General features: G+C 43.8%; 4 protein-coding genes across 10 annotated transcripts; 3 read left to right on the forward strand and 1 right to left on the reverse strand.

The window, feature by feature from the left end:
• The first annotated feature begins 18087 nt into the window (after positions 1-18087).
• IER3IP1 (immediate early response 3 interacting protein 1) lies at positions 18088-21641 on the forward strand. The gene is made up of 3 exons (XM_058826618.1): positions 18088-18286; positions 19799-19900; positions 20750-21641. The coding sequence occupies exons 1-3, from the start codon at positions 18196-18198 to the stop codon at positions 20803-20805; spliced, it is 249 nt and encodes an 82-aa protein (XP_058682601.1). The 5' UTR covers positions 18088-18195; the 3' UTR covers positions 20806-21641.
• A 2583-nt stretch (positions 21642-24224) lies between these two features.
• Positions 24225-37397, forward strand: HDHD2 (haloacid dehalogenase like hydrolase domain containing 2). 2 transcript variants are annotated; one of them, XM_058826616.1, is made up of 8 exons: positions 24225-24284; positions 24617-24688; positions 26546-26652; positions 28755-28963; positions 31187-31271; positions 34420-34636; positions 35378-35441; positions 36286-37397. In XM_058826616.1, the coding sequence occupies exons 3-8, from the start codon at positions 26552-26554 to the stop codon at positions 36387-36389; spliced, it is 780 nt and encodes a 259-aa protein (XP_058682599.1). In that variant the 5' UTR covers positions 24225-24284; positions 24617-24688; positions 26546-26551; the 3' UTR covers positions 36390-37397. The 2 variants fall into 2 exon arrangements, with proteins under 2 accessions (XP_058682599.1, XP_058682600.1); XM_058826617.1 differs by lacking the exon at positions 24225-24284 and adding an exon at positions 24382-24421.
• Positions 37398-38633: 1236 nt separating this feature from the next.
• On the reverse strand, positions 38634-68912 carry KATNAL2 (katanin catalytic subunit A1 like 2). Its single transcript, XM_058864828.1, has 15 exons — positions 68742-68912; positions 61722-61888; positions 59653-59689; positions 59118-59241; positions 58066-58161; positions 57409-57507; positions 56561-56638; positions 53369-53467; positions 52721-52784; positions 51360-51478; positions 49169-49260; positions 47526-47636; positions 41897-42059; positions 40082-40184; positions 38634-39750 (listed from the first exon to the last, which is right to left on the reverse strand). Exons 2-15 carry the CDS (start codon positions 61792-61794, stop codon positions 39611-39613), a joined length of 1398 nt encoding a protein of 465 aa, XP_058720811.1. The 5' UTR covers positions 61795-61888; positions 68742-68912; the 3' UTR covers positions 38634-39610.
• A 6442-nt stretch (positions 68913-75354) lies between these two features.
• On the forward strand, positions 75355-103230 carry PIAS2 (protein inhibitor of activated STAT 2). Of its 6 annotated transcripts, XR_009280727.1 has the most exons (16): positions 75355-75460; positions 84265-84739; positions 87013-87097; positions 87705-87755; positions 87850-87940; positions 91270-91404; positions 93308-93413; positions 93981-94054; positions 94895-95055; positions 95653-95786; positions 96183-96354; positions 98562-98701; positions 99196-99254; positions 100027-100188; positions 100524-100561; positions 101231-101300. XR_009280727.1 is itself a non-coding variant. In XM_058864824.1 (14 exons), exons 1-14 carry the CDS (start codon positions 75437-75439, stop codon positions 101414-101416), a joined length of 1875 nt encoding a protein of 624 aa, XP_058720807.1. In that variant the 5' UTR covers positions 75355-75436; the 3' UTR covers positions 101417-103230. The 6 variants fall into 6 exon arrangements, 3 of the variants coding, with proteins under 3 accessions (XP_058720807.1, XP_058720808.1, XP_058720809.1); XR_009280726.1 differs by lacking the exon at positions 100027-100188 and having other exon boundaries at positions 101231-101328; XR_009280725.1 differs by lacking the exon at positions 99196-99254.
• Positions 103231-142582: the final 39352 nt, after the last annotated feature.

Genomic DNA, 142582 nt, shown 5'->3' on the forward strand with positions numbered 1-142582 from the left:
AGGGGTAGGATGAGAGGATCTTGAAGGTTCTCTTCAACCTGAACCATTCCACGGCTCTAACTGCCTGAGCAATTGCTTTTCCTGACACTGAAGAGTGTCACCAAGGCCAATGTACCTTCAGTGGAAGGAGGGAAATATCTTGGCATTCAGGATGCAAAAAAAATCTTCGCACTACTGCTCCAGGTAGGGAGGAGATTTTCTGCCCTTAATGGAACTCCTCTAGCTCCAGGAAAAAGCAGCAGCACATCAGCACAATTTTGTGAGTCTCACAGAACCCCACTGACTGTGGTTCTGTAGTTTGGTGTCCTACAGAAGGTAATTATCCTGCTGCCCATGCACAGGCCCTTCCTAAACCAAACACTACATTTTTCAGGGCTGTGTTTTGGAAGTGTTCATTTAGTAGAAACACCACTTCCATCATCAGTGGGAGATCCCCGTTTTGGGTGCTGAAGTCTTAACATTTAAATTACATTCTCTTGTTTTTTTCCTGTTAAAACAAGAAGATTAGGGATTGGAGACAGATGCCGAAATCTGGTAGCCTTGCTACTGTGTTATGCCACAAAATCTGGCTTGTGGATTCACTAAAAAAATCCCCAAGGAGAAGTAGGGGGATTAGAAACATAAGAGCTACTCGTACACAGAGATCTCAGTAATGCATAAAATAGAGGTATTCAGGAGAGTCTGGGACATCTGAGAGGAGCTTGATAGTAGAGATGTGGAGGTTTGCCTGAGCTGTAGAAGAAGCAGATACTCAAAAACAGTAGGAGTAAGTACAGAGTAACCAGAAAACCACTGTGGCCCTGAGCTCTGCCCTCTAAGATTACTCTAAGCACCGAGCTGGTCTCTTTTGCCCTCTTGTGCACACTTTCTTACTGGCCGCCAGCGTTTTCCAATCGAGCCCGCAGCAATCTGAGCGCAGATTCGAAACAAATTCAGCGTCACCAACACCCCGAATAAAGCAGCAAGCCTTCCCAGAGCAGGAACAGCAGCTCCAGCCCCGGCGCCGTGTCCGCAGCGCTCCGTGCGCGATAAAAGCCTGCCTGAGGATGGCAGCATCGGAGGAGACGAAGAGTTTGTTCCCATCTCCGGGCTTCCCTCGGCTCCCAGAGCCTGCCAGGACTGTGCTGGCATCCCAGCAGCGAGCGTTCCGTGCCTGTTTGGCCGGAGTGTGAAGGATGGATGCGCTCCTCACGCTGCCGCTGTCCCCGCAGACAGCGGGGATTCCTCTGAGCATCCCCGCATCTTTGGAAGAGATTAGTTGATGCTGAGCTGCTGAGCTGAGCCAGCCGGGCGGAGAACCGCGGCTCAGCTGTGCTCAGAAGCAGTTTCACATCCTCGATGTGCCAAGGAGGAAAAGTCTCCTCAGGAGGAAAGGTGTTGGCACATCCCTGCCCATGCAGCTGGGGCTGGTGACTCCGCTTTGCAGCCCCTCAGTTCCTGCCCTGTGCCCCCTCAGCTGCCCTCGCTGAGCCCTCTGCTCCTTCCCACAGCACATCTGGCTGTGTTTAGTGGCACTGCAGTCAGCTGAAGTCTGCACTTCCTCTTTATTGCGAGTATTTCCACATTGCCCCACAGATAATACCAAAATCTCAGGGGATGCTGCTAGAGCAGGTGACCTACAAGTGTCCCTTTCTCAAGGGCTGTAAATAAATGTTATAATTCTGTGACTGTCTCAAACTTTGGCTTAATGTTGATAACACTTTCTCTCTTTTTCTCCCTCTCTTCTTTTTTTTTTTTTTTTTTTTTTTTCTTTTGTTCCCAGAAGCACAGGAGCTTTTGCAGCTGTTACCTTATAAGTTATAACCCAGTCAGAAACCTGACTTGTATATAGACTGTGAAATGGAAGTGTTTGGGGATCTAAATAAAAAAAAAAATCAGGTTCCTCTGAACCTAAGGACAAGTGACCTCATAGTATCATGGACAACCATGTCAAATAGAATGTAGCAGCCATTTATTAGTAAACACAAAACAACAAAAAAAAAATGCCTGTCCTTGATATATTTTTTTTTTTTTTTTGGTGGTACCAAAGTTTAAGTCTTTGTGTTTTTAGAAGGACTATTGAGCTTGATAGAAAAAAAAAAGAAAATGCTTTTGAATCGTGCAGATAAGCTGTGAAAGGAACTGCTGGTCCTTTCAATGCCACAGGCACTGACAACATCTGCCAGTTCACCTTTTGCTTTGGAATAGTGATTGTTTTATGGGAGGAAATGAACATCTCACCAGATGGGCCAGAACCACGTTTGGACGGACGGGTGGACGGATGGATGGATGGATAGAGCAGCGTTAGCCATACACAGTGCTTTTTAAAAGCAGTCTGGAGATTCTCACACCCTTCTCCCTCATCCCTTTCCCCCTCTGGTATTTTGCCTGCTGTATGAATTACGATTGTACTCCTCTGGAAATATTTTACAATTTAATATTGAGTGTAATTAAGAATATAATCACTGTTATCAAAAAAGGTATTTAACTCTGTTGTAGTTTCTTTATCATTCATGTGGATAAAAAGTCTATAATAAAAAAAAAGAGAAAAGTATGAGATAATAGTTGAGCTTCCCTGTAATTTAATGCCATGCTTAGTCCACTGAAGAAAACAAATATCCCCAAGAATACATTTTTAGAAGTATTTTAATTCACAAATAATATGCTGAAGACTTTCATGGTGTAAACTTCTGCCTCTGGTTATCTTCAAAACACTCAGAAGAAGTAGATTTAGTACGGTTTCAGGACATGCCTTGTGGATCCACAGAAATAAAGGCAGTCAGTTGATTTGGAAGGCTGCATTCTCCCAGGTCTTTCCGTGGTGTCCTGCAGCACCCTGATTTTCAGGGCTTTTCTGAGTGAATCCATCTCCTTGGTAAAGATCTCAGTCCCAAACACAAAGGATCTCCCACAGCAGTACAGCACCACCAGCAACCAAAAGTGGTTTTAGCCATACCTAGCAGAGTTTCTTTCTCAATATTCCCCTCATTCCCAGCTCCTCAATATTCCCCTCCTTCCCAGCAAACTCCTGTGAGATTAAATCACCTGGCTTTACACTTCCTTGGAGCAGCTGGCAGAGCTGGGAGGCAGGGGAGGAAGGGCACAGCCTGTTTTCATGCCCTACCCTGCACAATTTTCTCTGGTGTTAGGTGAGCTGACAAGACTCACTGAACCAGCAGAATTATGGCCTTTGTGGTGTGGGAAAAAAAAGCCAGCAAAACCACCAGAAAAGCTGGGCCAGGTCAGACCAAAATTTCACCTGTACCAGTAGTGTGTTCCCAGTAATAGAAGAAATCAGATACTTTGTGAAAGCACACCAGCAATTAGAGATATGTTCCCAGAATATTGTTTTAGCTACTAATGATTTACTGCTTATGGGTTTTCTGACCTAGACTTGATGTCTTGCTTTTAATAACCCTCAATGGATTTTTTAATTCCATGGACACAACCAGTGCCTTTTTAAGACCTAGGCACGCTTTTAGCAGATTACGGCATCTTGTGGCAATAAACTCCACAGTTTAAACACAGCTTGTGGGGGGAAAACCAGAAAAACAGCTTTCTGATGATTGGAGCTGCCAAATTTAGCCTCATTTTATGCCCTGGGCTTCTTGCACTGGATGAGACAAATTGCCTGTTGACTACTGGCTATGCCTGTCCACTTTCTCCATGTCTGACATGATTGCATAGGCATCTACCAAGCCTTTTTTGGCTGTCATTTTTCCAGGTTAAGTTGCAGTCATCCCTCCAACATGAGCAGCCCCATAGCTCTGTAGTCTTCATGTACCTTTATGAGATGCAGAACTAGGTGCACAGAATACTCAGGATACAGGATACTCTATAGATTATTGCACAGAGTGACACTGTGCTGCTTTCTGTGATGAATGAACCCGGCTGCAGGGTGGTGGTAAAATCTCTTACCACTATAGATCAAAAATTTTGCCCAGACATAAAGTAATCCCGTTGCTCAATAAGAAATTACCGCCCTAATGGCTTCTGAGTGCCAGAGCTCCTGGATGTGGTCAGGCGTGCAGAGCAACCCCCTCTGTCCCTCACCATTTGAGAACCAGCCTCTTCAGGCCCAGGAGCAGACACAAAGCACCTAAAGCAGATTTATTTGTTCTCTGCTCCCAGCTCAGCAGTGTTCAGACCGTCGTGTTCCCCAGGGACTTCCCAGGGCACAGCCGTGTGTGCTGGTGGAGTTGTGGAACCGTGCATTAAATGCACAGCTCACACCAATGACAGATGGAATAGGCAACAAATACGCTTCAAATTGAACACTCAAACTCAAAATGTCCAATTTCCACTTGGTTATTTATGCCCACTCAGGAAATGGAAGCACCATTTACCTGGTTTGTAGCTGATTCACAGACCACAATGGCAAAGGCTGTGATGGAACATATATCACAGAACTAAGCATGAATGAGGTGTTTTGAATTAAAAAATAATTCCTCATGCTGATAAAGGTCAGGAACGTGATTCTAGAAACAAATAAGGAGAGGCCTCCACCTAAACAAATCACTTGGATAAATATCCAGGGAAGCTTCTTATCACCAGTCGCTTTTTGTTTGCTTTCCTCTTGTACCAAAGCTTGTACACATTAAAGTGAAAAGGATCCCATTAAACACTGTTGTGTTTCACCAATTCAACCTTTCCACCAGCTGGCATCACAAATAAAAGTTTAAGAAAAGGATACTGTAAGATTTTCCCAGTAGCTGGTGTGGGTGTATCTCCAGCACACCTACCCTGTGTCCACACAAATCGACTTGAACTCAGCTAGCTCATCGCAGTGGCCTTGGCAGGGTTGTGTTTGAGCCCACTGGGGAGCACTTCCCAGCATGGCTGGGGAGTCACCCCGGACCTGCAGCCTCCCCTGAAGACAGTTTGGAAGGTGACAGTGCCAGGGTGTGGCTGCAGCTCCCCAGTGCCAGGTGGGAATGGTCCCAGGCACAGCTGATTTGCTCACACTGCTGCTGCCCTTAGCTCAAAGTGAATGACACGTTGGTGTGGAAAATAAACACTCAGCTTTTCTGACACATGATGTGCAGCTTGTCAACACCTTGAAGAAACCTGCGTAAGTGACCAAGTGTCGCCTCTACAGCTGCTGTCACAAGAGAGGCAAAAGGTAATAGCAGTCTCACCAGCCTCAGTTTTAACCTTCTGGACATCAAAATCCTCTGAGAATGGCAAAACCCACAGCACAGGCTACACACTGAACTGTGATTTGAATTTCCAAATGCACTGGCAGTACCACTTTTTACCCCACAGTGCTGTGTTCCCATGAACTGCCCACAACACCTCACGGGTGGGCTCTGTCCTCGAGATGTGGTGCTGCTTCTCCAGGACCTAGGGCTTGCATTGTTTACTTCTGAGATACTTTAGCACAGCTATTTATGTTGGTGAAGAAGTGCACCAAGGAAAACATGAAGATAATGTGCTTTCCCTTATTCCAGGAAATGGGGAACAGACCTTCTCTCAGGAACAAAATTTTATGTGCCTTCAAGCCACCGCCCCCAAAGACCCTTTCTGCCTTTTGCTGACCTTGCTCTAAAATGGAAGGTGCAATCCGCACAATTCTTGAACGTTTTTGGTTGAAAGGGATCTTGAGGCTCATCCAGTTCCATCCCCTGCCACGGGTAGGGACATTTTTCACTAGTTCAGGTTGTTCCAAGCCACATCCAACTTGGCCTTGTGAGTCATGAGCAAGTTATTTGAAGCAGGCAGCCTATCTGAGCATTTACTGCTTTTGAGATTGATCACACTGATGAATAAATACCTAGATGATTATAAAAAGGGTATCTCTTCTAGAAGAAGTTTCTTCAAAGTGTTAAGGTAAAGATCAATAAGTTTTGTCTGAGCTGGTTATGGCAAGCAGGATAAGGCCCTTGTAATTAATAGCAAAAAAAAAAAAAATCACTACACCTTTTTTTTTTTTTTTTAATTACTGATCAAGTAAATTCCTGCACCTTTTAGAGTTCAGATTTCCTCAGGGTTATTTTCCTTATTCCATATTTTTTATTTATTGTAAAACCTTGACCCAGCTGTGCCAAAGGTTTGGTATAAATCTTGCAATGTACAAAAAAATAACTTCTCCTCAGAAAACCTGTATTTTTCAGGCTGTATCACCGAGGAATTAACAAAAACAAAGTGAAATTACTGTCTTTGATAAAAACTCTCACCCTGCTGGCTTTTAAAGCAGAATTACTCTGCTAAGAAAAGCTGCTGGGAGAGCTTCTGTAGGACATACCACTATTCTCCCATCATCTCCTGCAGCTTTTCTTTCCTCCAGGAGGTTTGTCCATGGATTTTATGCCCAGATGAGCATGGCAGGGGATTGGAACAAGATGACCTTTAAGGTCCCTTCCAACCCATATGATTCTATAATTCTACCTGTGTTTTGACACTGTTTCAGCCAACTGCCTTGGATTATTCAATCCAATGTTGAGAGGACTTTTTTTTCATTATAGTAATATTATCCTTGATGCACACCCTCGTGTATGAAATTTTCGATCTCCGAAGCTCTAGCCAAGTATTCACTAGTAAGAAAAACCTACAGTGGTGCTGAGAAGCCCTGTCCTTTCATACAGCTCACATCCTTGCGACCTGTGGTGTGTGCCTCTGTGGCCTTATGCACATTTGGCTGCCTGCCCTGGTCTCCTTGGGATTGTTGTTATCTGTGCTGGCAGTTTTCAGTGGTGGAACTGCACCCAAGCCATGTGAGATAAGGTGTTTTTTGCAGGAAAGAGCTGCGTCCTCCACCACAGCTCCCCACGTTGTGATCTCAAGCTTCTCCACAAAACTGAATTTGAGGTGAGGTGACACCAGGATAAGAAAGAAAAAAAGGAATATTTACTCACTTATTAAACTTTTTTAAAATAAGACTATTCACCTTCAGTAATACCGAGAGCATCCATTGTTTTTTTTCCTTGTTGTCTCCTGAAGTTCAATAGGAGTGAATTTCCATTCACAAGAGATGAACACGTCCCAGTTGTTTCCACCACATCTTCACTCTGGGCATGCACAAGACATGTCAATCCCCCATGCAGATGGTCAATGGCTTTCAAGAGTGAGGTCTACTGTGTATTTTGCAGCTTTTTCTTCAGAAACATTGTCTGGATACCAGAGAAATCAACTGAGATTCCCATTAACTTCAGTGACCTTTGGATCAGACTCAAGAATTACAAATGGGTTCCACAAAGCAATCTGAGCTTTGATTTGAGCTTTCTCTTTGTTTGATAAAGAAGGAAAGTACTGGCACCTGCCTGAACACAAAGTCCTCCCTGCTCAGGAACTCTTCTGTGGCATGTTCAGGCTTAAAGCCAGACACGAGTCCAGCAATTCCCTGCAGGAGGGAGAGAAGGTTCACACAGACCAAGTGTCCTCCTTTACAGGTGACACTTGCATATGTCTGCAGGCCTGCTTTTTGCTGCTCATCTCTCTGTAAAATCTATTTGTACAACCTATTTCATGCAGTTAATTCACTGTTTCCTGGAGCCACGGAGGAAAATTCACCGTTGTGGTCATTCTCTGGACTGAGGATGCCTGAAACCCTTCCAAACAATCTCCAGGGGACTGCGAGAGCTGCTTGGATCCTGTTTGTTACTGTGACGTAAGAGGAGCTGGAGTTGTTGTGCACCTATTTGTCTAGGCCCAGCAGAAAAACCTGTCAATCTCTATTGTTTTGAAATACCTGCCAGTCTGGATCTTACTAATGTTTTGTTTGTGCCTGCATTAACGGAGAAAGGGTCTCCACCCTGGAGCACCACTCCTTCTCTGACCACAGAGCACAGGCAACCACAGCCTTTCAGGAGATAACTCAGTGCAGCTGCCAGCTCAGCCCCAGCCTGGCAGAGGGAATGGGGACTTCTGCAGAGCAGAACGAGGTCCAGAGCTGTGCAGATGTGACCTCCCTAACCAAGGGCATGGGAAGGGGTGGACGCTTTGGAGATAAAGTCATGTTGTCCTCCTGCCCATGGTGCGGTGAAGCCAGGCTGCAAGAAAACACCAAAATGAAGCACTTTTGAAGCCCTGAACTGGCCATCTCCATCTGACAGCTCCAAAAACAGCTCCTTAAACTCCTGCCTGGTTCCTTTCTGTGCAGAGAGCCAGGTCAGACCATGAAACACCCAGACAGGAAGGACAGGGCTCAGACCTGGCACAGTCTCGTGGGCTTCCCTTGCCTGGAGAGCACCCAAACCTGCCCTCTCCATCCAGCCCTCTGCAGAAGACCCAAAGGCAGCCCTCCTGGGACACAGCATGTTTCTGCAGCAAGTCCTGGGCACCAGCTACAGAGGTAGTTTTGCTGGAGGAGCTCGTGCACATCAGAGGAGGTGCGGTGCCCTGTGGAGCCCTCTCAGGCTCCTGGGTGGAGTGCCTCCTGCTCCACCAGAAGGACTGTGAAAATAATTGCTTATCCAAAGGATGGTGAGTAAAGCCTTTGTTTGATCCACCTCCACAATTTATTGATTGTCTGCACACGGAAGAGATTACCCTGCCCTATAAAAACCACCGAGAGAAGGGAGCGATCAACAGAGGCAAATGAAGTGAGCAATTAGTCTGAAACCCTTCGGACCAGCTTTACTTTCAGGCAAGGTTTGAGCAGTGTCATGCTGACACAAGGATCTTCAGCAGTCACAAGGTAATCCACAGATTTGTAATCTAATTCTGCTTTATATTCGAATTTTCATGGTGTATTTTCTTCTTTTTAAGAAGAAGGGTGGCACTAAGATTTTCCTTAGGACATCTTACAGATGAGACAAAAAGGTTTGGTGTCTTGAGGGGTTGGAGGACTCTCTAGTAAGCAAGTTGATTTTCAATTCTCAGTAACACTCAGCCCAGCTCCCCCTGGGGAGAGGGAGAATTTCTCCAGGGGAAATTCCACTTGACATCCTGGAGCAGATTCTGGGCTGACATTTCATTTCATTCACATGCACTGATGGACAAGAGGCAAAGCCTGAATGGTTTACTTAGCTACTGCTTCTGGAGGCAATAAAAAAGGATCTGTGTCCTGGGGCAAATTGGCCAGGATTAGATGAAAGTATCTGCTAGATATGTCAGAGCATGTTGTTGGTGTTGTTGGGTTGCTTATCCATTCCAAAACTCCATCCCTGGAAGTGTCCAAGTCCAGGTTGGAGTAGAGGCTTGGGGTAACTTGGTCTAGTAGAAGGTGTCTTTAAGGGTTTTAAGGCTCTAAGGTCCTTTCCAATACAAACCATTCTGGGATTCTCTGATTCTGTAAAGATTAGATGCCACAGATAAACATGAAGTCAAACTCAAGGCAGTGGAAACTCATTGCCTTAACAGAAGCATTCAGGTTTTTTGTGTTGGATTATCTTCTACCTTTTGGATCTGTCCCTTAACACATCTTGCTTTAATCTCCAGATAAAGATAATTCACATTAGAGATAGTGAAATACTCAGGTGTCATAAAGGAATCTGACTTAAATATGCTGGTTTTGAACATTAATCTGGGATCTGATTGTCTCTTTTTTTTGCTTAATTTTTCAGGATGGCCCATGCTGGCGGTGAAGATTTGTACAACACTGTGAATTTCCAGGAAGAAGGTGTTTTACTCCCCAGTTTGTTTCCATCAGTGTTTTAAATCAGTTTTGCAGTGTTTTTTTGTGTGGTGACACTGCTGAGCATGTTACCAAGTCTGCCAGGTTATAGATACAGGGTGTTGCGTGGGCTCAAAAGGAGTGGATGAATCAGACACGGCAGACATGCTTCTCTTGGGGTTTAGGGTGGAAAGAACAGTGGAACTAAAAGGAGGGGTTGCAGCAGAAAAGAGTGGGAGCTTTTGAAGCAGGGATGTGAGCCAGTCTTCATTCTTTTAAGTTTGGAATTATATACAAGAGCAAAAAAGGACGGAAACAGATTTAAAAGGGTGGAGGTGGATGGAAAGTGCAGACTAGACAGGCAGTAAGATTCAGGATCGTGCTTTACTATAAATAGGTGGATAATATGTGAAATGACTTTGTGGTCTAACAGTGCAGGGCAGACTTTCCCACCCCGAGATCCACAGGGCTGCATTTCAGTCTCAGTCCTGAAAAGCAGTTCTGCTTTGTTCTTTAGCAGATGAAAGACACACAAGTTCTTTAACTGAACTATGAGATTTTCAACGAAAAAACAGTTCCAGGAATACCCTTTTAACACAGAGCTATTCACCCCCTCCCACTCATGGTTTGAGCCAAAGGACTGTCAGTATTTTCAGCCTGTAGCAACCTGTAATTTCACAAAAGGCTGTGCTTCCTGAAGCTGTTTGTTGGCTCACCTGTGATTTCTCTTCAAGGTTCACCACCCTCCACCTATGCCATTGTCATGGTGTCCCTCAGTGGAAGCCTTCTGTTGCTGGTTGCCATCAGCATGGCAATAAGTGTTCTCCGGAGGTGAGTGTCATGGGAGAAGAGAGAAACCAGGGTTGCCATGGGAATGAGTGCAGGGATGAATTCCTGCTCGAGCCAAGAGTGATCAGGCAGCCCAGGGGAACAGCCTGCCAAGGCCTAGTGGGGCTCCTTGGGGTCTTCCTTTGGCCTAGAGTTGGATGGGATAACAGTGGCTGGAGAATCACTAGGGTGGATGCTTGTGTAATAGCAATTTAGGGCAATGACATTTGGGTTTCTTTTATATCTGGTCCAAATTCTTCTCCCCACCCCCAGATTTTTTTATCTATCTATCTATCTATCTATCTATCTATCTATCTATCTATCTATCTATCTATCTATCTATCTCTGTATCTATCTATCTATCTATCTCTGTATCTATCTATCTATCTCTGTATCTATCTATCTATCTCTGTATCTATCTATCTATCTCTGTATCTCTGTATCTATCTATCTATCTCTGTATCTATCTATCTATCTATCTCTGTATCTATCTATCTCTGTATCTATACCTATATTTATATCCATATATATCTGTGTATCTAGATATATACGTATATAGATATAGATATACACATGTTTAGTTATGATGATATAGATACGTATTTAAATTTTATAGAGGAAAATTAAGACACCCAAGCCCCTGATTCCTCAATAATGCCAATGTTTCAATTGTTCTCAATGACCTGAAGTCACAAAAAAGAGGGACTTTCCTTGTCTGTTTCTATAAAGAGAGGGTAAATCACATGTTTTGTGGAGTCTCTTCAAGCAAAAAATTTGTTTGGTTTTAGTTTGAATGCATCTAGCCAAATGAAGCACAGTGATGAGGTTGTAGGATGTGGTTTCTTAAAGGGCAGAAGATTAAGGGAAAAAGGAATGTCACCTCCATAATTAATTAAATTAGCTCTATCCCAGCTATCAGTTCTGTACTGTTCTGTTATTAATTGACTTGGCTTCGAGATACCAATAGCTCCTCATGCTGATCAGACACCCAGTTATTTGTTTTTCTCCACTTCTGTTGTGCCAGGCGTTGTACATCAAATTATTCCTCCAAAGACCTCAGAACACCTGTGGTGGTGGAAAGAGTTACAGTGGCAAACTGCAGCTCTGGCAAGATTTCAACTGTGGATTTGACTGGCCCGATGTGCATAAATTACATTTCTTACAAGCAAAATGTGTGCCCAGCCAGAGTTTGCCATCTCTGAAGAGACAATTTCCATTTCTGATGCTTCTCCTTTGACAACACCCCCCGCCCAGTTCAGTGCCAGAGCAATGATAGCCCACAACTTCTTCCATTTGCAGCTTTCTTCTGGAGAGAAAAGGGGATAAAGGCTCAGGAGATGTGTGCTACTGAGTGGATGGACTGACATGTTGCACTTCATTTTCTCCACCAAAGTGCTGGAATGTGAACTCATACCATAAAAGTATTAGAAAATGCAGGAAAATCGAGGGTTTTTTTAATGGAAGTGGAGAAAAAGCATAGATACATGTACCTTTACTCTGTGACGCATTGTGATAAAAATTTGCTGCAGAGATTTACGTCTTTTTCGTATTGCCTCTTTTCTGTGGGGTGAGTCATGGGGAAAAAAAACACAGGAGGGGGAATTCTGGTTATTTTTGCAAAGATTTCCTAATCCCTCTGACTCACTGAGAGCCCCAGACCTTATGCTGAGACCTGACCTTCTGCACATGGTTTCCTATTATCTGCATGACTCCAACTTGCTAATGCTCACATTATCCTACAGGCTGCAGCCTCCAGAGTCACCAGGCCTGTGATTTGGTTTTTACCCACCCACTTTTACAGCCTGGGGAAGGAGACCATCTATTAATCTTTAAACTGAGTGCCGTGATTTTCCGGGCACTGATGACCTCTGGTGTGACACCAGACTGCCTGGCTGTCCTTCTCCTTCAGGTGGTGGTTCCAGGGATCAGGCTGGGCTGGGATCTGGCTCCAGGAGGGATTAGTGTGATCCCTGGATCTGGCCAGCCTGTTCCAGCTCCATGCCCTTTGCTAACTGCTGCTGGGAGCCCCTAGGCTGTGTTTCCTCCTTCTCCAGACTTGGACAGGGACACTGTGCCCTGGGGAAGCTGCTGATGGAAGGTCTGATCCCACTGGGACACCAAAACACTTGTGTCACCTCCTCTATATGGCACCTATCAAAAGAGACTTGGGGCAGGCACAGGAAGGTGAGGCTGCCCTGCACAGATCCACATTTCATAGCCCTGAGGGAAAATCTGTGCCACAAAGGTGGCTGGGCTTTGGCCACTACTGCAGCTCCTGCCGTGTTTGTCCCCAAAAGGGCTCTTTGAGTGACTTTTCTGTTAGCAGAGGTAGCAGCCAGACCTGATTCCAAAGTTGTGGGCACACATCAGCCATCCCTGGCCCTTTGATGTAAGCTGTATTCCAGCTCAGAATATTTCTACTGGCACCATTCTCCCTGGTCCAGCAGAAACGCGTGTGTGCAAGTCCAAGGTGGCAAACACCAGCTCTGTGCCTGTGTTCCTTGGGTCTCCCTCCCTCTTTCCACTCCTGTGTGTAGTGAGCTGCTCCTGCCTGTCCTCTGCTGTAGCACCAGCCTCAAACACCCTTCTCTTTGCACTCCTTAATACCCCTGCCTTTTCTTCATGCTGCTCACTGCACAGAGACTAAATCCCCCACCTTTCAAAATTCATGGAGCTGTTTCCCCATCCTCTAAATCCCTCCCTAAGACTCTCTGCTGCCTCCATGCCTGAAAATCCTGCCTGTCTGTCAGCACTGAGGCAGGGCTAAGCACTGACTGGTAATTCCCTGAAAAAATCCATTTGTTTCCTTGCTGCCCCACTCCCCACGTTGGCCTGCTTTTGATATCCACGGTCTTCTGGCTGAGACATGGATTGGAAAATCCCTGTGCCTGCCTCTGAAAAACATCTGCATGGCACTGAGCATGACAGGATTTGGTTCTGGACTGGTGTATTCCAGTGCAAATGCAACACAAACAGCGCCAATAATAATAGAACAATGTCAAGACACAGAGATGATCTTTAACCTCCCCTCCAGCTCAAACCATTCCCTGATTCTATGACAATTCTGTGCTCTTGGTGGTAGCAAGATGAGCAACAGCATGTGTGTCTGTGTCTGTTTCTGTGTCTGTGAGAGAGAGAGAGAACCAGGCAACAAAATTACATTTAAAGGCTGTTATGGTTACAGAGTCAAGTAATTTAGGAAAACAGCGTTGCTAAATTTAGGTGTAAATCCAAAATTGTGTATGGTTTTTCGCATTGTTCCTCAGTCCCCAGGCAGTCTTTTTGTGTATGAAGCCCTATTCTTGTATTCTCAAATCTCAGGAAGGCTGTCAGGCTGTGTTTTTGGAGGGGTGGCTGTTCCTTTCTCAAATAAGCAAGGACAGAGGTGACCCATGAGTCACGGACAAGGCAAGGCTCTTTTCTCTACGCAGCTGCTGACAGGTAAGGACCAGACACACATTCTCCCAAATGTACAAAATCTTACTGCATTCCCAGCTTTGATGGTTTAAAAAAAAACCCCCATTGAGTGACATTAAACCAGTCACTCAGTTTGTGCTTACCAGGGAAGTGTTACATCAGTCGGATGCACCATTAACTTTACAGCTCTTCGACAGCGCTATAGGTGTGATGAGTAAGGGATGACAAAGGCTTTAGTCTAACTGTGAAATTTAGCTATTAGATTTATTTATAGCACCTGGCTGAGACACAGAACCTAATCTTTTTCACATACACAGAGATTTTCAGTTAACAAAATTACTTATGGTAGGAGTCAGTAAAAAAGCTGCCACCAACAAAATGCATTTCTTCCCTTCCAGCTTGGGATTGTTGGCCCCAATTTCCAGACTTTTCTGTGTCCTCAAAATTTTCTTACTGATGATTGTATATCTGGTTATGTACAATGTCTAAAGAAGGAAATGGTTAAAGCTAGTTCAGAAAATAAAGTCAGAATATGGTGGTGGCAAGCGAGGTGAAGGGTATAGAGTCATAACAGCCTCCTTTGTCCTGGTATTTTCTCATCAGGATTAAACTCAATTGACCTTGAAGCCTGCCATGCAAGAAGCTTGGTTCTCATTAAGTGTAGGGAACAGTGAGACCCAGAGAGATGTGCTCTGAAAACACTGGATGAGAAACGGAGAGTAAAAAACACCAGTGCCTTCACAATACTTCACCAGCCTGAAGTTTAATCTTTTGACAATCTGTAAGGTGGTTTAAAACTCCCCTTTATGGTGATAGACTGCACCCTGCAGATGACACCAGGGGAATTTACTTTACTGAAACACAACACTTTAATGAAGCTAAAAAAAAAAAGCCCCTTTCCTTCTAGTGCAAGCAACTTTATCTGGTTTTCCCTTCAACCACGTAATGTGATTCAGAGATAAGACTTGTGTGGTTGCTAAGTTGCCATGATGGATTTCACTAAGGGGAAAATCATGTCAAGTTTATGTCAGCTTGATGGCAGCTGTTCCTTGGAAATACATCTTAATTATGGGTAAAAATACTAAGCCATAACTTGTATACTTATTGCAAAAACCTAAGGGTTTTTTTTTCCAGGGCCATAACTCTAAGCATTAGCTCTTCACTGAGGTTTGCATTTATTTATTTATAGGTTGGATACTGTAAGGAGGTAGCCCAGGAAATGCTACTTGATAATGGTGGTTATTAGATGTCTATGTTAGTGACCCCCATATTCATCTGTATTTAATTATAGCATCACTGCCAGAATGCCCTAAGTTATGTGTGAGGACAAAAGACAGCTCTGTCTGTGAGACCATCGTATGTCACCACTCAGAACTTCTTAAAAATTAGTAGTGACCTTCGGGATGAAATTCTTCAGGCCAACACTGACTTTCTCTGCCTGTACAGAGTTTGGCAAACTCAAGGCAAACCTCTTTTTTTTGTTATTTACAGGCGGAAAAGGATTATTTTAATTATAACACACCCCACCCCTAAATTTTGGGTTAACAGGGATAACAAATTTTGGGGGTGGGGAGCTCTGGGCAACTAGAAATGGCACCATTTAAAAATGTTAAAATAGTGGGGTTTAGGAGTTTTGCAGTCACAGAAAATTTAAAAACCTAGATGAGAAATAAAGGAGCTGTGTTGAAACTCCTGGGCCTGCAAGTGTGTGTTCTCCTGTGACACTACACTCGAGTGTTCCCACTAACTGCTGACTTACAAAGTTAATCATACACATAAGAGTTTTCAGAACCAGAGCCAGCATTTGGGAAGAACAATGAGTTTTCGTGTAAGTAAACACTTCAGTACAGGCTTCAAAAATATTGAGCTCACTGGAACTGAAATAGATGTTTTAGTCACTACCTTGAATTGAGACTATATTCCTTTTTGAGGCTGAAATGACAAATGCTTTTAGCCAGATGACAGAACTCTAATGAATATGCTTGATTCTCTATCTCCCTTGTTTAATAACAGTAATTTTGGGAGTAAACTATAAAGAAAATATGCTGTGGTTCCGATGGTGGGGTGCTTTATCTTTATTCTAGTATTAAAATGTAATGTTATTTAACAGTAATGATTATTAAGATACACAATAGTGTGACACTGACTGTACCACAGTGGGTGTTTTGGAGAGGAAAGATGAACACAAGGAGAAGCTGAGGTGTGGGTTTCTTCACAGCTGATTCATATGGTGTCTGAGTGTCTATTGATTATATACTCCTGACAATAATTGAAGTATCAGATCATCACTTGCTGGTGAGGGGATCTTCACATAGAGCACCGAGACACAATATTTGTAAATGGTGAATAATTTGTCCAGGTTGTGTCAGAAGTCTGTGGCAGGGCAGGGAGTTGAGATGGGGTCTCTCCAGTCCACCACACTGAGCACAAAGTTATCTCCTCTGTTGGAGAGGATGGGTCTAATAACCATAACCACACAGTGATTATGCAAATCATTGTGCCCTGGTTGAGTAATAAAAGCTACCAACCATCCGGAGTTAAGGGGCTTGTGTACTGTGTGAAATAAAATCAGGGGGTTATGCAAATCACCCCTTCCAGCCCATCGGACGAAAGAGAAAAAGGGAAAAAAAAATCTACTTGTGCATCAAGAGCTACACTGGGATAACTGTGTAACTACAGTACAGGGATAACTACATAACTACAGTAGCTGCAACAGGGATACAGTATCCCTGAGCTCCAGTTGTGATTATTTTTGTTGTTTGACTGCAGAACCACCCAGAAGCCCTGATCAATCCAGTGTTAAAGGTAATTGTTTTCTTTTGGATTCTGATTTGGGTTCTGCAGCTCTACGTGTTGGACAAACAGCATCTGGGATCTGGGCTGACTTTTGGCTAGAAACTTCAGTCAGGATAGAAGGAAAACCAGTGTATTGAGAAAACACATAGAAAAACCCCCGGTGTACATAAGACTTAATATCAGTATAAGCTCATGTATTTTTGCATATGCAGTGTTTATGGTGTTTTATTAATTCTACTAGCACTGGATTGCTGATGATGGATGGCCAAGGGGGCTGCCCCACGCCGGACGATGTCTCACTGCCAGCTCCCACCACCGGGAGACGCCACGATACCGATGGAGGATGACGAGGATGAGCCTTACTCCCGCTCTGAATCCAAAGGGCACTTGCTACACGGCGAGCGGAGCTTCCCATGTCACAGCCTACGCTGTGAGGTCCATGGGGCTCCGAGAGATCCACGGACTTGAGAAATCCACGGGGCTCCGAAGGACCCACGGACCTGAGAAAACCACGGGGTTCCAAGGGATCCATGGACCCGAGGGACCCATGGATCCAGTGGACCCACTGGGCTCCTAGGAACCCATGGGGATCCGAGGGATCCATGGACCCGAGGGATCCACAGGGCTCCACGGGCTCCATGGACACAAGGGAACCATGGACCCAGTGAACCCAAGATGCTCTGACGGATCAATGGACCCAAGGGATCCAAAGGTCTCTGAACGACCAATGGACCCGAAGGATCCACAGGGTTCCAAGGGATCCATGGATTGAAGGAATTGACGGATCCGACAGACCCAAGGGGTTCTGATGGAACCACAGGGCTCCGAGGGATCCATGAACCCGAGGCATCCACAGACCCAAGGAGCTCCGAGGGTCCCACAGGGTTCTGAGGGACCCACGGACTCGAGGGCTCCACGGGGCTCCAAAGTACCCACGAGCGTGAGGCATCCACGGATCCAATGGACCCAAGGGGCTCCATGGGACCCGCGGGGTTCCGAGGGACCCACGGAGTCGAGGGATCCACGGGCATCCAAGTGATCCATTGACCAGAGGGATCCATAAATCCAAAGGACCCAGGAGGCTCCAAGGATTCCCAGGGGCACCGAGGGATCCACGGGGCTCTGCGAGATCCACGGGCTCGAGGGATCCACAGGGTTCCGCCGGACCCGAGGGGCTCCGAGGGATTCGGGGTCCCGAGGGATCCGCGGGCAAACCCAGAGTGGAGCACGGCTGCCGGCAGCAGGAGGCCACGCCCACCGGGGGCCGGCCCCAGCCAGACCCCGCCCCTCGGGGGCGGGAACGGCGCTGCAGGGAGGCCACGCCCCCACAAAGCCACGCCCCATGTGGCCCGGCGCCCCAAGCCACGCCCCGAATTTGCCCCGCCCCTTAAAGCCCCGCCCCCTCCATGCACACCCAACGCGCGGTCGCAGCTGATAGGCCTGCCCCCACTAAAAGCCCCGCCCCCAGCCCCTAGGATGGCTCCGCCCCAGCAGGCCCCGCCCCTTCACGGCGCGTGAGGGGAGGCTCCGCCCCCCAGCCCCGCCACGTCTCTCTCGGGCGCCGCTCCCGATCCTGCTCCCGGTGCCGCTCCCGGTCCCGCCCCGCTCCGCCCCGCTGGGCCATGGCGTTCACACTCTACTCGCTGCTGCAGGCCTCCCTCCTTATCGTCAATGCCGTGGCCGTGCTGCACGAGGAGCGCTTCCTTCGCCACGGTGAGCTGGGAGGGCCGCCCGGCCTGAGGGGTGGACGCGGTGGCCGCGGCCCCGCCGCCGCTGCCTGCCGGTGGGAGCAGCAGAGCGAGGGGGAGGGGTTTGGGATTCAGGGTGGGTTTGGGCTTTGGGGATGAATTCCCAGCCGCTTCCGTTCTACCTTTGTCTCTCTCTCTTCCCCCCCCCCCCCCCCTTAATTGCCCTTTTTTCCTGTCCATTTTTAACTGTTTCACGCCCCTTCGTGCCGCGGCTCGGAATGTTCGGTGTCGTGCAAAGGTTTCCTTTATCTTGTCGTGCCTGGTTCTTGATGAGATGGCGGCTCTCGGCCCTTGGGATTCCCAGGGCTGGGCATGCTTGCCCTTCAAAAGAAGCCAAAGCCCTGCAAAACAGAGTAAATCCACCGACAAAGATCTACAAAGCTGTGGGAAAAAAAAAATGGCCAATGATCCACGGTTTCCCAGTTCATTGGTGTGGAGAATCCTGACTTCTCCACGTCAGGCTGAGCCAGGATTTTTGGCAGGCGTGCAGAAAGGCATCCCTTTTTCCTGCTCCCCGGTTGGATTTGCTTCAAGGGATCTGCTCAGTTTGGGTTTGGGCTTTTCTTTTGCTCTCCTGACGAGCAGCTGGAATTAAAAAAGGGAGAGGTGGGGAACTAGTGGGATGGGTGAAGCCACTTGTCAGCCTCGTGAGGCTTGGGAATATAGCTCCAGGCTTATCCCAGTGGGAAGCAGCCGCTGGCAAGGCTGGTGAGGGAGACCACTCGCCCACCACCCTCAGTTTGGTGCCAGGGAGATGAGAAAGGGAGAACAAAAATCATTCAAAAGTGGTCTGTGGAGGAAAAATAAACAGAGTGGGCAGTGGATCTTGGCTTATTGAGGGCTGCTCCTTGCTCTGCTCCTCCCCAAAATTATAAGGGCTGTGACCAGCAGGTCTTAGAAGTCCCTGTGCATGTCCCTGGTCCCATCATGCTGTGTCTAGGCATTGTAAAACTTCAGGACCTAGAAAAATTCCAATTTTTTTTCCTTGAAAGTTCTAATTTTTTTTTTCAGCAGTTGCAAAAATCATCACCCCGATTTTGTAATTTGCATTGGCCGTTTTTCTCTCATGTGGCCTCTTCCTCAGTGCTGAAGCGTCATCACTTCACTCCCAGCAATTACTTGCTGTTTTATTTTTTGAGACTATGAACATGTTGCAGTTGTTTTAGGGTTTATTTTGACAGCTGTTTTTTTTTAAGCCGAGATGAACTCATGTATTACTCTGGGCACACAGGGAACAGTGGCATATTGCAGAGGTGAGGGTTTTCTTTACAGAAACATGGATTTTTCATTCTTTAATGTGAGGTTTAGCAGCTTTCACCCTATTGCACTAAAATGTGCTCGTGAAATAAGGCTAATTGGGTTGTCTGTGTTGGTGTAAACTACATTCAGGATAAATTGCTCTTAAAAGTGCAGCATTTGTTGTGTGGTTTTGGGTTTTTTTTTCCTAATGTGTGTGTCTTTTTTTTATGTGACCCAGTTGGCTGGGGAAGCGATCAAGGGATTGGAGGATTTGGAGAGGAACCAGGAATTAAAGCACAGCTGACAAACCTCATTCGATCAATACGAACCGTTATGAGATGTAAGGGCACAATATTTTCTGTTATTATTATTATTACTATTACAATCTGTAATGTCTTGTTTCTGCACTAATCTGTACTTCTTCTAGGCCTGGACTCTCTGTAAGGGTGCAGGCCTTGCTTGAAGTGCCCTAATTCTAATAAAAGTACAAAAACATTTCCTGCCTCTGGCTTGCATTTCTCCTGCTGGGCTTTTGCCCTCTCTTGGAGTTCAGCAGCTGGGAGGAAGCTTGGTGATCAACCAAAGTGTGCAATTAGTGTCAATCACCTTGTCTAAATCCAGTTTTATGGGAAGTACCGGTGCGGGAAATGTAATTCCAAGTTTCTGAAAGGCAGGCCAGGCTTATGTGCCTCAGAAGATGGAGAAAAATATACTTAATTTGTAAGTTACTGATAGTTCTTCATTATGAAGGACACCAAAAATTAATTTTGTAGATGATGGTAGAGAGGGAGTAACAAATCTTAACCTGTGTTGCCTACCACTCAGTAAAACTCGAAACATTTATTCTAAAGCACATTCTAAAGCCAAGGATAGAAACTGAATTTTAGATGGTTCACTTTCATTTGGAGAAAGAATTATTTGTGTTAAAGTTAAAACAAAGAATTAAAGGCTCTGGGTTAAAGTCAAAACAGGCTGTGGAAAAATATTTCTCCTGTTGCTTTCTACTAATGTCTAGTATCCTAGGATTTGAGCCTGGCTCCTTCCACTGCTCCCAGCTTTACATAGGAAAATTAAGTTTATTTCTAAAATTTTGACTGGTCCTGCTCCTGCTCCCAAGGTTTTATGAAGCTCTGTCATTTTGTGATGTGAAAAGTCTCACTATTAATTTCTCTTTTTTTCCCCTCCGCAGTGCCATTAATAGCCCTGAACTCCATCACAATCATTTTCCTCCTGTTGTTTGGTTGAAGACACACAGTAGAGATCCTTTGGACATCCAAAGAAGCCAGTTGCTGACCACCACTGCTCCGAGTTCCCTGGAATCCAGCATGGTTTAGCTGTCAATCTGACATTCAACTTAATAAAAGACACTGTTTCTATTTATCCCATTTCCTAATGTTCCCTTGCAGTTTCATTAAGCAGGATCACGGGATCAATGCAACAATGCTGCAAACACATTGGACTGTGACCAGTTCTGTTGCTGCCTGTTCATAGTGTTGATTAATTATTAGAGTAAATGTCATAGGATGTTGCAGTGACTGGCAATGGGCTGCAGCTTTTAAATGCCTCGTTACTCAGGGATGAATTTCCTTCAGTACGCTCTCCAATTTGTTTTTAAATTGAGGAAAACAGCAATCTGTTTGTTTCCATTTCAATTACTACCGTGGAACTGTTTAAGAGAATATGAATTAGGCTCTAGAAATGTGTTATAGAGAGTACTTGTTATAAAGGATTGAAGTCCAGCTGAGATACAGAGGGAGATAAAACCAGCTGGGTAAAGTCCTGATTCAGGTTAACAATGAAAGCTGAATTTTCCTGCTTTGATTGGGGATTTTTGTCTTCCAAGTCAGTATTTCATACTGATGGTGAAGTCAGTTGAAAATGGGTGCAATTGCAGTGCAAAACTGAAAAAAAAAAATAAAAATTAAAAATTAAGAAAAAAAAAGCTGTATGTAAAGCTGGGTAACTCTGTTAACTTTGGGGATATTAGTGATTAACATTTGTTACTTTTCTGTCAAGGATTGTTATTATACTTTTTAAAATATGTATTAAACTTATGCGTGGTGATTACTGTGGTTGAAGTGGGGAACCATTTGTATTCTGAGCTTCCGGGAAACAATACAGGGAGGTGCTTTTCAAATGCATTTATTTGTGAAAAATCTGCAAACTTGCAGCCTTTTCTGTTACTGCTCCTTCCCCTGCCTTCCATCATCATCATCATTTGTTAAATTAACAGCTTTAAAAGTGCAACTCTGTGTGTGTGTGACTTAGCAGTTCTGTCGCAGAGAATGCTGCTAATTGCTTTCCTACCAGGTCTCATCTCAATTAAGACTGCTGAGTTAGGTCTGAATTGGAAAAGGTGATTCTCTTGTATCCTTTTAGAGAAGTTAGAATTCTTTGTCTGTTCCTCTGCTAAAGTGTTTTCCCTTAATTTTGAAGAGGGGAGGTCGAGGGAAACCTGTCAGTTTCATTATAAGTACATCCAGGAGAAGAGTTTTATGGTTTTTTCCTTTTTTCTTAGTGACTTTTGTAAATAAATCCTAAATTTGCAAGTTAAGCACTCTCTTTCCTAACTCTGTATCTGTGTACAGTGGGGATATCTCAAAACTCTGCTTCATCCTGTTCCAAATACCAGAGTTATTGCTCTTATATGAAATATGTAATTTTTCCCTCATCTCTGTGGCACTTGGCAGTATCATGTCTCTGCTGTGGAGCTGTATTTTGGTTTATGTAGCAAAGCCAATGAGACGTGGTAACGCTGTCCTGAGGCAGAACAGGATCTTCAGGATCTTTAAATTTTAAAACGTGTGGATCTGTTACAAGCAATTCCTTTACGGTGATGTCAGTCAGAGGTGACAAGTGTTACATAAGTTGGCTTTTCACAAAATACTGAAATGGATGTTATATATATATAATGTTAAAGTAATTTTGCTTTAGTTTTTTATTTCTATTAACTGAACTTAGGCAAAGTAGTGGAATAGCTGATAGTTATCCTTGAACTGCTGCTCGGTTGGGATAAGATCCGATGCACACATGATGAAGACCCCTGCTACTGATATGCCAACAAACACTCGGCCGTTAAACTTCACTTTATTTTCGTCTCCTATTGCCCTTTATTAAACTTTCATTTTATTAAACTTTATTAAAATTTTACCAGGAAAGCGGAGCTCATTTTCACAAGGAGGGTCCAGCCTGGCTCAGTTTTCACAGATCTGTCTTGCGTGGAAATGGGGCAACCTGTGTGTGGAACATTTTGTATTCCTGTGAAATTTTTTTGGAGAGAAAAGCAGCAGTTGATGTTTGTGTGGCTGTGGCACTGGAAGCGAGTGCCGCACCGTAGCTCCATTTCTGCCTCTGTTGACTGTCCAAACTTAATTTGTTCTTACTGAAATAAAAGCCAGTACTAAAGATTGCAAGCAGCAGCTTCAAAATAAAACGGGTGAAAAGTGATTTTCTCCTTGCTGTGCTTCCAGAGGGGCTGCACGCATGGGCAGAGCCAGCTGGCCACGTGCAGAGAGAAAGAGCAGCAGGAATCCCACGCTGGAGGCAAAACTGGGACGAGTTCCACCTGACAGGTGAAAAATAGCGATTCAAAGTGGGGCAGCAGCCCAGGACCAGGTGTGCAGGTACCGAGCAGAGAGAGGGCGAGGGGAGTGCAGGGACAGCCGAGGAATAACCACACTGCTGCTGTCCCCTCCTGTGGCTTCCAGCCCTTCTGGAACAGCTCTGCAGCTAAAACTGCCAAAAAACAAGGAACATGCAAAATAAAGTTATTACATATATATACACACCTTATATACTAGTATATATATACATATATACACCTTATTAGTAGCTGGTAAATATATGTATGTTACATTTATAGATTAAAATTCATATTACAAAAACATATAAACATGTATAAATGTAGAACTATAGGTGTAAAAATATATTTATATTCATATGTGAATAATGTTAGTGGATTAGTCACTATGGACATATTATGAATGTAATTTAAAACATTCAATTGTAGATATATAATGGGAATAATTTATTCCCAGTGTCCTATAAATATATATATATACACACATATATAGATCTATATACTAGTTATCATGGATATATTATGGGTATTATGTATCCATATATAGACATATATGGATATAACATTTTGTATATAACGTTTATATAAGTATAAATTTATTTATAATAATACTATCAACATATGGATATATTATTATATATAATAACCATACAGGACATGGTATATCCATAATATACAGATTATTTATGTATTATTGATAATGGTTGATGGCTATCCATAATGTATGACTACGGACATAAACGTCCATATAGAATATAAGGAATATAATTTACATGATTATGATCATATCCACATATGATATGATTTTAAATTGTATATTTAGGATAAGGAGGCTGTAACAAGCATAACGATAGGGATATAATGCACAGAACGGGTGTAATTTTTACAATTTATAACCATACCCACGCCACGAAGCCCTCAGGGCCCTGCGGGCTGCCCCCCGCGCTGCCTGTCGCGACTGCCGGACGCCGACCGGCGAGAGGCCCGCTGAGAGCTGAGGTCGGTGTTTATTAATGACAATAATCATTACATTTTGTTTTCCATTTGCCGCGCTGGCGGCGGGCAGGCCCGGCGCGGGGCTGGGCGGGCGCCGCTCTGCCAGGACCCCGCGGGCAGAGCGCAGCGGCGGCGGCGGCGGGAACGGGTCAGTGCCGGGGGAGCCGCGCTCCCTGCTACCCCCTCTGCTCCGCGTGGGCGCGCCCGCCGCTCTCGGCCGCGAACGGGCGGGCGGAACCATCCGCGTCAGGAAAAGGGGAGCTCGCGGCGGTCGCGACTCCCCCGGTAGGGAATGGGCCAGCCCGTGTGCCCGTTGTGAGCTTGCGGGAAGGGGCGGTACCATCCGCGCGAGACGGGGGTTTTGTGGGACGGGAGGGGGCACATCTCTGTGCCATCAGAATCCTTCCGTCGTGCATATGTATTCCAGAGGCATATATAACCATATCTATTTTTTATAGAATTTATCCCTCTTTCCCTTAGGCTGTGTCTTGTTGTGTTCCTCGTGTCCTTGTCCCAGAGACCGGGGCTGGGGGGTCCCTTTGTCCTGACAAGGTGAGTTTTCTTTGGGATGTGATTATGAAAACGGTGGTTCTGGAGGCCTTTTAGGACTTCTTCGGCATTTCATGAGCTTTTTCCTTAAAATTAGGCTGTGCTGGAAACTGGCTCTTCAGATAACTTCCATATTTCCCAGATAAATATACCGTGAACAGGAGAAGCAATGGAAATGTAGGGCAAAAATAAAATAACAGTAACAGTAGTAGTAATAATAATAATAGTAGTAGTAGTAAGTTCTGTTGAAATTGATGAAGCTCGTTTAGGAGTTCTCAGCTGTGTGTTCTCAACATGTAATTTTGCATTTCATATCAACAGACGTACAGTAAAAGAAGCACTTTTATTTTGAGAGCCAGCATGAATAATGGTAGTGGAGTATCAGAATTTCGTGGTGTGTGTTTGTGTGTGTGTGGTGTACCTGAGACAGCAGGTTCACATGACCATTTATAAAACTCTCTGCAAACATAAAACTGACAGAAATTTATTAGGGCGGGTTCCAGTCATGGTGTTGACTACTCCTCTTGACTTGCGCTTTTTTAAAGTATGAACATGCTACATGCTGTCTGTAACCAAACCAGCTGAACACAAAATTGTGGTCACTTGTAGGGTTGGCAGATCCCAGAGTGGTTTGGGTTGAAAGGGACCTTAAAGCCCCTCCAGTGCCACCCCTGCCATGGGCAGTGACACCTTCCAGTGTCCCAGGCTGCTCCAAGCCCTGTCCAGCCTGGCCTTGGACACTGCAGGGATCCAGGGCCAGCCCCAGCTGCTCTGGGCACCCTGTGCCAGGGCCTGCCCACCCTCCCAGCCAGCAATTCCTTCCCAATATCCCAGCTGGGCCTGCCCTCTGGCACTGGGAAGCCATTGCCTGGCTGCTGTCCCTTCATCACTTGGAAATGGTCTCTCTCTGCCTTTCCTGTCAGCTCCCTCATGCACCGGAAAGCCAAAATCAGTTCACCCCAAAGCTTCTCTTCTATAATCCCAACTCTCTCAAACTTTTCGGATGGTTGTTGTCTAATGATAGGAGAAAATCTTGCAGTATTGGTGCTGTATTGGACATTTTCTGAGAAACAGCTCCTCAGACTTGTTAATGGAGCAAAATCCAGTGCTTGCAGCACACAGGAGGGGAAGTGTTTGTTTTTGGAGACAGCTGTTTGTTTTTCTTTAGCCAGGTGACTCAGACAGTCAGGTCTCTGTTCCTTCCCTGGTGCCTTTACCCTTCAAATGCTGGGTTTTATTTTGGGCTGAGTCTGTGGAACCAGAAAAACAGGGCCTGGCTGTCCCTTTTGCAGGACCCTTCAAGGTGCTGGATATGTGTGAGTCCTGAGAGCTTCCAGGCTAAAAATCTGCAAAGTCCTGACTGTTAGCACCGAGCAGCCTCAGAGTGGATGTGGTGTGGGTTTCATCACCCTAGGTCTCACTTGCAAAAATAAAATCAACAATATCCACTTTGGCAGAGCATTTTGAGCTTTACAGCCAGAGCACTGTGTCTTTATTTTCACTGTTGGTGTAGCTGGGACTTGCTGAAATATTCTTGCTGAATTGACCAATATTGCCTTGAGCCAGCGGTCCCAGACCTTCTCCCCAGCACCCTTAAGTCATTCAGAGAACTTAATTTTATTTTGTTTTGATGCACTTAAAGAACAAACAGCACCTGATTCCCACAGGGTCTTTTGGATAAAAACACCACCCCATCAATTACGTGTTTTTTTTAAAAAAATTCTTCCTTTTATCCCCCCAACCCAGAAGGGCTTGTTTCATACTGTGAGCGATGTTGGCAGCAGTGAGGTGCTTGGGGAGCCCCTGGGTGCTGTCCCTGCTGTGTGCTCAGTGCTCTGGGGCTCCCTTTGCCTGTCCCAGGGCGCGATGTCGGCGCGGCGCGCGCTGAAGGCCGTGCTGGTGGATCTCAATGGAACCCTCCACGTCGAGGACTCGGCTGTGCCAGGAGCCCAGGAGGCCCTCAGAAGGCAAGTTTCCCCTCTTTTTTTTTTTAGGTTTTCTCTGGGAGGTTGTGCTTTTGCTGATTGCTCAGAGGGCTGGGTGAGTGGGGCAAGCATGCGGAGAAATCCTTCACCCTGTGTTAATGCCAGGAGAGCTCAGCAAAGGGTGGAGATGGTGGTGTCACCCTGCTGCTTTCCTCAGTGGCTCTTTCTGTGTTTTCTAAGCCTTTTCTAGATGTAAACCCCCCAATATTCAAGGTCTCTCCACTGATTCACATGTGAGACAGCCATAGCCAAAGTGGAGTTCAGGTGAATTACCCCAAAATCAGTTCAGCTGAACTGTTCCTGATCGTCTGTCAGATCTTTTCGATCTGTGCTGAGATAAAGTGGGATAGCACAGCTATCTCTGAGGTATCAGAGGTTGCAAGGCAACCTCTGCAGAGTTCTCATTTCATTCATACAAGGCTTTTCTCAGTTATTACTGTTTTTGTAGTCTCTTTCTGCTAGGTAGACAACCTCTTTTTTATTTTCTTTTGTAGGAATTTCAACACATTAATAACCAGGACAGTTAACTCTTTCTCTTGTGGTGAAAGGGTGCCTAAAGACACTGAGGCACTGCAAAATTAATTATTCCCACCAAGTCAGTGATGAAATAGGACACGTGATCCCAGGAATGTGTGGTGTTTTCCTGGAGAAGACATCTTGCAATGGACAAGGAAAAAATCCCAAAATGAGAGTTGATATTGTGGTGAATGAAGGAGGACACTTTAAGATTCTGGGTCACTAAAGATTAATCAGGATTTAGGAGCAGAACTGAACTCTGTCCTGGAGCTAAATGGGCTGCTAAGGGTTTTACACAGCTGGACTGTTGCTCAGAGGAGAAGTTCACAGAGGAATTAGGAAGCTGCATTTCCCGCAGGTAATGCTGTGGAAATGATTATGTCCTTAAGACATAAAACTGCACGGAAGTAAAAACTGGTGAAACATTGGGTACTCATTCATTGCCCTTTCAGTCACTGCACTGTGTTTCCTGCTGCAGGGAGAACTTGTGCCAGGTGAGAGTCCGTGTTCTTGAAAATCCATATCACATATATGTGCTGTCACAGCTATGGAGAACAGCTGTCAGAGAATAGCCAGATCTTTTGGCTCGGAGGTTTGGAAAAAATGATCATCCCACTCTCTTTTCTGCCAGTCCATGTCCCTGCCCTTCCCAAAGAGAAGCTGGAAGGAATGACATGCAGCTTGCTTAGGGAATAAATGGAGAGATACATATTTTAGGGTTAATATGCTCATTGAGGTCCAGAGGGAAAAATTATTGTAATTTTTGTTTTATTATCAACCAGGGGACATTTTAACCACCTCATACCTGTGAAGGGCTGGTATAAAACAAGAGATAAACAGGAGAAGGAAGTGGCAGGTGCAAGTCTCCAACTTCGTTCTGATGTTCTCCACACAGTCCTGATGCCTGTGTTTGTTCCTATAGCAACAGAGAAAGTGATAGTGGGGGAATAATTAAAGGGAATGCTGCTGAAACTGTCACTTAAAATTATTTGATTGTTTGGTAGCATTTACTGTCAGCACAGGGCAATAATGTGGTTTTATGTGATACTGGTTTTCCTCAGGAAAGGGGGAAATGGCTGCAGAAGCTGACATAAAACCACCACCAAGGTAACACAGGCTCCTGGAGCATCCTGAATGAGCCACAGCTGCTGGGAAATTCACCCAGCAGTGGAGTTCAATACATTAATTCAGCAACAAGATTCTTTTGTTTGCTTATTTTGATCAAGAAGCAGGACTGGGTTGTTTATTGTGCAGAAGGAATAAAAAGGCTTTTCAAATTAGTTATCATAGATGTGCTGGCTGCTGCTGTGAAGAGGGAATTGGAATCACTGTTTTCCTCAGGATTTTTTTTGTGGTAGATGAGGGAGAGGAGGGGAGGATGACTTGTCTTGGTCTGGCAGGCATAATTCTTGCTGTCTCTTCCACGTCACAGAGGTTTTTTGTGTGGCACCAGTCCTCTGTGTGGTCTTTTGGTCTGCAGCCTTTAGGGCTGTTTTTAGCCCCAGAGAGAAGCACTGGTGTGAGAACAGGAGGAGCCTGTGTCCAGTTTCCCCTTCTGTCCTCTGCAGGCTGCGCAGTGCCCCGGTGACCGTCCGCTTTGTGACAAACACCACCAAGGAGAGCAAGAGGGACCTGCTGGAGAGGCTGACGGGGCTGGGCTTCGACATCGCGGAACACGAGATCTTCACCTCCCTGACAGCAGCCAGGAACCTCCTGGAGCAGCAGCAGGTGCGGCCCCTGCTCCTGGTGGATGATAAGGCCCTGCCTGATTTCACAGGTGAGGTGCTCAGGAAACAACTAATGAGTGAGAAACGGTTAATGTTGTTCGTTAACAGCTAAGGAAACATTGTGCTCTTGGTCATCTGTAGGCCACCAGCCATGGTGGAGCCTGAAATGTGGAATTTTTCAGGATTGTAAATGTCCTGTCTTCATTTTAAATCAAACATTGAACAGCCTAAAATTATATTTTTTTTGAGGAGCAGTGGAAATGGTAGCCAAGGCCTTCAAATAGTCAGGAATTCGTGTAAAACTCAATACTTTCCATTCATTTCCTGTGCAAAATATGAAGTCACAGTTATCACTAGGTAATGATTAATTGGCTTTACTGGACCTACCAGTGCTGATTTTTTTATCGCAAAGATATGTCAATCTGTGCAATACCTGACTTCCAACAGAGGTTTTACTCATAAAGAGCTGAAAAAACAGTGTGTAGGCACACACAGCAGGCTGTTTCTCTGTTAGGTTATTATTGAATGCAAAATCTCCAGGCAATTATTGCTTATCTTATACTGAACATTTAGGTTTCACCCCTTGGTACTTGGATACATTCACTGGTGACACAAGGTTCATTGCCCTGACTCCTCTAAATTCTCCTTCCTAAAGACTTGGTTAAAACCTGCTTTGCTTCCAGATGCTCCCATTTCTCTCCCTCAGCAGGAAGGGGAGCAGAAAGAGATGTGTTCTCACTTGGGCATCAAGAGTAGCAAAGATACCCATGTTTTTAACATACTTAGACTTGAAAACTGTATACATTACATGCAAATTTCTTTATTTAAAGTCAAGACAGCAAAAGTATGGATGGCTTGGCCTGCTCTTGCCTCTGAAATCTTTGGGTGTGTCATTTAAGTAGGTTCTGATGTTGCCTGGATCTAGGAATTTCCTGTTAAATTTTGGTGCCATATCTGGTCAGAAATCTTCAGAGATGTCAATGCTCAGGAGTAAAGCCTCTGTGAGAGCAGTGAAACCTGGTAATCTGTTCTACCTAACATCATATCCAGAGAAACGTGCCCCCAGCAATATTCTGTATTTGTGCTCCCAGGAAGGCGTTCCTGTGTGAGAAACAGCAGCAGCAGCTCTTTCACTGGCAGCATTTAAATCAGCTCGGTCTCCATGGTTTTGGGATCTTTCCATTAGTTTTTCAGGAGCCTATGCTAATTTTGTACAAGATGGCACAAACAGAGGTATCTTGGGGGCACGCTGGTGCATCATCTGTATCGCTTGGGTCTGGAGTGGCTTGTTTGGTTTGTTTTTGCTACAAGGGCTTTGGCTCTCATTTCTTCATTGCTGCTCTTAGAACATTTCTGTACAGTGGAGAGTGCTTCAGATTCCTCTTAATGGCTCCTATTGAGCTGTTCTTGGCTAATCTTCTATTAGAGTTGGTCACAGGCAGATGAAGGAGCCCTTTCCTGTTTTAAGGACACAGATGCTTCCACAAATCCACCATGGCACCTCTGGATGGATGTTCTGCTGGCTGGGCTACCTGAGGGACGTGCAGCAGGAGACCTCAGCCAGCAGAGCCAGCCAGGAGCTCTGGCTGTCCTGGGAAGGGTGCAGAGGGTTTGAAGGTGGAACAAAATCCTCAGTGAGTGCAGGATGCAGCTGATGACATGCTGTTAGTAGAACCCTGCTGCTGGTGCTGCTCTGCTTCCACTGCTGGTTCTGTCCAGGGGTGGGACTGCAGTTCTCAAGGGCCCTAATCCACTTTGAAAAAAGACCTTCCAGAAAAGCCCAGATTAATCTAGAGTAACAACTGCTGGGCCATGCTGCAGTGCCATATTTATTGTCAGAATCAGATGCGTGGAACAACAGTCAGTGTGACTCCTGTGACTAGAGGGAAAAAAACTGGATGGGATTCACTTGAATTCCTGCCTTACTGTCTTAAAAAACATCTAAATATATGTAGAGAGGGATTCTCAGATGGCAAGCAGTCATTCAGTTAAAACAGGGATTTTTGTGTCCTGCTGCATTTCAGTGGCAGCAGTGACAGAATCATCCCACAGCTGCTGTTAAGACTGTCCAGCTCCTGGAGGATGGAATAGACCAGCACCTTTTCCACAGATGCTTTCTTCATCTATAAAAGACATAAAAGCAGAGTCTGTGATATGACTGTGTCGGAAAATGCTTGTTTTTGCCTTAAAGTGATTAAACACACTTTGCTGACTGTGGGCTGCTAAGTGTGAATTAAATCCTGTCTGCTCAGAGTCTTGTTCTGATTTCCCAGGGATTGGCACGGATAACCCCAATGCAGTGGTGGTGGGACTGGCTCCTGAGCACTTCCACTATGAGATGATGAACAGAGCCTTTCGGTAAGGCAGCCCCTGGCAGGGGGTGGAGTGGGGGCTGTCTTGTGCTGGGTTCTCTTTCTGGGAGGAAAAGGGTGGTAGGAATATCACACATTATTGTGCCACAATATATGTACCACGTATTAGTGGCAGCATGTGAGGGAGCCACTAATCTTGGTAGATTTGGGTTCTTCACCAGGATCTTCAGGCAGTCCAGACCTTATTTTTACAGCTTTGAGTCTAAATAAACTGCAGAAGTGGTGTCTTCTGAGGGGAAAAGTTAGTAATTCATCAGGGGGAAGTACACAAAAACAGGGATGTGGGGAAGCATTCACGGAATTATTTGGGTTGGAAAATACCTCCAAGCAGTTCAAGTGCAACCTGTGACCAATCCCCACCTTGTCACCAGCACAGAGCTCTGAGTGCCACCTCCAGGGACGGGAGCTCCAACACCTCCCTGGGCAGCTCCTTCCAATACCTGACCACCCTTTCCATGGGAAAATTCCTCAAGTCCAACCTGTACCTGCCCTGGCCCAGCCTGAGGCCATGTCCTCTTCTCCAAGTGGAGAGGCAGATTCTGTGTTCAAAGCCCAGCCTTCAGAACCTGTGTGCTACAGGGAATGAAATCCAGTATTTAGGGCAGATTATTCCTTACCTGGCTAATGCAGGATATCCAGCAATATCTTCTGAAGTATCTTCTGTTCAGGAGTGGCCAGCACAACTTGTTGGGCCAGGTGGACTATGGAGCTGATCTTGAGTGTTTTATTTTTGCCTCTAGGCTGAGGAGTAAGTCAGATAGACTCCATCTGTGGCCACCCTTGAGCCAGGCTGCAACAGTGTGTGCAGAGCCATGTGTCCTTCTCCTTCTGGCTTGACTCCACACTCTTGATTTTAACTTGAAAAACCTTCAGCTTTCAGACACTGGATGTGAGCCTGTAGCTGAGTGATGTGTGTGATGAGCATTTTCCCATCTTTGCTCACAGGATGGTGGCTACCACACAGATTTGCACCTTGAAATCCAGTGAAAACCCAGATATCAAACACCTTACTTAACCTTTATGGTTATGTCTTCATAACCATAAAATTTGAAGAGGGAGTATCGAGTACTGCCCACCAGTGTCTTAGGGAGGTTTCATGGAGTAGGAGGCCGATGCTGTCCTCATCTGCTGCCAATTCCATGTTACATCAACAGATGTTGACCCAAACTGACCCTGCCTGCCTTGTTAGTGAACCTTGCTGAAGGCATTGATTTGGGTTTTTACCTTGGGTCATGTGTGGACTCAATTTCACAACTGCATGTATCCCAGTGCTTACATCATTAAACTGATTCATATTTCTGTCCTGAATATATTAATTGTTGAAAAATATCCACTTTTTTGCTTTGGGCTGAATATCAGGACACTTAAAAAAACCCAGAATGGGCTCTGTCTGACCTGTAGCACCTCACTGATTTCTTCTGGGTGTTTCCCCCAGTCTTCTGTAGGGGATAACCTTTTGCTGGTCTCAGTTCTGTTAGGCCTGATGGAAGCACTGACCACTGGCACTTTCTCTTCATGTTGAGCCTTGCCCTGTTCCTTCTCCTTTACTCAGATAATTAAGTCACTTGGGATTTGCATTGAAATTGGAATTGCATTGGGATTGCAGAACTCTGAGGTGAATCTGATTAAATGCAGGTATCTAAGCACAGGTTCCTGTGCTGTGCTGTGTCTGTGCTGGTGATCTGGGCTCTGGAGGGATAAGGGAGGCACTTCAGGGCATTTTTTTACCTAATAGTGCTTAAAATAGGACAGTTGAACTGTGCCCTAGGAGAGCCTTTTCCTCTGCACTGACTGTGAGGAGCCCAGGCTGACTAATTACGTGGTTGGCAACTATTCCATTGACACCCAACATTAACTTAGGTAAATCTAACCCAACATGAGTCCCAAAACGAGATTCACAGAGTCTGGCCGTTCTCCAGGCACCACTTGAAATGACTGAGACTAAATTTCTCTTCCTGTGTAAGTGGGATTTTGATGCCATGTTTAAGAGAATTCTCTCAGGTGAGATCTCTTGCAAACTGCTGAACGTAGTGGTTGTAGTGATGCTGTCAAATTAAATTTTCCTGTGTCCTAGAGGCATCTTCCCATCATGAACATGTCTGGCTGCTCACAGAAGCACAACCCAGCTCTCTTCTTGTTCAGCTTGCTTTAGAATGCATCGATTCAATAGGAGTGTTTTGTGATAATTAAGTGAAATGAAATATCATTTATGTCCTGCTCAGAGCTTCCAGGCTGCTCTGCAGACATCCTCCAAGGAGAATCCAGTTCACCTCAGCCAGCCTCTTAAAACAGGGGCAAAGGAAGACTTTGTTTTCTTAAAGGCTTTTGTTTCATTTTGTTTTGTTAATCAGAGGTTAAGGGGAAAATGAATCCTCTTTTCTGCCCTGAGAATAACAGCCAGTGTTTCACGCTGTTGTGATAAAGATTGGAACGACCTGCATTGCCTGGAGAAAATGTAAAATCAAAGGGGAAAGGTTTGGCAGTCCAGATGCTGTCTGGAGAGCTCTTGTTGCACTGAGACTTGGGAGGAGGGGAGGAGTGCAGTAATAGTGCTGGGCTTGGTGGAGCAGGAGCATTCCTCTAGTGCAGCACCCACACAACTACCCTTTGCTGCAGGACAGGGGGATGCAGTGTCTGCTGCAAGGAAAATCTGCAGGGCACATAACAGAAATGTGAGAACCAAAGATGAGGTGCAGGTTCTGTGGAAGCAAGCCTGCTCAAACTCCCAGCGTTAACGGGGAAACTCCGAGGGACGTGAATGGGTCAAATGGCTTTGAGGTTTTTGAATGTAACTTGTTACTGTAATTCCTTCAAAGTTACAATATAAAGTTAAGGTCAAATGATTCATCCTGTACCTGTAAGAAATTGTTCCCTGTGAGGGTGGTGAGCCCTGGCACAGGTTTCCCAGAGCAGCTGTGGCTGGCCCTGGATCACTGGAAGTGTCCAAGGCCAGGCTGGACAGGGCTTGGAGCAGCCTGGGATGGCAGGCATGGGGTGGAACTGGATGGGCTTTAAGGTCCCTTCCAAGTCAGATCATCCTGGGAATGGGTGAAAGCCACTTGAGGCCTTCTGTTGTAAATATAATTCCTTTAATAATATTTTTGTACTCTCTTCTTCATTCATTCATTCTTTAGGTTGATTTTGGATGGCGCGCCTCTCATAGCGATCCATAAAGCCAGGTATTTCAAGAAGAAGGATGGCCTGTGTCTGGGACCTGGACCTTTTGTGACAGGGCTGGAGTACGCCACGGACACCAAAGCCACCGTGGTGGGGAAGCCAGAGAAGACTTTCTTCCTGGAGGCTCTGCGGGGCACTGGCTGTGCCCCCGAGGAGGCCGTCATGATTGGAGATGTACGTGGGCACAAACCCTCCTCACCTGCCCAGCAGTGCAGTGCTGCCCTCCGTGGTGTGCAGGAAAGGGGGGTTCCAAAGGATGGAACTGTCATTTCTAGAGAGAAAATGGAGCTGGGGAAGGGGCTGGATCCCCAGGAGCGGCTGAGGGAGCTGGGAAAGGGGCTCAGCCTGGAGAAAAGGAGGCTCAGGGGGCCCTTGTGGCTCTGCACAAGTCCCTGGCAGGAGGGGACAGCCGGGGGGGTCGGGCTGTGCTGCCAGGGAACAGGGACAGGAGGAGAGGGAACGGCCTCAGGCTGGGCTGGGGGGGTGGGGTTCAGAGGTTTAGATGGGATATTAGAGAAAAATTCTTCATGAAATAGGATTTTTAGCACTGGCACAGGCTGCCCAGGGCATTGGTGGAGTCCCCATCACTGGAGGGCTTTAGAGCTGTGTGGATGTGGCAGTTGGAGACATGGGCAGTGCTCAGGAACAGTTGGACTCGGTCTTAGAGGGATTGTCCAACCTAACCAGTTCCATGAAAGTTCACAGGATTTAGTGTGTAATCCATGGGGGTTTCTCTCAGACTTCAGTCACTATTTGATCAGGCAGAGAGCACACAGCAAACCACTCCTGTGACGGTGTGACTGATAGGGTAGCTAAAAGATGTGACTCTGTGTCACTGCTTTTAAGTGATGTGCAAAGCAGGAAAGGTTATGGAAGTGTCTGTGCCCACTAACCCACTGCTTTCCTGTGTCCCAGGACTGCAGGGATGATGTTGGTGGTGCCCAGCAGGCAGGCATGCGTGGGATTTTGGTAAGGACAGGTAAGTACTCGATGGATCGGTCGTATCAGGACACAGTGGTGCCTTCAGGGATCTCGCCCTGTGCCCAGAAATGAAGGTGTTCTGGGGCCTGGGCCAGCCCTGCTGCTGTGTGACAGGGGTCACACATCATGCTGGGGTGGTGCAGAGGCAGCCTGTCAGCCAGGGCTGGAGCACAGCACAGACCCCAGCTGATGGCAGGGTGACCAAAGTCATAGATGGGGACAGCTGCTCTTGTAGGTGTGAATTCTGTGAATTTCAGAGGAGTAATCACAGAACAGAGGGAACTGTTACTGTCACACTGTGGTGATAGAGCAGGGAGTACTGGGTTCAAAATGAAAGACGTGAAATTTAGGTTAGAGATTTTAGGAAGAAATTCTTCTCTGTGAGGGTGGGCAGGCCCTGGCACAGGGTGCCCAGAGCAGCTGGGGCTGGCCCTGGATCCCTGCAGTGTCCAAGGCCAGGTTGGATGGGGCTTGGAGCAACCTGGGACAGTGGAAGGTGTCCTTGCCCATGGCTGGGGGTGGGACTGGATGAGCTTTAAGGTCTCTTGCAACCCAAACCATTTTGGGATTCTATGATTATTATTAAGAGCCTACAATGTGGATATTTGCCAGTACAGCAGAGTGAACCAGTGCAATTAACACTAGTTTTGATCCAGAGCTGCCCCTGAAGGAGTCTCCAGTAGGACTCAGCATTTGTTTAGGGAAGCTCTGTGGGATGTTTTTTGACCAGATGGGCATTTTCCTGGTTGCTACTGCTATGACAAGGCTGTAGTTTTCTGAGTGGGAAAAACAGGGTACTCAGATGAGTTTGGTAAAGGGATCTTTGTGTTAATCTGTTACAGGTAAATACCGTCCAGCAGATGAAAACAAAATCAACCCAGCTCCCTACTTAACCTGTGAGAGTTTCCCAGAGGCAGTGGAACATATCCTGAAGCAGATGCTGTGAGAAAGGAAACAGCTAGCTTGAAGAAACTTCTGTTTCACACCATTTCCTTCATTCTTGCTTCAGAAATTGAGGTCCCAAGATCAGTGCATGCATGGCATCCATCTGAGACCACCCTGGGCTGTGAGGGGCAGGGGATCCTTGTGGGCCCAGCACAGTCACACACACAGGGAGTGGTGGCAATATTTTCTTACTTTCACTTTTCAAGGAATACCTGATGAAAAGCCATGTCTGGGAAGTGTCACCTTCTGCAGAATAACTGAAAACACTCAAGTAAACAAAGCTCCAACACCAACAGAGCCTCAGTGGGCCTGTAGTGATTTCACTGACGTCTCTGCTCTGCTCTGACTTAAAGGTAGAGATTATGCACGTTTAGAAGTGATTCTTAAATTAAATTATCATCATTGCTTAATAATAACTACTGTGCTGTCTTTCATTGGAACAGATCCTGTTATTTGCTTTTCAAATTTTACATAAAATTAAAAACTGTCAGTATTTTACAGATGTTTTAATTAGATGCTGTTATTAAAAAGAATGATACAGAAACAAAACTCTGGTATTAAATGCCTTAGAGACGGTGACTTTTTAAAATTAGGCTTCAGCAGGGTCCTATTAATGCTACAGTTGCAAAATTTCACTGTTGTTGGGGATTTTTTTGTTTCTTTTTAATGTTATGGAAAAAATCCTTCACAAGCCATGGGGACAGATTCCAGTTTTTACAGTTGGCTAGCGGAGTTGTAAAATGAAATTTAATTCTGTAGCGTGCAATGCTTTTCCTATGCACTACATCCCCCAATATGAACCAACTTCGTAATGACGGTAAATGGCTTTTCTGGTCCATTTGCAAACTGTAATAATCAAAGTCCTTTACAGTTGTTTTACAGTGCTCCTGTGTGTTAAATTATTAGATTGTAATTATGCATTACTGGAGTATTAACCTTATTGAAAATACAGTTTTGTGTTAATGAGCCATGCTCGTTCTTGTTAAACAAAACCATGGTGATGAATGAATTCTTCACGTGTCAGCGTCTCTCTGCAGCCTCCCTTGGTGGGTGGTTACTACGTTCAGATTTAGTCTCTCTCAGGAACAGAATGGGTGGATGGAGGAGATTTTGCAGTAGAAACACAAGAATAACTCACAGAATCATTTAGGCTGCAAAAGCTGTCTAAAGTCATCAAATCCAACAATTCCCCCAGCACTGCCCAGGCCACCACTGACCCATGTCCCCAGGTGCCACACTCATACAGCTTTTAAATCCCTGCAGGGATGGGGACTGCACCACTGCCCTGGGCAGCTGTGCCAGGGCTGGGCAGTCTTTTCCAGGAAGAAATAATACCAAATATCCAACCTGAACTTCCCCTGGTGCAACTTGAGGGTGCTTTGTCTCATCATGTCACTTTCTGCCTGGGAGAAGAGACCTCTGAGGAACAGGAGCCATCTTTAGATAGTGTCTGTGGGCCCTTGAACTGCCAGCTTCAGTTTCTGCATACATCTGGGTTTTGTGCCAGCAATTCTCAACCTGTTGGTTTCTGCTTGGAAGGATATAAGGGAGGTCTGTGTCCTGGGGTCAGAGTCAGGTGCAGGGGTGGGAGATGTATCAGAAAAATCCTGTGAAAACATTTCCCTTGGAGACTTCTAAAAATGTATACAGATGCAGGAATTAAAAGGGACTGTCGGTGCCTCAGAGGTCCTGGAATGTGCTGGAAACACCATGCAGGCACACCAGCCCAAAGGAAACCAGAGGGAGAACTGCAAGAAGGGAGAGTGAGAGAGGGCAGTGATAAGACCTGGAGCCTGAAAATAATGCCATGCTGGAATTTCTGATGAGTGCAGGACACGTGGCAGTGCTGGCCACGTGTGTGAGCAGGACAGTCCAGCATGGGGGACATTGGGCATTGCCCTGCACACCCCAGTGCAGCAGCCACGGGCCAGGGCAGGTGACACTCCTGAGCAAGGATCTCTCTGAGCAGGACAGGCTGAGGGAGCTGGGGCTGTTCAAGGTTGGGAGAGAGCCCTCAGCCCTGGGTGTTCCTGGATGTCCCTGGGTGTCCCTGTGTGTCTCTGGGTGTTCCTGGATGTCCGTGGGTGTCCCTGGGTGTCCCTGGATGTCCCTGGGTGTCCCTGGGTGTCTCTGGGTGTCCCTGGATGTCCCTGGGTGTCCCTGGGTGTCCCTGGATGTCTCTGGGTGTCCCTGGGTGTCCCTGGGTGTCCCTGGGTGTCTCTGGGTGTTCCTGGATGTCCCTGGGTGTCCCTGGGTGTCCCTGGGTGCAGGGAGGTCAGAGCAGAGCCCAGCAACGGCACCAGAGCGATGGGCAGGGACTGAACCCAGGAACTGCCCCTGCACAGGAAGAACAACCTCTGCCCTGAGCAGAGACCAGAGAGGGGAGGAATCTCCCTCACCGGGGTATTCCAGACCCTTCTGGGCACAATCCTGTGCCCTGTGCTCTGGGATGGCCCGGCTGGAACAGGGAGGTGGCAGCAGATGTGAGCCCCTCTGGTCCCTTCCAACCTGACCCATCCAGGGATTCTGCAATTCTGATTTATGGCTGGCTGCAAACCAGTGGGCAGCCACCAATGTAATTTCTAGTTAATTATCCTAAATTTGCTGATATTCTGCAGCTTTTCTCTAATTGCTTCTCTTTTTCACCTTGGAAGTATCCCAAACCAACAGGAATGTAACACACTTCAAGGCTTTGAATTAATCTGAATATAGTGACAAACTAGCTAAACTTACATGCCCTGATAAGGTCCTGAATTTCACTGAAAACTCCAATTTTGTGTTTTGTTAGGAAGGGTGCAGGTCTCTTCTGGGAAAGCTACACTGACTGTGATGATCTACTTAGTGTCAGAAATGGGGAATTACAGTAATTGTCTATCTGCTTTTAAACTTTCCTCCAGTTCTACCCAAAATCTGTCATGAATAAAGACTGAGACTCAATCAATCTTTTAAGTCTTTATGCATAAAATTAAGGCTGAAGGCTTTGTTGCATAGGAGCTGCCATCACATTAATTCCAATAACTTTTTTGCATAAAGAATAACCACCACCCCTTCACCCACCCTTGCATTTTGAAAGTAAAGACTTCCTTCTGACACTTGTCACTGCATTTTGTTCCTTGAAACAACAGCACCTCCTTCCCCATCAACATCTGATCCTTTGGAGGTCACTTTGGATGGCAAATGGCTGAGGTTTTTGATTTTGGGGTTGGTTTGTTTTTTTTTCTGTCAGACTGACTCAAATTCCCTCTGCCAAGCCGTGTACTTCTGGCTTAGATTCTTTGCTGATGGCTTGGTGTGGGTGATCACATCCAGGAAATCGGCTGTTGTGATTGTGTCCAGTTGGATCATGGCCAAGTTACTGTTACCTGAAGACAAGAGAATTGAATAAATCCTGTTACCATCACTGAAAGACACTCCTTTATGTCCATGCCTAGTCCAACACTTAATGCAGGAAAATAACAGACCAAATTTTAGTGAGATAAATCAAAAATTGTATTTATGCTGAGAGCGCAGATAATGACAGCTTTAAAAGAAGCCCGAATTTTTAGAAATGTAGAGGGTTTGGAACTGTAGAGTTTAAAACTTTTTCAGGCAGATATCAGAGCTCCACCTGCTGGAGTTAGAATGTTTGTTCCAAGAGTTACAGCAGGAAATCAGCATTTCCCAGGCAGGATTTCCTGCTCAGAGCTGAGGTACCTGGCTGATGATTTTCGAGAGCATCGAAAATTTTCCTCACTGGTCTCATGGCTGCCTCCTTGCACACGAGTTTGATGTCTGAGCCAGAGTATCCACTGGTTTCCTGTGATGGGATCAGAATGATACATTACAGCTCACAAATCAGACAGAAATGGAATTTACAGGCATATATATTATGTATTTGTATAAATATTCGTGAAGTCTACTGATATCTGAAATACACGTTTATATACAGATAGACACACAAATCTATTATTTTTTGGCACTGTCCCCTCAAAATTATGTAGCTTTTTATTCTTTGAATGCCTACAATTCCTCATAGGAAAGATCAAGGAAAATAATGGGGATTTTCTTACTAAATGCCAGTTTTCTATAGGTCAGACAAAACCCACCTTTCTGAGTTCATCCTCAGCTGTCCTGTTAATAAAATAAATGTATTTACTTATGAACCCAGAACTGAGAGGTATTGTCTCTGTAAACTGAGATGTAAGAATCTCAGCTGGGTAAACTAAAATATTTAAGGGCTGGGACCTTGAGCAACCTGGGCTAATTAAAGGTGCTGCTGCTTACAGCTAGAGGTTGGAACAAGGTGGTTTTTGAAGTCCCTTGCAACCAAAACCATTCTAGGATTCTGTTTTCAAAGAATCCAGGACGTGACAAAGTGCTAAATGAAGGAAGCTGTGGTATCTTCGCTGCCAAATGCTCTTTTCTGCCTAAGCAGTGGAGCTGCGACAAACCTTCCCCACACAATTAACTGTCCTTTACCCTGATGAATTGCAAGTGCTCCCAGCTTGGTGAGAGCAGTGATAAAATCTGCTGTTGCTGGAAGTCTCCCTGTATTTAAGGCTGAAAAGCCGGCCCAGCAGAGAGGACCAGGACACACCATTTTGCAGGCAGAGCTGCTCAAGCCGGCGATTTCCAGGTGTGTGCGTGTGTGTGCCGTGCCCAGCGTCAGGTCTGTAATAAATTATTTGTAAATAAAAATTCGTAAAGGTATAAATAAGATGTATATGTGTTGAAATAATAAAAATCCAAAGATGTACATAAACCCTTTTTCCAAGCCTGGCCGGGAGTTTTTCTCCGAAGGCAAAGGATTGCAGCCAACACCCAGATAACGAACATTAGCTCGGAAAATAGACAGGATGGGAGCCATCAAGAAAACAAAAGGACTAGCTCGGAGGAGGAACCCAACTCCGGACCTGACCAACGTCCCTGCAGCTCTCGGTTGTGAAACAATCAAAGTCGACAAAGACGAGCCCCAGAAAAGTATCCGCTGCTAGTCCTGAATCACCCACCTGTCAGACCAGTGTTGGAGATACAATCACTGGAAACAAAAGGGAAGACTCTGCCGAGATTTCCATCGGCACCAACCCCGGATCACACCACTTCTGCCTTGATAACCCAAAATTAAAATACATACAGAGTCTCTTTGCATATGAGGAGACTCTGTCCGGACACTGGTTAAGTCTATTTTTCCAAGCCAGGAAATCCATTCACCGAGCAATCAAGAACACTTGGTGAATGGAGCCTGCTTGGAATTTTAGCCTGAGGACTTAAAATCCCTATAAAACCCCAAGCCTGAGAACGCTCAGACGTGGATTTGGGAACCCTGCACCTCTGGTGTAGACCCTGTCCACCCAGCGCTGCGCTGACCATTTTTATTGTGGTTTTTTCCTCTCATTGTTACTCTTTGCTGTTTATTAACAAATTTCTCTTTTTGATTTTATCCCAAATTTGCCTTTGCATTTATAACAGGTCCACCCCGCTGTCCCCCCGGCCCAGGTGGGCTGAGCTGCGTGCCCGGCACTCGCCCACCTGGCTCAGCAGGCTGTAATCCAGCTCCGTCCTCAGCTCCACCCCGCCGCTCTTGCTGAGAGGAGGCAGCCAGTGCTGGATCATCACCCTCCGTGCCTCCTCACTCGGCAGGTCCACCAGGATCCTCTTCTCCAGCCGCCGCAGCATGGCACGGTCCAGCTCCCTGCAAGCACAGCGGGACAGGGAGCGTCTCAGCGCATCCCGCCGTGGTGGAGACGCGGCTCGGACAGCACGATCCTCGCCTGTAGCTGTGTCCTAGACTGGGACAAGCTGGGCCAAAAAAAACCCAAACAAAAAAAGGAAAAAAAAAACCCCACAAACAAGCAAAAAAACCCCATCAAAAAACCCCAAAACCAAACCAAACAACGGGTTAATTATCCAGTGTGTTTCCTGTTCGGTGATAACGCTACTTGTGACACCGATGCTAACAGTAACAATCAGAAGTTGCAGCTTCCATTCCTCGCCCTGGTACTCATCTCTGCAGCATGTCTTGTCAGAAACAGCCTTTCCCTTTCCCCCTGTTAAGGAGTCACTACAAATTGCCTGTCTGGGGCACTCTCAGGACTAATTAATTGCTACTTAGTAAGGGATGCTCAGTAGGTATAAAATCCAGACTGAAGGTCTTGGATGTGAGGCTGTGTATTACGGCAGAACAGGATGCCAAACTGAGACTCCTCCTGCAATACAAATTATAAATACGTTTTTATATTTTTATAATTTATAGTTTGGTTTGGTTTGTTTGGGGTTTGTTTATTTATATTTTTATTATTATAAATTAACAGCCAGAAGGGACATTATTCTTATGAAAAATATCACCTTCAGGGTGAACAGGCTGGATAAAGTCAGTGAGCTAAAAACCCTGATTCTGTCAATGTCAACACTGGCTATGATGTTTTGGGTAAAAAAAAGGTAAAGAAAAGGTCCTGTACCAATCTTTCTCTACTGGCCCCATTCAGTCACAGATTCCTTATTCCACTTTAAAATATTATTTAGTCCTTATACCTGGCAAGAAAATCTCACCCAGGGGAAACCCACTTCAAAGTTTCTTGTGCAGGCAGAAGAACAGAAGCCCTAAGCATAATTTCCACCTGTGCATGAGGAATCAGCTGCTGGTGGTTTGTTTCTGGGACCTGGGACTGCAGATACACTTAAATAAACCTGCCCCTATCCCCATTTCCTTGGGTGAAATGTTTTCCCCAGCAAAGTCAACATTAAAGCAACAAATAGAGTTTCTTGTATGAAACTCCCCTTTAGTTCCCAGGGAGTTCAAAGCCAGCTCAAGATGGATTTGTAGCCCAATGCCAGAGCTGATTTCTGTCACCTTTGGTGATTTGTCCTTATTTTTTTTTTTTATACCAAATGCTTTCTATGGCATAGCACATGATAAAGAAACCCAAAAATGGGCTCCCAAATCCCCACACAGGTGCCTGCCAGTCCTTAGCATGCCTGGCTGTCAGCTCTGCAGGAACAGAAGTGTCCCTCTCCCCAGAAATGTCTCGGTGTGGGACACCTTGTTCCAAATACACTGCTCCAAAAAATGAACACAAGAATCAGAAACCCAGGAGCCCAGAGGACAACAGGAATTCACTCAGCTCCCCCCTACCCCTGCTTCTGATCAAGGCCTTAGAAGTAAACACAAAAATTTGTTAATCAGCAGCTGTTGCTATATTGATATTACTGATATTTTTAGGCTTTTTCAGGTGCTGTCCATCCAATGTTCAGTGCAATTCCTTTAACAGAGGGTCCCACCCAGCACAAAGAACTGTTAGTCTCCTTTCACCTTCCAAATGTATTTTCCAGCTCAACTTCTTAAACTTGCCTTGCTTGGCTGGAAATAATTAGTCTGGCTGATAACACTTTGCTGTTATTTACCCATATTAATATCCACATTAACATCATCTGTGTAAAGAGGGCAAAATTCTCAGGGTTTTAGAGGTGCCCACGCAGGTACTCTAGAAAGCCTTTGCAGGTGAAGGACAACCACAGCCAGCCTCTGCAAATAGCCTGTAAATCCTCCAAAGGATGACATTTTCCATCACTCCTTCTGCTTCACGCCCCCCAGGGACACAGTTTGATGGGCCCCCTTAGCCTTGTTCTGTAAATAAGTCTCCAAAAGAAGTCTCTGCTTTGCCACAGCTGCTCTGTGGCTGCCCCACACCTGAATTGTTCAAAAATGCGTGCTTGAACAACCTGGGCTGGTGAAAGGTGTCCCTGCCCGTGGCAGGAGAGTGGAACTCGATGTGCTCTAAAGTCCCTGCCAATCCAAACCATTCTGTGATTCTGTCCTTCTGATTCTGTTTATCCAGAGGGTTACAGTGACCTGTTGGCTCAAGAGGGAAATAAAGAAACAATGTTTTTGTTATCTCCAGTGTTTAGGTTGTTGCTGAATTGTTTTGATCAAATGCAAGGTTAAGTGACATTAACCAGAGCAGAATACAAAGCTCTGAGCCAAATATTCTCTGAAAGAACAGCCAAAGGAAGTACTGAGAGACGCTCAAGAAAAGATTAAAAGAGCTCTACAGATCCATAAGATAGAAGACTTTTTGCAATTAACATTAGGAGGCATCACAGATTCACAGAATGGTTTGGGTTGGGAGGTAAGAATCTATTTGTGTGCACCACAACTTCACCCACCTTGAGGGTAAGGATGAGAAGAAAACAGCACTGCAATGAAAACTGAATTAAATCTGTTGATAAATTAGGAAACTATGTGATTAAAGATCTCTTTATTCCTTCACTAATGACACCTTTACTTTATTTAATAACATTTAGTAATTTCAGCAAGTAATTTGTCACTAGAAACACCTTGCAGATGAGCAGCAGAAAGCAGGGCTGGGCAGCAAGCACAGGTTGAAGAGGAAGATCTATAGCTGCAATGCAGCTTAGAGCAGTGTAAAGAGCTTTGTTTAGGCTTCTTTTCATTCTTCTAAAAGCAGCTTGGTACTAATTTTTTTTTTCCCCTGATCAATAAATATACATGTTAAACAAATCTCTTGAAATCCAGCTTAACAACAAATGCTTGCAAGAGCACAGGGCCATGCTGTGAAGCCACAACTTAGGTAGCAGTAGGTATTTTGAAATTTTCTTATGAAATACTCCTGTGGAGATGAAGTCTGGGTTTGACAGTGGGACTAAATGTCACCTAACACTCATAAAAATAATCTGTAAATATATATTTGGGATTCTAAAAGAGGTTCAAAACCTATTGACCTCTCTGGAGGCAGATAATCCCAAATTCCTCCAGGCTGGAGAACCCCAGTGATGTGAAAACTCAGGCTCTCACCAGGCTTTCTATTCCACTCAAACACCTTTCTAAGCATTTGCCCAGCCCCTTCTTTAGAGCATTTTCTCTGTGCTAGGCACATTTCCACCAGACAAGAGAAAAAGTCGAAAAGGAAGTTCTTAAGTCTCAGGTATAAAACTTTCAAAAATGAACACTTCAGCTGCTAATCTTGTCCCAAAACAGACTGACAGCTTTCATTCAGGGCAGGTCCCTCAAACCAGAAACCTTTTAATTTTGTCTCAACCTTAAAAAAAGACTCTAATTTTTGATGCTTGAAGGAAGCAATTTTGCAGAAATTAGAACTTCAGTATTATAAAATAATCAAAAATAAAATACAAAAAATACTCAAATTTGAATTCAACTTCCTAGAAAGATTATTGATTTTGTAAGGCAGAAACAGAGTAACAAAACACATGCATAAATCTCTCTTCATGGATAATTATCTCACATGATAATTTAAGAGAACACAGAAAGGTGCGATACACTGCTCAGAGCTTCTAAAAGGGCAACAATGCTGCAATAATGTAAACATTTATAGTGCATTACTAACAAAGAGATAAATGTATTAATACTGTATTAATTCTTTCAAACTTAACTGTCCACACAGACAGCAGTTATTTTTTCAGCATTTTCTTACACAACTGGAATGAAATTAAATCTAACTCAGCTCAGTTCCTTTTATACAGATACTGCAACAAAATGGGGTGGATTTTGCACTGATTTAAATTCATGAGTTTGTCCAAGACATAAATCCCTGAAACCAACACAGAGACTTTGCTATTATGGCTACAAAAAAAAAGCCCATGGTGGCTCTGTACTCACACTTTTGGGACAGGGTAGGCATCAGCCCAGCTTGGTACAGCTAACTTCTACACAAATTTTATGTGTTCACACCTAAATTGTTATTCTCTGGTTATTCTCTCATTTAAAGAGCCTGAAAACCCTGGACAAGACAAGCTAGGCTTACCTGCCACATGGGACTGATTGAAAATACTACCTTTCATTCTCAGTCAAAAACTCCACTTCTGTTATTTAATTCTATCTGCTTGATCCCTGGACCTTTGTAGCCAGGCCTGACAAAAAGGGGGTCAGCTGACAAGAGGAATAAAATATTAGCATAGACTTTGAGAACATTTGGCAATACGCACAACCAAAATGTGCATTTTTATGTTCAAAATAAAATATGCTGTAGGACTTTAGACGTTTCTATAAGAAAGCAGCTGTAGTTACACACCAGTGACATTCAGACTCAAGACACTCCCAAAAGTCTGCTGATCACAACCCAGAGCTCTCCAGTCACAAATAGAGGCTTTTCCAACATTTGTCCCCATGGCAGCTTTGTAAGATTTGTAAGATTCAGCCAAAAATCACTAATCTTGAAAAACAATCCATAAATGAAACCTGTGGGTTTGTGGGTGCAGAGCCCTCTCTGGTTCCCAGCTGGTTTTAGGTGTCCTGCTCTGTGTCTGTCACACTACAGAGATGGGCAAGAGTAATCTCACTGAACAAAGCACCTTCAAGTCAAATCTCAAGTTTTGCCATTTGAAATGCTGCTGAACTGCTGCTCACACGAGGTCATTCTGGGAATGCTCCAACAAATGATTCCCAGACCATGGCTTGAAGTCCCCTGGAAACAGGTCTGCTGTTCTCCTGTTCTCCTGTTCTGTGCTCTTCTCCATGTGAGAGGGGAATAGATTCACTCAGGTCCGTGTGTCTTTAGGGACAGGGGTATCCAGAAAGATCCCAGTGCCGTGAGGATCAGCAGCTCCTCTCCTGAGCATCCACAGTTGCTGCACTACAATGTTACCTCCCTTCCTCATCTCTCCAACTTGTCTTGTTCCCAACACACATCCTGCCCAGTCTGAGAACCAACATGATGAAATCCCACAGTTACAATCCTAAACTCTTTTCTTCTATACTAAATTGTGTCGAAAATAGTAAAGAATTTTGTCCCTCAAGTTTTTGAAGTCACATTTGATACCAATAAAATCCAACATTCCTATTTATGGAGTATCCTTCTAAGCACCAGATGTTTTAAGCCCCTTACAGTTCTAGGCTGAAAACCCTTCTTAGCTTAAACATAGTAAATAACTTGCCTATAAAGTCAAATACTCCATTTTAAATATTAGCAGCTGGTACGACCAGCATATGTTGACTTTATTATGGATTATGCTCATGTGACACAAATAGCAAGAATTGAAGAGCTTAAAAGTAAAAGCCCCAAATTAATCTTTAAATGCTTTAACCAAATATCAAGGCTTTTTCTGCAGAAGTCTAAATAAAATCTTTATCTGTGCTTAGAAGCTCATGAAAATGTATTCAAAATGTACTCTCTGGATCTCTTACCATGGCAGATTGGAAGCTGCTAAAACAAATACAAGATCATCAGATCGGGCCAAGCCATCCATCTGCACCAGTAATTCCGTTTTCATCCGCCGACTTCCTTCATGTTCACCACTACCAAGATTCAGAGAAATATTGTTTTCTCAGTGCATTAATCATCTTTATTTATACAGTGTCATTCACAGCAACTGAGCCCTTGTCAGAGTTTTGCCCCAGTTCAAAGCATGATTAAGCTCCATTAGCTAACATCTAAGCATTAAAATCAAGCTTTCTAATGATTACTTAAATGGACTCTTTTCAGTGCATTAAAGTGAGGAGAATTCACTATTACTGAATCCAAAGAAAATATTAATTTTTTCTTCATGTTACTCCTCATGCAAGACCAACATTTACTGCAAAATAGCTACGGCTCCAATTGATTGATTGACTGATTGATTATCTATAGCAGGGAATCCTTACAGTGTGATAGTTGCCATTAAATAACTGGGACACCTACCTCTTCAGGGTAGCATTTTTCTGTGAGTGAATGTGAAGTGGCCACAAGAAGATAAACCTACTACTGAATTCAACATTTTGCAAAATGTTCTATCAAAAGAAAACAGAAAAATACACCATACTGATATGAATTTAGAAATGGGGCAGAGACCACACAGAAAGGATCCTTCTTCAAAAAAGGAGAACTTAAGCAAAGTGCTAAGAATTCTGGCCCTGATACAGGTAATCTGTTTTGCAGACAACCAGCTGGAACTCTTGGTTCCAGATGTGAAGGTCTTGGAAAATCCTGGATCAAGCCCAGGAAAAACATCAGGACCTTAGATGGTAAGGGCTGAAGTTCGTATTTAATTACTTATTTCTGCAAAGGCATTTAAACATCAATGCCAAGTCAGTATTTAATAAGCACATGTAGAAATAAGTACAACATCTAGGATAAAAGTCCTTATTAGAATATATAACCCAGTGATGTTAATGAGAGCTTTTAAATGTACATATGAAGGACAAATTTGGCTCATAATTTGCATCTATTAAGTGAGGACGACTACAAGTAGCATCTTTACAATAGGGCATATAATATTTACAAATAGTAAGCATACAATATAGACATACAATATCTTATAAATAAAGTGACCATGTAATTCACTGTGCATAAAATCCCCTGTAATGGGTTCCTAATAGTTGCAACAATATTTTTGTATTTCTCTGGCTTTTTTCCCTGCCCCTAACCTTTTTAATGTGTTTTTAACTATAAACTGTCTACATCTTGGATTCAAGTAACAACATACTCCCACTCCTGCAACGGGAAGTGCTGACAATGCCACCAAAATCTGTCACTGATGAAAATGCCATTCCACTGTGTACACTCCCTATTACTCTGCTATGCCTGTCTTCAAAGTGTCACAAAATAAGCTGCTTCTTACTTACCTCTAATAATTCACCTGTTGTTTCCCTCACTGCTGCCCTTCATTCCCATTTCAAATCCCTTTAAAGGACAGCACAACTGGTTATAAAGCCCTGCACCTCCCTCCCTCCCTCTTGCTGTCCCTGTAGCCGCTTGCTAATCCTCACAAAACCTGTCTTGCTTCTCTGCTGTCACTGACACAACCACTGCACCTCTCTCTTTTAATCCCTAGAGTGGTCCCACCAGTTACCCAGGAGCAGTGCCTCTTTGACTCATAACTGACTCCAGCTCATCCAAAAAAATTGTGGAAGGAGCGTGGTACCGGGCGAGCTCAAACAACACCTGTCAGAGAGAAGAGTAAATGTGAAAGAGGTGCTAAGACAAGAAGGCACTGAAGTGAATTGGCATGGAAGATAAATTAACAGCACCCACATCCCAAGGGATATCTGCTGGGAAAATGCTCTGGGTAGGCTGAGGGTCCCTGAATCCTCACAAAATCTGAGAGGTTTGTAAAGGAGATATAAAGAACTCAGCCTTGTAATCCTGCCTTTATGTGTAAATCTTTCTGTCTAAATCCTATCAGAGTACCCTGAGAATAATGGGATAGAAGAAAATGATCCATCAGAGGATTCTGGGAACTCCTAAATTGTTATTGAGATTAAACATGTGCCTTTTGTTCTTGCTCCATTTGTACTTTTTTTTTTTTTTAAGTAAGGATTTGAGGGAAAAAAATTGCAGGTCAGCTGATGCATAATGAAAGAAAATGCACTGATTCTTTTGATAATAACCAAGCACTCTTCTTTTTTCGTGATCAAAACAAACATAAATTGCATGAACAACCATGATTAAAAAAATGGGCTATTAAGCTGAAACAAAAAATGTGGATCTAGTCTTTGGAGAATGAAAGTTCATCTAATTTTCCGTAAACATGGAGAGGCCTGTGTTAGGAGTAAGAAAACACAGTCAGTTTTTCTTGAGTAAAGTGTTTTTTGAGTTTTTAGATAAGTATCACTAACCATATATATTAGTCCAGCACTTTCAAATCTGGACACTTAAAAAAATAAAATTTTAAAAGATACGTATTATTTTCATCACTTTGAGCATGAAACACAGGGTTTAAGTTATTTGCCCAGAGTAACAAGTGGACCATGACCAGCATACAATTTCACTAGAAATATAATATATAAAATATAGAAAATCACAAAAATATGGTGTGGAACCAAGCAAAACAGGATGAGAGGATATGCCTCCAAATGACCACAAACCCCATATATACTTACCCTTCACCAGCCTCATGTGATTTTAGGACATAAATTCACATAATACTTTTCTTAGAGCTCTCCCAGTTCACAATCATACTTCATTTTTTGATGCTGCCATAAATTTAATTAAGGGTAAAATGCCACAAATTCAATATCAATGCTCCAGCATTGTGCTCCAGCAGTGTGCTGCAGCATGTTCACAAAAGCCTGCTGGATGGATGGTGGCAAAAACCAAACTGTCCCCATATATTCCTGCCAGAAAATAAAATTCCAGGAAGCTACTGAGATAGATGTCAAGAGGATCAGTAATAGAGAAAGGGAATATCAGAAGAAAAATATGCCATTTTAAAGGACAAAGGAGGCAGGACAAGTGTGCTGCAGCCATTGCCTACATTTCAAGAGAAAGTAACAATGCCATTTGCAGAGAACAGCTTGCTGTGGTTTCTTGTTTTTGTTTCCATGAAACATGTTTCATTTACCTGAAGTGCAGCCCAAGAGATGAGGGTAAGGCAGGTTAAGAGCTTGTGGCTTTCCACTGAGCTGCTGGATGTTATAGAGAGATTCAGATAGGCAAGGATGCTACACCTGAACCCCTAAATTTTTTTTTAGTACCAGAGCTGAGCCATGCACACTCCTCACTAGTTTATACACAAAAATGCATTTACCCATTTGGCAGAAAACCACCTTCCTTGAAACAACATTACATCTGCATTTGGATGGAATGGTCTTTGTGACAAGGGAGTTATTTTCCCACTTTGTGCCATGAAGAACAACTAGGAATTTGGAATCTGAATTACATTTTGCATGGTGTCTAGGAGCCAATCCCTGCAAAACGGATGCGAGGTGTTGCAAAGAGGTCACTAAGCACACACCAGTTTGGAACTCTGATTGTCTGACTCCTAATCAGGCAGTCAAAGATCTTTGCTGCCCTCAGAACACCTGCTCCATCTTACATTTCAGAACTGAAGTCCCACAGCAAGAATACATTATCAGATTTCTGCAGAAGTGATATTATTCCTTCTTTCAGAACTAGGTATGATCAATGACATATTTTTTCTAAATCAGGAAAGATTATGAGTATCAGAGGAACACTTGTTTTCAGTTCTGTGCTGAACCCCAGCTCTTCAAGGAGGAATGTGATGTTTGTTAAAGTATAATAAATGAGAGAGTAATTCTTACCCGGACAAGTTTTTCTGAATCACCCCTCCATTTGCTGACAATGGTGGATGCTGATATGTTGAAAAAGGTTGTATTGCATTCTGTGGCAACAGCCTTAGCAAGCAAAGTCTTTCCAGTGCCTACAACCAACAGTGTTTGAGAAATTCACTCTCCAAAGGAATAAAATGCAAATGTTTGAATGAGTTCCCCTCATTCTACTACCAGTCAGATAAAACCAGTAAAAAACTCATAGAATGGTTTGGGTTGAAAGGGACTTTTAAATGCCCATGAGACCTACACCCTGCAATGACCAGAGAAATCTTCCAGTGTCCCAGGCTGCTCCAAGCCCTGTCCAGCCTGGCCTTGGACACTGCAGGGATCCAGGGCCAGCCCCAGCTGCTCTGGGCACCCTGTGCCAGGGCCTGCCCACCCTCCCAGCCAGCAATTCCTTCCCAATATCCCAGCTGGGCCTGCCCTCTGGCACTGGGAAGCCATTGCCTGGCTGCTGTCCCTGCAGGCCTTGTCCCCAGTCCCTGGGCAGCTCTCCTGGAGCCCCTTTAGGCCCTGCCAGGGGCTCTCAGCTCTCCCTGGAGCCTTCTCTTGTGCAGGGGAGCAGCCCCAGCTCTCCCAGGCTGGCTCCAGAGCAGAGGGGCTCCAGCCCTCAGAATATTTTGTGCCTGTTTCAGGATTGTTTGGAGAAACTCAGGTAATACAGAACTCCAAACGCATTCTCCAAATCCTGAAGTAGTGCATTTTGAAAGGGTGCCTTCTGTGGCAGGAACATCTAAACATTCACAGGACCAAATGGACTTCATTGCAGAGACAGGCTTTGCAACCTGACTCAGGTGTTTCTTGTGCCCTCTGCTCCCTTCCAGCCACATCCTTGTGTCAGAGTGGGGCAGGAGGAGCAGGGAAGCTGCACCAACAAGGAAAACACCCAGCTGGAAGAAGGCAAAGCTTCCATCCCATTCCCAAACACAGCCCCTAAAAGCAGAAGAAAGGAAGGACCTTTTTCACTACAGAGGTAAGTCCATGGCAGATTTATTGACATATCTTAGCACCATGCCAAACTTGATTAAAATGGTCCAAGCTGAGTAAAAACAGAGATTTGAGTTTTCATTCCCCTGAATTGTTAGTGTCTCTGTAATTATGAGTACTGTCTCTGGAAGATTCGGGTATAAAAATAGCCAGGGCTCATAAGAAAGGCCAGGTTTGAGTGTCAGAGATGGACACAACCATCCAACATTCTCTCCTTTTAATTTATGTTCTTTCACTTCTGTTCTTTTTTTAACAATCTGATCTAACTAACAACAATGATTTGTCCACAGGATAAAACAAGAAGCAGTGACAAACACAAAGATGTGGTAAAAAGCTCCCCATACCTGGTGGTCCATATAGCAATAATCCTTTCCAAGGGGACAGAATGCCAGTAAACAGCTCTGGATACTGTAGAAGCAGACAAGAAATTCAGGGATTAAAAATGTATCATCTAAAACAAAACTGCAAGGCATTGTAGTCCCCACCTTCACTGCTCCTAGCACATCCAAGAAACATGAGAAATTTGAAGAGAGGCATAAAACCACACCAAAACAATGTGACACATAAGATCTGAGAAAAATACTGTATTTATTATTTGAATTCTGTTTTCAGTGGGGTTTTTTTTGTTTTTTCAAGTGCAATTGATGTTAATATTCTCTTCTGTAAGTAATTTTTCATGGAATTAATATAGGTCAATCCCAGCACTTCTTACAGTACCAATGGTGCCAAAGAATTAGACCTAACTCTTTTTAATTAACAATTAAAATTTTACAATTTTAATACTGAAAGTTATTTTTCCTATAGAAGAATCCATCTGCCTTTTTCAGATGGAACAGGAATAGTTCTGGCATGAAGCAGGAGCACCAACAGTTCTAACTCAAATGGCCTACAAAAGCACAGAAGTATTGAGAACTCTAAAACACCACTATAATTACAAGGAAACAAGCTAACAAGCCCAACACTGGTTTTCTCAAAACTATTTAGCACCTTACCTTTATGGGGTAAACAACTGCTTCCTTGACCAGCCTTTTAGCTGTATCCAGCCCTATAATATCATCCCACTTCACGTTTGGCTTATGGAGATAAATGTCCTGCAACACACATCACATCTTGTTAGCAAAACTCCTTCTGCAGTCCAATAACGACCTCTGGCAAAGTAAAAGGATCGACTCAGTGATAAAATAACACTACTGTTAAGTGATACAGGCTGCATTATTTAACCCTAGGGACCAGGGACCTCCCAGGAGGGAAGCATACACAGCAATCACTTCCCCTCCACTTCCCCTCCAGGCCCCAGTTTCCCTAATGCATTCCTACCAAATGTAGATGCTGAGAAAATCTTCCTCAGATCTGTTTTCTATTAGTTTGATTTAGGACCCAACCAACATATCAACAGCTATTGTGATATGCAGGTTCACCAACCCCAGTATTTTGTCTCTATTATGCAAGTATTGGGTGTTTAAAAAAAGTAAAAGCAATCATAGTTCAAGCAAGAATTGGTTCAAGTTTACAACCCTCAATGGACTTCATAATTCAAATTACATCTGAATCTTTGAGCTGTAACACCTCTTGATACTCATTCTTCAGTGAATTTTTCTTCCCTCTTTTAAACATGTTTATTTTGTAGTCACAAGATCCACAGCTCACTCATGTGCAATGTGAAAATACTTTGGTTTTTTTTTAAACTTGATGCTCAGTAACTTTATGGCTGCACCTCTTGCCTATGTTATTACCTATTATAATGTTAATACCTATTACTTAAGTTATTACTAGTGTTGTAAGTAACAGTGAAAAATTTCTATTTACTCCATGCTATGCAAGATTTTATACACTGCAAGAAAAGCTGTGAGAAACTCTGGAACAGGAAGAAATTTTCCCCCTAAGCATCTATCAAAAGATAGACGGTAATTAGTCTATGCCCTGAAGCAGTCACTAAATTAATTTCATTTAATTTGTCAAACTTTCCAAATCTTCTACAAATTTTTCCATTCTCCTTCATAATATTTTGTGGCTTTGTGTTCCAGGGGCTAATTGTTCTGCAAAAAATACCATATCCCCAGTACAAATACTCAGGATAAATTCTGCTCTCCAACTAAAATAGTCCACACAGACTGAAGAAAAATTATGTGGTTATATCCAAGGGGAAAAGTTGATTTAATAAAATTAGAAAAAATTATTTATATAGAGTAGATTACACTTTCCCTGTCTATTAACAGTGAATTAAGATGAATCAGATTTCTGCTATTAAGTAGAGACTTCCATAACTGTTTCCAAATTAAATTAGATTGTGTTATGAAATAGATATAACATGCTATTTATTTTTATTGATTTATACAGTGTTGATTACCATAGCAACTGGCAACCTACCATAATGGAGTACAATTCAAAAAACACACCAAAACAAAGGGAAAGCAATTTTTTATTGTTTTTTTGTGTTAATGTAGCAGCAAGAACAACATTATTTTAAAGGTCTAGCATAAATAAAAGACCAGACAGGAATTTTGAAACAAATGAGAATTTTCTTACTTTAAGGTTGGAAATTTCCTAAGACATTTCTTAAGTTCTACTAAACATCGAATACAAAACTTGTGGACCAAGAATTTTGGCCATATACAAAAATCAGTCAGCAGAAGTCTTCCAGGATTTTTAGAAAGATGATTATAAGTAGGTTTACCCAAGCTGATACCACTCATGATGTTTATATCCAGAAAGTCACAACAGCACCAAAGACTGTGGTGCTATGAATCCTTCTGGATGCGCAGCTCTTCCAAAAGTGGTGGATGCTTTTTGTGGATTGCATTTGTGTGCTGTAGCCACGGATTCCCAGCACACCAGGGTTTCTTTGTTAGGCTACACCTGAACCCAGGAGTGAAATGAAATGCTGCTGACAGTGCTTTGGTTCCCTCCAGGGATCAAGCTGCCCGTCCTGGAAGAATCCTTAAGTCTGCCCTGGGATATGATGCATTATTGATGCTGCTGTGGCAGTGCTTGCAGAGCCTGCAGTTACAGCATCTCTCAACAGCACTGTGTGAGAACACACAGGGAGTGCAGACCCTGCAGGCTGCACAAAGCAAGGCACAGGACAAGAACTAGGAACCAGTGGCCCCTGGGCTGTGGCAGCCAGGTGTGACACAGCCCCAGGGCAGGGCCCGTCCCCTGTGCCAGCCTGGGACAGCTCTGGGCCCCTCAGCACAGGAGAGACACCGAGGGGCTGGAGCGTGTCCAGGGCAGGGAACGGAGCTGGGGAAGGGGCTGGAGCCCCAGGAGCGGCTGAGGGAGCTGGGAAAGGGGCTCAGCCTGGAGAAAAGGAGGCTCAGGGGGCCCTTGTGGCTCTGCACAAGTCCCTGGCAGGAGGGGACAGCCGGGAGGGTCGGGCTGTGCTGCCAGGGAACAGGGACAGGAGGAGAGGGAACGGCCTCAGGCTGGGCCAGGGGAGGCTCAGGGTGTGTGTCAGGAGCAATTCCTTCATGGAAAGGTTTATCAAACCTTGGCACAGGCTGCCTAGGGCAGTGGTGGAATCCTCATCCCTGGAGTTTAAGAGCCGTGTTGATGTGGCATTTGGGGACATGGGTCAGTGGTGGCCTAGGCAGTGCTGAGGAAATGGTTTGACCTGATGACCTTAGATGGCTTTTCCAACCTAAATGATTCTCTGACTCTAAACCATGCAGGAATACCAGGGTTTAATAATAATTTTGCTAGATGCTATCTACTAGATTCATTCAGCATTCAGATACTGCAGTGATACTGGCACACCATCCACACTCACTACAGCTCTGTGCCTGAAATAAAAACTTCACCCAAAGGGTGGAATCAAGGTTTCTCCCACCATCTGATCACAGTTAGATAAAATATTAGGTAATAGTTGGTTTTAGCTAATATATTTAAATCTCTCTTTCCAGTGAAGTACTGTACTTCTTTTTGTAGCAAATAGGAAAGCCATGATTAAATTACCTGTTCCTCATTAGAAAGGAACGGTCTTAATTATTTCTTCCCACAGAAGTGCATCAGAAAGAAACATCATTACACGTAAAAAAATGACTTGTTGGAGAGCTACATGGAGAGAAAAATAACTTGCACATTCGAGAGTAAATTCTATCAGTGACAGTAAAAAGAAACAAACAGCATTCCCAGATGACAAAGATAACCAACATCTCTCTGCAACCAACATGGAGATCTGCTCTTACTTTGCTTACAACCATTGCAAGCTCCCTCATCTCACCAGTCATGCCAATAAAAGCACTAAGAGGTTTCAATAATCGTTCCTAAAAGAGAAAAACATGAGTTCTTTTCAGACTGCAAGTATTTTTAGACAAACTATTAACTACTTTTTAAAAAACTGATACATTGTCGTAATATCAACTTTCAAAGCTGCAGAAAAATGTGAAATAATAAAAAATTTTAAGTAAATCATGTTTGCAGAAAGTAATCTTTTCCTCTGACACAATGTAACCCAAATCACCATTAAAATGAGCTCTCTTACTGCACTTAGAGTTTTAAATATGCCCTACATAGATTAAGAAGAATGAAAAATGTAACTGTAGGTCACTGTTCTGTCATATTTTCTTTTTGGATAGTTTCTTCCAGTGTAGCAAGTTGCCAGGCACCACAAAAGCTGGAGGCACTATCTGAGAAGTTCTTGCTTGTGTCTGGAGTGTTTACAGAAAATTTATCTCAACCATTGAAATTCTGTTTTTGTCTCAACTGAGGCAAATGCTGAAGACATACTGAGCTGAAAGCAACCAGGATTTCACCACCAGAAGTTCTGCAGGTGTCTGCAATTTATTTTTTTTTTTCATAAGGTCTCATTTTTACTTGTTGCCTGGTTTCATGTTCAGAATAAACAACTGTCATCAAATTAGACCACTATCATGTATGAGTGTCCCTACAAGGAGGAATACACCTCTCAAAAAACCAAGGTTGTTTTTAGCACTTGGGAACAAAACCAACATTGTTGCAGTATTTTATTTTGTTCCTGGTTGTGCAAAACTCAAGTTCATATTGACAGGATGAAAATATGAACAGAAACACCTACTGATGGATCTGGATCACTATTAAGGCTGTTCAAGGGAATTCCATCTGGTGGCACTCTGACAGCATCCTGAATCATCTTGTGGAAGTCAATTATTTGGCCCTAAAGGAGAAAAGGAGAAAAAAATGTTGCTGTAGGCTTTACCACGGTGGTAGCACTACTTTTAAAAATACACTGGAGCAAATTTTGCTAGCAATTACAGCCTTACTGCATATACAGTCTTAATTATGGCAAAAAATTGACCCCAAAAACCGTGCTAGCAATGGGGATAAAACACACATCTCAGTCAATTCAATCACTTAACTGCAAAGACTTTCATTACCTCATTCAGAAATTCAAAATTTGTCCTCAGTCTTACTTATTTACCACTGGGTTTTAAAAAAAAAATATTCCCTTCTGAATATGTTTGAAGTAGTATTTAATTCAAAAAGTGCCTCCTATACAAAGAATTATAAAACTTTTTACACAAAAGTATAAAATTGACTCTTCAGCTGACTATAAACATTTTATGTAAAAATAGACAAAAAACCCTACCGTTTGATATTTTTGAAAACAGACAAAAAAGCCATACTATTTGATATTTTTGAAAACCTCTATTTTATTTTATTTTTTTCCACATACATTTTTCTCTGATAAACCACATACCAGGTTTCCACCAACCTTTCTTGGGTGAGAGCTGTCTCCTCCAGTTTTGCTGATTCCTGAGATGGTTAAGCCAAAATTGGATTGATCCAGAGTATCTGCACCATCACTATTCTAAAGAAAAATGCCTTTTAAAACAGATGTGTTGCCAAATAAATGGACTGAAGATATTACATTATAGGTATCATTCCATCTCTTCACACAGGCCCAGATGAAGTTCCAAGAGAAATATTGATCATTTAAACACCACTGTACACTTAATTAGACTTCACTTGACTGCTGACAGCAGTGAAAGCCATGGCTCTGGAGCTCAGCAGTGAAATTATTCCGTGTACTGAACAGAAAACTGCATTTTATGTAAGAAGCAACTCTTATGAACAGTGGAAATGACAGGCACAGCATGTCAGCTCAGAAATGAAGAGCTGTTTTAGGATTATGTATTCACTTCACAGCAGTTATTGGTATAAAATTCAAAAGGCAATGTTATGGGGTATTTTTAAGAGTAGCAATAGGCCAGAGAAGAGTTCCTCTTGATGCAAAAATATAGCCAGGCCCTTAAAAAAAAGCTATAATAGACACAGTGCTTGCCCACCAACCAGCTGTTCCTGCTCCACCCCCTGTAAAGGGATGATAATAAAGTAGATTTCACAGCAATCTCACCAAAATGAGACTCTCAACCTGAACATTAGAGAGCCAAATTACTCCCTCAGTCTCAAAGAACTTATGCACTGTGAAGATGCTTACAATTTATACCAGACTTACTTCTTTATTTGTTTGTTTTGCTTTCTGCCACTAGAGGATGAATATACTGTTATTAATGGAAAAACTCTGATTGCTTTCAGTATAGGCTGGATTATATGCCTCCTTTTCCTCTAATTTTTGCTTATGACTGCCCCCAAACTCAGTGCCAGAAATTCTCTCTGAGTCTTGTACCTATAATTCTTAAGTGACATAATTAGTAAAATCCATTAGTTGCACAATTATTAATTGTGTAACTCCCATCCTCTTGCTGCTTACAGATTCCCCAAACAAAATCACATTACTGCTGCCAAGATAAAACATGTTTAAACCTGTCTGGTGCTCTCCTTGGTGGAGGATTTAGGTTTTGCTGTACTTCCAGATGAAGTTTTTGACACTGGTTGTTGCACTGTCTGTTTTTTGACCCTTGGTACATTCTGAGAAGAAGTTGCTGTCCTAGAATTAAGAAAAATAATGCAAGACTTCCATTAATTTTTTTTTCTTTTTTACTTCAAAATACCAAAATATTAAAACCCAAAGTTTTCAAATAATGCAGTTTTAGGCTAACCTTGCTCCCACTGAAGTTCTGGTGTTCATTTCAATCATAGCAGAGTTCAATTATTTTTTCAAACACCCCACCCCACTTTATCCACACTGCAGAAGCTCTGTAAATTATCTGCCTCTCCATTTGGGAAATAAGTCTTTAGTTTCCTCTAACACATACAGAAAAATGCACCACACAGTCAGGAGTATGGCTTTAGGTTTTGGTACTCCTCTGGTATCACAGCATTATCTTAATCACTGTGCATATTTGCTTTTACTAGGAAAATTTTCTGCCCAGAAAAACACCCCACACATATCTCTCACCTTCTTGTTCTTCCTCCACTTCTCAGCTGTTTATCTTCTGCTGTGGCAAAATTAATATTAAAATGGAAAATAATTAAGGATATAAAAGAGGGCAATTTGAACCTTTTTTTTCCCTTTAAAAATATTTTAAGCACACAATAATGACCTTGGAAACAATAATGCATAAACAGGAACAGTGTGAGTATAAGCACTGCAAGCTTGGAAAAATGTATTGAAAACAAACTGGTGTTGGTGAGAGTGGTTTTGCTTCAATCTTTTTACATTTTAGCTCATTCAATCTTTGGTTTCTCTGTTTATATTTTGAAACCAGTGTCATGTTCACAGTAAAGTGGACACTACCAGAAATTAGATTAAGTACAATAATTTAATATATCACACAGAATGCTTATTTAATGCTAATATTTTTTTTATTGCTGAATTGGGAAATATGAATTTGCCTTACTCCTCTGAAGAGGAATCAAGTTCAACATAACAAGACAGAATAAATGTCACATTGCAATAGTGGTTATCAAACTATGTTATCTTTTGCACTTATATAACTTGAAACAATGGCTGTCAAAGGAGAGCTTTTTTCCCACAAAATGTCAAACTCCCAAAGCCCAGATGTGAACTCATAAAACCAAGGGTTTATATGCTACCAGCATGCCCCTGGTTGCTCCAAAACAAATCTCCTTTCAGTGTTCCCTGTACAATGCTCAGGATTCTCACACACTTGCATAAAATAATCTTTCCCAAAAAACTCTTTCCCTGAGGAGCTTGGGAACATGGTGTGTTTAGGGGCAGCAGAGCCCATGGAACAACCTGTAATCTCGTGGGTGTATCTGCAACACTTCCAACTGGAATTCAGCATGGAAATGACCAACTTGTTACTTGTAGGACTTGCCAAGAGTGCTGCAAAGAATTCAGTAGGAAGGAGCACCATACCAAAGATTTTGTTTAGACATCCAAGTCTGGCCACGGGCACAATTTAGGGCATGGTACAAACTGCGTGCAGTGCAGGAAAAGAGGCTGCTTACCCTTTAGGGAAGAAGGATGATGCCTCCCTGCCAGCATGGTCACAAATCTGAGCTTACGTAATAGCAGACTACTCCATGCCCATTTTACTGACCAAAGAATGCATAATGAAAACCAAGAGTGGGTTTTGGGGAATTATGTTTTACTTATACCATGGATACAGCTTTGACTAGTGTTCAGTTTTACTATGATGTGAAAAAATACATTTTTTGTAATATATTATTGTAATATATTTTCATTCTCAACTCATAACAAGTCTTTTTTTTGTCTTGTCCTGCAGGGCTGTTCTTTCTCTTTACAGTGACAATACATCCAATACATCCAGTGTTCTTTCTAGATGTACATGCCTTTTTCAAGCAAATAATCACTAAACTATTTAAGCTGGAAAACATGTCAAAGACCATCCAGCCCAATCACACTCCCACCCCTGCAGTGGCCACCACTGATGCACATCCCTGAGTGCCACATCCCCGTGTTTTGAACACTTTCAGGGATGTTGCTTCACCTTGAGCAGTCCGTGCCAGGGTTTGACAACCCTTTCAGTGAAGAATTTTTTCCTAATGTCTAATGAAAACCTATATCCTTCAAGCTCTTCATCACCTATTCTCATATGTTTGTTCTTATGGCATCTCCAAGTTACATTTTGTGCTCAAGTACAAAACCATTCTGCTTCTCAGGGTCGTAACAGAATGCTCTGATTTGACTTTTCTGTATCATTTATTTACTATTCTCTCCCCATGAGAAGCAAATGGATAAATATATCTTTGCCATAGTGCTTTGTACTTAGCTGACCTTTTCCAATACCAAAGCAGCTTTCAAAATACAGAAAAATGCCACTTTCTAGTTCCTTTATATAAAGAAAGAAGGAAAAGCAGAAGGGGCCAAAGCCACATCTCTCAGTTCTGGTGCCTTGTGTGCTAGAACTACAGATCTGCAACTGTAAGGGTTGGAATTTTAAATGCTGACATACATGACAAGAGCTGTGAGCATAGCAGGGAAATACAGATTTTAGACTTTGGAAACAAAAGCTTTCTTTTTGGAACAGGGCCACATACCAGTCTCCAGGACCTTTTTGGTAATTTTAGGATACTTTTGAAACTTTACGAAATAGTAGCTTTCATATTCCATCAAAATTGTCTCAAGATCAATGTTGTCACAAACTTCAAAGCCACGTAAACCTAATTTTGTCTCTTGCTCCAAAGCATTTGCAGCATCAACATATCTGGCAATTTAAAAACAAAACAAACACAGATAAAAAAAAAACGAGAGTCATTATCTTTCTCTGATTTCTGAGAGAAAAAGCAAACAATGGCAGTAGTAAGCATAGGGTAACTTTAACCTGTCCACAACCCTATTTTTATAGTAGAAACTCAATTTTAATATGCCTTGCTGGTTGATCTAAAGTATTTTTAAATTTTATAGAGATTTTTTTTTTTTTTTCAGAAACTGAAACAAGTTAGCAAAGCAAACTGCAAGGATACCTCATAGTAGTTTGTCAGTTCTCTCTTCAACCCAAAGGCCACACTGTCCATTCAGCCAATAGAGGACAGAAAGATGAGGCAGTACCAGGTCAGATACACACAATCCCACAAGGCTAGAGCACTATTATTTAAAACACATACCCTTCCTTGATTAAATAATGCAAAATTAGAATGAGGAGATTTTTCCGACGAGCTTCTGTTCGCATCTCCTCCTGTGAATTAAGATAGAACTCTAGATCAAATGTAATATTCTCTTTATTGCTGTAAACAGCATCTAAATGTAGCCTCTGGAAACAAACAAATTAACACAACAGCATGTAAGAACTGTAAAACAACTCACTGTTAATAAACACAAGGAAAGTGGCTTTCAATCTAATTTTTCTTGCACATTATTAGGGCTACTGGATGGGTAGAAACCTCTTCCTAGAGAAGAGGAAATTACTTTAGGGTTGAACAAATAACTTACTTCCCTTAGTATGGTTATGGCCCCCAACATGTTCAGACTGCTGTGAATTTCAGGGCAGGACTCTTGCAGATATCAGTGCTTCAGGGACAGTGAAAGGAAACCTTGTGTTCCATCCTGGCTGTGTCCTTCCCTTGCAACCAGAAACCTGCTCTCTTCCTGGAGAAGGGGGGCTGGTGAACAGGTCTGGCATCTGCATGACTCGACTACAAAGACCAGCTGTAACATCTCCCACTTCATAGGCTTTGATGTATAAACACAGCAAATTAAACACAGACACTGGGAAAAATTAGTGGATTGTGATAACACGAAACTTGCACAGTTTTAACACAGGACTGACCAAAATCAGGACTCAGCGTGAAGAAATGTCAATATGGAGTCAGTCCCATGGATGTCTTGGACAGATTGGAGAACCCAAAGTCATTCACAAATGGTTCAGCAATAAAAATAAGGCAGCATAAAACATCCTTGTCTTCACTCAGTGAAGCTTCATCTGAGGGATTATCAGATGCAATATCAAGTAGAGGATAAGGGGCAGTGGAAGAAGAATCATGGAGGATGATGGAATAAAAACTTACTCTGATGTAACATGCCATATATGCTCAGTGTCTGCAGAAAATTTCTGAGATTTTCAGGTTATAACAGAATTTGCTACAACGAAATCTCTAGAAATCAGCACATTGCCTTTGGTCTGTCTCACTAGCACTTGAAACTTGAAACTTGACCACAGGGAAAGTAGGTATGGCCAAACACACATTTAGGCAAATTAATGACTTCACTTCTCTTTCAGGTTGGGACGTGTTGGGATTTGGACTCGATGATCCTCATGGGTCCCCTCTAACTTGAGGTATCCTGTCTTTCCTTTGATTCTGTGATTATTTGTGAGGACCCAGTGTGAACATGAAGGAGTGGCACTTAACAGACAGGGAAAGAGCAGCAATTTCTATTGCTTGCACAGCACAGATCGCACTGCACAGTAAAGCTACACAGGCTCCTGCTTCCAGCCCCAGTTTCCCTCCCTTCTATCCCACCAAACAAGCAGCGCCTGCATCCACCCCCAAGAAAAAGCCCAGCTCAAGTGTGCTGCCTGTGGGTGACAAACACAGATTTCTGTCCTCTTCATACTGCAAACAGAGCCCTACCATCTGTATCAAGGACTTGGGCTGCTCTCTGCCTATGCCTGGCACACAAAGATGCCAAGGAATACTATTGACCAAGGAGTACTATTGACCAAGGCTGATGCTTTTAAACCCCACAAGACGTGCTAAAGAAATATACATACATAAAGATCATTACTGTATTCTTTCCCGTCTCTTGGAAGAGAGAGCAATCATAGCAAACTTCTGATAGCAGAGTATTATTTATTCCAAAAATCAAAGGCGTTTTTTGGGTGGTGCAAAACCAATCTACCTCTTTATGCACCATTCCTTTGCTAGGTTAGACCTCCCTCTGCTCTGTACACAGTGCTGGGTATCACATGGCATTCCACTCCTAATTTCAACACTTGACATAGCGCCATCAGCTACTTTTTTATTTTAAAATAGAATCTGCCAGCCTGTAAAAAGTACTGGGTAGAACTGGGGAAAAGTATCCCAGTCTAGCAGGTATTTCCTGGGATGTTTGCTTCAGTCGTGGGGACATCTAGTGTCACGACTAAGGAAGAGCTGGGGTTTCCGCTTAACGCTTCCAGCAGAGTCAAAGTGTATTGGCATTTCACATATTGCAAACAAGATTCATAGAATCTTCATTCTGTTTTTCTAGAATGAAGGCTAAAACTGGCTGGGGAAAAGGGGAAAAAATTACCCACATTTCCCCTTTCTACCTTTACTACCCTTGATACCCTGTTGGGAAAGTGTTTCCAAAAGGAAGTTACAGTATCACTTCAATGGTGGTACAAAATTAATTTTTCTGGACCGTTTTGGAGAAAAAGCAGTGCTGTGTAAATGTTTTATAGATTGGTAACTCTTGAATGAAGCAGACTGGTTCCTGCGAGGCGCTGCAACAAGAAATGAACCAATTCTGAGAATTGCCATAAGGAAAGAGATAACGCACACACTCCAAGATGAATCTTTTGATAGTCTGGTGCTTGGAAAGCAGATTTTGAATTGTTGCCCTTTTTACCATTTCTCCCAGATGAAATGAATCTTCCAAAAAACATCTGGATGAGCAAAAAGGAAGCTGGTTTCATCACTTGCTGAGAATCCCACCTGTACGTCTTTTGAAGTGCAACTGCTCCTGAGGGTTTAGGCTGAGAAAGATTAACTGTTGTGTTTGCTAACATATCAAAGGGCAAGGTTACGGCTACCTCTGAATATTTAAAACACAGTATGCAGAGTAGCTGCCACAGCAGACAAACACATCAAGCGTTTCATGTAATAAACATGGATATTCTGACAAGAGAGGAATTGCCTCTGCCTGATGGACTGACAGGGTTCATGATCCATGCTTGGAACTTCCCTTGAAAAGAATTTGTGTTCTGGCAGGTCATCTGCTGCTGTTCATCCCCTTTTGTTACTTCTGCTGTCCCTAAAGTATTTTAAGTTCTAGTATAAATAGTGATACAGTGATTGGCAGCATCTCAAATAATTTAAGTACAGAGTTGCTTTGGGGGTAGGATAACATTGTGTCTACATGTGAGCTGCCTTCTTCAACCTTGACATAGCAATGTTCTTCTGGTTGCGCTGACCAAACAGAAGGAAAAATGAACCTTTACATCCCAAAAGAGCCCCATGTAAAAATGAGAAGAGAATTTAGACGGAGAGGTTAATTCTCTCTTTAACCTTTTCTATGAAGAATGGAAACAGCAATGGCTGATTCTGAGAAGTCAGACATATGTCCAAAGAAAATTAAGTAAGCTGGTAATCAGTTGTTAGTTATTATTAGTTATTGTGATTGACTCACAATGACTTGAATTAGGTTGGACCTGAAAAAAGAAACCAAGATATTTCTGGTAGCCCAGTTCTGTGAGTGTTCTATAAAACAAAGGAAAAATCAAGAACCTTTCAAGATGCAACTGTTACCAAGTGTAGCAGTGGCACACTGATCATTATTGCCTGATCAGTCCCAGCCATCTCTTTCCGGCATTTCACCATTACTTTAGCCATTATTTTAGGACATTATTACTTCACCATTATTTTAGCACACACTCTTTCCACGAGGCAGATGAGCTCTGTCTGTGTCAGTGCCACCAGAAGCTTTATCTGTCTCCTTAAAAGAGCTCTGAGCTGCCTGCTGTGGTCTGCTGTCCTGAGCTCCAGTTTGTCCTCTAAGGACTGACCCACTGCACTTATGTCACAAAAAACCCCTGCCTGCCACAGTCCAGACAGATACTAACACTGCACAGAGCTTCTTAGTGAGGAAATGGCAAATCTTACACAGCATGAAAAAACCACGAGTACTTACCAGTGCAAAGTTACTTAAAATTCAGTTTAGCTTTATAGTGATCTAGCCTTCCTGTTTAATTAGTATTTAGAATTGCATGTTGTTTATAGCCACTGGTATTTCAATAGATGTTTAAATGTTTGAAGTTTAATAAGCTTCCATTCTTAAAAGAACAGAAAAACGTATGTAATTAAATTTTCAATTACTATAGGGGATTTTGGGGTCCATGAAATTAATAAAACCTTAAGGCACTTAAATGTGATCTTGTTTTAAAAACTAAATAGTTGAGCACTTAACTAATTAGCTTCAACACTTATAGAGTTATTTTATTTATTTCTAGCTTAACAAAAGAGTGGCACACATTCCTTTTTTTGAGTCATTTTAAATTAAACTCTAATAGAGTTGTGCACCTTTAGGTGTAATTGTTTGTTTAGTCATTTCCACACCTTTTGCTAAAATGCATTTACATACTAAATCAACCAAGCCTCTTGTGTAATTTCCCCAAATTAATGGACCTACTAAAAGATTAATTTAACTCAGTAACATTTTGTTATCATTTGACCCTATATATTCTGCATGAATATGTTTGTTTGGATGAAAAATAAAGAGCTACAAGAGTAAGTCATCATCCGGGGAGCTTGGGAATAAGAACTATTCTGCTTTAGTGTATGCACTCTAAGGGCATCCAACTGGGGCAGTCAGGATGTGTTCAGAAAGATTCTGATTAGGAATTCAGACAAGAGGCAGCCAGGTGGCTGTGCAATCACACAGGGAAAGCACTAATCGTAATACACACGCAGAGCCCCTTCCCTCTTTGTCTTTGGGCTCCCAGGATGCTGACAAAGGTGGAGTTCCTCAAAATCAAGCTGGCACCATGTGCCAGGACAGAGAGGCTTGATGGGCTCACCTAGTCTTCCCCCTCCCTCCACAACCCTGTATTCCCACAGCTTCCCATTCTCCATAGCCCTCTGGATATCTTGACAGGCCTTTCAGAAGGCTGAATGTTCAGTTCTTGTCTGGCTTGCTGACCATACTTTTTGAGAAACACAAGCAGAGAATGGAACTGGTGAGTTTTAAACAATGTATAACTTGGCTGCCATTTAATAGAATTTCCCAGGACAAAGAAAGGGCGTTTTGCCCTCTTCTCTCTTCCAAATTATACAAGGCTGCTGCAAACAATAGAGTTGCCAAAGTTTTTCAAGGATTACAATGAGCTTTCATAATTAAAGACATACAGCAAGCTCACCATAGAACTTATGACTGGGAACAAGAAGCAAAAAAATCCTCTTGGCAGCTTCAGGTGGTTCTTCAAGTCACTAATTAAAAAAAGAGGCTCTGGACTTTTGCTCCTCTGCAGAACATAAATGACTACCTCATCTCTATACCCGAAATATAGACTATTCCTCAAATCCATCCTGCCAAAAGGCTATGAAAGAAACCAGTTTAACAAAAGCACATCAAGCCAAATCCTATGGCACAGCTGATAGGGAAGAGCTCTTGAGCTCTAATTCCCAGTCCCACAAATGTTTCTGCATTTAGTATCCAGCAACATCCTTGGGACAAAGACCATGCAAATCCCCACTGGTGAGGTTAAAAATCAGGTCCCCTTTTGTCCTCTCTTCCTGCGTGTTGATGCTGTTTCAATACCACACCTTCAGGCTCCATTCTCAGCGGCTGAGACCTGAATTCACTTTAAGGCTCAGAAAGAGACCATGATAGAGGATCCCATTCCTAGGTAAATATATTTATCCTATTAACACTTCCTGAGGAGAGGAAACAGAGGGCCAGGCCTCAATCTCCTCTTTCTGGTGACCAGTGACACGACCCAAGGAAATTTCATGGAACTGGGTCAGCAGAGTTTTAGGCTGGGTATCAGGAAAAGGTTCTTCCTCCTTCTTCCAGAGGGTGGTTGGGCACCTAACAGGCTCCCCAAGGAGCAGTCCAAGGCTGCCAGAGCTCCAGGAGTGTTTTGACAACGCTCTCAAGAACATGAGGAGTTTTGGGGCTGTGCAAGGCCAGGAGTAAACACAGTGATCCTCATGGGTACCTTCCTGGCCAGAAAATTCTATGATTCTACAAGAGGTTGATACAACTCCTAAAGTTCAGTCTCAAGACTCCTCCCAAAACACCTCTTTTGTGGAACCCTGAACTTTTCACTCTCAAGAGGGAAGAGAGATTGGTGCATGCATGCAAAGCACCCAACAGCCTCATGAGAAAGGCTTTTAGTATCCCTGCAGCCTCTCTCCCTCTGGTGCAATTTAACCAGCAGATGGAAGCAAAAGAACAGGTTATGAAATTCAGCAAAATCTTGCTGTTTCTGGGCTTTCTAGAGCAAGAACCATAGAATCATTGAATCACAGGATAGTTTGGGTTGGAAATGACCTTAAGACCATCCATTTCCAAATCCTGCCATGGGCAGGGACACCTTTCACTATCCCAGCTTGATCCAAGCCCCGTCCAACCCAACCTGGCACACTACCAGGGGTAGGGCAGGACAGGCTCAACTTTTTGAAACAAGAGCGAGCGGAGAAAGGAATACGGACTGTCCCCTTTGGCCGTGCCTACTGCTCCAGAACCATTTAGAAAGAAGCTGTGGGAGATGCACGCCCGCCCCTCCCCGTCACACCCAGCCCCCGTCCCAACCGCCATAACAGCACCAACCCCCGCGCATGCGCAGAGCGGCCCCCCCGTTGATATGGCAACCGGACGCGCAACCGCGACGCGTAGCCGCCCGTTCCGGCGGTTCTCACCGCTTCCCTCGCCTGGTGGGTGCTTCTCAGAGCCTGGGAGGAGAGCTCCATGACGGCAAGGGACGCCACCGGGAATGTTACCGGGGATGTTACCGGGAACGCAGACGGGAATAACCCACCGAGAGCCCGGACCCGCACACCGCCGACCCCCGAGGGGGACAGGCGCGCCCCGCCTCCCCGGCGCAGCCAATCGAAACGTCGGAAGGTGAAAGATTGACTGAAGATCTGTCCAATCAGGAGTAGAAAAGCGTGGGCGGAAGGTGGCGCTGGCCAATGGGCGCCGAGGTCGCCTGGGTGGCGCGGGGTGGGGGCCGCTTGGGTGAGGGGCTCGGGCTGAGGGGATGGAGCGGTCCCGTCCCAAAACAGTCCAAAATGACCCAAAGCAACCTCAACCATGCCAATCCAACCCAAACCATGCCAATCTAACCAAACCCCACCCCGAGCAAGCCAAATCAAGCCTAAACAGCCCAAATGAGCGCAGCCCAGCTCGCCCACACAGCTGAGATGTGCCTGAGAAGCAGCAGAGTGCAGTTTGCCCTTCGCAAAGGATGTGCCAGTGGGCATTAAAATGGAGACCACCAGTGTGACACAGGGCTGTGAGAAGCTCTTGGAGCACAACTCAGCTGCCTGGTTGCAGCCTCCTGGGGTTCAAGGTGTGAGTTATCAGAGAGGTGAATTGTGCCTGTTGGACGTGGTCCACCTTCAGTCCGGCTGGAGGAGAACCTATGATCAAGCAAGACAAAACCTAAAGCTCAGGACCTCTACTAAAACTCCTCTTTTATGAGGAATCCTGTGCTTTTCTCACACAGTGGGAAGAGGAATTGATGGACACATGACGGCTTTGTAGGAAGGGCTTTTATTATCCCTGCTCCCAAATCCAACAGCTGCTCAGTCCTTGGATGGGGTAATGATCATGCAACACAGCTTGGTCTAATGGAAGGTGCCCCTGACCACAGCAGGGGGATGGAACTGGTTGAGTTTTAAGGTCCCTTCCAACCCAAAACATTTTGGGATTCTGTACTACGCTTGCTTAGCATCTCATTCTCTCATCCTCAAAGACATGTTTTTTCCCGACATCCAGACCTTCTTCCAAAAATTCTCCTCAGTATAACCACCAATACGCTGATATGGCTTTGTCCTTTTGGTGTCACTCTGTTCTCACTCTGGAATGTTTCCCCAGCCCTTTTCCAGAACTTTCCCAATCTGGTATATGCCGACACAGGCATCAGTGTGTGTTCACAGCTCAGGTAGTTCTGCTGCAAATGTAATATATATTCATTGTGTCAAGGATGCAATTTAATACACATATTTTTTTATTAATTTTGTCCCATAAAACGTGGAGTTTTTTCAAAACAGATCAGATTAATATTTCTCTAACTAACTTTACTAGACTGTGTGCTTAATTTTGTGGCCTTAATGTGGTAATACAGTGGGTAACAGCATTTGTTTTTCCATTACTGTGGGCCTCTTTTTTATGGCTCTGAAAGAGAAATTCCTGTAATTGAAGTTAGAATCCCAAGTTCATCACTTGGGAAAGCAGCCTGTGTTCTGGGCTATGCTTGACTGGAGAGTTTTCCATCATTACTGTTAAAGGAGTAATGCTAACTAAATATGTGGTTTCCTATAGTTTTGATGGATAAAGAGACTCTTCAAATCCTTTGAACAAAAATTGAGGGTAATTTTCACAAAAACTGTCCATAGAGGCAAATGCTCACCCACAGTCAGGGAGGCTGTGTTCAAGACTGTAAAATCTAGGCCTGTGTCAATAGGCAGAATTTAATAAAAATAAGAATGATCAAATAAGAAACTCTATAACAAAATTTAAATATTTTGCTGTTGGTCTTATTACCAAAATATAGGTATATAGGTGTATCATTGCAGTGTGTTAGGATGGGCAGGCAAAATTAATATTTCATTATCAAAACTGATTAGAATATATGTATATATATATATATATATATATATATATATATACATTAGGTTTCTAATTTGGATTTTTCTAAACTTTAATATATCTATTGTCAATGTAGTTATGTATAACTATATTCATCATGGGCCTTTGTTGCTTTTTTCCCAACCTGGAAATGAAAATTGTGATAATTTTAGTATGGAGGTAATATAAAAGAGGATCTTTTATAACTGCCTTCAGGAGCAGTTATGGAAAGGTATCTACAAAAGGCCACCCCCCCAGAGATCAGTACATTTTTATAGGTTTTAGGAAATTAGCATAATTGATAAAAAGCACCAGTTAGGAGGACAAGAGGTGATGTGATTCCCCACCAGGTCAAGCCCCTTCTCTGGAGCCCCCCCTCAGCACTGGCTGTACTTTTTCCATGAGAATGTATCTCCAAGAGTTGTCCTTGGCCATGGTTCCCAGGGAAAACAAGATAGGATAGGGGCCTTGTAGCCTCTGGGGCCTTGGAGCTTTAGAATTGTTTTGTCTTTCTCTTTAGGGAAAGGCCATGGAAAAGTACTGGGAAGACAGCTACTGAAACAGCAGACTAGAGAGCTACAAGTGTATGTGTGATAATATAGAGAACATAAAGAAGAAAAAGAAATGCAAAACCAAACATTATCATCTTGTCAGAAGATTATGTCCCACCCGAACTCTGTTTTATCAAACAGCTGCATAGAAAATGCAGATACAATGCAGGCACATAAATTATTTCTTTCCAATAGGCAGAATCAGAGAACCACAGGGGAGTTTGGGTTGGAGGGACCTTTAAGACCTTCTAGTTCCAACGCCCTGCCTCGGACAGGGACACCTTCCACAAGACCAGGCTACTCCAAGCCCTGCCCAACCTGAGTATCCAACTTAGAGTATTTTGTCATATGGGTAGAGCCCACATTTTTTTTTCCAGCAGCATGATTAAGGGTGTCTTTCAGCCTCTGTGCTTTGACAGCTCTAGACCTCATACAAGAGGGCTATAGGCACTGACTACCACTTAAGTATTTTTGCCATTCACTTATAATGTTACCTTAAAAAATATATGACTGTGGGCTACAAGAGATGATGGAAAAGCTTAAGGCTGACCTCTTAAAATTCTTTCCTTTAAACACAGCACATACAAAACAAATCTACTTTCCACCCAGTCACCCCAGCCCCATCCCTGCCTGCAGTTCACAGTCTGTAGTGTATTAACAGCTGGTTAAGCAGCACAGGAGGGGTTTGATGAGGTATGATGCTGATAAGAGCAATTGTTGCAATCCTGCGAGCAGCTGTAGAGTGGTTTTGTTTGTTGTTTTGGGCTTTTTTTGTTTGTTTGGGTTTGTTCGTTTTTTTTTTTTTTTTTTTTTTTTTTAACTGCAGCGTTTGTGGAAGGCTGGGAGGGTTTATTTGGATGTTCGGATGTCTTTCCGTAGTTAACACAGCTGTGGGAACAGGCAGTGCTTGTATGGACATACTGTGCATAGCACTAGAAAGATTACTAGAAAAGGTTGAAACCAGATGTTTGTTGGGTTTTTTTTTGTTGTTGTTTTTTTGTTTGGTTTTTTTTTCCCCCTAACAAGCCTCCATTTAGGCGGCAGGTTGCTTAGCACCTATAGGCTCGTTCCTTGCCCTAATTAGAGCCTGCTGGGGAAGACAAAAACCCCCGGTGACTAATTGTGTGATTTTCTGGGAGATAGGAGTATGCCCTGGCTGCCTTGGGGAAGGTCTCCTTCAATGGCTGGTGCTGGGCCGAGTTTTAACACCAAAACTGAAAATTCGGAAAATGCTCCAGGGAAGAGCCTGGGAAATGTTTCAGGCAACACAGCAGCAGGTTTAGAGAGAAGAAAGAGGAGAGGAAGAAAGGGGTATCGAAGGTGGAGGTCAAAGAAGAGGCAGAAGTTTTGGATCCCGGAAGAAAGTCTGACATTTGAGGTAGGTTTCTTAAAAGTTTGATGGAAAGAGAAATATTGGAAATGTTGAAATTTAGCAAAGATGAGTTGTAGCTGTGGAGTGTAAGCCTGGAGTTGAAGTGTGTGTGAGAAGTTGTGTTAAAACATCAGGATTTTGAAGAACTAGAGCAAAAGGGGAGATTAATTCTAGTTACAGGAAAAACAGAAGAGGGATATTTGAAAGAAATTTTTCTGTGGAGATAATGAAATGGGAGAGAAAATGGCCTGTGCTCTAAGAAAAATTGAGGAGGACCAAAAGTCCTCTTTTTTTAACTTTTTTTATTTTTTTAAATTTTTTTTTGAGTCTAGGTCCCCAGAGATATGTAGTAGAAAGGGAAAGATTGAGGAAAACAACCTATTATAAAAGAACATTTCCATAAAATATTAGGGACAGCTACTATGTAAACTCCTATCTTATGCATGTGAGGTGTAGAGAAATAGTGTTTGCTCTTATCCCTGCAGATACTGGGGATAAGATGAATGGAAAGGTTGAAAGATGTGGTTATGAAGTGAGATGTGAATGTACACTAGAAAAGAACTGCCTGGCTCTGATGTACGCTTGAACACTGATGTCCTTCCTGGTGTGTTTGAAGGAAGGAACACTTGAGGGTTTGTTAAAAGAACAAAAGAAGGCTTTGGTCTGGTCATGCTTTAATGATCTAAGAGAGTCTAACCTGCAGCTTGCCCCTTTAGTCTGGTATTGAATTGGAGGGAAAAATAAGCATTTGTTGGACTTAGGAGCTGAACTCAGGCAGTGGTGTGGCAGAAGGCATGTTTTATTAGCCTGTCGATTCCTGGTTTTGACTAACAGAAGGAGTTTGAAATTAATGAACTCCTTATGTTTAAATCTTTAGGGAAAGGGGTGTCATAACACCAAGCACAAAAGCCATTAGTGCAGAGGACTAGGTATCTGTGCCTGCAGTGGGAAACTTTGGCACATTAATGGGTTTAATCTGGAGTAATTAGTAAATAAAAAGGAAAGACTGTCTCAGAAAGCTGCTGCAAAATTACAGCTAATGATGTTAATTATTGAGTTCCTTGGTGTCCAGCTCTTGTAGCAGCATTAAGTGCCCATAGCTAGTGTGCATGGCAGGGATCAGTATCCTCTAGAAAAGCTCAGTTATTTGTTCCCAAAACTGCCTGCCAGCATCCCTACTCACAGAGCCTGCTGCCAACGTGGCCTGTCCCTTGGCCTTACTGTAAGCTACCATTGCAGTTGCTGCTCTGGATGTCTTGATCGTGCAAAACTAGCTGCCTTTTGGTTAATATGAGCAAATATGTTTTGCATTTCAGGCCTCTTTTCCAGTGTCTCTTCATCTTCTTGTTTGGGTTGTGTTGGCTGCTTGCCTGTTTGTTGGCTGAATCTTTGCTATTTTTTATTGCAATAAATCAGTTGTTTGGTTTTACAGCCAAGTTGCCGATTAAACTGAATATTGTGAGTAGGTAATTATTGTGACTAGGTAATGATCTCTGGCTGATTTTGAAAACAGTATTCTCAGCTGCACCTCGATGTTTATTTTTCTGTAAATGTCTCAACATTTCTCTTGCAGCAGGAAACCCATTATCCAGTTTTTGAAGCTTACTGCTGGTGACATTTTCTCTTCATTTTTTATTAATAAAACGTGCTGCATCATCATTATAATACAAATTATGAGTGCTCTTGATTGGGTGGATAAACTGGGCTGTAAAATCATTAGCTTTCTATTTAATCCACTTTAACTGCAAACTGGAATATGTTTTATTTCTTTTATTCTCTGATTTGCTGGTTTGGTTGTTTTTTTCTTTTTTATTTTTGGTTGGTTTGTTTTTAATAGAACAATTCAAGTGGTGCGTTCGTCGTGGAGGGGAGGAATTATGGCAGGTGTGTCCAGTTCTGGGCTCCTCAGTACAAGTGGAATGTCCAGTGGAGGGCACGAGGATGATGAGGTGTCTGGAGTTTGTCTTGTGATGAGCGATTGCAACATCTGGGCATGTTTAGTCTACAGGAGACTGAGAGGGGATCTCAATGCAGATAAACATCTCGAAGGGGTGTCCAGAGAATGGTAGTGAACTCTTTTCGGTGGTGTCCAGCAACCAAATAAGGAGAAATGGCCACAACTAAAATACAGAAAGTTTCACCTCAGCATGAGGAAGAACTTCTTTATGTTGAAGGTGGCACAGCTCTGGTAGAGGGGTCCAGGGAGGTCGAGGAGTCTCCATCTGTGAGACATTCCAAACCCACCTGGAGTTCCTGTGTGACCTGCTCTATGTGATTCTGCCTTGTCAGGGGTTTGGTCTGGGTGATCTCCAGAGGTCATTTTTATTTTGTGATTCTGTGGTCTCCCAGGATCATTTCCAGGGCCACTTGAATTCTCTGCACCCCAGAGCTGCTGCAGGAGCACCGGGTAATTGGGGCTGGTACCTACGGGTGTGTGTACACAGCTGGACTGGCTTTCCTTTACAATTCCCAGTCTGTACCACCGCCGGCCGGTTTCCTCTCAAGAGTTGCCGGTGTGTCTGTGCCATCCATGGCCGGTTTCCCCTCAGGGTTCCTGGTGTGTCCGTACCACCCTAGCCCAGTTTCCCCTCAGGTTTCTGGTGTGCCTGTGCCATCCCTGGCCGGTTTCCCTCAGGATTCCCGCGGTGTCTCTACCACTCTAGCAGCTTCCCCCGAGGGTTCCCGGCGTGTCCGCACTACCCTGGCCCTGCTTCCCCTCAGGTCCCCCCGCCCCTCCCTGCCGCCCTTCCCGCCGGACCGCCCTCCCCGTCACGTGCCGGGAGCGCGCTCCGGGTGCACGATGATGGTGGCGGCGGCGCCCGGCGGCGGCGGGTAGAAAATGGCGGATTTCGAGGAGCTGCGGGTGAGGAGGAAGGAGGGAAGAGAGGTGGCGGCGGGGGCAAGATGTCGGTGCTGGGGGGGCCTGCGCCATCCCCGGGGTGAGAGGGAGGGAGGGAGGGAAGGAGCGGGGCCCGCTCCGACTTCCCGGGGGTCGGCGGGGTCTGCCTGGGGAGACCCTCCCTGTTAGTGCCCCGATCCCCGACCCCGCCGCGCGGGCTGTGCTGCTGCTGCCGCCGGGGAGGTTCTTCCCGCTCCTTCCGACATTTTAAAAGCCATCTCGGCGCTGCCGAGCGGCCCCAGGGCTCGAAAGGCTCCTGCTGGGCCCCGCGCTCCGTGCAGCTGAAGAGAGGGCGGTGAATAACCACCGGGCTGTTAAAAATGCTGATAGTTGTGGAATCTGTGGAAATCCATGGAGCGCTTTCCAGCCGGGAAAGCTGTGCCTGCCCAGCGTGAAACCCAGCGCTGCTTTTCAGACTGGTTTTATCTTAGGTTCATTATCTTTCATATTGTGGTGGAAGACTCTGTAGCAGACTTGTCGAAGTGGGTGTGTGCGTGCGTGTCCTTTCATTTTGTTAAGGAGTGTACACAAAGAGCTGACTGCATAGTTGGTGCTTTTCCTCCCATTTCCTGAACAATCCGCAGCTATCTTTGTGTGGAAGGAGGAGGCAGTCCTTCAGCAGCATCCACACCTGCAGAAGTGGAATTCTTCCTGGGAATTTCGCGTGCAGGCCGCTTCCCCCCACCCCACCTGGACTTTGTTATAGGAGGGAATAAAAGCCGGTTAAATAGGAACCACTCTTTGAGTTGGGCTTTAGTGGGCAGGAAGAGTGGTGCTAGTGTGACCTGCAGTGGGAAATGTGCTGCAATCGCCAGAGAATTTCCCATGCTGAGGCTTCTTCCAGCACTAACGCTGGTAGTGCAGCTGAGCAGCTCACTTATAAAAATATAGTGGAAAGAACTGAGTTTCTTTGTCTGAGGACAACAGGGCTCTGTCTCAGTTTTAGGTTTAGGAATTGTTGGCTTATTTTTTTGTAAGTGAGCCTTGTGTTGTTGGGGTATTTTTTCCCCCCTTAAATGTGTTTCTATTTACACGTTTTCTTGCTCGGGGTCCTCACCCATTCTCAGCCCTCTTTCCAAGGCGTCTCAAAGGGTTTGGCTAAAGCCCCAGTGTAAACTTTGTGCCAGTGATGACTCTTTCTTTTATTTCTTCCTCACCAGTCTTGAGGTGGAGTTATCTGTCTCTCCCAAAGCACCGTAATCGCTTATCTAGATATCCATAAGTATTGATTGTCTCCCTCAGGGCATTAGGTTCCTGAATACCTTTAAAATTGACAAGAAACTGAGGTGCATAGATAAATGTAATGCAGGAAGTATGGAGGGAAAAGGGAACTGTGTTTCAGGCCAGCTGCAAGGCTCCCCTTTCATCACTCAAGAGGTGCCACTAGTTTAAAAAAAAAAGTCTGAAACATATCTTTTGATATTCCCATTCATCTTATTTGTAAATGAGTGCCTGTAAGATGAATCTGTTAGCCTGGAGTTTCTCTAAATGTTCAGTATCTGTCTGATAATAATTCATGGTCTGTTGTGGGAAAGCTCTAGGTAATTTTTGGAATGTAATTTTCTGCCTCATGTCTGCAAGGCCATGGCTGAATTTCTCCTTTTTTCTTACTGCATTTGAGGATGCATTTGAATATGCCTGCTTGAATACCAGGCACTTGGTTTAGAGGCTTAATTTTTTTTTCATACAGCCAAATCTTGCTTTTGACCAAAGATGAGAGAGATTCCCCCACCTGCAGTAGATTTTTTGAATTGACCTTTAGGTGTGATCTGAAATGGCTGCTTTATAGATTAACCTACTGAATGTTTTTATGGCAGTGCTGTTTGCTGCTCTCTTGTTGATAGCAGTTTCCTGTACTATGTCATCTCTACCTATTTTATAAAAGGCCACTTGGGCCATTTTGAGAGTGGAATTTATTTTAGTAGTTTGTTAAGGGCTGACTAAAGGCAGGAGGCCAGAGTTCTCTCTTAAACCCTGTTTCTTGAGGGAAGCAAGCAGAAGCAGCATTTTTTTTTTTTTTTTTTTTCTTTTAAGGGCAAAGCAGCACTCTAGTATTTGTTAGGACTATCCCTGGCATCCTCTGGATCTTCACAGTAAAAATCCTGTGAAGCTGAGACCCCAGGTTTATAACTGAGAGGCTGTTGTGAAAGAAACCAGACTCTAAGAAACCTGCCTTCTGGAACATCAGGTCTTCTGGAAGTCTTTTGTTAAAGGATATAGATATAGCTGTAACCATATTTGCTAGTTTTCAAGATACTGGTGACAATGTCTGGTCCAAGTCTTACCCTTCCAGACCATGTAATTAAGCTTTTATTAGCTAATAATGTTTATTGATTTCTGTAGAATACTGGTTTCTAGAGTATTAGGGAGTGACTGAGATGTGGAGAGCACAACTCTATTTTGTCTAGTTGTGAGTTGTAGTTAGTTTTGACGTACCATTTCCAGAGCTGCTGTTCACAGATGTGTTTTTAAACCTGGCTCATACCTTTATCCATAATCCTCTCCAGAGCAGCCCAGTAAATGTTGAAGGAATTACTCAGGCACAGGCGGATGTGGAACAGAATCATCAGTCTGGTGTGGAGGCCAGAGATGACGAGTAAACACATTTTTGAACAGAATTGGCCCAGAAGTGGGGGACTACAGCTCCTTCTGAGAGCCATCTGTGAGAAAATGATTCCAGCTCCCAACAGATTCTGAACTCACCAAGATTTGGCTTGAAGCTTTGCTTGAATCTCAACAAAATACTGTAGATAAGAGGATCAGTTACATATTGTTTTTTGGTGTTCTTTGGTCCCCTGTGTTTCTGCTGGCGTCCTGACTCTAAAGTGGAAACAAATAATGTGGAGTGCATGCAGTCTCAGAAACAGATCTCCAGTTTTGGTGACAGCATCAGTCTCATAGTTCATGCTTAACCACGTTTTGAAGTAATTTGTTAGTGTCAACTTTATGGGGCTAAAAAGAAGGCTCTTTATAGGCAAATGGCTCTGCCTTTGCTAAAATTAATCTGTGGCATTTGTGTTCAGTTTCATGGCCATTGTGGAAAAGAGCTCACTTGGTTGAGAAGAGATGGAAGTGTGTTAATATATCCTTTCTGGCAGGAGAGAATGCACAAAATTTACTGGAAAATCATGTTTATAAATGCTGGAAGTGGGTCCCACTTTTATTTTTTTGCTCTTGCACACCCAGTTCTGAAGTCACATGATTCAAACAGGAAGAAAAATGTTGTTTGGATACCTTATTAAAATACAGGAGTTGAAGTCTCATTCTTGTATATTGGATCTCTTGTTCATTCCAGACTGGTATCTTTTCACTTCTCTTGCTTTATTTTTCCAGTCTGGAAAGACAGTGTAGGTGATGGCCTCACATTTACCAGGTGAAGCAGTGCTTACTGCTAAATTGCTAGCAAGAAAATGCTGAGAGCTGTTTTCATGTGTCCTCCTCAAACTCATTGCCAAACACTGTTTTGTTTTATCTGTGTTAATATAATTTTATTGTATATGCTGACCAGTTTATGTTTTTGAGGTAGAAATCAAATTCCACATGATGGTCTGGGTTATACTTAAGATGGTGGACAGAACAGGTATTGAGAAGTTGCTGTTGGTGCTGTATTGATCCTTAAGCTGCAGTTAAATTGAATACATGAAATAGCATAAATGCTGATAAAATACTTCTAATGACATATGATAATGCACTTTTACCTTGTATCTGCACAAAATTCCTTTGTTCTCCATAGGTTCACAGTCACTATTCTACATCATGGGGGTTTATCAAAACAGCTTAAAAGTTTTTTGTATGTAAAATCATTAACAATTAACTGATTGTGCTGAGATGCAGTGATTGAGAGAGGAAGGAGATAATGTGGTTTAGGGTACTCTAAAAAAGAGGCTAAAATGAAAGGGCCAAGCTTTGTTTTGAATGTCTTAAATATTTGTGTTTTTTTTTTAACTTAGGATTTTTGCTATTATTAAGTGAATGTAACTTTGGAGCTAATTCCTAATTTAGCAGCCAGGCTAGAGTGTGTGTAGAGGAAAATCTCCATAATACTGAGTATCTGGTGATTATGATTTGCACTGACTGTGGTTTTCTTTAGAGCTGCTTTTGCTGTCCTGTACTACTGACACAGATTTCAATAATGGCATCTTCATTTTTCCCTGTGGTTTACATTTCTTTATGTACGGTTCTATCACTTTGAGAAAACATTTTCCCTCAGCAGAGAGGTCTTCAACCATCCCAGGACACAGGTTGTTATTCCTTACCATCATTACCCATTTATAGCCTGCTGTAATTCAGCACGGACGCAAATCTACTGCAAAATATGTCACAAATGTACTGCTTTGTCGAACGTCCATGAAAGGGATTAAAGTGAGGAGTGAGGATTTGTGGAACCTGTCCTTGGTGTGTCCCTTCTGTACAGAGCATTCAGACACTTTGGAGATTGCGTGGAAGCCAATGGGGCTGAAGCAGAGCTCGTAGGGGCAAGCTGACCAGTACATCTGAGTAGGCTGGATTGCATCTGCAGTGCAAGCGTCCAGCTGGCTGCCCGAGCAGTACTTGTTCTGAAAGCCACAGCTGTTGCTGCTTATTGTAGGCATACATCAAGAATTAAACAGACATTTTCTGTTACCTTGCATTGAGATAGAAATGTACAGAGATATATATATAAAGAGAGGTATGTAGAGTGACTGTTAATATTGCAGGGGAGTGTGGAGAATCACACAGCTCTTACATGGGGATATGTTTGATCCCTTACTTTGCTTTGAAACACTCCTGCCCCTTAATTTCAGTGGCATGTCAGCATTTCCTGGGCTCCTTAACATCAGCCTCCCTGGGAAATTAATGCCATTCCAGATACACCTACGGCTTAATGCTTTAGAACAGTGTTCCTGCTGATGAATCATGGTTGCTAGAGTTTAACTGTAAGAAACAAAAAAAAAAAACCTATAAAACTTCTTATAACCTTCAAGTATGAATTTCAGGGAGAAAATTTTTTATGGAATATAGAAGTGCTTGAATTATCCAGTCTGTTTTCCTTCCTTAGAGTTCTGTCAAACTACTTTGTGATCATGGAGTAATGTTAAAACTAAAATGGCTTTGTTTTTGTGTTAAAAAAGCTTTTTTTATTGGGCTGTGCAGCTGTAAAGAATTTCTCTTAAGAGAAAACGGCATCTACATGACACAACTTGAATGTCTAATCTTGATTGAGTGATGTGAAAAGCATATTAATAACGAGGCTGCAGTCTTCTGTGATATGCTTGAAAACCAAAAGAGAAAAAAAACTGATAAGGCTTTATTGGAAACAGTGTCTGCCTTGCACCATGATTATAGATGTTCTTAGGCATACATCTCCATAAAGTTTGTTGATGATAATGAATGTCCACTCTATATTTGTAAACCGAGGAGGAGGATGGGTACAGAATCATAGATTTGGTTTGGATGGAACCTTGAAGCTTCACCCCCATGGGCAGGGACACCTTCCACTAGCCCAGGCTGCTCCAGGCTCCATCCTTGGACACTGCAGGGATCCAGGGCCAGCCCCAGCTGCTCTGGGCACCCTGTGCCAGGGCCTGCCCACCCTCCCAGCCAGCAATTCCTTCCCAATATCCCAGCTGGGCCTGCCCTCTGGCACTGGGAAGCCATTGCCTGGCTGCTGTCCCTGCAGGCCTTGTCCCCAGTCCCTGGGCAGCTCTCCTGGAGCCCCTTTAGGCCCTGCCAGGTGTGTGTTTTCATATACATGGTTGTTGTTGCCTTGAAAGGAAAGTAGAATCAGGTTTAGAGGGAAAATGTTGTAAAAGCTATTGTTTAGATACTCCTGTAAACCTCACTTTTTGCAAGTTTTCTTTCTAAAGCCTATGTAGTATTTTAACGCAGATGGACAAAACTATGTATATTTTTCGTACTTGCAAGCATTTTTAATGTGGGTGTTAATTTAAAATTTTGATGACTATGGTGTTGAAGCCAGGCTATGTCTCTTAGTAAAATGAAATCCATTTTGTAACAGAGTGCTGGTTTGTGAAATTTTTTTGTGTGAAATGTTAGGTATGTCGAGGCGTGACTGACTGCACATTTCACCTTGATTAACTTGCAGGAATGCACAGAAGGCAGCAGGCAGAGTAATAGACAGTATTTTGCAATACATGCTGTTTCCCTAATCTCAGTGTAAAGGATTATTTTACTCATTTGCATTGTGATTATGGAATCAAGCATCATGCTTACTGCCTGCATCTGAAATAAAGGAACTGGCATTGCTATCAAGCTTATGCAGCTATCTACAGAAGAATGCAACGTGAAATTTTCTGTAAATTCATGAATACTAGTATTATCTTTTAACACAGTTTCTCTTTTATGTCATAACTACAAGGCTGTTACAGTACTTCAAGCCATTTTTTATGCATGTTGGAACACTTTATTTTTGTCACTCTGTTTGACTGAGAGCAAGGAAAAGTAGAAGGGGAATGCCAGGTGGAAACTTAATGTTCTCCATGTTGTATTGTTTTGCTGTTGAGGGAAGTTGCTGGGATGAAGTTAAGGTGACATCTGCTGTTGGCCTCTTTAGAAGTTCGGGTGAGCCTCTCAGTGACTCTGTATGACACTTTGCTGGCTGCTGTGTCTATGTTGCATTTATAGACAGTGTGTTGGGGGAATACTTGTGTGAAGGCTGCTGTGTTAGCACTGATCAGAACAGCTTCTTGATAGAAGTCACTGCATCCAAATGGGCTGTCTGGAAACGTTAAAAATCAGAGGCTGAAATGCGATAAACTTTTCTTATCAATGATGTGGAAAGGGCGTGCCAGGTGATGTTTCTGCCATAGTGTTTTAGACGGTCACTTTGATGTACATAAATAATGTGCCCTTGAGAAGACAGGTCCTGGCTACTTACTCCTGCTGTGTTTTAGTGGCACAAGAAATAGCCATTGACTTGGGTCAGTGTGTGCCCAGGTGGACAAGGTGTGACACAGCCCCAGGGCAGGGCCCGTCCCCTGTGCCAGCCTGGGACAGCTCTGGGCCCCTCAGCACAGGAGAGACACCGAGGGGCTGGAGCGTGTCCAGGGCAGGGAACGGAGCTGGGGAAGGGGCTGGAGCCCCAGGAGCGGCTGAGGGAGCTGGGGGGGCTTGGGCTCTGCTCCCAGGTAACAAGGGATGGAGACAAGATGAAATGACCTCAAGTTGTTCCAGGGGAGGTCTTGATTTGACACTCTGAAAAATTTCTTGACCAAGGGTGTTGTCCAGCCCAGCACAAGTTGCCCAGGGCAGTGGTGGAGTCCCCATTCTTGGAGGGGATTTAAAAGCCATGTGGAAGTGGCACCTGGGGATATGGACTAGAGCAATGGTTGAACTTCATTGTCTTGGAGGTCTTTTCTAACCTAGATCCTGTGATTTTAAGTTCATTTTCCATCTGACACAATTCACTGGTCTACTGCCAAAATAATTTTCACAATATTAAAGAGAGAATAGGGAACAAGCTGGGGCACAGGGAAGGTTTTGACTTTTTTGGTGACTGACTCAATGTTTGAGCAAAAGTGTTAAAACCAGCTGAGATCAGATCTGTGGCAGAACACAAGTGTTAACTCTCTGTAGTAACTGCATAGTAGGACTGGGAAGGTGAAGTCAAAATGTTGTATTTTGAGTTGTGTCCCTTCTGAAATCAATGCCCAAAGCTTTAATAAAAGTCCAAATGCACTTCTGAACTGATCCCAGACGTCTGCTTTTCTTACCTTCTGTTAGTACCTTCATCTGCAATCCTTGTGTCTGGAGTTGTCATGGTGCAGCAGCACAGGTTGAAGGCAGGTGTTCTTTCACCTTTAAAAACATTACCTCCTTGCTACAGTGAAAAAGTCTCCCAGACACAGGAAGGAAGTTGGTTAGAAGTATTCTGGACAACTTTATATCTCTGAAATGGAGGTATAAATTGCTTGCAAAAGTGTGAGGTGATGCATCTTTGCAAAGTTAATTGTTAGTAGTAGCAGGGCACAAGATTGTTTCCTTCTGAATAGTGGGCTTTTTTATTTTTGTATTTATGTTTTCACAAACAGAAGGATTCTAAGTTTTTTAGCTTTGCAGACCTCAGTCTTCCAAAACTAACCCTATAACCAAATAAATAGTATTATTTGTTTTGAAGATATCTTTGTGATGCTTGATACCAGAATGTGATCTGAAATGGAAAGGGAATTGTTTGTGACATTTGAAGAATCAGTTATGTTATTTGTATATCATACTGTATACCACATTTGTATACATAAGATAATGTAGCATTTTAAGAACTGTCTGCCTTGCTGTGCATATCTTTAAGCAAAGAAACCTGATGTGCCTCTCTCTGTTCATGGATGCCTTTAACAGTGTCCAAAATAAAGGGAGTTTCACAACAAACTATTCAGAAATTAAGAAATAAAATAAGGAAATGCTTAAAGTGTGTTGGAAGACAGGTGATAATACTGATTCACTTGATTTTTTTGGTTTGGTGTTTTGTTCCACAAAGTGAGACAGAGTCTTTTTGGTACAGCTTGTGCTTCTGCTATGAATTTAAGATTTTGTTGTTACTATTGTTTGAGTGTGGAAACAAATCTTTCATTAACATGGGCAAACTCAACCTGTATCCTGGACGCTTTGTTTCTTCATTTTAAACTAACTGTACTCTTGTGTTCTGTGAAGGTGAACATAACAAAGTAACAAGCTGTCAGATTAGATGATGAAAGATGCCGCACCATGCTCTTTGAAAAGGCCTCTTTGGGGTGCTATTGGCTCACCTGTGCTTTACTCTCTGTCCTTTCTAGAATATGGTATCAAGTTTTCGTGTTTCTGAACTGCAAGTGCTGCTGGGATTTGCTGGACGTAATAAAAGTGGGCGCAAACATGACCTCCTGATGAGGGCACTGCACTTACTGAAGAGCGGCTGCAGCCCAGCGGTTCAGATAAAAATCCGAGAACTCTATAGGCGTCGGTACCCAAGGACGATTGAGGGACTGTCGGATTTATCGGCTATAAAACCTGCGGCGTTCAACTTGGACAGCAGTTCCTCTCCAGTCGAGCCTGACTTGGCTGTCGCGGGCATTCACCCGCTCCCTTCGACTTCAGTCACGCCTCAGTCTCCATCCTCGCCTGTCAGTTCCGTGCTCCTCCAAGACACTAAGCCCCACTTTGAGATGCAGCAGCCGTCCCCTCCGATTCCGCCTGTTCATCCTGATGTTCAGCTGAAAAGCTTGCCTTTTTATGATGTGCTCGACGTGCTCATTAAACCCACGAGTCTAGGTAAGTGTTTAATACCTCTGCAGCTTCCTTAATGCACTAAACGAGCTTTGCTTCTAACAAAACTGAGCCCAGACGTCAGTGGCTTTTTGCAGCTGGGACAAGTGGAAACTCCTTTCCTTTTACATCTTTACCTTCACCTTTTCTTTACCATTTTCCCCAAAAGTGCAAAAGCACACTTCAGAAAATAGAATTTTTTGTTACACAAAGTAATATGATTAAAGACTTCTGTCTTTTGAATACTAAAAAGAAGAGCAGGATGATTCAGTTGGAAGGTACCTACAATGATCATCCAGCTGCCTGACCAAAAGTTAGAGAATAGTAGTTAAGGGCTTTGTCCAAATTCCTCTCAAACACTGACAGCTTACAGCACTCACTGCTTTTCCTAGAGCCCTGTTCTGGTGTTTGACCACCCTCTTGGTAACAAAATGTTTCTAGTCTGAACCTCCACTTTTTGGCTGAAAGATTCAGACCTGAGGTTTCTGCCTAGTGCAAATGAGGAAGAGTTTTGTCAGGAGTAATAGAAAAAGGATTTCAGGGTCAGTAATTTACAAGTTGCAACAGGGTAAAGAGAACTAGTTCATTGGTTTGCTACTTTACCCTTATCTCACTCCCAGCAGTTCTGCAGGCTCTGAGATGTGGCACTGAAATAGATACTTTGTGCTTCAGTGTTCTTTGTTGTGCTCAGAGTACTGAAGTTTCTCAGCCTGAAAATTGTTGCAATACTGTATATTATAATATGGAGTGGGCATTGTCTTCCAAATAACCTGAAATCAGGTTTATCTTCCTCAAGTGCCTCAGTCTTGAACATTTTTAATTATTTGGAACTATAGCTTCTGTCTTGAAATTCAGTTTGGCTTACTTTACATGGCAAAAAATGTTCCCTAACTATTTAGTAATATGTTTATAAAATAGTTTGCACCCTCATAAACAATTTAATTTCTTAACTGATCAGAAAGACTTTTGGGCTGTGACTCATACCTCAGTGAGTGATGTGCTGATCATCTGCCATCCTCCAGTACCTAAAGCAGAAAACTTTACCAACAAACAGTAATTACAGTGCCTGCTGTCACTTCTCTTTGTGCATAGTGACACTCACACATTTTGTGCATTTGAAAGTTAGGTATTTAAATAACAGCTAAGTCACAGAGCTAGGAGTATAGTCCACCTCACTGCTTCATGCTGGAGAAGGGATGAGTGTGGTATTCCTTTGCACTGATACGAGAGCACCAGTGTGAGGGTGTGGTTTAGTTTTAACCCACACCAAATTAAATAACAAAATACTTAGGTGTCTTTTTCACATGTGCTCAAGTATTACTCTTAAAGTATCAAATGTGCTCTGTGGTGTGTGCATTCATGCACACTGTAGCTATTTGGAATTCCTTGAGGAACTTGGTGTGTGTTTGCTCCATCTGGGTTCCATTTCATGTTTGCCTCCTTTTTGTGTAATTTTTTTTGGGGTACAGAAACAATTTCCTCTGAATATCACAGTGCACAAGGTAGTCCAGCTCTTCCATATTTGCCTGGTTCAGTTGTGCTATTTTTGCATTTGTTCTTCCTGCTGCTTATTTTAAATTGGACAAGTCTAAACTACCTTTATTTCAGGTCAAAATTTTAAACTTCTCTTCAGTTTTTAAGGAAATAGGAAAGTGACATGTGTCTGCTGTGGACTTTAAATACTAAAATATTGCCAATTCCCATCACTGACAGAAAAGTTGGATTCTGATGTGAACATTTTATTTATTAATTTTTTTGTCAGATGCCACTAAAGGCTAACTCCAGACATGAAGCCTAGCTGGCTTCTCTGGCTTGAGAGGTTGTGCTTCCTCCCTTCCTCCCCAAAGATTTAGTTACTTGTAGCTGTGAATTTTCCAGCTGTCCATTAATAACTTCTGGTGCACATGTTCTTCCTGTAGTACCTTACAGTATTTATTTGCATCTCTGTTGTATTCCTTTTGTCAGGTATCCAGTGAAATATTTTGTTGTGTATTTGTTTGAGAGAGAAACAAATCCTTTGGGAGAAAGGATCATAACACAGTGTGCCAAGCTGCTTTAGTACTGAAGTGTAACGTGATATTAAATCATCTGAATGTAGTTTAATGAAAGATTTGTTCCATTATTTTTCTGTTAACAGTTACATGCAGTTCAACCACCATTCAAGTATATTCAGTGACTTATGCCTCGTTCCAGGAAAAGCTCAGCTGCAGATCCTGTTTTAATCAACGGCTTTAATCACCATGGTTCAACTTCTTTTGTGTCTTTTTTTCTTCTTCTAGTACAGAGCAGTATTCAGAGGTTCCAGGAGAAGTTTTTTATCTTTGCTTTAACACCTCAGCAGGTCAGAGAAATCTGTATTTCCAGGTAAGAAGTAAGAGTGTGGTACAGTGTAGGTAAACTTCTACAAAATTTCAGGAGAAAGTGTGAGGTTTTGGTTCACCATATGCATCACTCTGCAGTTGCAGAGTGATAGTCCTTACTAAAGTTACTCTTGAGTTTATATCTGTTCTGTTTCCTTCAGGAGCAACTGTGCACAGAATTTGTGTGCATTTTGTGAAAATTATACCCTGTTAAAGAATTAACAATTACTCGATTCCAGATAATTGTCACTGTTTAGAGAGGTTGGTAGCTTCCCTACATTTCCCCTGGCTGCAGGAATGGAAGCCTGCTTTTCTGTTTTTTCCCAGGGCTGATGTAAACTATGAGAATTCATAGGTGCTTTTTCATCCCTGGCAGCATCCTTCTTGATTGTTGCTGTGAACTTTTGAGAGAGGATGCTGATCCTGAAGTTGTGTGTAACTTGGCAGTAGTTAAACAGAAATGTCAATTTTAAGGTGTTCATAGCTCAATAAAACAAAAATAAGAGCAGAGTTTAGTGATGCTGGGGAAGGTTTATCAGTTGTTTCTCTGTATGGCTGCAATATGAGTCCTGCTAAGTGTGTACTTCTCTTTTTCTTTCTCTTTGTCACAGGGACTTCTTGCCTGGAGGCAGGAGAGATTATACAGTCCAAGTTCAGCTAAGGTATGTTTTGTGTAGTGTTCTCTGAAAACATAATTGCCTGATGGATGTTTGTGGGGACACTTAAAAATGATGCTTTCTCTTTCTATGGATACAGGCTATGCCTAGCAGAGACAAGCTGCCCTCAAGAGGATAATTATCCTAATAGTTTGTGCATTAAAGTAAATGGGAAGCTATTTCCATTGCCAGTAAGTATGTATGTATGTATTTGTGGCTGCTTGGTGACTTGCGGAGCATGTTCAGCTGTTTTTTTCTCTGTAATGTTAGCTTGCAAAAACAGTCAAGCTGTTTGTTATCACTCAGATTTCTCTAATGTTAGGCATGGAGTTTGTACATTTGCTGTGTGAGACAGCCATTACTGCTGTTAATCATATTACAACCATTGCACGGGCATAATGTGATTAAGCCCCCTATAGCAAACCTCGTATTTTGCTGTTAACATAACTAAATAATTCAAAAACAATCCAATGTCTGCATGGAGAATGCTCCTCACAGGTGGCCAGACTGAGGTTGAGAGTGGTAGTCCTCACTGTGTGGGCTGCCTGTATTTGTGATAGGCTCGAGTTCCTTCTTGTCCTGAGGAAATGGCATCAGCCTCTGGTGTGCCACTTGTGCACTGCCCTCTCTGCTTCTGTCTGGTTAGGGCACGATTTGTTGTGGGGCTGAAGAGCAGACAGGTTTTAGGGTTCCTAGCATGTGCTGATACTGTAACAGAACACTGCCTGTGGTCACTCTTCAGGGGTGTCTGATGTTGCAAAAATTAGTACAAAGTCACAGGGTCATCTGGAGGCTTTCCACAGAAAGGGAAAAGCTCTCTCATTCTCAAAATATCTCTGGAATGGATTTCTCTCTTTTTTCTTTCAGTAGAACAGAGAGAAGCTCTTGCATAACCCATTCAGAAATACTTCTTGAGGCCATAAAGGGTAGAAAAAGTCATAGAACAGAGGGTTTTTTCAGTAGTGGATTTCGAAAGATGCTGTGTGGAGAGAGAAGGTGTGAAACCTCTTTTTCAGAATGTTTTTAACCACCTTGGTGTGTCAGATGTATTGTCCTATACCCTCCCTCCTCCCATATGCAGCTGTGACTGCCTTTTTTTTTTTTTTTTGCCCCTACTCAGCTTAAATGAGACTTCTTAGATTCTTTTCCTCCTACTTGAGTCTTCAGTTTATAAAAGGGTTTCTTTCTCGTGTTTTCTGGTCAGTGTTTTCTGCAAATGCTGGTTACATTCTGTGTAATAACTTTGAGTGTTTTCTCTTCTGCAGATTGTCTTTCAGCAGCCAGCAAAAAAGAATTTGGTCTGATGTCATCTTACGGACATCAGTGTCAGCTCATTCTCAGTCTTGTTAAATAGATTGCACCCTGCTGTGCTCTCCATTTTGTGCCTAACGTGTCACAGTTGTAGCAGAAACTACAACTAATCTTGGATTATTACTTACCTTTAGACCTAAATCCTCTAGGTTCTTCTTGCACATGATAAGGTGATTTTTTTTTTAATCTGTTCAGCTGAACTTTAGGTGAGAAAGTGACTAAATCACTATGGTCTTGGCAACTTGCCTTCCCCTCCTCATTTACTATGAGCTGAATGACAAATAGAGTCTCAGTCTGAGTGCTTCTGCAGACTTTTTTTGTTGGTTTGGTCTCTCTCTGTATCATCTGGCACTTCCTTTCTGTTGCAGGAGGCATAAGGTAACTTCTTTGCCTCAAAGACCATGATTATCCATTGCAGTAATGTTAGGTGATTAACCAGTGATGCCAGCTTCTGTTGCCTCCTTGCACAGTTCATAAGTGAACTTCTGTCTTTGCCTGGTAGGATAGTTTGTGCCTCTGCAAAGGTCTGTAAATTATTCTGGGTCATCTCCTTGCCTGCAATCATAACCAGAAACTTCAGAGAAATGCTGTCTGTCTGCCAGTACTGCGCTGGGTTGTGCTCATGTTTGCACCATGTTTCCTTGTATTCTGCATCTGTGCCACTGGAAAAAGCCAGATAAATGAGCAATTATACTTTCTCTTGATGAATTTCCTTGCTGTAGCAGATGATACATGCCTTGAGTAGTGTGGTTCTTTGAAGAACTTTGCAAGACTTCAAGGCCCAAATAATATTGCCAGTTTCTTGCCACTGCAGTTGGCAGCCTGCCTAAACACTGCTTGACCATGGTGGTTGGGAGGCAAGCAGAATGCTCCTAGAGGGACAGGAAGGGAAGGTTCCAAATTGTTGTAGGAGTATGAGAGCGAATCTGTTCTCAAGGAAAAGCTCTGTGGAAGAAAACACTAAAAGAATCACTGAAATGAAGCATGTGCACTGCAGAATGTCTGAAAAAAAAATAAAAATTGGGAAATTCAGGGGAACTTCCATTCACTCTCTTCTGAAATTATTCATTTAAGTGTGAAGTTGTCACCAGTTCCCATATGTCCGCTGCCTCTGTGTTCTGGGATAAAGCCCTTGTGGCATACTGGGCTAGTGAGTGGAAGAGGCTTTATATATATATATATAGATATAGATATATATATTTAATTATTTTATTTCCAGACTCAGCATCTTACGAAGTAACTCCTTTCCCAGGCACTAGGTTGTGCACATGTGTGTATTTCTTTGGTTAAAGAAATAAGTTTTTTTTTCTCAGCATATCCTTTCTGGGTGAGTTTTTGTTTGAAGCAAAGCTCTCTGGAAATGCCTCAATGAGGTCTGTTCAAGAGGCTGAGCTGCATCTTGCTGGCATCCTTCAGGTGCAAGATGAGTTTGAGATGAGTGACTGCAGGCAGGCTGTGAGCTCAGAGCAGGATTCTCAGGGTAGCTGTGGCAGACTGGCTTGTTTTCATCGTGACAGATGCAGGGCAAGAGGAATAAGCTGCAGGCTTATGGCATGACGAGAGCATTGGAACTGGATGATCTTTAAGGTCACTTCCAACCCAAACCATTCTAATTCTGTGATCTAAATACGCAGCTGGTACTCCATGTGCAGTCCTTCTTCAGGGACCTTGGCAGAGGACAGGTGACACCTGTTGCTAATGGGGCCAGGTGTAGTTGATACAAGGCAGATTAGTCACTGAGGAGATGTGGAGCTCTTGGAACAAGGTGTAATTGTTTCTTAATCAGTGAAGTGTTTTCACTGTGTGAAACACTCAGTTAAGTCTTCATTACTTGCTCTGTTTGTCACTAAGGCTTTGACCTTGTGATGTTTCACTCTGTTCCAGTAGGGCATGGGGGGAAGAGGACAAAGCATCCACATGACCTTTTACTCTTCCAGTGAACTTACCTGGACCCAAACTATGTTCTCTTTCAGCTTTCCAGCACTTCTGTAAACCCTTTTAAAACAACAAATGCCTTATAGCTGTGTCTGACTTAGGGTGATCTACTGTGAAAGACTGATGTTTCTCAGAATAAATGCTGAATTTGCTCTCCGGCCTCTGAGTTTGCCTGCTTCTCATAGATCTGTTTTAAACTAGCAAGTATATGTCAGCAGTTTCAGAGTACAGTGGGGAGATTGGGTAACACATCTATTGTCCTTTTTTTCCACAGGGATATGCTCCACCACCAAAAAATGGAATTGAACAGAAGCGACCTGGGCGTCCCCTGAATATTACATCTCTGGTTAGGCTGTCATCAGCAGTGCCAAACCAGATTTCCATCTCCTGGGCTTCTGAAATTGGAAAGGTAACTTACATGTTCTGTAGGATGTGGGAAGTGGTCTAAATAATCTGTTGGAGCATTCCTGCTCCCCTGCTGCCCAATGTGGTTGGCAAGTGTTTCATGTTAGATGGCTGAACTTATTATCAGTGCCAGGAAACAAAGTTTGCTCTAGAACTGTGGTAGTTTGCAGTACCACATGTGAGATTCACATACAAATGGAAAAGTCTGCTTTTGGAGTTTGCCTGAAATGCATGTCAAAAATAACAAAGTCTTTTTGTGATGTGAATAGTAAATCCCCCTCTAGATTTATTAAGGAAAGAAGAGTGCAAGGAATTTTTAACTTCATCCTAGGTTTAAATAACTGATATAGAGCTTTTTCAGCTGTTGTCAAGTTAAGAACTATTTATTCCTTATCTGTGACTGGTTGTGTAAATTCTGGATGCAGTTATCGAAGTAGTTTTCTCTACCAGCTTTTATTCAAAATCAAATTATCTGGACTGAAGAAATCATATATTTCAAAGAGACTCCAGTATAAGCTTTTACATTAAAATTTTAAAAAGAAGTGGGATTGAAAATTAATGTTCAGAAAATAAATGAAGGGCAGTGCTGACATCAAAGGATGATTTTTCTAGAACAGGGATGGAGACTAAGATCTGAGCCATTGCTTCCCAGTCAAAGCACAGAATCTTAAAATGGTTCCAGTCCTGTGTGTGGTCTTGGCCTCTCATGCTGATGCCTGTTAGCTTTCCTCCCTGTATTGCCAAAATATACTCTGATGGAAGCAGATGACTCTGAATGTTTGGACATCCTCCCCTTGCCCTGAGAGGTGAAGTGAGTTCTGTGGCTTAGTGCTGGTGCCAGAATCCACTGCTTTTCATCCTCAAAGTGAGACCCTGGGGAACAGCACAGGGTGTCACTTAAGGGCTTGTTGGTGTGGACTGGGCTGATGCTGGAGGGCTGCTGAGCCCAAGGGGACATAAACCCCTCAGTGCTGGGCAGACTTGAGCCTGTAGAATCCTTTCTGTGAGGCAACAGGTTGGCCATTCTTCAGAGAAAAAAAACCAAAATCTGGGTTTCTTATTGGTTTCATGTGCAGTTAGAACACTGCTCTAGGTAAAAGCTGTTTTTCCTATAGGTGGTAGAGGGGGAGCAGGGCTGTAGGAGTTGTTTGAAGTTTCTGTGCAGTACCCAGGCAGTGCAGGAGCCATAGGATGGTGGCTGGCAGGCAGTGGAAATAAGAGGTCACAGGTTGTTCTTGTAACATGGATGAAACCATTATTATCCTGCAGCACTGGGGCTTGCAGACTTTTCATTAGTGACCTAGAAGAGGGAGTGAACACTGAACAAAAGAAGCTGACAAGTGGTGTGAGTTAAGGAGGAGTAGAAAATGCTGGGGAACGGGGCCAGGCTCAGCAGAAAGGACATGGTGTAACAAGGCTGGGCTTAGAAGGACAGAACGAGCTAAAGAAAAGGTACAAAGAAACTGGGGCAGCTCTGTACCATCTGAAGCTGTTGTTCGTACCATAAAGACCATTTGTCTTTTGTCAGGTGATTCTTTTAACTCCCCACCGACACTGGAAAAAAGGGGAAGATTAAGGAGACAAAATGTGAGAAATTCTTAAAAGACTACATGTATGAAATGTCACATATGATCCTTCTAGGAGAAGAGCTCAGTCTGTCTCTTGGTTGTGGAATTACCTTTTAATTCAGTCATAAGTGGAGAAGGATAATTAGACCTGATTGGCCAGACAATTCTGACAGTGTTGGACTTCCACAGAATTGAAGTTGTCTGTCTGCTCTTAATAATGATTAAGCAAAAAGTCACATTTTTGTTTTTACTGTATGCTACAACTAGTATAGTCATCTTTTGTCATAGTGGGAGTACTGTATGAAATCAATATTTAATCATTAATCCTTCTTTTTGTAGAATTACTCCATGTCTGTGTATCTGGTTCGCCAGCTCACCTCAGCTATGCTTTTGCAGAGGTTAAAAATGAAAGGTATCAGAAACCCTGATCATTCCAGAGCACTAAGTAAGTAATTAACTTGCCTCTCTGTACTTTTGGGGGATGGTTAGTGGCTCTTTAAATCTAGAACTGGTAATACAGAAGAAATTTGCTGTATTTTGAGAATGAAGTCCATGCCCAGGGTTTCACAGGTTCTCTTGGTTGGTGGTGAGGCATTCACACTCTTTTTCGGTGAGGGTTTTTAGGGACCGTACTCAGACATCCCATCTGAAATGTAGTTATGGGAATGCCACAAGCGCCTCTTAGTGTGCTGGGCTGTGAGATGCTGCTGGATGTCCTGAGCTCTCTTCACTTGTACCTCACTCACTCATAATGGTTTATTTGGTCTCTTGACATGCTGGATTGAGTTTGCTCTGTGTGGGTGTTACTGCATCAGCAGTCAAACATCACAGCATCTGATAATGTGATGCAGTTTGCCAGTTGCTTGTAAGTAGTGAAACTGTTGTTGTTTATGAACTAGTTTCCTAGATTAATTTGTTTAGACAGCTGAAAGAAAAGTGCATGAATTACTGAATTAAAGTTAGCATTTGAAATAATGACCTCTATGTATAACTTCTTTATTTATTTTAATAGTTAAAGAAAAACTAACTGCAGATCCTGATAGCGAGATTGCCACAACCAGTCTGCGAGTCTCTCTGATGTGTCCTGTAAGTATGGCTGGAAATTTCCAGATAACAGATTCATATTTTCATCTGTAGCGCAGAATCGGGCTGCTTTTCAAAGGCCTTGCTTTAGAAACCTCTCTGGTTTTACATTTTATTAACAGGCCAAGATAAAATAGTGGGGAGAGGGGTACATCTACAAGCACCTGACAGTAACCCAGCTGTGATTTAGGACTGTGAATGCCTCAGCTGTGATGCACTGAGTCAAGCTTCTGCTTGTGTGCATTGAGGCCTTCAGAAGGATTAATCTCTTATACTGAGGTGCTGAGCCTAATCAGGCAGGCTGACAGAATAATTGAAGGATAGAGTGATAATTAAAACCTCTTATCTCCTCATCTTGGTGGCTTTGCCTGTATTGTAGATACAGTAGCAAATGAAAAAAAAAAGGTGATCACTTTATAACAAGCTAATGCTGCTGTGGGGGTTCTCTTCCTAGGTAGAAATTGGTCATTCTAAATGTAACAGGTACCTGGAGCTCAGGAAAACACCTGAAATATTGGGTTAAAAGAAAATTATGGAAGTGGGTACTTCAGTAGATGGTTTAATAAAAATGAAATCCTGTAAATAACGTTGTTACAGGTCCATTAGAAGTGTTTCTGACTGTTCTCAGTGTGGTGAAGCCTTGGAGCAGGGCTTAATTTTTCATTTAGGAGCACTGTGTGGGTGCTGTGATGAGGTGGATTTACTTGCAGCAGCCTTAGCCCCAGGCACTTCTGTAATGAGCAGGAAGAGTTGTTTCACCAAATGCCTCTGGATTCATTGTTAACCATTCAGGCCTGTTTCTAGGTGTTCTGTTCTGACACTCTTTAAATGCATCTTTTGCAGCTGGGAAAAATGAGACTGACAATCCCATGCCGGGCTGTGACTTGCACACACCTGCAATGTTTCGATGCTGCTCTTTATCTTCAAATGAATGAGAAGAAGCCTACCTGGATCTGCCCTGTCTGTGACAAAAAGGCAGCTTATGAGAGCCTAATACTGGATGGGTGAGAGACTGGCTTTGCAGATTACACAATTACTTAAGACTTTTTATTATGTATTCAGTAGCTACTTCTGTGACTTGAGGTTTAGCCATTTCATACTGTTTTTTGTCAAAATACTTCAGACTGGAGGAACCATTAGACTCCATTAGTTTCTTTTCCCATAATGAATTATGTAAGTTATCTCCTAACTGCACCGTCAAACTCTTGAGTCTCAGTGTATTTCCCTCTGGAGAAATATAAGTGCAACATCTAAGGATAGATCTTCCTTTTACACATCTCTGTCCCTGAAAGGTGTTAACTTCAAAATGTAGTCTCTAACTCATAACAATTGTCTAACTTGGTTCCAAGGATAATGGTTTCTGCTTCAGTATGGAAATCTGTGCATTGCAGTAGTGTTGGAGTTGAACTATGGCTGGGTTGGGATAATCTTACTTTCTGACATCTGCAAAGGCTGTAATTACATTCTTTCAGGTAAAGAGGAACTAGGGGGAGAGGAGACACAGTGGGTAGAAGTGGTCATAATTACCTTTTTCTCTGTGTCTCCTTTTCACTTAGAATAAAAATGTCACTTAGAATCAAAACTGAAACTTTATTTTTCAGCCTCTTTATGGAAATCCTTAATGAATGTTCTGATGTGGATGAGATCAAATTCCAGGAAGATGGCTCCTGGTGCCCCATGAGGCCAAAGAAGGAAGCTGTGAAAGTGTCAAGTCCACAGTGCACCAAAATAGAAAGTATGTACATCTGGCTACTGGTTGCAAACCAGCGAAGTTTGTTTTGTGGAGCTCTTACTACTTCTAACCTTCTTGTAATTTGAACTAGGAAAGAAAGGGTTGTGTCTCTAAGAGTGCATTTTTGGTCTTTGTCTTTGCTCTTTATAATAGTTAAAAAAATGAAAGGTTGCTTTTGTTTTACATCCTTAAAATGATAAGTGAAAACGAAAGTTTGTTCTTTAATACTCTCAATGTGACAAGGAAGAGTCATAAAGCAGGTACTGGGGCATAACATTCTTTGTAATGGCCAGGAGGGTGATCTATTGTACAGGATCTGAGTTCCTGGTTCTCTTGCAAATAGAAACTGCTGATGTCACCAGCTTTTGGAGAACAATGATGTTTTATTTTCTTCTTCAGGTTCCAGTGTTGTTAGCAAACCATGTTCCGTGACAGTGGCAAGTGAGGTAAACAAGAAGAAGGTTGATGTTATCGACTTGACAGTAGAAAGCTCTTCTGATGAAGAAGAAGATCCTCCAGCCAAAAGGAAGTGCATATTTATGTCTGAAATACACGGAAGCCCAACCAAAGGGTTTGTCAATTTTAAAGTTAGTTGTTATTCTGTAGTGTCTCAGCTAAACTGATGTGTAGAGAAATGAACTTGGAATCCAGCTCTACGCTTGCAGAGGAGAATGTGTAGGCCTCTCCTGTAGAAGGTTGTATTGACACAGTAACTTTGTAGAGGTAAAACACTATTAAATAGATTTACACCTCACAAAAGACTTGCACTGACTGTTGCTGTGTTTGCAGGGACATTTTTCCAAAGAAAAGGAAGCTGACTAAGCTAGTGGGCAGTGTTCTCCTGAGAAAGTAGATTGTGCCAAGTGGAGGAGCTTTATGCATTCTTGCTGAGTTAGTGTCGTCTTAAAGGCTTTTCTCTTGATGTCTGCTGTATCCTCTATCTAATCTGCTCTGGTGCCCAGGGAACAAGGCTGTGTTGTGTGTTTCATCCATCCTGTCAGTCTTGGAAGGGATCCACTTTGCTGTTTTGAATCAAAATGAGCTTTTCCTCCATCTTTCTGTTAAATTCTGGAGTGTCTTAGATGCTGTTGTTGGCTGTGGTCATCAGTCAGTCCTGCACCTTGATTAGCACAACCAGCGACTCGCAAGTCCTCTGGCAACTCCCTCATCTTTGTAGTCAGGCCTGACTTCAGCACCAGGCTTGACCAGCTTCTCTGCTGCTGTGCCACCTTCTGTCTGTCCTGATGTGTGTACCCCAGCTTGGGTGCTGCTTGCAGCTCCCATGATGTTCCTGCTCTTTGCCCTTGGGGCACCCCAGATCTGCAGGGAGTGAGGCCACTGGTCAGGCTCACAGCACTCACTGCTCCAAGTTCAGCTTTTAGTAATGGCTCATCAGTTAGTGTTGCTGCCTGCATGAGGTGTGTGTTTGTGTCTCTCTGTGTAGTGGCTTATGACTTGTACTAAAACAATAATAATAATAATAATAATAAACCAAATCCCCTTCTGTTTTGAAGGTTCCCCTTCTGTTTCAGAAGTAATGAGCAGGTGTGGTGAGTCTCTAGTCCACAGGAATGTCTGTGTGATCCTTGGTGAGCAAGTAGTTGGTCATCTTCAACCATTTTCAGCAGTGATACTGCAATGCTGTTGCTTTTTTGTGAGGATTATGGAAGAGTCCTCCTGCAAGAGACTCTTCCTCACTTTTACAAGAAAGTGTAGCTACAAATACATCTCTTAATGAAGTTTCAGAAGGCACCAGGACTTCCTTCTATGCTCCTATGTTTGAGATGGCTACCTGCAACTGTAATTGTAGGAGGACTGACTTCTTTTCTCTCTATGACCCATGTGTTTTCCTTGTTTTTTGGGTATGGATATGGCATATTTTCATTCTTCAAATCCAGATCAAAGCCAGGCTTTTGGGGTATTGCTTATCTCTTTTAAACAGCATTGTCTGAGTGCTAGTTTTGGAAAAGCTGGGGTGTCTTCTAGAGGCAGCAACAATGTAGGCTGAAGTATGAGAGCTGCCTGAGAAGGGAGGTTCTGGAATCCAAGCTCCTGACATCAGAAGTAGGTTAACAGGTAGGAGTGTAGGAAGGAAGATAAGTGGATAACACTGGGGCTGAGGGAGTGATGTTCTGGGGGCAGAATTCTGTGTTTCCACCTGACTTGGAGTTCATGAACTGTTTTATGCATGTGGCTGGTGCCAGGACTGTGGTGGTGTTTGTAACAATGCTACCAAGATGTTGGGCAGCATGAGGGGAAGCAGAAGGGTTGTAGCATGCTCCTTGAGGGCTGAACTGGAGGCTGTGAGAAAAGACAGGCTTATATTTAATTCCTACCTGTGTAATCTGTGTCATCCTGTGGGGCAGGATAATGGTCAGTTGTGCCCTTGCTGTAACAAGTGGGCACCGAGCAGCAGTTCTGTGGAGAAATTAAACAGAGTGCTCGCCTTCTGGCTCTGGTCACCTGCACATCCCTCTGTGGGTGCTCACAGACACCCGTTTCTGTCTTTGACTGTTGCCAATGACTCCAGCACTGTACTTTGTTTTAATGCCAACTTGCTCTTATGTCACAGCTGCTGTTGAGAGCCAAGATACGGTCATGTTATTATGAAGACTGTTATGAAAAAGGAAATTAGAGTGGAATACTGTGTAGTGAGTAGCCATGCTACAGTTGTGTTGTCGCACGGTGACTTGTGAATGAGAGTGCACAGCAGTGCATGGTTTCCTTTGTGCAACTAACAGCCAGGTTGTTTGTAATCTCCCATGCTGTTTGAAACAGGGTTCTCATGTATCAGCCATCCACTGCCAGAGTGCCCAGCGTGACGACCGTCGATGCTGCTGCTATTCCTCCTTCATTAACAGACTACCCAGTACCATTCCATCATCCACCAATATCCAGTATTTCATCAGACTTGCCAGGTAGGTGCTGGTTGTTTTTCGTGTATGTGTTCTGACAGCAGTATTAATTTATGGGGTGGGTAGAAATTGGAAGAATTGATTAACTCTTTTTGTTTTTTTTTTTTAATGGAACAAGTCTATATGCAGTATGGCACTGATGTGATGTCTAGACAAGCCTAGTGCAGGCTGTCTGCCCATTTTCAGATTGCTTTTCGCAACAGTGATGTGACAAACACTGCTTTTGGGGTAGAAACTGGCACGTGAGCACGGCAGCCAGAAGCTGCTCTTGCCATGCTCAGCCAGACTGTGTAAACATCTGGTAGTTACGTGTTGTAGAAGTGAGGGAGAGTAGTTGCTTGTTTTAGTTACTAGAGGTGTGAGGGTGCTGACTGATCCCAGCCCTCAGTGTAGTTACTCTGCTAGCTGATTGTAGTGGTGCTCTGTCTAGACTGTATGAAAAAGGTTAAGGTGAGCTACAATCTGTGAGCTGACCTCTATTGACTTTCTTTACCTAGACATACCCTAAATGCCTATGATGTATTCTTCAACACTGCTGCTAAATATCAGACAAAAGGTGGGGATACTGATTGTTTTCTATCCTGGCTCCTTGAAAAGAACACTGTGTATAGGGACTCTGGGGGTTCTCTTGGCCGGCTGTAACAAACCCAGAGCCCAGGAAGTGGTGACTTGTGGTGACAGGTGTCACTTTGGCCTCCTGTACTTCCCCTTTCCCTGCTCCATTGCCTGTCTCCATTCCTTCCCTGCAACATCTCTGGGTTTTTTCCTCTTCTTTCAGCACCAGTTTGGCAATGAGATGGATATCATTCCCCTTGTTTCTCTGTCCATTTTGGCTCCCTTACTGCTCCCTCCCTCCACTTCTCCCTTGTTAAGAAATCAGTTGTCTTCCCAAATTGCGTAGGAGAATTAAGCTGAGAGAACAGAAGTCTAGAACTGTTCTCCAGCTCTTACAAACTGAAGTTCTAGAACTTGCACCGACAAAAGAAGCTGTCAGTTCTGTAAATGCAGCTGACCTTTAAAATCTCCTTCAAAATTTTTCTCTAATGGAGAAGAGGAGGAGAGATGTCATGGGCGAGAAGAGATTTGGAGGTGAGGGGAGAGGGGAGGGAGTATATCATTTCTTTCTGTTGGCATAGCAAACACAAGGCCAATATTTAGAAAAAAAAAAAAAGTGGTAATTTCTCATTGGTTTCATAATTCTAAACATCTTGCCCTAAATGCTTACACACTAATGGTGTTTTAAGATGGACACTAGTTGTCACTGCTCTTGGAGGATATACATTGAACTACTTGTAGTTTCCTCTTCTTCATTCCTTTTATTTGTCTAGACACAAAACGGGGATGATATTAGAAATGTTTCCTTATTGGCTGCCCGTGGGTGGAGGAAGAGACCTGCTGCTTGTTTTTGGACTTGTGCATGTTGTGACTTTACTTCATTCCAGCATCTTTAATGTGATGACACTCTTCATGTCCCAGTTTGGCCAAGTCAGGTACAATATGCAGTGAAACTTGCATTAATGAACCAACAGCTCCAAATGGCAACCTCCATCTAAGCAACCACATTGAACCACCCTGCAATATTCAGTGAATAATACATCATTATGTCATCCTCATTCTTAAAAAGAGCCACTTGTACTAGATAACTCGTTTTGCTGCTGCCTGAAGTAGTCGTTGAGAGTGGTGTCACAGTGGTATATTTCATTTAGAAACTCTGTATGAATTGCAAAATCTGTTCTACAACCACAAAAAAAAAAAAAATCCTTAAATTTGTTGTGTGTGAATGAAAGAGAGATGTGCCTATTTATCATCCTTTTCTTCTTCCTAGGTCTGGATTTTCTTTCGCTAATCCCAGTTGATTCACAGGTATGTTTCTGATCTGTTGTGGGTTTAATTTTCAAGTCTGATTTTTGTGATGTTGTGCTCCAATAACTATCAGGGTGCCATCATCCAAACTGCATTTGCAGTTCACTTGCTTAGACCTAAACACAGACTGGGAAAAGCTAGCAGGTGCTGGTAATGAAGATGCATTAAAGAGGATTCAGTTTAGCCTCTCTGTGATGAATCCAGGCCTGGAAACTCATTCTTTATAATAGTTTGCCTTTTTAAAGTAAATACATGCTCAGCACTAACTTGAATATACTCAGAATGTATTTGAGTCCCTGGCACATGCTACACAGGGCAGCTATGGCTGCTCCATCCCTGGATTTGTCCAGTTTGGATGGGGCTTGCAGTAACTTGGGATAGTGGAAGGTGTCCCTGCCCATGGCAAGGAGTGGGATGAGATGAGCTTTAAGGTCCCTTCTAACCCAAACCATTCTGGAGAGCAAAAAGGGGAAGGTGAGGGAGGAGGTTTGTGGCTGCCATGCCCAGTTGGTCACTGATTTGCAGAACTCCGGTTCTCGATGTGCCCGCCTCGCCGAGGTCCCGCTAGGAACGTGTCTGGTGCTTGTTGTGTGGGGAAGATGTATCTTCAGAGCATGCATTTCCCTCCTGCAGTTAGTCTCTTCACTCTTCATTGTTTGTTTCAAGCAGTACTGTCCTCCTATGTTTTTGGATAGTCTCACCTCAACCTTAACAAGCAGCACGCCTGGCAGCATCATCACCTCCACCAGCCACCACGAGAGCAGCACGCACGTTAGCTCCTCGGGCCGGGCCGAGGCCGGCGTCATCACCAGCAGCGGCGGCGGCAGCGCGCCCGACATCATCTCCCTGGACTGAGCCTCGGGGCAGCACGGGACCCCGCAGGCATTGCACACAGCTGCTGCTGCTGCTCCTCCTCCTCCTCCTCCTCCTCCTCCTTCCCCCCCTCCCCGGAATTACAGCACCTCGCAGCTCACGCTGATATTTATTGAAAGGATTTGCCTCCTGGGAGAGTGGGGTGAATTTTGTTGATGCTAGGAAGAGAAGCGATAGGATGATTTTTTGGTTGGGCTTTTTTTTTTTTTTTTTTCTCTTTCCCCTGCTTGTTGAATAGCTGGTATAGAAGAGGCCCTTTTGACAATACATGTTTATGTTTTAGGTTTGTTCTGGGGATACTGACTTTATGTTTTGTGGATTCCATAAGTGGTTTCTGATTCTGTTGTAAAAAACAGCAATAATGTAAAAACAAATGAGTTTTTTTTTAAATAAAGAAAAGCACTTACTCACTCTAGGACAGCAATTAGGACAAAGGTGCAGAAGTGTAAGAATTAGTGAATTTTTAATATTTTCACTGGGGCCTGTAATAAACTTCATTAAGAGAATGAAGTTTTGAAATAGCCATGATATGTTCTATGTCTTGTTCCCCGCCTCCCCCTTACCTGGGGACATACAGGAAGCCTCTATAAATGGAGTTGATGGGGTTCTTTTTTCCTGGTTTCATGTTTTTTGCAAATGCAACAAGAGCCTAAGCTGTGACCTCTTCTTTTTTATGTTCTTTGAGCTAGGAAGGGGACAGACTATCTATGCAAACCCTTCATCACACAGTCTCTGTGCTGCCATGTTACAATTGGGACACCTTGCCACCACCAAAAACTCCCAGTATACAGTTGAGCATACAGCTGCTTTCTGTGGCAGCTATAAGAAGTTGAAATAGGAATGACTTTCTCCAGTGCAGGAGTATTTTCTAGGATTTCCTTATTACAGTTTCTTTCTCTTCAGCAGCTGCTGTATTCCACGTGGACTGTGAGGGAGGCTTGGCTTTTTAGGAGATAGAAGCCATAGCTTCGCAGTGTCCCCACATAATTTTGAATTGTGTGTTTAGGGCTTAATGATGCTTTGCCCCGCATTTCCTGGCCTCCCGATTGTTGCTTTTCTACTTCAAAGGGAACAACTTCTCCCTGTTTTACTCCTCTGATGACCGTGCTGCTTTGTTTGTGTGTATGCAGTGTCTGCCCACACACCTGGGGATAACCTCAGCAGTACTGTATGTGGAAGAGGTTACAGACTAGGAAAACCAAGTCATTTCCATGGAGCTGGAATAATGGTATTGTCTATGTATGCTGAAATAACAGCTTTTCCAAGTGTTGTGTTTCTGTTAAGTAACTGTATTTGAGATTATTCCTTCCCTAATGACCAGATCTTACTTTTTTTGCTAATTTCATGTTCCTTTTTTCTTACCTCTTTAGTTGGATGTCTGGTGCTTTTTGCCTTCCAGTACTGTTACAGTATTTGAACCAAGTACATGGATGAGAAATATTGAAACAGGATGTTTTGTAACTTTTGTCTGCCCTGTACCCCTATCTTTAATGCTGCATTACTGTTCTCTATTGCCTTTTTTGTATGATTTTTCCACAGCAGTCTCGAGTTCACATGTTGGTCTTAATAGTGCACCCAATCTTTCTTTTCTTTTTTCTTATCTGTTTAATATTTTGTACCTGTTAAGTATCAGTTGTTAGCATGATTTATTTCCAATAAAACCATGCTTTTCATGAAGTTTTTCCTGATGGCCTGCAGCAGATCAGTGCTTTCTGCATCACCATTGCACGTCGACTTATAAGTAGAGTGTGGAAAGAGGTTCCAAGAGTAATTCTGAATAAAGGATTTAAAACTGGTCTCTGCTGAAGATGCTGTTTGTGCTCTTAACGTCAAACTCGAGTGTGGTTGAACTGGGCTGAGGGGATGTGAACACCTCATGTGTACATCAGAAAAGTGAAGTAAGGACAAGTGTCCTTAGGATGTGCTCTGATCCACTAAGAGTGTAATAAAATACAGCTGCAATTTTGTAAAATACAGCTGTAATTTTGTAAATTACTGTGTCCTATGTTCCAGGCAGTAATTGGGGCTAAGGTAGGATTGTGTTCTTCAGCTGTTGTGGGCAGAGCCTGCATTTAACTTCAAACCTTCCAGAGCCATGACAGCAGCAGAGCAAGCTGAAGACATTTGAGCCTGGATTGTCACAGGCTGCGGTGTGAGCGCTTTTCCTGCAGTGCCAGTGAGTGCAAGGCTTGTGCAACCCCTGAATCCTGTAACTCTGCTGAGGATGAGGGTGTACCAAGGGATCAGAGCAGTGCACTGCCCCCGTCCACCCTTTTGCTTCCATAAGAGAGCAAGTTATGGGATGGGGACAGCTGAGGTGGGGCCTGCACCACTCCCATCCTGCTCAGCCAGTGTGGCTAGATGTGGCTTTGGTTTATTTTCCTTTCAACAAATCCTAAAACACATCAGAATGTCTGTCCAAACTAACTTGAACAAAAAGAAGCTTGGATAAGAGGTTAGATAACTTCTTCCCTCTTTCTTTCTACTGTGGGAGTTTATGATTGCTGCTCTGAGTGGACTGCATCAAATACACCTTTGAGCCAGCTGCAGAAGGGCAGCAAATGATGAGTTTAACACACAAAGTCCCCCCCACTGCACAGATAACAGCATGCTATGAAAGCCTTGCTGCACAAACTGGCCTTTTTCCCATCACCCATTCATTTGGTCTTTTTCCCTGCAGTTTCTGGAAGTGAGCTAGCTGTTGAAATTTCTAGTGACAGAAAGACTCTGCTTGATTCAAGGCTCTCAGCCTGAGCTGGTTTCTGATTATCATACTTGCCATCAGATAAAGCTCTTGGAGAGCCAGGGAAGCAGGACTTTGCTGCCCAATGCCACCACACCTGCTCCAGGAGATTGTGCAGCTGTCCAGCAGCAGGAACAGGCATTTCCTGAATAGGAAAACGGTGACACAGCCCCAGGGCGGTGCCAGTCCCCTGGGCTAGGACCGAGAAGGGAAGGGGAAGGGGCTGGAGCCCCAGGAGCGGCTGAGGGAGCTGGGAAAGGGGCTCAGCCTGGAGAAAAGGAGGCTCAGGGGGCCCTTGTGGCTCTGCACAAGTCCCTGGCAGGAGGGGACAGCCGGGGGGGTCGGGCTGTGCTGCCAGGGAACAGGGACAGGATGTCCTGGTTCCAGCCAGGACAGGTTTCCTTCTCACAGGAGCTGGGATGGGCATGGCCAGGACCTGGGGGTTGTTCTGTACCACCTCACATTGCCAGTGGTGGGAGGAAGGGAGCCTCGCAAAGGGGTGGAGCATTTGCAGTTGGTTGTGCTCCATGGTGACCACTTTGCATGTGAATCTCTCTCTTTTTTACACTTTTATTAGTACTGTTGCTTTTACTGTTCCTTTTGTTGTCTCATTGTTGTTCCCAGTAAAATGTACTTATCTCAACCCCTGATCTTTGCCTTTTGTGCCTCCAGTCCTCCTCTCCAGCCACCACAGTGGTGGGGATGGTGTGGGGGGGAGAGATTAATGAATTCCATTCCTAAACTGCTAACTACACAAGGACAAATGGCCTCAACTTGTGCCAGAGGAAGTTTAGACTGAAAATTATGGAAAAATTATTCACAGAAACGCTGTTGGACACTGGAAGGGGCTACCCAGGGAGGTGGTGGAGTCCCTGTCCCTGGAGGTGTCCAGGGAGTGACTGGATGTGGCACTTCAGTGCTCTGGGCTGGTGCCAAGGTGAGGGTTGGTCACAAGCTGGATTTGATGATCTTGGATTTGGAGGTCTTTTCCAATCAAAATACTTCTGAGAGTCTGTGATTCTAGTGTTACCAGGGATTTTCTGTATCTTTTTTAAATCTAGGTGGCAGGTGCTGGAAAGCTTACCTAGAACTTGTAGGCCTAGGTAAAGTTTGTTGTAGGAGACTAACTTGTAGGAGAATTGTTGGTAAAGCCTCTTGTAGGAGACAAGGAGCTTAGGGAAAAAACCAGGGTGTATCACCTTTGGAAAGGGGAAGACAAGAAGTGTTCAAGGATGTTGCTGGGTCATCCTGAAAAATGAAGAGGTAAAAACCCAGTTAGAACTCAATCTGGCCACTTCTATGAAGGAATAATAAAAAATGTTTTTATAAATACATTAATGGCAAAGAGAGGGGCAAGGACAACCTCCATTCTTTATTGGATGATGGAGAAATACAGTAACCAAAGATGAGGAAAAGGCTGAGGTGTTTAACACCTCATTTGCCTCAGTTTTCAACAAGACATTGTCCTCAGGCCAAGTGGCTTTCTGGGCTGGTAGATAGGGTCAGGGAGCAGAATGCCTCTGCTGTAATCCAGGATGAAGCAGCTGGTGACCTGCTGAGCCACTCAGATGCTCCCAGGTGTATGGGATCTGATGGGATCCATCCTAGAAGAATGAGGGAGCTGAGCAAGGAGCTCATCCAGCCATTCCCCATCATTTCTCCTCATCAGTCCTGGCTCACTGGGGAGGTCCCAGAGGACTGGAGGTGCCAGTGTGAGCCCATCCCCAAGAAGGGCTGGCAGGAGGCTCTGGGGAACTGCAGGCCTGTCAGCCTGAGCTCAGTGCCTGGTGAGGTTTTGGAACAGATCCCCTTGAGTGCCATCCCACGGCACCTCCAGGATGGCCCAGGGCTCAGACCCAGCCAGCGTGGCTTTAGGAGGGGCAGGTCCTGCCTGACCAACCTGATCTCCTTTTATAACCAGCTGACCCTGCCTGGTGGGTGCGGGAAAGGCTCTGGATGTGTCGAGCTGGACTTCAGCAAGGCCTTGGACACTGTCTCCCATGACATCTCCTGGAAAAGCTGCAGCTCAGGGCCTCGACAGCTTCAGTCCTCTCTGGGTTCAGAACTGGCTGGAGGCCGGGCCCAGAGAGTGGTGGGGATGGTGCTGCATCCAGCGGGTGTCCAGTCCCTGGTGGTGTCCCCAGGGATCTGTGCTGGGCCCAGTCCTGGTTAATATCTTCACTGAGGGTCTGGCTGAGGGGATTGAGTGCACCATCAGCAAATTTCCAGATGACACTGGATTGGGTATGAGTGTGGATCTCCTGCAGGGTAGGAGGGCTCTGCACAGGGACCTGGACAGGCTGGATCCAGAGCCCAAACCCAACAAGGTGAGGTTTAACAAGTCCAAGTTCCAGGTCCTGCACTTTGGCCATAACAACCCTGCAGTGCTACAGGCTGGGGACAGAGTGGCTGGACAGCAGCCAGGCAGAAAGGGACCTGGGGCACTGATGGACAGCAGGCTGGACATGAGCCAGCAGTGTGGCCAGGTGGCCAAGGAGGCCAATGGCCCCTGGCCTGGATCAGGAACAGTGTGGCCAGCAGGAGCAGGGCAGTGATCCTTTCCCTGTGCTCTGCTTGAGGTGAGGCCACACCTCAAGTGCTGTGTCCAATTCTGGGTCCCCCAATTTAGGAAGGACATGGAGGGTCTGGAGTGTGCCCAAAGAAGGGCAATAAGGCTGGTGAGAGGTGTGGAACACAACTGAGGGGAGGCTGAGGGAGCTGGGAAAGGGGCTCAGCCTGGAGAAAAGGAGGCTCAGGGGGCCCTTGTGGCTCTGCACAAGTCCCTGGCAGGAGGGGACAGCCGGGGGGGTCGGGCTGTGCTGCCAGGGAACAGGGACAGGAGGAGAGGGAACGGCCTCAGGCTGGGCCAGGGCAGGGACAGATTGGACATCAGGAGGAATTTCTTCAGAGAGGGTGATTGGGCCTTGGGATGGGCTGCCCAGGGAGGCAGTGGTGTCACCATCCCTGGAGGTGTTTAAGAGACTGGATGTGGCCCTCAGTGCCATGGTCTGGGTGACAAGGTGGCGTTGGGGTCACAGGTTGGACTCAATGGCCTCAGAGGTCTTTCCCAATCTAATTGTTCCTGTGGTTCTGAACTGCCAGCCTTTTGCCATCCAACTCCCAGAGCACAGAGGATTCCTTTTAGGAAATCAAAGAGCATGTCTTCTCTCTGAAAGGACAAAACTTGACATTTCAGCAAGAATTCCTGCCAGAGCCACAGTGAAGGGAGGCAGGTTAAAAATAATTGTTTCTAGGTTAAAAATAATTGTGGTCTAGGCAAACTGTAAAGAATACCATTGGCCCTAGGTGGATTTTTTAAAGTGGGTTTTGACACAGGCAGGAATGGTCACAGCAGCATACAGGCAACAAAAACCACAAAAGTCAAATTAGGATGTAATTTTTAGGTTTTTTTTTTTAATTAGGTGATCATGTCATCACCACACTTTATGTGTATTCAATGTGATGCTCTAAAAAAAATTCCATTTCCTTCCTGTTTTTAAGAAGAAACTGTCAGGACAAAACTGGGCAGTGCATCACACACCATGAAACTGAAGTAATTACAATTTTCCTAGGAAGATATTCAAAGGTGGAACAGACTCCTTGAAGCCTTTACCTTTACTTGTTTCAGGCACAACTTACCAAGGATCTCCAGGCAGAATCTGCCAATGATCAAAGATGCACTGGAAAAACCTGGCTGGCAGTGTTGGATCTCAAATTGGCAGTAAAACCTAGTGGGAAGGAAAAAAAAAATAAAATAAAAAGGGATGAGCCAGCTACAGGAGAAAATAGAACTGGCTTATTGTGAGCTTCTGCACAGACAAAAACCTGTAACACCCTAATGGTAGCTAGGAAACTACCCGATTAATTCTTTAAAGCAGATAAAAGTGAAGCCAGCTGCCACTTGCAGAAAGATCTCACGTGACCAAGTTAATTGGCAATAAAAAAGCAAAATTCAATTCAGACAGACAGAAATGGATATGGAGAAAAAGGTGCTTCTCATGTCACAGGAACTGACCTGGTCAACTTGAGCTCCTTGGGCTATTACAAGCACTCAGAAGTGTTAGTTCAGCGTTCAGAAGCAGCCAAGGTGAGAAATGGAGTGCTTGCACCTGTGTTAGGAAAGGAACAGGACACAAAACAATATGTGCAGTGACAGCCTGTCCTTTATCATGAACCTGTGCAGTGTGGCTCTATTATTATCGAAGCAATTACTGCAGAGAAGGTTCCAGAAGGGGAACACGAACAAAGACCTGAACACATCCAGCCAGCTCGGGCCCTCCAGCGTGGGAAAGGCAGCAGTGCAGCAGGACAGATACAGAGGGATAAAAATTAAACATGGGAATAAACCTCCTAAATACTCAAACCCAGCCACACAAGTATATAAATTATTATTTTAAGAAATTAGATTGCCAGTTTAGACTTTAAAAGCTGACCATCTCTCACTTCATCACTGATTACTTAAGCAGGTACCACACTGATGCTTTGAAAGGAGCCACCTCCAAAATAAAACATGGCATTTCTTGCAGTTTTTCCATGTGAGGAGTTCCAAATGCACCCCGTGAAACCTCTTGATGTCACAGGGTACTCCTGAAGTGCATTTTTAAAAAGTGAGGAGTGAAATGGGGCACACAAAGAAACCACAGCACCAGAGGAAGTTCTCTGTTCCACACTGTGAAGTTTCAGGGGCAGCATAAGAAAAATCACATTATTTTAAAGGCAGCCTAAGCAGTGGCAAGAGGGTGTCCTGTCATGGAAGCTCCTTGGGCTGGCGATGTGTCCTCCTTTCAAAGCTTCAAATTTGTACTAAATTTTCTACCCTGCTTCTGCTGGTGACCAGTTCTCCCTCGCAGGCTTGCTGCAAAGGAAAATCTTTACTTAAAATGCTGGAAACCCAGCCTGAAAAGGAAAAGTCTGAGTGTGCAGGAGCTGCCACATCCTTCTGGCACCCTCTGCTGGCACCAAGGCTGGAGGAGCTGGCTGCCAGGAAAAAGGGAGTAAATTATCTGGACTGAACTGAAGATGTACAGGACAACAGGCTGACAGGCAGTCTGATAAATACTGTATCTAAAAAACCCACAAATTTGGCTTAGAAACATCACTACAGCTGCAAAACTGCTCCTATCCTATTTTGCCAGGGTAGGTATCACAAGTCATACAGGTGGAAAAAATTCTCCATTTTGCTCTTTTGTCCTTACACTCACATCCTTCAGCCCTGATGGCCAAAACATTTTTTAAGCAGTTGGGCTGGTACATTTCCTGCCCACCACCCAGCACTGTGGTCTGGAATTAATTTTTAAAGCAGGCTTTAAATCTTCTGATTTCTTTTAAGATAGTTAAGACAAATTGGTATGTGAGAAGCTGGGCATAGTGATAAACAAATACTTTTAGGTTGGAATGTATTTTCCAGGCCTTTTGTGGAAAAATTTAATTCACTAAGAAGATCCAGTTACTCAAAGGACAGAAGTTAATGTTAAAACAGTTCATAAAGAGTTTATTTTAAAAAACCCAAATCTTTCTGCTTTTTTTTTTTTTTCCTCTGGTTATTTAGGATACCCATTGCTTGTTATCCCAAAGGTTTAGAGACAGAAAGAAAGAAGTTATCTCCAAATAGTAACTTCCCTGAGGAAAGGTAATTTGCAAAGAACAATTTACCTACTCACCTACATTTTGCTATTTCCATTTAACCTTTTCATAACTTTGGAATGAAAAGCCTCCTAGAGTCACAAAATGATGATGGTTTGGGTTGGAAAGAACCTTCAGGTCCATCCAGTCCCACCCCCTGGATGGAGGGACTCCCATTAGGGGAGAGCTCCTTCTCCTGTACAAAAAAATTAAGTGAGCTAGAATTTAATCCTGATATTCCTCCATCACATTACTGTTGATCTCAACCACATATGAGTCTAAAACAATAAAATGTAGTTTCCCACACATCAGCATCCAGCATAGAAATCTATATGTGGTTTATATGTGGTACCACCAGGCTTTTTTTGTTGCTTGTTTTCTCTTTGCAATACTCTTTTCAACAGTGACAAATTACTAATTATAACAAAGAAATTTAATCTAAGTCCATTTTTGGCAGTTTTGCTCATGTGAGCAGTAGGAGTGCTGTATTTTTGACAGCTCTTGACATTGTGGGAATATTTTTTTTTCCCCAAAGCAGCTTCAGTGCCAGGTGGCCTCTCACAAGAGAGAGGAGTGCACAGTGGTGTTTTTTTGCTGGTACAGGGTAGGGTAGGTGTAATAAATTATGTGTAAGTAAAAATTCGAAAAGATATATAAATAAGATGTATATGTTAAAATAATAAAAACCAAAGATGTGTATGTAAAAAGAAAGAAATCCTCCTCCCAAACCTGGCTGGGAGCTCTTCTCCGAAAGAAAAAGATTGTAGCCAACACCCAGATAAGAGACATTAACTCGGAAAATAGGCAGGATGGGAGCCATCAAAGACAACAAAAGGACTAGCTCGGGGGAGGAACCCAACTCCGGACCTGACCAACGTCTCTGCAGACATCAGTTGTGAAACAATCAAAGTCGACAAAGACAAGCCTCAGAAAAAGTATCCTCTGCGAGTCCTGAATCCCCCACCTGTCAGACTAGTGTTGGAGATACAATCACTGGAAACAAAGGGGGAGACTCCGCCAAGATTTCCATCGGCACCAACCCCGGATCACACCACTTCTGCCTTGATAACCCAAAATTAAAATACATACAGAGTCTCTTTACATATGAGGAGACTCTGTCTGGACACAAGTTAAGTCTATTCTTCCAAGCCAGGAAATCTATTCACCAAACAATCAAGAACACTTGGTGAATAGAGCCTGCTTGGAATTTTAGCCTGAGGACTTAAAAATCCTATAAAACCCCAAGCCTGAGAGCGCTCAGACGTGGATTTGGGAAACCTATACCTCCGGTGTAGACCCCTGTCCACCCAGCGCTGCGCTGTTCTTTTTATTGTGGGTTTTTATCGCTGTTTCTACTTATTATTGTTTATTAATAAATTTTTCTTTGATTTTATCCCAAAATTGCCTTTGCATTTATAACAGATTGGTGCCGTGACTCGGATCGGAAAAACTGTGGGAGAACCTCGCTATCCAGGGGGGTACCCCCGCTGATTTCAGCGGCCTGGGAAGCCGAGAACCTCCGCAGTTCACTCCGACACCCGAACCAAATTTAGGCTGAGGTAAAAACCACAATAAAAGAGAAAATACGGATCCAGGAAGAGCTCGGGAAGAGAAGCCGCGGCTTGGTAGCTCATAAAAAGTCAGTTGTGCACGAAGACATCCTCGCAGGAAAATTGCTGTAAGTACTGCAAGGTTGAGCGGAGTGATTGGGCAAGCGTGTGTGAGACGTGATCTGATCACGGAGCGAGTGCGGAGTCCAAAGCCGCGGTTCCATCCTCCCGCGAGGGAATTGGCCGGCCACGGAGGAAGCGAATCGGTGTGAGAGGACTCTCTCTACACGTTTGTAAAGCCTGGGGCCAAAGGGGTGCTCTGGGGGACCGATCACAAAGGGCTGGAAGAGGAAGAGGACGTCCAGTAGAGCTCGGGAATGAGTAAACTCTTCTAGCAATCAGGGCCCAAGGAGAGGTCCGGAGGAGAGATCAAAGCGCTAAGAAAGACCCCGGTACAGCAAACCGCGAAGGTGAGTATTAGCAGACTTTTGTCTCTCAAAACACAAACACAACGCAGAGAAACAGGTAAGACTCCCTTTTTCACCATGGGACAGAGAAAGAGTAAAATACAAAAGCCAGTAGATAAGAAGAATCCTTCCATAGAAACGAAGGAATTGTTAGACATCCCACCAGAAAGTCCTTTTAGGTTGGTTGTTAAAATATTGAGAAAATTGCCCTGAGAGAAAAAGAAGTCCAAGGCAAAAATGATCTACTATTGTGCCGAGGTTTGGGGTGGGCAGGAACTGAGACCCCATCTCATTTGGCCAATATTAGGAATGTTTAAAAGGTGGACGTGTAATGAATTGCTCTCTTATGTAGAGAGCAAGGTTTCCTCAGACTCTGAGGAGAAGGAATACGCCAAACTCTGGCTAAAGGCCAGAGTAGGGCTATTTCCAATGAAACTAAAAAGCGAAACAAAAACAGAAACCTGGGAGCCCCTTGATCATTTACCCCCTCCGTACCACGGGCCGGCAGGACCTCCCGTGGTGGATCAAGTGGTGCCATCAGCTCCCACGAGCTCGCCGGCACAGCCAGGTGAAGCACACACATCGCGAACAGGGGAACCGGCGCCAGCAGTGGTTCCGGTGGCCCCCCCTCTGGCTCCTCCTGTGGGGACCGCAGCCGCCGCCGCTTCTCCAGAATCCATGGTGGTGCAAGGTCGGGGATCTCCTTATCCCCCATTGCCCGTCCCGCTGCCACAGCCAGGTCCCTCAAATTTGACAGGGGGAATCTTTCATAATAACCTGGTGGCAACGGACTTTACATCAGTAATAAAGGACCAGACTCTCAAAAACCCCTATTCCCCCCCCGCAAGCAGGATTCGTTTTAAGTCTAGACAGATGAGTGAAAGATGGGAAGAGAATGAGAGTAGGCACAGAATGTTCCCTCTCAGGGAGGTGCCTACCGCTCCAGGAGTGATTGGGTTTGTGAATGTACCCCTAAACTCAGGGGATGTGCGAGCGTTTAAGAAAGAGATGAGACGATTGTTAGATGACCCGTTTGAGGTAGCTGAGAGGTTGGATGATTTTGTTTTGGAAGTAGTATTTATATGTATGAAGATCTCATGGCTATCCTGAGATCGCTGTTCAGTCAGGAAGAGAGAGAGATGATTAAGCAAGTTGGTATCAGGGATTGGGAACGGCGTAACCCACAGGGGATGCCAGGCAGCCAAAAATGGCCTAGCGTAAACCCGAGCTGGAACGGCCAGACAGAAGAAGGTAAGAGAAGCATGGTGAATCTAAAGAATATGATTGTACAAAGAATAAGAGAAGCAGTCCCCCGAGGACAGAATATTAGCAAAGTATTTGAGGAATGCCAAAGGAAAGAGGAATCACCCACTGAGTGGTTAGAGAGATTAAGGCAAAGTCTGCAGATATATTCTGGGACTGATCCTAGCCCTTCAGTGGGGGAAGTTTTGCTCAAAAACCAATTTGGGGCAAAGTCATGGGAGGATATTAGAAAGAAATTAGAAAAGATTGAAGGGTGGCAAGAGAAAAGTCTCCAAGAGCTTCTAAGGGAAGCTCAAAAGATTTACATGAGGAGAGAGGATGAGAAACAGAAACTCCAGGCCAAAATACTAGTGGCCGCAGTAAAGGAGGCTCAAAAACAAGAACAGGCACAGGGCAAAATTTAAAACAGCGCCGAAAAAGCCGCAGGAGTCTCAAAAGGACGGCTCCGCCCCGCGGAAGGATTCCCCAGAATGTTTTTACTGTAAGAAAGTAGGACACATTCAGCGGAACTGCCGTCAGAAATTAAAAGATAAACAAGTATTTCAAGAAGATTAGAGAAGTCTTGGGCTCTTTCAGATGGGAATGGTAACAGCAAAAGAGCCCTTGATAAAATTAAAAGTAGGTCCCCATCGCCAAGAAATAGAATTTTTGGTTGACACGGGAGCTGAGAGAAGCACCCTGCAGAAATTACCCAGGGGATGCGTGGCAAGTAAAGAAAAAGTAGTTGTAATTAGTGCTAAAGGAGATCCCTTCAAAGTTTCTGTAATAAAAGATGTGGAAATTGAGTCTCAAAATAAGATATGTTTAGGAAATTTATTATTAGTAGAAGAAGCTGATTACAATTTATTGGGAAGAGATATGATTGTTGCATTAGGTATAAACATTGTTGTAAAGAATTCTGAATTAGTAATAAAGATATTCCATTTGACTCCAAAAGATGAAAGGGAAATTGATCCCAAAGTATGGCATTCGAAAGGGGAGGTGGGGAAATTAGATATCACCCCCATCAAAATTGAAATAGAAAACCCAGAGGATCCGATAAGGATCAAACAATATCCCATCCCGATAGAAGGGAGAAGAGGTTTGAAATTAGTAATTGAGGACCTCCTTAGAGGGGGTACCCTCGAACCCTGCATGTCCCAACATAACACCCCCATCCTAGCAGTAAAGAAAGCGGATGGGAGCTTCCGACTGGTTCAGGATCTCAGGGCAGTAAATGCTAGAACCCGAACCAGGTTTCCGGTGGTGGCAAATCCTTATACTTTACTTAACAGACTCTCACCCGAGGATGTATGGTACAGTGTAATTGATCTAAAAGATGCATTCTGGACTTGTCCTTTGGATGAAGGGAGTAGGAATTTCTTTGCCTTTCAGTGGGAGGATCCTGACACGAACAGAAATCAACAGTTAAGGTGGACGGTCCTCCCACAGGGGTTTGTGGAATCACCCAATTTATTTGGACAGGCATTGGAACAATTACTTACTGAATTCATTCCAGAGGAAGGGACAAAGCTCTTACAATATGTAGATGATTTATTAATTGCTGGAAACATGGAGGAAAAAGTCAGAAAAAGTACAATTTCATTGTTGAATTTTCTGGGAAAAAAGGGTTTGAAAGTATCAAAATCCAAACTGCAGTTTACGGAGCCCGAGGTAAAATATCTGGGACATTGGATTTCTCAGGGGAAAAAGATGCTAGATTCTGACAGAGTGGCCGGGATTCTGGTACTCCCAGCCCCAAAACAAAAAGACAAATCAAGCAATTTTTAGGGCTCCTGGGATATTGCAGACAGTGGATTGAAGGATACAGTGAAAAAGTAAAATTTTTGTATGAAAGATTAAACACAGATAGAGTGAAATGGACCACTCAGGATGAAAGCAAGTTTCAGGAATTGAAAACTGCACTTATAACTGCCCCGGTTCTAACCTTGCCAGACACAAATAAAGAATTCCAGCTATTTGTTGATGTAAGTGGACAAACAGCCCAAGGAGTTCTGACCCAGGAGTGGGCAGAAAAGAAGAAGCCCATAGGATTTTTATCAAAAATCCTAGATCCAGTCAGTCGAGGGTGGCCTACTTGCTTGCAAGCAATTGTTGCAGTAGCTCTGTTAGTTGGGGAAGCAAAAAAGATAACTTTTGGAGCCTCTTTAACAGTCTACACCCCACACGATGTAAGAAATATCTTACAACAAAAAGCCGAGAAATGGCTAACTGATTCAAGACTTCTGAAATATGAAGCCATGCTAATTAGTTCACCAGGCCTCGAGTTGAGGACAACTACTGCCCAAAACCCGGCGCAGTTTTTGTTTGGGGAACCAACAGGTGAGCTGTTGCATAATTGCATTGAAGCAGTGGAATTGCAAACAAAGGTAAGACCGGACCTGGAAGATCAAGAGTTAGAAGGGGGGGAAAAATGGTCCATTGATGGTTCATCAAAAATGGTAGAAGGAAAAAGAAAGTCAGGTTATGCCATCATAAATGGTAAGACCGAACAAATCATAGGATCAGGTCCCTTGCAGGCATGCTGGTCGGCTCAAGCCTGTGAACTATTTGCACTCTTAAGAGCCCTCAAAGGCCTGAAGGGAAAAAGGGGAACTATTTTCACAGATTCGAAGTATGCATTTGGGGTAGTGCATACTTTCGGAAAAATATGAGAAGAAAGAGGTTTTAATACATGGAGAAATAATTAAACAAATCTTAGAAGCTATCAGAGAGCCCCAGGAGATATCAGTAGTCCATGTAAAAGGACACCAAACTGGGTGGCGGTTTCACACCAGGGGAAACAATCTAGCGGACAAAGAGGCGAAACGAGCTGCGTTACTGGCGGTAAGTATTCCCGAGATCAGTCCCAAAGAAACCCCAGAAGTGTCCGTGCTTCCTTCAGAGAAGGAGCAAGAAGATTTCCAGAAGGTAGGTGGATATTTTAAAGAAAATAAATGGTGGTTGCCAGACGGGAGGGAGCTGGTTCCAAAAAGTATAGCGAGAGGAATACTCAGGAGATTGCATGAACAAACCCACTGGGGAACCAGAGCACTGGCTGAACAATTTTTTTAAAATTTTTCGGATGTAAAGGAATCTTTGAACTTGCCAAGCAAGAGGTACAGGGGTGTGTGATATGCCAGAAAGTAAATCGTGCCAATTCAAAACAAACAAATTGGGGTGGCCGGCCACTTTCGTATAGGCCATTCGAGAGAGTCCAGGTAGATTTCACGGAACTACCAAAGATTGGGAGAAATAAATATTTATTAGTAATAGTGGATAAACTGACACATTGGGTCGAGGCATTTCCCAGAGCAAAGGCTACGGCCCAAACCGTGTCTAAAATTCTACTAGAGGAAATAATTCCTAGATATGGGATAGTAGACCATATCGATTCAGATCAAGGGACTCACTTCACCTCCAAAATCATTAAACAACTGTCAGAAGCATTGGGAATCAGATGGCAATATCACACCCCCTGGCACCCTCAAAGCTCGGGACAGGTAGAAAGGATGAATCAAACATTAAAATCGCAATTGTCCAAATTAATAATCGAAACAAAAATGACTTGGGTCCGATGTCTTCCTTTAGCTTTGTTAAACATCCGGACCATGCCTCATTCTGAAACCGGTTTATCCCCTTTTGAAATGCTATATGGAATGCCATATAGGCATGGGATGCCGGTGGCACACCCTCAAATAGAGGATGTGCAATTACAACCTTATCTCATTTCTATAAATAAAAATCTACAGGAACTCCGGGAAAAAGGATTGATTCCTCAAAGCACAACATTGGGATTTCCAATTCACAAAATCCAGCCGGGCGACAAAGTATTGATTAAGGTGTGGAGGGAACTTCCCCTCAGTCCTCATTGGGAAGGTCCCTTCCTCGTTCTCCTGACCACGGACACTGCTGTGCGAACGGCCGAAAAGGTTAGACTCACTCCTCTCGAGTGAAGAAAATCACAGATCACGGTTCAACCGAGTGGGAAGTTACTACCCCCCAGGAGATTTGAAGATCAAACTCCGGTGACAACACAAATGAGTGGAGATCGGATAAGTTGTGTCAATGTTGATTGTTATTGCTTTCCTTTTATCCATTTTAAATGTGCTTATTGTAAACAAATTTGGGTTGCTCACTGTTTAATGGGACATAAACCAAGAGGTTTATGTACAAAGTGTTTTGAAAAGGAATTACAGCAGACAGACAGATTCTTAATACTTGCTGCCGAGGTGGGCCTGCTGGAACCTGACTCTCTTGAGTGGCTCCTGTTTTACCGAAACGGTCTAGGGGGTCAGCTTGACTGCAAGGCAGAACCCTTAGTAGTCGAGTGCCGGCAAACAATAAAAGTTCCGTGCAGATTTGACACGGTTAAAGCGTCCCGGTGGGCGGTCTTCAAGCGAAGATTTGCCATCAGAACATCAAGGGCCCCTGAAGATAGTCTTTGCTGCCAAGAAGATGGTTTACCCCGCCGTATGCTTATATACGGGCGAAGGGCAAGGCAGAGAGATGAAGTGGTGGGGAATCCTGATGTTCCTGAGCCTAGTCATGTGCTCGACCAAGGGGACAGACCCCGAGGTGCCCCCGGTGGTGGACCCCACGGGGAAGTGTGAGCAGTGTCAAGCTGCCACAAAAGCCGAGACATTAGCCGTTTGTCCCCAGAACTGCACCTAGGAATCTGCTGGTTAAATGACACCCAATTAAAATTGTACAAATTAAAAGAGAAAATTGAGTGTTCCAATCCGGGAGCAAGTATTACAGAAAATCAAATTCGAAACTGGGAGGATCAAAACGTTAAATTAATCACCTCCGACCAAAAAGAGAACTAAAAGGGGTTCCCTCAATCTCAGTCTGCGGGCAGTGTAATAAGGCTGTCTGGATTGGGGGAAGGAGACAATCCATTTTTATAGCATATCATCGAGTTAACCCTATTTGTTACAATAAAGCAACTGTAAAGCCGTGTTCCGTGGGGAGGAAAATGTACTGGGAGGGAAGAAACTTAAAACATGAAACTAAAGTGCCATTGAATAATGATCCTATAATCCTAATTTGAGACCAAGCACATGTTAGCACAAGAAAATAAAGAAAGTACGGAGGAATACTAGTATTCCTCTCCAAATAATAATAAAATACGAATTTTTAATGGGATAAATTATTAGGTGGGGGACTGTAATAAATTATGTGTAAGTAAAAATTCGAAAAGATATATAAATAAGATGTATATGTTAAAATAATAAAAACCAAAGATGTGTATGTAAAAAGAAAGAAATCCTCCTCCCAAACCTGGCTGGGAGCTCTTCTCCGAAAGAAAAAGATTGTAGCCAACACCCAGATAAGAGACATTAACTCGGAAAATAGGCAGGATGGGAGCCATCAAAGACAACAAAAGGACTAGCTCGGGGGAGGAACCCAACTCCGGACCTGACCAACGTCTCTGCAGACATCAGTTGTGAAACAATCAAAGTCGACAAAGACAAGCCTCAGAAAAAGTATCCTCTGCGAGTCCTGAATCCCCCACCTGTCAGACTAGTGTTGGAGATACAATCACTGGAAACAAAGGGGGAGACTCCGCCAAGATTTCCATCGGCACCAACCCCGGATCACACCACTTCTGCCTTGATAACCCAAAATTAAAATACATACAGAGTCTCTTTACATATGAGGAGACTCTGTCTGGACACAAGTTAGGTCTATTCTTCCAAGCCAGGAAATCTATTCACCAAACAATCAAGAACACTTGGTGAATAGAGCCTGCTTGGAATTTTAGCCTGAGGACTTAAAAATCCTATAAAACCCCAAGCCTGAGAGCGCTCAGACGTGGATTTGGGAAACCTATACCTCCGGTGTAGACCCCTGTCCACCCAGCGCTGCGCTGTTCTTTTTATTGTGGGTTTTTATCGCTGTTTCTACTTATTATTGTTTATTAATAAATTTTTCTTTGATTTTATCCCAAAATTGCCTTTGCATTTATAACAGTAGGTGAATGGTGATCACCTGAAGTAAGGCATGTCCAACATGGAGCCATCAGCACATCGTGTATGGCCTAGGAATACAAAACTCCCACTGTAATTTAAACTTGTTTCAACAAACATAACAACAAACATCAAAATAAACTTCTTGGATTCCATGTAGAAGGCCTCACTTAGGCTTCCAGTTCAGTTCTGTTCAGTTCAGTTCAGTTCAGTTCAGTTCAGTTCAGTTCAGTTCAATTCAATTCAATTCAATTCAAAAAGTCATGGCAGCCACTTGAGATTTCCCTATGACTACTTAATTCTTTTAAATCTCAAAGCTATGTGTAAAATACTTATTTACAATAAGCAATTTGGACACAGCTCTATGTCTGAATTACTAAAAGCCATCACTCATTGCACTCTGTGTTTCCTTGGGCTGGTGGCTTACATTCCAGCCAAAGTTTGGGACCTTGGGTTGTATTATGCTCCTGAAAAAAAGCCACGAATGTCTTTCACTGTTGACAGCACATTACAGTACTAAAAAGACAAAGGTCCATGGATAGCCATATTTTGGCTATATACTGGTTGTGTTTTTCAGATAGAGAAGATTAAAAATAAACCCGATTGTCTTTTTAAATCTCTGGCCACTTGTCACAGTGATGTGTTAGGATTTCCCTTCTCCAGTGAAGAGTTAAAGAAGTTTACACATCCCCTGGGCCCCCTTTTACTGTGGTCTTTAACAAACCTGAGGGGAATGTGAATTACAAAGGGAACTGGGCAGTTTCTTAAATTCTCTTCTCTTAGCACTCAGTGCTGCAGAGAAAGTGCTGATGTGCTTTCAGACATTGCTCTTCCAGGGGTTGACTGGAATTCAGTCTTTTCAGGTACACTGGAATCTGTGAGAGCCCACAGAAACCTCATTTCTGATTACAGAGCCACAGTATTTGTATCAGCATTGCACTGACACCCTGAGAAGAGGCAGAGAAGCAGTACTGGTGTCTTTCTAGTATGAAATAAAAAATTCCTCTCTTTTCTTAGACAAGGTGTGTGCTTTGCATGCTGCACCACACTGTTATCTCCCTGGCAGATTCAGTGCAGTACATTCCTAGTATATTATTTCAGATTGTGGCATTCCTGACACACAAATTAAGCACTGACCAGGTTATAAAAAGACAATTGGTTATGTTATTCCAGGTTACAGATGGTTCTGATTCTGCTTATGTCCCACATTTTTCACACTGTTCTTTTTTTCTAGTATCTACAGAAAGTATGGACCTACTTTAGAAGAAGGTTGGCTGTCCTAATGGTTAATCTGCCAAATAAAAAAAAAAATCTACACTTGCCCTCTTGAATCAAATCAAGATCAAATGGTGTTTTACCTTAAAGACAGGATCCAGAACTAGCTGGCAGAATGTCCTCAGCAACTTCTTTCCATCTGGGCTCGTGGCTGATTTGCTGAGTTTTCCAACTGTTTATTTTTATTCCTCCAGTTTGAACTCATGGAGTATCCACTTCTCTTGCAAATTTCCACTTAGTTAAAGGAAAGCTTTGCAAAGTTTCACATTTAAGCAGAGATTCAAATAACAGAAGGCATCTAATTTCAATATGGAAAAACTGCTAGAAGTCTGTGGAGGCAAGGGATGGCTTTTTGTTCATTTAAGCCTTTGGTTTTTATTTTTTTTTTTTAATATAAACACTGACTTTAACATGCATTTTTCCAGGCTGGATGGGGTTTGGAGCAACCTGGTCTAGTGGGAGGTGTCACTGCCCTTGGCAAAGGGTTGGAACAGATGATCTTTGGGGTCCCTTCCTACCATTTTGGGATTCTATGATTTTTAGGCTTTTTCAGGGATATACGGACTTAAGCAACTTTGCTATCAAGAATTCTTGTTCTCCACCCTGCTATCTTTAACTGCCTTTTGAAGCCTTGCTAAAATCATTTTAATAAGATAAATCCTGGAGGAACCTATGACCTACATGATCATAGATAGGTCAGTTTCTTATAAGGCACCAGAAGACAAGCAAATACATTGAACTTTCACATCTCTATCAATCATTCAGTTAACAGCAAGCTGTGTGCACAGCTAATAGCAAATTGAGCCTGTCCATTTCAACAATTTCAGGTTCACTAAATTCACAGAAATACTCACTGGAATCAGAAGACTGGATTTGGTCCATCATTTTGGTTTTGTGCATTAATTTTACCCGGCAGGGCAGCAAAATTGTTTATGTTCTGAAGCTGTGAGACTGAAATCTTTTCCCTCTGCTTGTAGAGAGAAGAGAAAGCACACACAGAATATCTGCACGACAAGAAATTTCCTTTCTCTGTGTTGAGGTTTAACAAACAGATACTTCAATATTTTTGGTGCAGGAGTTCCAAACTCCCACCCGAGGCTGCTTGTGGGAGCTCAGCTTAGCAGAAGCACTTGTATGCACCGCTGGCATCCTCAGAGTGTCACTGTGGTATCTCAGCATGGGTCTGCAGTGTTCCCTCTGCTTCTTTTCCACCCCAGAGGCTTCTCACCATCCCTTTCACTTCATTTCAAGCTCAACCACAGCTCTGAAGCAAGAGTTTCATTCCATACGGTGAGAATATTTATAACCAAGGTTAAACTGAAACTTGAGAAATATATTTGTAAAGCTCCAAGTAGGATCTGGAGGATGATTGCTTTGTGATGAGTATGAACTGAATTGTTAGTGAACTTTCTCTAGCATTTAAAATAGAGGTGGCTCATTCCTGCCATACAGGAATGGAGAACATAGATGGAACTGGCCTGATATAAGGGTGGCTGAGATTCATGGAATATAAGAATCAAAGTGAAATCCTAGCTGAGAGACCTTTGTTTCAGTTACCAGGTAAGCTGCTGTTGATTTCAGCTGTAAAACAAGGCAGTATGGGGGAAGTCTATCTGAACAAAGTGAAACAGGACTAAAAACTGGTGAGAAAGTCAGTCTTGTATGTCTTTGCTGAAAAAAATAGTATCTAAACCAGCCCAGTTCTAGCAATTCCTCACTTTAACAGCTGAACCACCAGAGAAAATTTCCAGTTGACTTTGCATTTTTATTTTACATTCTCAGCTGCAACACAGGAAATGTTATTTGTCTTTCTATCCAGCTATGCTTCCAGAGATATCTAGCACATTATCATATAATTACTGATGGAAAAACAGAGACTTGCATCTTCAGATCAAGGCAGAGCAAATTAAATATCTTCTCAGTGAGGAGCAGCAGAAAGGCCACAGTTTCTTGTTGTGTAAGTGACAGAAGCAGTGAAGTGAGGCACAGAAAGCCAATATTATGGATATAAAGACCCACAGCTCCCCTTCAGCAGTTTGCCTCAGGCAGATGTCAGACATTTGGGGTTTGAATGACACTGAGAGACTGCCTGGAGGTTGCACATTTTGTCACTAGAGGATGATCTGCTTTGTGAATTCTCCCCTCCCTCTCAGTTGCTTTCACTCCCCAGTTGTATGGTCTGAAATAACATGAGACAATGAGGGGGGAAGGGGACTGAAAAATGACTCTGAACTGTCATAAATGTATGCAATTATTTTGTTTCAAGGCTGGTACTCCCTAAAACTGGATTTCAACCAAAGCAAAGTTTTTATATCTTCTTTACCATAATATCACTCATTGGTCCAGTTTCACCTTCTCCATACGTGGGAATGATGTCAGTGACATTCTCCACAGCACTCTGGTAGAGTTTCTCCAGCTCCAGCTGCAATCCCAGCAAACAGTGGTCCATTTTGTCCATCATCAGTATGGGTTTGATATGTTCTGCAATTGCTTGTCACAGAAATGTCTGTCTGTACACAAACCCCTTAATAAAATACAAGCACAGTTAAAAATTGTATTATACATGGGCAAGATCTCTAATCTACTTGATAGAGTGGTGAGTGGGAAAGTCAAACTGGTACCAAAACCAGCATCCTCAGTTGCCTATACTTTTCTAGTGGAAGAAGAAGTGAGATAGGAAGCTCCACTCTCCAGGATTTTACTGGAAGATCAACTTTATTTCCTGCATTCCTACATTATTTCCTTCATTCCTACACACATGCATTTACATTCAACCCACAGGCTGGATATGAAGTGCTACAATCTCCTAGGATAGAGGAAAGGCCAAGGGCTAAAAATGCATATCAGAATTCATATCATTAGAAGTTAGACTGTTAGAGAAACAAGCTTCTCCCATCACTAAAGATTTTTTTTTTCCCTTAAGAAGAAGAAAATAAAATACACTGAGTTCTTTCCAGCTGAAGAGCATGTTTATCTGAAACAGTCAGTCACAACAGGGGCACCATCAGTGACAGGAGGGTTGCTGTGACTTCAGAGAAGAAATCGACATTTCCAGGGAAGTCAATTAAGTTAAGAAGAAAACCCAAACCATCTGAGCTGTCTTAGAGTTTACAATTCACAGAATTTGCCCTGTAAGAGAAGAAAATAAAAATAATAAATTAGTAATGTTTCATTTTCTGCCGATTTTATAAGTTGCATTGGTTGGGCAGTTACTGTGCCAACACTGTTATGGTGCCAATACTTCTTAATATACTTCAATATTTCAATTTCTAAAGCTATTAGGATCTAAAATTCTGGGTTTGGTGTAATTAATTTTTGTTCTTATTCAAAACCAACACCCTAACATAATAATCACAGCATGACATCACTGTGAGACACTTGTAGAACAATGCTCCAATTCACCTTAAAATTTATTCACTTTAAAACTTTGCAGTTGCAGACATCAAAGATAGAGGAAATAACAAGTTCCTCCACAGTAAGAAATCCATTAAAAATGAAGGATACTACTAAGAAACTCTCCAAAAGCATCCTCCTCCTTACTGAGGAGCAGGTGAGAATGGTCAGTGGGTAGCACCTAAAAGCTCTCCCCCAAAATTTCCCAGATTGCACTCTGAGGACTGTGAGCTTCTGTTCTGAAGAGCACAGCTTGAGGCACATGTCAACTTAAAAAAGATCTGGCGAGAGGCAAGGCTTTCAGCAGACCCCTCTTCTGTCTTCAGGTTTTAAAGAAAAAGACAGGAAGAAAAGATACAAACAGAATTTACATAGATTCATTTAGGATACATCTTTCTTGCTCTTTTTCTGTGCGTCTATGAATCAGGTTCCTCAAGCTCTGGCTGAAGAAATCATGCTCTACACACTGAGGAGTCTGACAAGGTTGATTTGTTCTGTTCTACTGTGAAATTCCCCCTGAGGAGGGAGGAAAAAATAAGGAAAAATCAGCTATTGCTTTCTTTCGAAGTATGCAAATGTTGATATGAAGTTTTAAAATTTTACTGTCATTAAATTCACAACCTAATGACAAAATGAGGTTGTTCATGCTTTTAACCTCAGTATTACAAATACCCATTCACATTTTTGGGGTGTTTGTGTGAGTACAAAGAGCGGAGGCAAAACCTAAAATACAGCCCTGGTTTTGTACCACAAAATGTCAGCCACCACAGAAAATGAAGAACCCACTTGCAGAGACAGCTCATCCCTTCCAAATGTTCCAGGAGGGTTTGGAGCTGCAGCTCTCACCAGAGCTCCATCCTTCTCCTCTCCTCCCACCTCTGCTCCTCGCTGTGCCAAGCTCCCACTCCAGCTCCACATCCCCCAGGATCTGAGCCCTTCCAGGTGAGCCCCTCTTCCCAGCCTCCAGCACAACCTGGGTCTCCTCCTTTTGGAGACAAAACACCAGCTTTAGAAATTGGTACTTCAGCTTAGCCAAAAACCTCTTAAAAAAACATTAATGGGCCAAGTGCAGAATTTTTAGAGCTCCTTTCACAAATTATGTCATTGAAAGAAATAGTTCTTATTTCCATCTTTTCTCTTGCTAAGAGTATTTCTCTTCTTTCAGCTTGTAAAAAAAGGAAGGAAAAAAGAAATCTCGACCACCAGAAGTGCTGGTATTTATCTGTTAAGTACATGAGACACCTTAACAAAGCCAGGTGAGATGTTACTAATCTTGGCCTGTCTCAGTCTGTCACAAGCACCTTTAATGTGGTTATTCCTGCAAATCCCTTAATGAGGAAGTGCTTCACAGGGACAGGGAAAAGGACAGAAGTGGGAGGGAAAAACGAGAGGGAATAGCAAACAAACAAACACAGAAATCCCATTTTACAACAGTGGTTTGTACTTGTTGATCAAGTGAAGAAAAATACCCCACAAGAAATGCCTAAATAGGTTCCTTGTCTGAGCTGGAGTCACAAATGACTGAAAAATCAAATTAAACAAGCATTTCTATTGCTACACCAACAAAAGTTTCCAACACAGCTGGTGTGCTAATGAGCACATCTTCCTGCAAGGATATTAATTTAAAAATAACCAGCCCAGCTCAACATATAATTAAATGTAAGAGACAAAACAGGATTTTTTTTTTTGTAAATGAACAAATACACTGTGGATATAAATTACTGCCATGTTCTCTTACTAACTTTGGATCTTTATTTCAATTTTTTTAATTGTATGTTTTCTCAGAAATTGGTTCTCATTAAAATAGCCAAATTCTGTGTCGAAATGAGAAATATCTAAGCAGCAGCCTGGCCTCTTTCACCCCAAAATGTTATTTCCCTGCAGTCATTTTCATTTATAGTTTCTTTCCTACTTAAAATTATGCAGAAAACAGCTAACCAATCCCTCATTCTTTTGCTACCAAGGGGAACTTAGTATAAACAAGACAATTTTTAGTGTATGTTTACACTATTGTCAGTGATCCATCTCATATGAAAGTACCTCATATCTGAATTTGACCCATTAGGTTATTCTTCAACTTAATACAAAAAACAATGATAGTCCTTTTCTAGAAAGTTCTACAATGTTTTGGTCCCCAAACTCTCACTCACAGCAATGCTTACATATTTCTGAACTTTGAACTATTTCTTTCTCCTCTTTTATTTTTTTTTCCCCATTTACAAATGGCACCACCACTTTTCTACTTTTATGGTTTTCTCTGTTTTTAAGTTGTGCTGTGCTAAAAAAATATAAAATCAAGACTCTTATCAAGAATAAAGTATAATTCCAGAAGTGTGCTATGTATACTTATCTCATAATGCAAATAAATACCTAAGTGTTAAGAAATTTACCTACCTGCTCTTTGTTCTTCCTAATTTTACACTTTCTTAATGGTACAACTGAATTTTGTGCCTGATAAATGTTTAGCTAGCAAAGATAATTGCATTTTGAACTGAAACTTTTTCCATTGTCCTCAAGTCTCCACCACATTTATACACACAGGCCACACTGTGGTTTTCTTTTGGGACAAGGAGCAGAGATGGCCACACCTGTTTATTTTTATTTCATATTTTAAGCCTCCTATATGTGTCCACTTACACTAATTCTAAATGTAAACATCATAGACGTATTATTTCAACAGGACTGGTTGTTATCCTGTGGCAGGAACTTCAGGATTATGTATCAATAAATGCTATTCACTTCCAAACATTTTATTTACCACTTCATTTACACAAATTCCAGAATAGGCTTGGATATTCGTGCTGCTCTATAAGAGAGAAAGGCACTGCCATCACGGTTTTTTGGTCTTAAAGACAATTGAAAATACATATTCAGATTAAAAATTAACAGTGACTTTAATTTTAATTTATTTTAATTGAAGAGCTGTTACAGAATTTCTGTTTTGCTGTGTCAGTCAGCAACCAGATCAAAAGTATCTTGCCATGAAATGCTTGCTGCAGAGGGGTTAAGATCCTCTGTGTGCTCCAGCAAGCAAGAAATTAATGAGATGAAGGCAGTATCTGCAGAAGGGAGAAACATCACCACTTTATTAAAAACAGAACTTCACTTTTTTTTTCCCCAAAACTCCCAAGTTTCATGGCCAGTGAAGGCAGAAAATGGGCTTCCTTCCTTTTAACTTCTAGCTGACATTATTTGGGTAGCCCACATTGCAGTGCTACCAGTAATGCCTCCAGACTAGAATCTTAGACTAGACTCCTTCTTCTTCTGCAGGGCATCTCTTCCTCTTAAAGATGATGAAATTCTTATTGTAATGAACAATTACATGCATTACCTCAGAAATAAATATCCTGAAAGCCAAAGAAAAATGAGAACACTTACAGAAGCTGACATGGGTGACTAGAATGTCCACTTCAGTAAAAAGTAACATTAATACAAGGAAAGACTATAAGAATTTGAGAAAAAAATTATAAACAGAAAGAATTTCAATAGCATTAATTCTCACGAAATGCGAAAGTGTGCAAGCCTCTGTTTATCATTGATTCCACAGAATAAAAACAGACTCAAAGCAGGTGAAACGTTATGAGAACTGCAGTGATTTAAAAGAATCATGGAATCACAGAATCATAGAATCTCCATATGGTTTGGGTGGGAAGGGATCTTAAAGCTCATCCAGTGCCACCCCCTGCCATGGGCAGGGACATCTTCCACTGTCCCAGGTTGCTCCAAGCCCCATCCAGCCTGGCCTGGGACATTTCCAGGGATCCAGGAACAGCCACAGCTGCTCTGTTCAAAAATAATGGGGTAGGCTTGCTAAGGGGAAAAAAAATAAATTAGAGGAGAACCAAAATACCCACACAGTAAGTGGAACTTACTGATTTTCCCTATGAAAATGCTGATCTAATCGAGGTCAGACTATTGGTCTCAGAAATCTTTTCAAACCTAATTCTGTGATTCTTCCTCAAGATGAGGAACCATTGCAGCTCTGTATTGTAGAAATACATGTGGCCTTTTCCCAGCTCACCCAAAGAAGTGCTCTTATTACAGACACAGATTATCAGGGTTGAACCCTAAATCTTATGGTTGAACTCATAGCACAAATCTGTGGGCAGAGCATGCAGGAATGTTCTCCTCAGTGACCTGCCCCAACCAGGCGTGCTGCCAAAGAATGACAAAGAGGGAACAACCAACACCCTCCCTACCTGTCCACCTCCTCAGAGTTACAGCAGACTGTAAATACCCATTCCTGGTGAAGGAGAGGGTGAGGGATGAAGTTGTTGTGTCCTGCTGTGTGCTGGCAGCTCCCATGTCTTCTCCTTCCCAGCTGCAGGGAGGGAGGAGTAGAGATTTACCATAAGACACTGGTCCAAGTCCCAGTTCTTTTCAAACATAAAGTTATAAAATATCCTGAGCTGATCAGAGCCCAGCCCCAGGCTCTGCACAACAATCCCAGCCTGGGCACCCCTGGCAGCGCTGTCCAAAGGCTCCTGGAGCTCTGGCAGCCTCGGGAATGTCACCATTCCCTGGGGAGCCTGGGCAGTGCCAGCACCCTCTGGGGGAAGAACCTTGCCCTGAGATCCCACCTGGACCTCTCTGGCTCAGCTCCATGCTGTGGTGTTCACTGCTGTTCTCAAAGGGCCACCCCCTTGCAGAGAGTTTTCCCTCTGAGGATGTTTAGTTTTGATTCCTGGCTTGGAGCAGGTAGTCAGTGCTGTAACCTCTCATTAGTTACCTTTAAAAACAAGTTAAATGACTTATCAGCTCCCTGTTGGAACGCAGGGATGACACTGAGTCCCTTTAAAAATAACTTGCTGTCATGGAAGGCACTAAAGTAATAACAGCACTTCACATTTCTAATACAGACTTTCATCCAAAAATGTCTTTTAGAAATATTAGGTAATTAAATTGTCAAGCACAGAGTGAGTGTGTGAATGACTTCACTGAAAAGCACCAACTTCAGGGACCAAGCTAAGGGAACATTTATACAGTATTACTTCCTAAGAACTGAAGGTCAGGAAAGATGAATATCAAATCAAGCACATTATTACATACAAAGCACTATGGATGGGATAAATGGTTGTATCAGTCCTACAGAATGAAAGGTCCATTTTAAAACCCCTGTCAGCCTTGGGTGTGGAAAAACGCTGCTGTAATTTTCCACAGAGCTGTCAAAGGATAACTTTCAGGACTTGGCTCAACTGAAAGAAGCTTAATGCCATTAAATAAGTTTAAGATAACAAAATACCAAGACCACCACTTGGAGGGCATCAGAATGTAGGAATGTGAAAATTCTGGCCTGCAGGGTTGTAGTTTTTTTATTAAACAACAATTTCAGTGGTCATAAATGCTCATCCAGGAGTTCAAAATTACATGTTGCTTAAAGGGCATTGTTCATTTCATTAAAAAGCAGGTATTAGTTGCACCACACTCCTCAAAGCAGTACCCTAAAAGAGGAAAAGCTGGATCTCAGAGGTTCAAATTTTCTTTGGACAGACAATCAACAACTTCATGTTGAGCAGGCTGTAAACCCAGTGTGTTTGATTCCTTGTCAGCACCTGTATTCAAGACAAAATAATCTACATGACCAAAGTCCTTTACTTGGCCAAGAAAGAGAGAGGCTCTTTTGTTCATCTCCTTCCCCTGAACAAGAGGAATTGTGCATAAGACACATCTCCGCCAAGATTTTCCTGCCCAAAGGTGCATTTTTCTTTCAGCATATCTTCGAGGGGTTGTGAAGCAGATACGAAATAACTTCCTTTAAACAACCTGGTTGTGTCACAGGAGAAGGAAAGTGCTGTTGCTTCATTCTGAAGAGCTGAGCAGCACTTGCAAGGGCCTTGCTTGTGCAGTCTGAACTTCAGTTCTGTGCACAGTTCTTTGTCAGCATGAAGAGTCCCTTCTGCAGACTTGATGTCTGGTGTTGCCGCCTGTTGGTTTGATGTTTGTTTGATGTTGTTAAGTTCAAGTTGGTTCGCCCCAGTTGCTCCCCTGTTCTCCCTGAATGGTTTGTCCCCGGTTCTCAATCATTGTAAGCCCCTCCCCTTTTTCCAGAGTGTTCCCCATCCATCACCTTTATCCTACCCCCAAGCCCTATCAGTCAATGTAAACCCCACCTTTTGTTCTAGTCCTTTCCCTGCTCATCACCCTTTCCTCGATGCCCCATTGCTTGTACAATTGCCGCCCCTCCCCTGCGTCCTTACCATTGGTCCTTAATATTGTATTCCACTCCCCCAACTTCTCCCTCGCGATCTTCCCATTGGTTGATGTTCTGACCGCCCACTGTCCTTATAACCTGACGCACAGAGGTGCTCGAAGAGTCTCGGCTCAGACCTCTTCCCTGCAGTCCCAGCCCTGTCCCTTGTCATCACTCCCTCGCCTTTATAATAAACTTGTTCCTGGGAATTTGGAAGAAACTGAGTCCTCTCAGATCCTTTCGCCACGACCGCTGACACCCTGAGAGCTACAGAGCCTGGTGTATGTACAGCTCTGGAGGTTCCACGCTGGGAAACATAGTCCCCACGTGGTTCCCCACTCCTGGCACTGCCATCGGCCAACAGCTAGCCAGAACACCAGTGGCCTGAGAGCGGGCGGTGTCAGCTGGCGCCCAAACGCGGGGCCTCTCCGCCGTGAGGAGACCCCCGGAGTGGTCGTGCAAACCTTTCCTGTGGATTTACAAAAGACTGTGGGCGGCAGCTACCCCAGTGCAGAGCAGACCCACTTTTGTCGGGTGGCGCTCCTGGGGATCAAGGCGGCAGTCTTCGACGCGCCGAAGATCGCCTTGGTGGTCGTGGACATCTCCTGCAGCTCCTGTCAGGACTCGGTGAGTATTCCCCAGTGGGGGAAAGGGGGGAGTGTGTGGTGGACCCCCTGTGTGGTTGTGGCTCCCTTGGGGAGGGAGAGTGTGGTTGTGGCTCCCTCAGGGAGGGAGAGTGTGTTGTAGCCCAGTCCTGACCCTTATTTTTAGTTCTTTAAGTTCGCATTTGCTGCTAGGGGGTGGTAGGATTGTTGAGCCGGGGGCAGAATGGGGGCGCGTATGTCGGCTCAGCAAATGAGAGTTTATTTCCAAGTTGCGGGCATCCTTGAGGGGGGGAACAAAAAGTTTTCAAAAGGGAGGGTTAAACAATTAGTGAGATGGTTGTTCTTGCACTTCCCACATGTAACCCCTGACCAGGTGAATTCAGTGGAGTTTTGGAATTCTGTTGGAATTGAATTAACCAAGCTAGTGAATGAGGGGGACAAATCGGCCTCTAAATTAGTTACCCTTTTTATTCTAATTCGGACCGCATTAATAGCAGAAAAGAAAGTGCAAGAGCAGCCGCCCCAATCGTCTCCAGTTTCCCCAGTTTCTCCTCCCCTGTGTTCCTCTCCCCCTGATCCTGAGTTGCAAGAGACCTGCAGAGCGACCTGCAGAGCAAGCTGCCCTGCACAGGGCTCCCCTAAGGGTACTAGGATCCCTGGCTCCCCACGTCTCCTGCAGAACCCTTGCCCTGACAGCCCTGGCCAAGCTGTCAGAGCACCTACCCATTCCCCTGCTTCCCCAGTTGTGAAACCCCTGTTAAATACTTCCCAGGTTCAAAATTCCCCATTGTATGATGTTGTAAATCCCCAGTTTTTACCCCCGGACCCCTGTGCCTCAGTTTCCCCTTCTTCCCATTACTCCCCTATGTTCCCCTATCCTATCTGTGATCCACAAAATGGTTCCCGAAGGGCACAAGATGGCGGGGACCACATGGCTGGGACCTTCTCTTGTGCTCCTTCTTCCCATAATCCCTTCCGTCCTTCCAAGTTCAACCCCTTCCTCCCTAACTCCTCCACTTCCCCCTACCATAGTTCCTCCCACTACCCCTCGAGAAGTTCCTCCTCCTCAGGGGTGGGTCCTGACAACACCACTCCCCCAAGCCACTCCCTTTCCGGTTACCGCTCCGCCCCTTCACCCTCCTACTCAGTTGGTCCTCCAGTCCCGCCCCTTCCGGCTCCTGGTTCCCACGCTCCCCCTTCCGGTTCCCACGCTCCCCCTTCCGGTTCCCACGCTCCAACATCCGGTTCCCACGCTTTGGGAATCGGGGGAGCTGGGCCTGAGAACCAGAACCCGGAACTGGTAAATATCCCCCTTGCTGCACCAGTGACTTTTCGTGGGAGGGGAGGGCGATCCCGAGAATGGGAAGCCTTCTCATTCCAAACAAAGAGGGAGCTGTGCAAGGCACAGAAGGAGTTTGGGAGGGGTAGCGAGTATTTTAAAGGGTTATTAAAGGCTACCTTCTCAGCAAACGAAATGGTTCCCCATGATCTAAAGGAGTTGTTTTCCTGTCTCCTTTCCTCAGCCGATTTCAGGCTGTGGAAACAGGGATGGAAGAGATCATTGGAAACCATCCTTCCAGAGCTTTTGCACAGTAATGAAACTGCGGATGACGCAGATGGAGTCCCTCTAACTTTGGAACACTTGTGTGGTGAAGGGGATTGGGATAAACCGGAAGAGCAGGCCAGGGTGTTGCCCCGGACTGTGATAAAAAAAATCATGGAAACTGCTGAGAAGGTATTTTATACCTTGCCTGAGGAGGGACCCCAAGTTAATTTGATGAGTATTTACCAGCTCCCAGATGAGCCCTTCAATAAATTTGTTGATAGATTACAGAAGCAGGTAGAAAGACAAGTTGAAAAGGCGGAGCTCCAGGAACAGCTGGTGTTAGAAGTGGCGAAGGCGAACGCCAACGAGCTTTGCCGTCAAATTATCTTCAGCCTGCCGCTCTACCCTACCCCGACGCTGGACACCCTGATTGAAGCATGCACCAAGAAAGCTCCAATGACAGGGATGTCCAGGGCCATACCACCACCGACATCGAGGAGGATACCAACCGCAGCCGTGACGCAGTCAATGCCAGCAACACCAGCGCGTCCACCACTGCATTGTTATCGCTGCGGACAACCAGGGCACATGGCTAGGGATTGCCCAGCAGCACACCCTAGCCAAGGGAGCAACTTGGGGGCGAGGGCAAAAGAAGGTTCAATAAAAAAAAACTAGGGGAGCGGCGCGAACCTGCCCCGCGCGATGCTACAAATGGGGCAGGTCTCGCGGGGGAGGGGGGCTCACATTCCCAGGCTTGGACAATCTACCGGACACGACATTTGATAACCGTGAGAGACATCCTTTTTCGGTCCCAGCACTGGACAGTAGTTGCTGTGGACCCACTGGAGGGAAACCGGATGGACAACAGACACGTGTGTAAGTACATCGCCATCGGGGACACAAAGCATACACCCCCAGAAATCGAGATCTCCCCGATCACCTTCCCGGGTGGTCCAGAGGATCTCATTCTTTTGGCGCGTTGCAATCACCCACCATACTTCCTTCCCAAAGGCCACATCATCGCCCAGTACATCCCTGTCCCTGAAGGAATCCCAGTAGATGACCATGCACCAGGCATCTACTGGGCAGAGGTGGTGGGAGAAAACAAACCTATAGTTGACTGCAGTGTCAAGCAAGGTGCCGAGTTAATCAACATGAAAGGTCTGCTTGACACGGGGGCAGATGTGACGATCATCCCCGAAAGGAGATGGCCGTCACATTGGGAGTTGCAACCCGTGGCTGGCAAAATACAGGGTATAGGGGGTACCCAATTGGCACAAATCTCCAAGAGCGTAGTGCAAATTATGGGGCCGGATGGGCAATTGGCAAATTTACGCCCATTCGTTGCGGATTTCCAGGTTCCCTTGTGGGGGAGGGACCTAATGTCACAATGGGGGGTAAAAATAGAAATCCCGAAAACCCCTCGGGATTTTTGATAGCGGCCACTGTAGAGCGCCCTTTCCAAAAGTTAGACTGGACCACTGATGAAGCTATTTGGATTGATCAGTGGCCGCTTCGAAAGGACAAATTAAAGGCGCTCAACGAACTCGTGGAGGAGCAACTAGCGAAAGGAAATATAGTTGAGACCACGAGCCCTTGGAATTCCCCGGTCTTTGTCATCCGAAAGCCGGGGAAAGACAAGTGGCGACTCCTCCATGACCTTCGGGCTATTAATAAAGTCATTGTTGACATGGGGCCCCTCCAACCAGGGATGCCTACCCCGACTATGCTCCCCCGAAATTGGAATTTGGCCGTTATTGATATTAAAGATTGCTTTTTCCAGATTCCCCTACACCCTGAAGATGCTCCGCGGTTTGCCTTCTCGGTTCCAACCCTTAACCGAGAAGCCCCAATGAGGAGATTCCACTGGCGGGTATTGCCCCAGGGCATGAAGAACTCACCCACTATCTGCCAGTGGTATGTCGCCTCATTGCTGTCCCCTTTGCGCGCCGAAATGGGGGAGGTCATCATCCATCATTACATGGATGATGTCCTGGTATGCGCCCCCCATGACTATCTACTTACGCAATCGCTTGACCGAGTGGTTAACATTCTAACATCTGCAGGTTTTCAGCTCCAGGAGGACAAGGTTCAGAGGATGCCGCCCTGGAAGTATCTGGGTCTGCGGATTGCTGAGCGGACCATTGTGCCGCAGAAATTGGCTATTAACAGCAATCCGAAGACTTTGGCGGACCTCCATTCACTGTGTGGGACCTTGAACTGGGTCAGGCCTTGGCTGGGCCTCACTACTGAAGACCTAGCCCCCCTCTTCGTGCTTTTGAAGGGGGAGAAGGAGCTTAGTTCTCCCAGGACCCTGACCCCAGAAGCGAAGAAAGCCCTGGAGAAGGTAGAAGATGCCCTGGCTGAGAGACAGGCGCATCGGTATGAACCGACCCTACCATTCGAGTTTATAGTGTTAGGAAAGATGCCACATCTACATGGGATGATTTTCCAATGGGACCAAGGCTCTAAGGATCCCCTCTTGATAATAGAGTGGGTGTTCTTGAGTCATCAAAGGTCCAAAAGTGTCACCCGGCCACAGGAGCTGATGGCTCAGCTCATCGGGAGAGCTCGGGCTAGGCTTAGGGAGATGGCCGGGTGTGATTTTGCATGCATTCGATTACCAGTCAGCTTGTCTCGAGACAAAGTGTCCCCAGATAAGCTGACCAAAGAAATGTTCAATCAATTGCTTCGGGAAAATGAGATCCTCCAAATTGCATTTGACAGCTATGAAGGACAAGTCTCCGTCCATGCCCCTGCCCACAAATTTTTCAATTCCAAATTCAATGCAATTCCAAAAGCAGTGCGGAGCAGGAAGCCCCTCAAAGCCTTGACTGTGTTCACTGATGCATCCGGGGCATCTCACAAGTCTGTGGTGACTTGGCGAGATCCCGAGACTCAGCAATGGGAAACAGATGTTAAGTATGTGGAGGGATCTCCACAGGTTGCTGAGTTAGATGCAGTTGTCAGGGCCTTTGAGAGGTTTTCTGAGCCTTTCAATCTAATAACAGATTCGGCTTATGTAGCAGGGGTGGTCGCAAGGGCTGAGCATGCAGCCCTGAAGGAGGTCTCAAACCCAAAGCTGTTTGAGTTGCTTTCTGCATTGATTTACACTGTTTCCCACAGAAAGCAACCTTTTTTTGTAATGCATGTGAGGTCACACACGGACCTCCCTGGCCCGGTGGCCGAAGGGAATCGGATAGCCGATTCCCTCGCCACCCCTGTTTCAATGGCTCAACTCCCCGATCTGTTCCAACAAGCCAAGCTGAGTCACCAAATGTTCCATCAAAATGTGCCTGGTCTGGTCCGCCAATTCCACCTGCGGCGGGATCAGGCCAGAGCCATTGTGGCCACATGCCCACACTGCCAGACCACCGCCATGCCCTCCCTGGGATCGGGAGTCAACCCTCGAGGCCTGGGGAGCTGTGAAGTGTGGCAAATGGATGTGACGCACATCCCTGAGTTTGGTAGGCTTCGGTTTGTACATCTCTCCATCGATACTTTCTCAGGCGCGGTCTTTGCTTCTGCCCACACAGGGGAGAAAGCTGAGCATGTCTGCAAACATCTCATGCAAGCTTTCTCTGTGCTGGGGGTCCCCAAAGAACTCAAAACAGACAACGGCCCAGCATATGCCTCCAGGAAACTGGAGGAATTCCTGCAAGAGTGGGGAGTAGAACACAAAAGAGGCATCCCACACTCCCCCACCGGCCAAGCGGTTGTTGAGCGAGCCCACCAATCGCTCAAACGTGTCTTAGCTCATCAGAAAGGGACGATGAGAGGCTGCACGCCTCATGAGAGATTATGTAAAGCGTTGTTTACCATCAACTTTTTGAATTGCAGTGACCAGGATCCCAACCCTCCAGTGGCCCGGCACTTCCAGTCCACCAGCAACTACAGGCTACAACATCGCCCTCCAGTGCTGGTCCGAGACCCAGAGACCCAAAAGGTCCTGGGTCCGTTCGATCTGGTGACCTGGGGGCGAGGCTACGCTTGCGTTTCCTCGCCCCAGGGACTAAGGTGGATCCCACAAAAGTGGGTGAAGCCTTATGTCCCAAAACATCCTACCAGGCCACCAGACGAAAAAGAAAAAGAGCGTCGTGTCCATGCAAGCCACCCCGGTGACCCCTGAAAGCGATGAGGAGGAGGAAGATCTCGAATTCCCTTTTCCTTTTAATGAACTGCTCCCCTATTATGTTAAATAAAAGCGTTCATTTTTCGTTTCAGAGAGCCATCCGAAAATGACGGCAGCGAGTCTCACCCTGAACATCGCACTCCTGGTTCTACTGGTGGCCCAGGCAGCCGCGTGGATTGTGCCCCAACCCAAACAAAATGTTTGGGTAATGTTGGCGAAGTCTCTGCAGAGGGATGAGTTGTGTTTGTCCACCGGAGCAGCGGGAAATCCAATGACCACCTGCCTGGTGGGGATCCCATTAAAGCCAGAGGAGTATCCAGAATCCCTGATGGAATTAGTGAAAGAGGCCAACAAAGGTAGGCCAGCTCAGCGAGTGGTCCGCTCCCTTCCATCTTATAAGGTAAAGAAACCCGTCCAGAATCCCCTCCTCCTTTGGAGGGACTGGCAGGCTTACCTGGAGCGGGCCGTCGCTGAGCCTCAAGAATTTGATTTATTAAACTCTTCCCCGGCACCCTTTTGCGTTCAGTTCCGTTACTACCCAGATAATCCTTCCCTATATCCAAAAATGATCCAGGATAACAAAAAATTCCAGGCAGCTGCGTGGTGCAAGAACATCGCACACGTGAAAATGCCTTCCACACTAGATTCTCACCCTCTTAAGCTGCCGAAAGGAATGTTCTTGATATGTGGAGACCGGGCATGGGCTGGCATCCCCTCTCGCCTTCTCGGAGGGCCATGTACCTTAGGCCAGTTGTCCCTGTTTTCCCCCAACACAACCCAAATTGAAAATTGGACACCAAAAAATAATTCGGCTATCAAGAAGCGCAGTCTGGAAAACCTAGACCCGGACTGTGATTCCGAAATCTTTCATTGGAGCAAGCCAAAACGGGTGGCAGTGTCCGTGTTTTTACCATGGTTGGCCGCTGCTCAAGCCCTGGGTGAATTAGGCCAGTTCGAGTGTTGGGTGGTTAAACAGGCCAATTTGACGTCAACTGCGCTAGGCGACCTCCTCGAAGACGAGGAAATAACCAGGCGGGCCACTCTACAAAACCGAGCAGCCATCGATTTCCTGCTGCTCCTCCATAACCATGATTGCAGAGACTTCGAGGGGCTCTGCTGCTTGAACCTTACCAGCCGGAGCCCCGACATTCGGAAGACCATCTCCGAGATGAAGGGCATGATCCACCAGATTCATCAGGAAACCGGCGACTGGGTCACCAACTTGTTCTCAGGATTGGGTGTGTCCGGATGGCTCTCCTCCATTATTCGAACTGTGTTATGGGTTGTTTTTGTCATTTTTATAGTTTTAGCTGCCTTCGCAGTGTTAAAAAGATGTTTAGTTCAGTCCATCTTACATCTTGTATCCCCCCCACCTCAAGTCAATTATGTTACTTCACATCCTCCTCCTCCACCCTCTCCCTCCGCAAAATGGTTCACTGTACCCTCTACTCCCCCAGACCTTGCATCCCCCTCTTCTTGAAAAAGAAAGGGGGAGATGTTGCCGCCTGTTGGTTTGATGTTTGTTTGATGTTGTTAAGTTCAAGTTGGTTCGCCCCAGTTGCTCCCCTGTTCTCCCTGAATGGTTTGTCCCCGGTTCTCAATCATTGTAAGCCCCTCCCCTTTTTCCAGAGTGTTCCCCATCCATCACCTTTATCCTACCCCCAAGCCCTATCAGTCAATGTAAACCCCACCTTTTGTTCTAGTCCTTTCCCTGCTCATCACCCTTTCCTCGATGCCCCATTGCTTGTACAATTGCCGCCCCTCCCCTGCGTCCTTACCATTGGTCCTTAATATTGTATTCCACTCCCCCAACTTCTCCCTCGCGATCTTCCCATTGGTTGATGTTCTGACCGCCCACTGTCCTTATAACCTGACGCACAGAGGTGCTCGAAGAGTCTCGGCTCAGACCTCTTCCCTGCAGTCCCAGCCCTGTCCCTTGTCATCACTCCCTCGCCTTTATAATAAACTTGTTCCTGGGAATTTGGAAGAAACTGAGTCCTCTCAGATCCTTTCGCCACGACCGCTGACACCCTGAGAGCTACAGAGCCTGGTGTATGTACAGCTCTGGAGGTTCCACGCTGGGAAACATAGTCCCCACGTGGTTCCCCACTCCTGGCACTGCCATCGGCCAACAGCTAGCCAGAACACCAGTGGCCTGAGAGCGGGCGGTGTCATCTGGTAACAAAACCAGATTTTCCTTGTGTCCGTGTGCATTTAAGCACACATTTTTTGGACTGTTTTGTAGAGCTGGTGCTCAGGCACAGTCCTGTACAAATAACTGAAATTTGTTTTCCTCAGTCTTTTATTCCTTTCCAATTTATGCCAATCTGAGCAGAAAAACAAAGCCTGCAAAAGTGTTGAAAAGTTTCCAAGTTAACAGGTTATTGGAATAAAACACCCAGTGTACACTGGCATGCCATTTTCATGGGCATTTTATTCTTTGCATGACCTCTTTCCCATTTAAAAATGACAGGTCTTCCACTAAATGTCTTTCAGCTTGTTCCCTACCTACAAAACCCTTCTTACAGGTGCTAATAATTTCCCTTCTTACATTTGTTTTTGGTGCTTTTTTGCTAAAAGCATGGTCTTTTGTGTTTCTGGAGCAATTACTGTCCTTATTCTCTCCTCCACACCATTGCCTCCAGGCCTGGATATGGAGAGTGCTGCATGGAACCCCTCCTGGCTGTATCTTCAATCAATATAACCATCTAAATTGTTCCTGAAGAATGAAAGAGCTGCATGCAATTCAGCACACATTTTAAAGGCAGAAGAAAAATTGAAGAGACATTATTTTTGTACTTGCCTTCTGCCAGACTTGATTTCTTTAATATGCTGGGGCTTGCTTAGGAGGAGAATCTAAAATGATTCTGTGTAAGTGATCAATTGTTCTGTGTTTAGAGCACTGTAAATAAGAGCAGACCAGCAATTCTGAAGGATTAGGAAATGTTGAAAAGAGAGGTTTGTCAAAGGGTAGCTGAGGCTTCCTGAGGAGAAGTTGGTGCAAACTGTACCCAGTATTTTATCACCATTGTACTGAGGGTACAAAGACCCAGAGCCCTTATTCAGTAACATATATTAGAACAGTAAGAAAATTGCTCTCCAGTTAACACTTGCACAGCAGGAGATGCAATGATGGAACGGGGTGGGGAGCCATTTCCCACATCCAGTGTTTCTCAAAGTTTTGATTCATTTTCACTTACCCTGTTTTGCTCTGGATCCACCCTTTCTCATTCACATATTCAGATTTTTCCTGTGTTTTTCGTTTTGGTGTATGTTCTATTTTCTATTCAATTCACATAGGTAGGCTTGCCTTGCTTTGTAGTGCATAGAATACTTGGTTTTCCATTCTTTGCCTATTCAAATAAATCTTGATATCTTTCAGTGTTTTAGAGGATGGATGTTTCTGAAGTTTATTGGTACATCGGCTTGTGTGGACAGGCAGGACCGTCTCTGGCTATCACCCCGGGTAGCCAAGCAGAAGACAACTCAATTCTCATTACTCTGTAGTTTCCACATCAGTGCTGCCTCAGATCTTGAGAACTCCAAGTACATCAGAAGAGCTCAAGTCTGCCTTAGCTGCTTCTACATAGGTGACTACCCTGAACAATTCAAATGCGAGCCCTCCCTAAATATAAAATGGCACAGCCTTAGCTTAAAATATATTTCATTCTGTAAATCAAACTCATCGACTAAAATATTTTCTCATTTGCAGCATTTTCTCATTTGCATTATTAAAGCACTGCAGTTAATGAAGATCAATCTGCAGCCTGGTTATTTTATTTACCAATTGCATTTCTCTATACCTACCACTAACAACTCCAAGAGATGCTCTGTAGACAGAAGGTTTATCAACATTTTAGTAGATTACCTGTTTGGATTTCTAGTAATGATGCATGAGAACTAAAAAACTCACAATTTTATTACTAAGTCAATCTACAATAAAATCTTTTACTGTTGTAAGATACTTGATAGGGGCAACAGCTTCTCTTTAGCTGGTAATTCACATATTGACTAATTAACAGGCGGCAGTCCTGCAGGTTTCTCATCAAGAAAGTGATGGATCTCAAAATACTCCAATTATTTACCTCAAAAATACTCAAAATAATATTGTAAATCTTCTGCTTTACAACATCTCTGTGCAAATAAAAGCCTGTGATGGATAACTTCATGGGAGCAAAAAGGTACCTGACCAACACAGTGTTAGAAAATCTGCACAACTGACACCAATAAACCTCATGTAGAGCAGAAAAAGTCTAAAAGTTTTGATTTTCAGGAGTGGAAAAAGAAAATCATGTTAGTTCTAAGTTGAAGTTGTTTGGCATAATAATCTTTGAAAACTGGTGGATAATTTTAACTCCCTGCATTTGGGATTTCCCAGGGTAGCACTGAAAATTTCCTTAATCTGTTCCCATAGTTTTTGGGTTTGGGTTTTTTCTTTTTTTTTGGGTTTTTTTTGGTTTGGGTTTTGTTGGGTTTTTTTTGGTTTTGTTGTTTTTGTTGTTGTTGTTGTTGTTGTTGTTTTGATTTTTTTTTAAATTTTTAAATCCATTACCTCAAGCAGCATGTGTATATGAATCTTTGAGTATGGAACTTAATTTAACCTTAATAATTAGGGATACATAGTTATACATTAAGTGTGAGTTTAACTTTCCCTAGCAGGCTTTTTTCTAACAGCAGGCCTGTCCTTTAAAGGTATTAATCACAAAGCTGATGAGTTACTTTGCTCCTTTTTTATTACGAACTATTTTTTAAAAAATTATGCATTGGCTACAGTCAAGCAATCTCCTTGGATTTTTCCTGCACTTCAGAGTCACCTCTGTCCACCTCACAAAATATGAGGCATTTGGCAGAGATCTCTTCCTTGGAGGCATTACTTAGGGATGGAGAGAGACAGGCACATCAGGAAGGCATTTCAGCTTCTTGTTTGCTTGTGATGTGTTGTGACTCAGTGACAAGAAGAATGTGCCATATGATATTATTTCTGCTCCTTCACTGGATGCCGTGAGAGAACATCTGATATTAATTCTAACACATAAAAGCAGCGCATATGATCTTCAAAAGCGCTGCTTTAGTGCTGCATTTATTCAGTTCCTCTTAAATCAGTGGGATTGCTCTTGTCATTTTAAGCAGTTTGCCCCCAGATGACTGTTTTTGAAAAGCTCTAAGAAAAAGAGTGCTAAGCAAAGATAATTATGTGTAAATTTGAAATGGATTGTGTGATCATTTGTGCTAGTGAAACATGCTTGTCTGCCTGGACCAAATGAATGAGTAGGTAACTCATCCAAGCTCATTTAGAGTTTAGGACTGGCCTCATTAAAAGGCACCTGACTACATTTAGGAAATGAATGAAAGACATTACTGAAAATTTACATAATTTCTTTGCCAAAAGGTCCCTGCTTGTGAATGAAATTAACAATGGTTCTTTATCTTAAAAGATTTTATGATTCTAATATATTTTACAATTATGTATAATTATTTTAAATTATAATATTCAATATAGTGAAATGGATGTAGAAGTACATCCATTACAAGAGGGTTTTCCATTATGTTATCAAAGATTCAAAAGGGATTAGTGGTAGTGTTAATTCAATTCTGGTTGCAAAAGACAGAATGAAAAGGGAAAGCACAAGGAATTAAGTGTTTTCCTGCTTCAGGAAGGACACAGGCAGATTTTCTACAGTGTTTTAAATAAGGGCTACCACTCAGCCTTGTGGTAAGTTTGGTATATTGAGAACATCTGCCAAATCGCTCTGGGAATTTCTGTTTACCTGGGAGCAGGATGAGTTTTGTGATGGACGGAAAGGAGCAGTGTGGGCCAAAGTGGCCGGGCAAGGAGCCTGTCCCGAGCCAGGCCCATGCAGGGGTCAGCAGGAATCCAGGATGCTCCTCCAGGAATGAGCAGTCACGGGTGAACCCTCGTGCACAGGGCTTGAAGTATCCAAGGAATCTGCGAGTCTTTATTTTTCAGGAAATGAACAGATTAAGACTGAAAGCTCCCAGCCTGAGCCAGGCCCAGCAGCCATGTTCCCTCAGTTCACCAGAGACACCGAGGGGCTGGAGCGTGTCCAGGGCAGGGAACGGAGCTGGGGAAGGGGCTGGAGCCCCAGGAGCGGCTGAGGGAGCTGGGAAAGGGGCTCAGCCTGGAGAAAAGGAGGCTCAGGGGGCCCTTGTGGCTCTGCACAAGTCCCTGGCAGGAGGGGACAGCCGGGGGGGTCGGGCTGTGCTGCCAGGGAACAGGGACAGGAGGAGAGGGAATGGCCTCAGGCTGGGCCAGGGCAGGGACAGGGGGGACAGCAGGGAAAATCTCTTCATGGGAAGGCTGGTTAAGCTTTGGAAGGGGCTGTCCAGGGAGGTTTGGAGTGCCCATCCGTGTAGGTGTCCAAGGAAGGGCTGGACGTGGCACTCAGAGCT

This window comes from Poecile atricapillus, chromosome Z (genome assembly GCF_030490865.1).
Source record: "Poecile atricapillus isolate bPoeAtr1 chromosome Z, bPoeAtr1.hap1, whole genome shotgun sequence".
Classification (NCBI taxonomy): Eukaryota; Metazoa; Chordata; class Aves; order Passeriformes; family Paridae; genus Poecile; species Poecile atricapillus.

Excerpts from the sequence above, each read along its gene's own strand:
- KATNAL2 (XM_058864828.1), bottom strand. The coding sequence starts at position 61,794 with ATGGAATATGAAAGCTACTATTTCGTAAAGTTTCAAAAGTATCCTAAA. Across the intron at positions 59,242-59,652 it reads AGTGGAGGAAGAACAAGAAG|GACAGCAACTTCTTCTCAGA; the intron begins GTGAGAGATATG and ends TCTTAATTCTAG. Across the intron at positions 51,479-52,720 it reads ATTGCTATATGGACCACCAG|GCACTGGAAAGACTTTGCTT; the intron begins GTATGGGGAGCT and ends TGTTGGTTGTAG.
- HDHD2 (XM_058826616.1), top strand. The coding sequence starts at position 26,552 with ATGTCGGCGCGGCGCGCGCTGAAGGCCGTGCTGGTGGATCTCAATGGA. Across the intron at positions 26,653-28,754 it reads GCCCAGGAGGCCCTCAGAAG|GCTGCGCAGTGCCCCGGTGA; the intron begins GCAAGTTTCCCC and ends TGTCCTCTGCAG. Across the intron at positions 34,637-35,377 it reads AGGCCGTCATGATTGGAGAT|GACTGCAGGGATGATGTTGG; the intron begins GTACGTGGGCAC and ends CCTGTGTCCCAG.
- PIAS2 (XM_058864824.1), top strand. The coding sequence starts at position 75,437 with ATGGCGGATTTCGAGGAGCTGCGG. Across the intron at positions 87,756-87,849 it reads ACAGTCCAAGTTCAGCTAAG|GCTATGCCTAGCAGAGACAA; the intron begins GTATGTTTTGTG and ends CTATGGATACAG. Across the intron at positions 98,702-100,523 it reads TATTTCATCAGACTTGCCAG|GTCTGGATTTTCTTTCGCTA; the intron begins GTAGGTGCTGGT and ends TCTTCTTCCTAG.
- IER3IP1 (XM_058826618.1), top strand. The coding sequence starts at position 18,196 with ATGGCGTTCACACTCTACTCGCTGCTGCAGGCCTCCCTCCTTATCGTC. Across the intron at positions 18,287-19,798 it reads GGAGCGCTTCCTTCGCCACG|TTGGCTGGGGAAGCGATCAA; the intron begins GTGAGCTGGGAG and ends TATGTGACCCAG. Across the intron at positions 19,901-20,749 it reads AATACGAACCGTTATGAGAT|TGCCATTAATAGCCCTGAAC; the intron begins GTAAGGGCACAA and ends TCCCCTCCGCAG.